General features: G+C 38.7%; 1 protein-coding gene and 1 non-coding gene across 3 annotated transcripts; both read right to left on the reverse strand.

The window, feature by feature from the left end:
• Positions 1–6,427: 6,427 nt before the first annotated feature.
• Pals2 (protein associated with LIN7 2, MAGUK family member) lies at positions 6,428–112,674 on the reverse strand. Of its 2 annotated transcripts, none has more exons than XM_038318365.2 (12): positions 112,528–112,674; positions 59,989–60,107; positions 50,542–50,694; positions 46,800–46,952; positions 45,906–46,133; positions 26,978–27,109; positions 25,093–25,192; positions 24,717–24,785; positions 22,155–22,316; positions 8,262–8,464; positions 7,774–7,902; positions 6,428–6,648 (listed from the first exon to the last, which is right to left on the reverse strand). In XM_038318365.2, exons 2-12 carry the CDS (start codon positions 60,103–60,105, stop codon positions 6,472–6,474), a joined length of 1,623 nt encoding a protein of 540 aa, XP_038174293.1. In that variant the 5' UTR covers positions 60,106–60,107; positions 112,528–112,674; the 3' UTR covers positions 6,428–6,471. The 2 variants fall into 2 exon arrangements, with proteins under 2 accessions (XP_038174293.1, XP_038174290.1); XM_038318362.2 differs by lacking the exon at positions 112,528–112,674 and adding an exon at positions 61,559–61,577.
• Positions 112,675–120,477: 7,803 nt separating this feature from the next.
• LOC119808553 lies at positions 120,478–120,628 on the reverse strand. Its single transcript, XR_005284479.1, has one exon. It is a non-coding gene; the product is annotated as a small nucleolar RNA SNORA73 family (small nucleolar RNA).
• Between the last annotated feature and the right edge of the window lie 23,551 nt (positions 120,629–144,179).

A 144,179-nucleotide genomic window follows, 5' to 3' on the forward strand; every position in this document is an offset into this window, starting at 1 on the left:
GTCATTTAGAATCTTTAATAACTTAAAATTCTTTGGACATAAGACATCTGTTCCTGGCAACACCTATTACTTCAAAGAAGATGATGGCCATCTAAGAAACTCATTATGGAGTTTGCCTTCAGTATGGCAATGTCATTTTAGCAAGAAACTGCTCCTGCCTGGACTGCTTGACTGTGTGCTATATAAAGTGGATATGCAGAATCCACAGGAAAATGACTACTGAACTTAAAGATGGAAAAGTCCTTCAGGATCCACTTCATGGAAGAGTCTGACAGAGGACACAGAGAAAAATGACTGACAAACTGCCAATATAGGTGAAACAGTTTTCAAATTTCCTGCTTCACTGAGAGGTCTGTCAGACACTCTAGGCTTATAGGCTGAAGATGGATGCCCCAACGTTACAGAAGAACTTTGGGTGACTGTACAGGCAGCCAAATATATCTGTCATTTCTAGAGTTTTAAAAGTTGTTTACAATGTACTCCCTAGTTACAAAGGTAATAGTATATCCTTCTGGAGTGTATGATGCAGATGAAGACTAGATAGTTATAGTTTTCCTTAATTATTATAAAAGCTAATCAGAAATAAAATTTTAGACTCACAAAAATAGAATAGATGATAAAATGTTTTCTTAGTCAAATAAAAATAGACTGGATGTTACTGTAACTGATTCTTACTTGATCACTGTTTTTATTGTATATAATTTTACAATGTTAAAGCTAAAAACCTTCCTTTTTAATTACACAGAAAAGGGGAGATGATGTAGGATGTCCTTCTATATGCTGTGAATACGTGTTTCTCTTTTGGCTAGTGGCCAAGCAGAAGACAGCAAGGTGGAAAATCCAAACAAAGATATGGAGAGAAAGGAGGAAGAGTCAGGGAGATGCTATGTAGCCGCCAAAGAAGTAATATGCCAGGGCATACACAGATTAATAGAAACAGGTTAAATTAATTGTGAAAGCTAGTCAGTAATGTGCCTAAGCCACTCGTCAAACAATTATAATTATTATTAAGCCTCTGAGTGGTTATCTTCTAAACAGCTATGGGGACAGACAGGTGGAGAGAAATGGGTTCAGTGGGATGGGACGAGACAGAGACAAGAATCCATTTGCAAACCTTGACTAGATGAGGGAAGTCAGATTTGAAGAATGGTCTAACTCATTTACGTATATATTGCCAATTCACGGTTTGTTTTGGCTCAACTGCAATAAAGACAACTATTTCTGGCTTTTGAAATGAAGGCTGGGACTACTGCTCAGTAGTGGAGCACACTCAGCATACGCAAAGCTTATGTCCCAGGACACCTCTGCTCTGTGGTAGTAACATTTATTTATTTCATTAGATTAAAAGAGCAGTAGTTTTACATTTAAGAAATGGTCAGCTTCCAAGTTAAAACTGGCATTTACCTTAACTATTGATGTGTTAATTCAGTTTGTGGGAGTAATTAAAAAGCAATAAAGTAAGAATAAAAAAATAAAAATGGCCATTCTGACCTGTGTCCTGAGGTTGTCAGTTATCACACTACTGTGTTACCAGTCACAAGACAATAAACAATTAGAAAAAGAAAGGTATTTTCTGGATTTAGGAGTTCACTTATTGGACCTAACTTTGAGTATTGTTTTCTAATAAACAAAAATGTGCCCATAAAGCTTCACAATATGGATAAAATCCAGGCTGCAATATAAATTTTAGGCACAAGGAAAAGGAAGGGCAGCTTCAGAGTACTAAGATCAGTCTGCTCTGATGTAAAAATGTCAGAGGATTTCTGTTTTGTTTGATTAGTGAATTGCCTGCTTAGCAGTTAAGGACTTGGAATGGGACTCTAAGGGGACTCCTAGATTAGGACCACCAAAAGGCAGGCCATATTGTCTTCCAGACTGCAGCTCCATCAAGGAGCTCTCTTAATTCCAGGGATGGGTTCCTGAGCAGCTCACCATCTGCTACTTCACCTCAGAATGAGGTGACTATACAGGGACTAACAGAGAAGCAACCTTGGGTAAGAGAATACATTTAATAAGTATTCTCAAAGGCTTACCACATCACAATCACAAGTTACTCCTTAAAGTTTAAGATGAAGACAAGTATTAAACTTAGTCCTATGTAATCCATGGAAGAAAGGGGAGATTAAGCGCTATAAAAACCACATGGGCAAAAGCAGGATTTTAGTCAGTAGAAGTAGTACGACTATTTTTGCTTTTATCACAAGAGATTATTTTTTCAAGACAACCTTGTAGTATTTTGTCCAAGTGGTACAAATCGTGCTTACCTTAGAAAAGAGAGCATCATTCTCTCGCTTTTTAGTTCACTAAGGACGTGTGATTCTGTGCATTTTTCAAAAGTCACTCCAGGATAAAAAGTAACAAGATGAAATAAGAGAAATATTTTTAAAAGAATATAACTTTAAAAGCTAAAACAAAATACAATTTAAAAATAACCTTACCTTAAAAAACTATAGAATTGTCATCTTCTTCAAGTGTATCACATACACTTACAAAAAGACCAATATGATGCTGAATTACACATCAAATGTACTCTTAAAAATCTGTAAATAATATTCAGTTATATACAATAATCTCATTATTTAAAATACTGAATTTCTTCCAAGAACTTTAAATACATTACAGATGCTATAATCACTCTCACAGCAAATCCCTTGAACAGGAGGAGGGCAGGCATGGAACCTTTAAGTATAACTTATAGTACAATTTCACTTCAAAGTTTAAGTAAGTATCCCCAAGAGGCTTCTATCTAGAGATATTTCTTTTTAAGCAAATTAAACTTTAATAATAAAAAAAACAGTTTTCTGAGCTTACTTTCTCTAATAAAATCTTCAGAAAGGAGATCAGTGTTGGCTTCAAGGTGGAACCAAAGCCTCTTAAAAGAATCTAAAATAGATCAGAATGTCTAGGAATTTGAAATTAAACCTTAGAACACTAGCTGTAACATGTGGGCAGATATATTTAGCTTTATTATTCATAAAGTTTGGAAGATAGTTACATATTATACACATAGCTGTGTGTGTATGTATATGTATATATATATATGTACATGTTTTTTAAAAATGAACTGTATATGCACACAAAACTTCAGGACTGCCCTTTCCTTATTTAGTGTGAAGATTAATTAATGTGGAGGTAGGGTCCTCCAGTCTAACTCTGTATAATGAAGGACTGTTTCAGTAGACATAAAAGTAGATTGGTATTTTCTTTTTACCATTTTCAAACTTTTTATGTTTTGAACTTACCCATTTAAAATAATTATAACTAATTTGGTGGCCTTGGCAATCAACTTCAATCGCAGAGTCATGATACTTGCTATACATAAAAATAATTATCATTTTAACTAATTTCTAAGTAGGATCATGTCTTGCTGGGGATTAAGCCCAGGCTCTCATCTCACACATCTTAGTTAGGCACATACTTTATCAAAGTTATAGCCCTGGGCCCTGGTTTTTTGTTTTGTTTTTGAGCTTGTTACACCATGCAGGCTAGCCTCCAATTTACAATCCCCCTGCTTCAGCCTCCTGAGTGTTTGTATTACTAAGCCTGGCAAAATGATCATTTTTGGCCATTATTGCCATAATCAATGTCTTGCTATTAAATTATACTGCTAACTTGAGCTATTTTCTAAATACGTTTTAATAACAAATTTGCCATTTTAAAGGATTTTTTTACAGTTTCTTATAAATAATATTATTAGACTCTAGAATCTAGGATTTTGTTCTATTTGGTTTATAATAATTTCTATTTTAGAAAGCTATGGTGAGCAATTGTGTCAAGTCAGCCAAAGACACTCCTGATGTATCTGACACCTGATACTGTCTAAAAACACAAAAATTATGGAAACTGCATAATAAAAGCACAGCAGTAACAAAGGCGTAAATTCTACTGTAGGGCATTGAATATATTCCATCAGCAAAGGTTAAATGACTTGTTCAGAGACATCATCTGTACAGGCATTTGTACATTTAGAAATGAAAAAATACATATAACCATTAGTTGTAAAGAAATGACAATGTCCTGAACGCTGAATGTGGAACTCATCCTACAGTGCTTTAGGAAGACACATACAAAACGTTTTCCCAAACAACATGCATGTGTGTGTATATTTTATCTATTGCCAATTATTGAACGCCATTGTAAGCCCCTTCATCTTCAGTTTATTATAAACAAGTTTGTTATGTTAGACCCTTCCCAGGAGAGAAGTATGAGTTTTCTTGATGGCAGTACTTAGGAAGAATTATGGTGTAAGGCCTGATGGTTCCTACAGACTCAGGCGGGGACTTGAGTTACAAGTTTAGTGATTCTTCACTGAGAAACAGTTGTTCTTTCTTAATGCTGGCATGTACAGGACAGTGAACTAAACTGTATCGTTTCAGTAGGAGAAATCTGTGATTAATTTTGTCATCAATCATGAGTTCCATTTATAATAGAAGCAATGTTAAATAGAGATAATATGCCAGACATTATGTATTTTTGTGTCACATAAAAGGATATAAATACATATTTAACTACTGTTTCTGTTTTATCAAGATGGTACAGATATTTGTGGATAGACTGCTGTGCTGATATAATTTTCCCAAAGCTGCTTAGAAAGGCCTCATGACATAGCATGAAGGTACATTGGGGAATACAGTACATTTCCTGAGAGCAGAACTGAAGTTTCTTTCCAAGCTTACATTACAGTGTGTTGAAACATTAAGTCACAAGGTGCCACGTAAACACTGTGCTTTGACTTATGTTGCTTTGAGAATCCAAGAATCTCAGCAAATAAATGTGGTTTAAAAAGTTATTAAGAGTGTATGATCCACTATGTTAACAATTTCCTGTCCCAGAAAAATGAAAAATAATATTTTGGCTATGAAATTCCAGAATTAAGATTTAAAAGCCTGTAGATTTCTTTTATTAACAATATATGGTAACGTAGGTGTTTTACTATGAAAATAATAAAAATATTGCGTGACCATTGCTTACTACCATCTATACATAGTATGCATGTATGTGTATGTTGACATCAGTATCTTTATATAGATGGGTATATAACTTTATATAGATGGGTATATAACTTTGATGAGAGGAAAAGCAAAGTCAGAATTTACGTCTGGAGCCGTCACCGAAGATGCTCATCAATATTTAAGCACCAAATCCTTTAAATGTGACTATTCTGAACTGAAAAGCTAGCAGCAGTATAAAATAAGGTTAGCTTAGTTCAGTGATTAGCTGCATCACTAAAAGCATGTTTAAGAAAGAATATGTACCATTTAAGAAACCTAGAGGGGAATATCAACCAAGGCGAATGTGGAAATCTGTAGCCGGTGGTAATGCAGCTAAAAGATTTGGTTCTTAATCATTAAATAACAAAAAAGTGTATTTCTGAACAGAAATCAAGAGTATAGGGCATTATTTAGTTTATATAATGTATGTGTTATGTGTGTATATATAAATAGCTGACAATTATTTCCAAATTTTGTAAACTGTTCAAAGGATTTGGTTTTAGACAAAACAGAACAAATACCTAACAAATCACTTCCCATTTCAGAAATGACATTTGGTGATTAACAAACAGCTTGCAGCTTAGAGACATCTTTAAATATCACAAACATTTGCAGAGGCATATTTTTGCTTACTATATCCTTAAAAAAGACTGAAGTAATAGGTTTGAAACTTTATATTTGAAAATAAGTAAACGGTGAATGAAGTTTTGCAGGATAAGGCACTCTCTGTCTGCAGGACCTTGCTTCCAGCCCCAGCTCACAAGGTACTAGTAAGCAGTATTAGTCAGCATCACAAATCACTGCGACAAATGAAAAGATAAGCTCATAGAGAGTGCAAGCTATTGCTCTTCACTGTATTCACTAGAGGGGGTGGGGAGCTGATCTCTCTGCAAATAAGAAAGAACAGCCATGCTCTAGAATACGAGGTGGCACTGAAAAGACTTGACGTCAGATTAAGATAGAAGTGGACGAGCTATAGCACTGATACTCAAATTCTGCTTCTGTAACAAGTCTGATTAAGAAGGTCGGTAACTACTAATTTTTTTTCTAATGAGAATAATTGATCCTTCACTAAACACTTAAGAGAATGATAGCTTTACAAAACTATTTCAAGTATTCATTATCACAGTGAAAATGTGAGACCAATGTTGGAGAGAATGATCTGAAAATTCCTTTGATGAAAAAAGTAAGGGTACTAAATCAAAACCTACAAAATGCTTGAACGCATTTCTTTATGTGATATGAATAGAAAGGTTATCCATAAAAAGTTAGAAAAATTAAGAGAAATTATATATTAGTACACCTTCCCAACCACAATTATATAAAAATTCCACCTAGTGCACTGTTATTTCAATTTACACAATAAAAATGCCTAGATGTGGCAGATGCCTTCTACCTCTGCATATGTTCTCCCAGTAGAAGGCTTACTTGTAGAGTCACTTTTTATAAGTTTTATTTAACTGATAGCCTTATTGAATTATCAGTACACCCAGCTAATAGGGACCCACTGTGGTTCCATTCTTAGTTTCTCAATGGCAGTTTGTAATTTCTCAAAGGCTTTGTCTAGATTGTCATTTACGATGATCAAATCAAAGTAGTGGTTGTATGCTCTCTGAATTCGTGCGCTTTCATCCACTGTTTTCTTCAAATCAGAGTCCTGTGAATGTTAAAAAAAAGTTTGTATTGTAATATGTACTGACTTGTTCAGAACTAGCATGAGTAAGAAATGAGGGGGTTGGTATTTGTTGGAATTTGGATGCCAATTCTCAAAATCTACCCTTTACAGTGCTGAAGAAGCTATTACTAGATATCTGTTCATGTTGCAATCTTTCCATCTACTTCCATGATTTATGAGTATTCTATATCTTCTGCTCTGTTGGATTAGAATGCAATCCCTAAAACTATTAGGGTTTGTCCAAGATAATGCAAGAATTACTACCAGTGGCTGACTTCCAGCTGACTTCTATGCAATCCTTTCTAAAAGGATATTCTCTTATGGCCTGCATAAAGCAGCTCGCAGTGGCAGTTCAACTCAAAGCTCATTTGTGTCCTGTCACTTAGAAAGGCGGAGACTCTTAAAGGTGTGTTTTGAAGACTCTAAGCTGTGCCAAAACACACACCCACAGACTTTAGCTTTATTTCTTCGAGTGTTATCTGCATTCCATCAAGTACTCCTAGATGGTTTGGAACAACACAGGAAGTAGAGTCCATACCTAAGTGATGGGTTGTGCATGAGAAAGCAGAGCTTTCCACAAACCTCCACTGTACCTTCACATGTAACTCTACAAGTATGAACTGGGGTCCTATTAATGTTTGCTGAGTCTCAGAATCAGCAGATAAAAGTGAAATAGAAAGGGATCCTGCTTTTTGATAAAAAAGGCAAATGAAGGACAAATAGAAAACTTGCAACTTGTATATACTTTAAAAGAAAATACAGTTACACAAGACTTTTAGAAGATCTACATTTAGACAAAGTGATGACAGGCTAATATCCAAGGAAGCAAGAAGATTCCAGGATTACATAGGGCTGCAGATTCAAAGACTACAATGTATACATTCCAATAATAATCCTTTTCATTTTATAAAACTCAAGTTCTGTTTTAAAGTGAAGGACTGTCACATAAAAGCAATATTGTTTCAAATCCTAATTATATCTAGTAAATCAATTTTCACTCTGTAGCATTTTACATAGTGCAGTAACTTCCTAAGTATGATCAGATGGGATTAAGCATACTCAGAAGAAAAGGGAAAATAAAAGTGTTAACTTGAAAAGAGCCCCTACCGTCAATAGCTTGGTGGTGATTCCTGCATCCACCACAGCCTTGTGCATGGCACGCAGGGTCTCTAGCTCTGGAGCAGCAATAAATACCACATAAGGCATGAACTCAGATGTCCTCAACACTTTCAATGCCTGTGCAAAAAGTAATTACAAGTCAATATATATAATGTTAAAACTTGAAGTGCGCTGGCCGTTAGTGTAAGTAGAAGTTTATTGGTCTCTTTCCTAAGGTTAAGGACATAATTTACTGCTTGTGCCCCGTCTTAACTCTATATAGTACTTTCCTAAAATACAAAGCCATTTACTTTGTTGAAAAACCAAGTGTTATTAATCTTTGTTCCTCTTGGCTGTCTGACCTTTATTTATGTATCTAGTTATGGACTCATAATAAAGTTGAAAGAACAACAACCCCACCTTGATAAAACACACTCCCCATACCCAACATACCCAGTTAAAATCTCCCCAACAGCTTCGGAATTCATGCAACTCACTTGTGGGTTGACATCTAAAATGCAAGTATGTCCAGTTTGCACAACTTCAAGGATAGAGTCAATCTTAGTTCCATAGAGGTTTCCTTCATATTCCCCATGCTCCAAATACTTTCCAGCTTTAATATCTGCTTCCATTTCTGATCGGGATACAAATTTATATGCCTGTCCATCCTTTTCATCTTCTCTTGGCTTCCGTGAAGTAACTGGAATAAAATAATGTTGAGAACTTGTAGCCTGTGAAATACAGACTAAAATACACACCGCTATCTTTGGAGGCTTCACTTAGTACGTGGATTTGGCTAAACTGATCTATCTCCTGGTTTTGGAAACAAAGTTTCAGGCCAGAGCCATGCATATTTGTTTACCCATTGTCCACATTTTCTTTTCCATTAAAACAGTAGCAATGACACAGACCATGTGGCCTTTGAACAGGAATGCTTGCCGATCTCTAATTTAAAAGAATGTTAAAGGAATGGTTCTAAATATAAAATTTGTATCAAAAATATGATTTTGAATTCAGCTTGAAACTTAAAACATACTTATTCAGGAGTCTTAGGCCTGGTGCCGGTGAATAAATACCCTTTCCTTATGAATGGTGCTCTGCTTTTTCTTGAAGATTCGATTATAGATCCTGTTCCAGTTAAACATTTCTTAATTGACTGCCCAAAGGTGAGCAAAGTTCTCCCACTCTTACCTGCTAATAACTATTTTCTGAATTGCAATTCTATCCACAAATTAGGACATCTATTCTTCACTTTTATTCTCCCGCTTTCTGATATTCCAAATATTAAGTACTTGATTTTATACACCATTATCATTATGTCTATTCACCCCTCTATTCTGACCTATGATTTCCAAACCAGAGTGAATATATCAATTCCAAATTCCAGGTGCAGGGGACCCTTTCATGTGGTATTTAGATCCATGAACACTTTCAGGCAAGTAATGTTATAGCAATTTGGTGTACACTAGAAATGAGTTTTTACCACCTTTCACATCTCTGCAAAAGTGAACTCTGCCAAGATCAACAGTAGCTTTGAAGAAGAGAAATAATTTTTGTATTATTTCAGTGTTAGCCTGACTCTAAGCTTGACTAGACTCTACTTTTGTTAAGTGAATATCTGAGAAAAATCATTAAGTATGTAAAATTAAAATAAGTGATATAAACAAAAAGTTGACAGACTTTTAACTTATACCTAAAAAAAAAAAAAAAAAAAAAAGACACCAAGAAAACTTTTGAGAGAAAACAAAAAGAACTTTAAACTCAAGGGGTAAAGTTAAAGGTCTAATTCATCATGAGACTGTATTCTGCTGTTTTAACTAATTTCAAGAGTCTTCAAGATGAGTGTGGTTTTCCACACTCAAAAACAAAAACAATACCCCCGCCCCAAGCCCATAAAACCTGTTTCTAAAATTTCACCAAAGATAATATGACAAATTGTCCAAGATAATTTTAAATCTCCCAAATAAGCACACGCAAAGACTTGGTTTAGTATCTGTAACTCTAATTTAAAAGTTGCATCTTCTGGTTAAGCCCTGCTTTGAAACCATCGATGTGCTGTTTGAAATGAATATGTAAATGCAAACATGCACACATTACTTCCCAATATGTCCAGAGAATCCCAGCAAGATATGTACAGTGTTCTTTAACTGTAACTCCACTCTCTACTGGACGTACCAAAAAGAGGGGATTGGGGAAAACTCAAAGTTACCGTCATATATTTAAATTCCTTTTCATTTTCAGAACAGATAGAGCAGAATGACTCTACTTATTTCTTAGGCTTCTACACAGAACAATTAAATAGTGGGACTTCTTAGAAGTGAAAATTAAAAGCTCTGGTAAAATTCTAAATTTTAGCAATGAAGAGTCAACAAAGAAACACTCCATGTGTTAACAAAGCCCAAGGTCGTAATACTAAAATCAAAACAAAACCGGATTTATAGCTTATCTTCCCGAGACAACATTGTCTATCATAGTTTTGCAATATATTTAAAAATTATAATAAATCATCTCAATACCATCAATCTCACTTGACTATAAGTACTACAATATTATATGGAAACAATCAGGCAGTCCTACTTTATGGTCAAGCCATGGTCACTGCAGCCTTACCTGCAGTACCCAAGGTAGAGATATAACTGAAGTGCCCATCAATGAATAAAAGATTTTAAAAAATACTGTACATACTTTAATATATTTATATTCTTATATAAATAGAAGCTATAGAGTGAATAAAAATTTAGTGGTGGTAAGATATTCATAAAAGTTATCATTGAGACACTTTGAAGTATACCTAAATCAGCATGAAGTACATTTAGGCTGCTGTGCAACGAATACATGAATATACTATCTACTTTCAGATTTTTCTCAGCATTCCAAACTCTGTACTCCTTAAATAACTTACCCCTCCCCATTATGGTAATTCATCACCTGCCCCAGCATCCGAATGGTTATGAAGTGGTTACATCATGGTCTTTAAGTTTACCCAATGAGTAAATGATAATGAGCATGTGTTCATGTGATTATTTGTAATTCTGAAAGTTTATTGAAGTCCTTTGTCCATTTGTTTATCAGGATTTTTGTTTAATTGTAAGAATATGTTTGACCCACAGCTGTCCCTACCACATCTCTGACCAATGGAGTCTTCGCCCTGACCGCCTGTGGAGAGATGAGTGTCTGGGTTTGTGGCTTGAGGGTCCACCTCTCTGGACCCCAGCCCCGGGAGGGATATCCTGTGCCTCACCCTCAACCAGCGAAGCCCTAGAGACCTGGGAGCAGTCTCTCCATACCCACAGCCATCTCCCACCACATCTCTGACCACTGGAACCTTGACCCTGGCTGCCCCTGGAGAGAGACCCTGGAGTAGCCTCCCCATTCGTGCAACCATGCCCCCACTGAACCTATGGCCACTGGAGCTTTGGTCCTGACTGCACCTGGAGAGAAACCCTCAGAGCCACATCAGTGACTACCAGTGGCACAGCCCCACCTGCACCAGGAAGAAGAGTGTAGGACCCACCTGCACCAACTGGATAAAGAAAGACTCCATGAAGAACAGGCCCTACCTGCACCCCTTGGAGGAAGAAATGGGTAGGTGCCAATGCAAGAATACAGTCAACAACCTAAAGCGCAATATGGCCACACCTGAACCTAGTGGTGCTACAAAAGGAAGACCTGAACATCCTAACCCAGAAGAAACAAAAGAAAGTATCCTTAAAAATAACTTTCTGAAGATGATAGAGAGCCTTAAAGAGGAAATGAAAACTTCCCTTAAAGAAATGGAGAAAAAGACAAACAAAAAATTGAAAGAAATCAATAAATCTCTTAAAGAAAGCCAAGAAAAAACAAACAGGTGAAGCAAAAAGTTCAAACAGTTCAAGACTTGAAGATTGACATGCAGTCAATAAAGGAAACACAAACTCAAAAAATTTTGGAAATCCAACAAATCCTTGACACAAAACAACCAGGAAATCTGGAATACCATGAAAAGACCAAACCTAAGAATAATAGGGACAGAAGAAGGAGAAGAATTCCATCTCAGAGATACAAAAAATATATCCAACAATATAATACATTATAATACAATCATAAAAGAAAACAATATAATACATTATAATACAATCATAAAAGAAAACTTTCCCAGCCTAAAGAAGGATATACATATGAAGATACAAGAAGCTTACAGAACATGAAATAGACTTGCCAAAAAAAGTCCTCTCACAATATAATAATCAAAAACACTAAACATATAGAATAAAGAAAGAATATTAAGAGCTACAAAGAAAAAAGGCCAAGTAATATATAAAGGCAGACTTATCAGAATTATACCCAACTTCTCTATGGAAACTCTGAAAGCCAGAAGGTCCTGGACAGATGTGTTGCGGACTCCAAGAGATCATGGATTCAAGCCCAAACTATTATCCCCAGCAAAGCTTTCAATCACCACACATGGAGAAAACAAGATAGTCCATGCCAAAACAAAAGGTTTAAACAATACCTATTCACAAACCCAGTCTTACAGAAAGTACTAGAAAGAAAACTTCAATCCAAGGAAGCTAGCTGCACCCACAAAAACACAAACAACAAATAACCTCACACCAGAAACCCCAAAGAAGGGAAACACACAAACTCTACCACCGAAAAAGAAAAGGAATTAACAATCACTGGTCATTAATATCCCTTAACATCAATGAACTCAATTCAACTATAAAAAGACACAGGCTAAAAGAATGGATACGAAAACAGGATTCATCCTTATACTGCATACAAGAAACACACCTCAACCTCAAAGACAGACAACATCTCTGAGTAAGGGTTTGAGAAAAGATTTTACCAGCAAAAGGACGTAAGAAACAAGCAGGTGTAGCTATCATAATATCTAACAGACTTATAAACTTAATATCTAATATAAAACTAAAATCAATCAGAAGGGATGGAGAAAGACACTTCATACTCATCACAGGAAAAACTCATCAAGCTGAAGTTTCAATCCTGAACAACTATGCTCCAAATGTAAGAGCACCCACAAATGTAAAAGAAACATCACTAAAGCTTAAATCGCACATCAAACCCCACACACTAATAGTAGGAGACTTCAACACCCCACTCTTGCTAATGGACAGGTCAACCAGACAGAAGCTTAACAGAGAAATAAGAGAACTAACAGATGTCATGACTCAAATGGACTTAACAGACATCTATAGAACATTTCACCCAAACACAAAAAAGAATATACCTTCTTCTCAGCACCTCATGAAACCTTCTCTAAAATTGACCACATACTTAATAACAAAGCAAACTTCAAAAGATACAAAAAAATTGGAATAACACCCCATATCTTATTGGATCACCATGGCTTCAAGCTAGAATTCAACAACAACACTAATTGCAGAAAGCCTACAAACTCATAGAAATTGATCAGTGCTCAATTGAATCACCCCTAGTCAAGCAAGCAATAAAGAAACTGAAGACTTCGTAGAACTCAACAAAAATGAATAAACAACAGACACAAACCTATGGGACACTATGAAAGCAATGCTAAGAGGTAAGTTCATAGCACCAAAGGCCTACATAAAGAAAGAGGATAGATCTCACACTAACAACACTTCATCCGAAATCTCTCTAACAAGAAGAAGATTCATTCAGGGGTAGATCATAGGAGATAATTAAATTGAGGGCTGAAATCAATAAAATAGAAACAAAAGAATACAAAGAATCAATGAAACAAAGAGCTGGTTATTTGAGAAAATCAACAAGATAAGACAAACCCTTATCCAAACTAATCAAATGGCAGAGAGGGAACATCCAAATTAACAAAATCAGAAATGAAAAGGGGGACATAACAACAGACACTGAAGAAATACAGAGAATCATTAGGTCATACTTTGAAAACCTGTACTCTATAAAATTGGAAAAATCTAAAAGAAATGGTTATTTTCTGGATAGGTGCCATATACCAAAATTAAATCAAGACCAGATGAACAACTTAAATAGACCTATAACCCCTAAGGAAATAGAAGCAGTCATCAAAAGCTTCCCAACCAAAAATAAGCCTAGGGTCTGATGGTTTCAGTGCAGAATTCTAACAGAACTTCAGAGAAGAGCTAATACTTACACTTATAAGTACTTATACTCCTCAAAGTGTTCCACACAGTAGAAAAAGAAGGAGCATTGCCACACTGTTTTTATGGGGCTATAGTTACCCTAATAACCTAACCACATAGAGACTCAACCAAGAAAGAGCATTACAAACTGATCTCCCTCAGGAACATTTATGTAAAAATACTCAATAAAATATTGGCAAACTGAATCCAAGAACATAACAAAATAATCATCCACCATGATCAAGCTGGCTTCCATCCCAGAGATGCAGGGATGGTCCAACATAAGAAAATCTATCAGTGAAATCCACCATATAAATAAACTGAAATAAAAAATTATGATCATCTCATCAGATGCTTAAAAAGCATTTGACAAAATCCCACACCACACCACTTCCTAATAAAGGTCTTAAAGAGAGCAGGGATACAACAAATGCCTCTAAACATAATAAAGACAATATACAGCAAGTTGACCACCAACATCAAATAAAATGGGGAGAAATTCAAAGCTATTCCACTAAAATCAGGAACAAGACAAGGCTGTCCACTCTCTCCTAATCTACTCAACAGAGTACTCAAAGTTCTAGCTATAGCAATAAGACAACAAAAGGAGATCAAGGGGATACAAACTGGAAAGGAAGAAGTCAAACTTTCGCTATTTGCCGATATGACAATATATATAAGTGACCCCAAAAATTCTATCAGGGAACTCCTACAGCTGATAAACACCTTCAGTAATGTGGCAAGATAAAGAACAACTAAAAAAAAAAGTAGCCTTCCTCTATACAAATAATAAAAGGGCCGAGAAAGAAATCAGAGAAACATCACCATTCACAATAGCCACAAATAACATAAAATATCTTGGGGTAACACTAACCAAAGAAGTGAAAGACCTGTATGACAAGATCTCCCATGCTTTTGGATAGGTAGGATCAACATAATAAAAAAGGCAATCCTACCAAAAACAATCTATAGATTCAATGCAATCCCCATCAAAATCCCAACAGAATTCTTCACAGACCTCTAAAGGACAACACTCAAATTCATATGAAAAAACAACAGCAACAACAAAAAGGATAGCAAAAACAATCCTGTACAATAAAGGAACTTCTAGAGGAACCACTATCCCTGACATCAAACTCTATTATAGAGCTACAGTAATGAAAACAGCTTGGTACTGGCATAAAAAGATAGGTTGACCAATGGTATTAAATTGAAGGCATGAATACTAATCCACACACCCATGAATACCTGATTTTTTGACAAAGAAGTTAAAATAGAAAAAAAAGAAAGCATCTTCAACAAATGGTGCTGGCATAACCGGATGTCAGCATGTAAAATAATGTAAACAGACCCATATCTATCCCCATGCACAAAACTCAAGTCCAAATGGATTGAAAATCTCAATATAAATCTAGTCACATTGAACCTGATAGAAGAGAAAATGGGAAGTAGCCTTCAATGCATGGACACAGAAGACCACTTCCTAAATATTGTATCAGTAGCATAGACACTGAGAGCAACAGTAAATAAATGGGACCTCTTGAAACTGAGACACTTATGTTAAGCAAAGGATATAGTCAGTAAGACAAAAAGGCAGCCTATTCTACTGATTTGGAAAAGATCTTCACCAACCCCCACATCAGACTGAGGACTGATATCCAAACTGTATAAAGAACTCAAGAAACTAGATATCAAAATACCAAACAATCCAAATAAAAAAATGGGGTACAGGTCTAAACAGAGAATTCTCAACAGAAGAATCTCAAGTGGCTGAAAGACACTTAAGGAAATGTTCAACATCCTTAGCCATCAGGGAAATGCAAATCCAAATGACTCTGAGATACCAGAATGGCTAAGCTCAAAAACACCAAAGATAGCTTATGTTGGGAAGGATGCAGAGAAAAGGGAACACTTCTCCATTGCTGGTGGGAATGCAAACTTGTACAACCACTCTGGATATCAGTATGGCAGTTTCTCAGAAAACTGAGAAATCAACCTACCTCAAGACCCTGCAATACCATATACCCAAAGGATGCTCAGGACAAGTGTTCAACTATGTTCAAAGCAGCATTATTAATAACAGCCAGAACCTGAAAACAACCTAGATGCCCCTCAAGAGTAGAATGGATAAAGAAAATGTGGTATGTTTACACAATGGAGTATTATTCAGCAGTAAAACAACGACATCTTGAAAATTGCATGCAAATGGATGGATCTAGAAAAAAAAATCATCCTGAGTGAAGAAAATCCAGACCCAGAAAGACAAGCACAGTATGTACTCACTCGTAAATAGATACTAGACTTAAAGCAAAGGATAACCAGCCTATAATCCACAATTCTAAAGAAGCTAGGTTAACTGTGGAGAACACTAAGAGATACATACATGGATTTCCCTGGGAAGGGGAAATAGACAAGATCACCTGAAAACTGGGAGTTTGGAGGCTGGGGGAGAAGGAAGGGTAGGAGGGAAAGAAGAGAGGAAAAGGGTAGGGGGAGGAGAACTTGAGGGAACAGGATGGTCAAGATGGGGGAAGGACAGGGAGAGCAAGGTATCTTGATTGAGGGAGCCACTATGGGGCTAGCAAGAAACCTGGCACTAGAAAAATTCCCAGGAATCAACAAGGATGACCCCAGCTAAGACCCTAAGCAATTGTGGGGAGGGTGCCTGAACTGGCCTTGCCCTGTAGTTAGATGGATAACTATCATAGAACCTTCATCCAGCAACTGATGGAAACATACACAGATCCACAGCCGAGCATTGGGCTGAGCCCCCAAAATCCAGTCGACGACAGAGAGGAGTGATAATGAGCAAAGGTGTCAAGACCATGATGGGGATACCCACTGAAACAGCTTACCTGAGTTAATGGGAGCTCACCAACTCCCTCCTGGCAGTGGGGGAACTAGCATAGGACCAAACTAGGTCCTCTGAATGTGGGTGACAGTACATGGCTAAGGCAGACTGTGGGCCACGGGCAATGAGACCAGGATTTATCTCTACTGCTTGTACTGGCTTTTGGGAACTCATTCTCTTTGGAGGGATACCCTGCTAGCCTAGGTACAGTGGCAAGAGCCTTGGTTCTTCTACCTCAAAGCAATGTGCTAGACTTTGGTGACTTCCTATGAAAAGCCTTACCTTCTCTGAGGATGAGAAAGGATAGTTTTTTTTTTTTTTAAAGACTATGTTTATTTAGAAATTTTGATAACCTGCCAGAAAAGGCACATGTTAGTGATTCATTCATCATCAAATACTTATTGGGCATCCTGTTACTACAGAAACAAGTTCTAGGTAGTAGGTCAAAGAAGAACAAAAGATAAAAGATGTTTTTCTTGTGACACACACACACACACACACACACACACACACACACACACACACACACGGAGACAGGTGGCTTACCAAATAATAAGAACTGAGGTGCTGTACCACAACCACTAGGTAACTGGAAAAGCTACAGTAAGCTGAATGGCCAGTTTTCCTTGAATAACAGTACACTTTAAGCACGTAAAACTACAAAAGAGTGGGTACTCCAGGAAGCCACTCAAGTTATGAGCCAAAGGTATGAATAATGAGCTGGAAGAGCTTGAAGAAAAGACTTGTATACAAAGTGGAGAATACAGAGTTGACCTGAACAAGGTGACTGGGTAAGCACAAAATCCTTATTAGAAACTTCTGAATGCTTTCCTTAAGAGTGTAAATAGAACCAAAGCTACAGAGAAATCCTGTCTCGAAAAACAAAACTAAACAAAAAAACCAACCAACCAACCAACCAACCAACCAAACAAACAAACAAAAAAAGGTGTAAATAGAACACTGAATGGAATTTTAACTTCAGTCTTAGACTTTGATGCTAATATTTTAAGGATGTACTTTATCTTTTGCAGTTTAACAAAACAAACATAGTCATCTTGGTCCTGGGGTCATCTATCCAAATACTTCTATTTTATATAGATCCGAAAAGGAGTCAGTGAATTGTGAGTCATAGTTTCGGGGAGAAATGCATTATTTTCTTTTCTTTCCCTACACAGTGAAATTATTTTCACAGAAGAATGCTCAAGACCTATGCTGGCATGCAGGAGTGGGGTGCTTGCAATCTCACTGATGGTAAAACAAAACTGACTTTCCTAGGCTAATGCATGCATGTATATACATGTCCAAAAGACAGTCCACTTTCCTGGACTATCTTGAAGGCTCTCTCCACAGAAAGACAGTAAGAGAAAACACAGTAGCTAATCCTCTGTTATCTCTTAGCTCTGTACCTGTACAGTCAGCTAACCAAGGATGGAAAAATTCAGAAATAAACAAACCTGTACTGACCATGAACATATTTTTGTCCCTTGTCATTGTTCCTTAAGCAATAATAGCTTAACAGCTCTTTATTAACCACTTAACATTATGTACAGGTATCACAAATAATTCAAATGATTTAAGCACTCACAAAAAGTTTTGCATGGAATATATGCAAAATTCTATGGAACTTTAAGTATTCCTGAATTTTAGTATTTTGGGGAATGAAGTGGGGCGTGAGTATGGTTATCCTGGAACTGGTAGAGAGATGACTGCAGAAGCTATGGTATGAGAGCTTGGGGCAAAGTTCCAAGGGAATAATTAGAAAATCTAATATTCTTGGCCAGGAAAATTTGTAGTATGGAAATCTCCAAAGGGCTCTAAAAAGACAGTGAAGACAAAGAACTCCAGCAAGCAAGCTCTTATGCAACACTACTTTCTCTTTCCTTTTAGCACTCACTTCTTACAACATAGCTCACAGGAAACTGAAGTAGCAGAGGAGAACATAAACCAAGTAATAAAATAAGCCATACCCGTCCTTCCCAACATAGCTACTGTGCTATAGATCAAGAAGAGCTGTAATGGAGGCAGGAATTGTGAACTGGAATCATGGTTTCAGTTTTGATGGGGACTAGACGTTTTTGTTTTTAATGCCTAATAGTGAGATTTGTTTAACAAGATGCCACAATTATGAAAATGAAAGTAACCAGAAAGTTATCGACTCTTCTAGAGGCCAGAAGGTGAAGAAAAGAAAAGGAACACAGACCCCCAGAGGTTAGATAAAAGCCTAGTTCCTTCCTTTCTGAGCTCAATCATTCAACAAAGCAGTTTTTACTAGCTGACAGAAACAACACGGGTCAGGACACTAGGAAATGAAGTGTATCTGCATACTTAAGGAGAGAACTGATAGATGTTCCTCCTCCAAACTTAGGCAAAGCTTTTATAGTGTTCTATTACTGACAGAAGCTTAAATTGCTCAATGAAAGTTTGTGGAAAACAGCTTCACTATTTGAAAATATCTCTGAAACAGGTTGCTTAACTGTAAACTACAGATTTGCAGTGGAAAAATCTACCAAATGCCATAGTAATTAAATCAATGACCAACATTAGCATCAACAATGGAGCAAAAAGATAAGATGCAAATCTCCTCATGTATATGTGAAGTTAGGAGAAAACAATTGGGCAAATTCACACTGAGGGACATTTACGGTATTAGCAATTATATTAAATGAATAAAACTCTAAAAGGAAGATTGGCAAAATAAATTGGAAAAACTGATCAAACTATATGCTGTTTACAAAAGACATTTTATACTTAAAGACACAAGTAAGTTGGAATTAAAGACATACATGCAAGCAGTACCCAGAGATATCTACACATTCACACCAAACAATCCAAACACTGAGACAAAAATTTATTGCTAGAGACAAAGAAAAATATTTTACAAAGACAAAAGGGTCAATTCATCCAGCAGCAAGATGTCTGTAAACATGAAGCAAAACAGAACTGAAGAAACAGACAAGTCAACAAAAGAGCAGGAGACCTCAAGGCTTCCAGTGATGGAGAAAACAAACAGAATGTCATAAGGAAATGAAAACTCGAACAACGTTACAGACCAACTAGACAGAATATCTACATAGCATTCCAGTCAACAATAGGAAAATGCATTTCCCCAAGTGTACAAGAATAAGGAACATTCTCCAAGACAAATCTGAGACCATAAAACAATTTCCAGTGAGTTTAAGGGGAGTAAAATCACACATGCTCTCTGGACACAGTGAATGGAATTATCATCACTAACAATAAAATCTGGAAAAATAAAATAACGTATGAAATTAAATGATATTCTTCAAATAGGTAAAATGAGAAATCACAAGTAAGATTAGCAAATACTTTGAGATGAAAACGGCGCTGCTTTAAAGGCATAGTCCTCCTGGGTGCTTGCTGCCGGTGAGCACATTCTTTGTCTTTGCTCTGAAAAAGTGTATATGGTTCAGCTATAATAGCTGTGGAGGCCTTTGTCAGCTCTATGGTTAGCTTCAAGGAGCAAAGAAACCATAGACGGCTGATTGAAGCCTACTGACAGCTTACATGGACAGACTTATTAACAATGAACAGGAGAGAAGGCACCCAAAACTAGGCGACTGCTACTTTTCCTTTTGACCAAAAAGGTAAGTTTCTAGCTCATATCAGTGGCTGTTTTCATGTATGATCAGGAAGAAAGAAGGCTGCATAATTGATTTGTATTGCATAACTGTCAGACGATGTTTTAAGTCTCTACGATCATTGTGAAGAGAAAAACTGTTTCATTACATTTATCATTTCTAAAACCATAAATGAATGAGATGAATGCAATAAAAACTTAAAAGTACAACAGAATTACAAGATGAAATAAAGCAGTGTCTACTGAGAAATTTCTAACATAAATCTGTCTGTTAAAGGGAAGTCTCTAGTGAGTAAGCTGACTTCCTACCTCAGATAACTGGGAAAAGAGAACCTAACCCAGAGAGCAAGTAGAAAAGAGGAAATAAGACTAAAGTGAAATTAATAAAATGCATTAAAGAAAAATACAGAAAATTAAGAACATTTTAAAAAAATTTCTAAAAAGAACAAAATTGACAAATGTTTAAGGAAGAATTTACTAAATTCAGGATGATAGAGGGGAATGTTACTAGAACTCTGCAGAAATCATGTGACAACAGAAACATATTAAACCACTCACGATGACGGGATGTGTGGAGAGGATGGCATGTAGATTTTGTGTGAGTGGAGGTGCTGAGAAGGAAGTAAACTGAGAACTCTGGATAGCAATAGTTAAATACAGTAAAAGGAGATAAACATGTGGGGCAGAAGGCTGGAGATAAAGGAATGGTTCCTACCTTTGAATAACTGCACAAATGAAAATATATAAACACAATTCTGGTTTCTGAGAACATTATTATTATTGAACCAGCTTTGTTAATATGATATATATTAATTTAGAAAAGATGAATAATTCAAAGGAAAAGAAATCTATTAAACCAAAATGAAAAACTAATTGAATCAAGTGCTAGACTGGACAGGCAGAAGCAGTACTGTAGAAATATTACAAACAATCCACAGATTCAATGCATCCCCATAAAAATTCCAGTAATATGCCTCACAGAACTAGAAAGCAAAATCCTCAAATAGAGAGACAGAAAAGAGTCTGGATAACCAAAACATCTCCAAAAAGAATGAACATAGCTGGAGGAATCCAATTACTTGACTTTCAACTATACTACTGAGCCACTGTTACAAAGATAGCATGGTACTGGCATAAAAATAGACTAACGGAATATACCAGTGTACTGGAAATAACTCACAAAGTTATGGACACCTAATTTTTCATAAAGGTATCAAAACATACAGTGGAAAAAAGATAGTAAAGGATGCTTGTAAAACTGAGTATAGACCTGCAGAGGAATGAAATTAGATTACAAAATTTGTCTGATCCTAAATGGTTCTATTTCTCATCAGCATTTTTACATATAGTCTCAGTAAGTTTAACAAATATTGTCTCCTATAGAGGACTGGCTTTCAAAGGATCAGGTTTATTATGAACCTGCAGGGACAAGGGCTACAATTTGTACCAGACTACCTAAATTCACAAAGCTACTGTCATACTGAATATTTGAGTACCTAGTAGGCTTTTTCCTTTTAAATATACTATACTGGGTGAAAAATACAAATAGATGGATACTAGTTACACAAGAAAATCCAAATATATGTAATTTGCCACAATTTTTAAATGCATGCATTTGCCTTTAGCTTCTGGAATGAAGAGTGCACAGATGTGTCTACTGCTGAACAGCAGCCAGCACACTACCTAAGACAGCAATAGGGCCATGTGGATTCTCAGTATTGTCTACTCTCCATGCTCACTGGCAGAGCCACATTTTACTTGCAATTAATGTTAGTTAATAAAAGTCCTTTTCTCCATATACCCAACTCGTTTTCTGGCCAACAAATGGAAACACAAGACTTACATGGCACCGTTGTTCCAAATCTAGCAGGATTCAGCACTATGAATCTATTTTTCAAGCTTCTTCTGCCCACACCTTGAGCTCCTATCAACACTAATGTTTTTCGCTGGAAGGGTGGCATTTTTGCTACTTCCTCATAGATCTGAATTTCATGGCGATCAAACTCTAAATGTGAAAGTAATGGGACAACATTATAGTCAGTTATACTTTATATACACAGAAAGATATCTTGGTATTCTGTATGCTAATGGTCTTGTCTTGATAGTTAACTATCACTTGATTTGTGAATGTCTGACATAGGCTTGTTTTTACAAATTTAGTAGAGTACAAAAAATTATTTTATATCTTGATTTAAATGTTTGTACCCACTCATTTGCCCTTAGACATTCATTTACTATGCTAGAAAATTCTGGAGTTTTATGTGTATTTATCAATACTCTACACATTAAAGGCTTCTTATGGGCAATTTGTCAGTAGAAATAATTACCTTAACATCAATCAAATTACCGTTTATGTAATTTACATTAAAAAGTGTGTGTGAAGTAGAGAGAACAAAGGACACCCGCTTGGCTACTTCACTTGTACAGGTTAAGTAGGCCAGCTCCAGTGATAGCACCCTCATATCTAAACACCAAGATCCTAGAATTTATACATAACATAAAATGCTGGAGGAAAGAGCATTTTCAGTAGACGACTGCCCAAACCTATAAATTAAGTCAATGAAAATGTTACAAACTTTGCTAAAAATTTAGTGATACATAGTTAATGAATAATAAAACCACAGTGATTCTGAACTATCACATCGCCCATCAACACTGCTTGATTCTACATGCAGTAATAACACTTCATCCTTACTTTACTCTCTTAAGAATTCCTTCTTTGTACAGTTTCTTCATAGTAAATTAAACCAATATTGGAAAGTAAAAACACCATTTCTACCTCCTGTGTGGTTTTGCTTATACTGTGTTTTTTATTACTAGTATAGGGGTAGCTTTGAAGTCAAGAAAAATAAATACGATAGCTTCCATTTTTAGCCAATTTCAGGAAGATGTACAATGCAGTCTGAGCACATTTCCTTGCAGCCTGCTACCTTCCCTTTTCTCATCCTTTCCTTCACTCTTTTTACTTCCCTAGACAGTTTCCTTTCTCTTTAATGTCAACTGTACATATATGACTTTACGTATCTATATAAAATCTAGGGTCCACAAGTAGGAGAAAAACATATTGTTTGTGTTTCTAAGACCGACTTAATTTGTTAAACAAGATTATCTTTAGCTGTCTCTATTTTCCTGCAAAAGAAACTATTCTGTAGTGTATACGTACCACATTTAATTTCTCCTGTTGACGGTCACTTAGCTTAGTTCTGTAACTTAATTCTTGTGAACCGTGGTGCAATTAACAATGATATAGAATATTTCTGTGGTGTTATTCTGAGTCCCAGGAGTGGGGAAATAGTGTAATGTGGGCAATTCTATTCTATTCTATACTGATTTCTACAATGGCTGAACTACTTGAATTCCTACTGTTAGTGCAGAACCACTCCTTTTTGTCCATATCCCTGCCAGAATATAGTTTTCTCAATGAATACCATCTGTATTCTGTATGGATGATAATCTCAATGTAGCTTTAATTTACATTTGTCTCTTGACGCATGCGGAAGTTTTGTTGTTTCAATCTGTAATGTACCCAATTGGTCTGATGGTATTTTTTTTTTTTTTAATTTTCCTTTCTAGTTCTGGGGATTGAATCTAGCACTCTGTACATGCTAAGGAATGACTACACCCCAGGCCTTTGATTTGAGGATTTTTTAAAAAAATCTTTTCAGTTTTTGAGGCATAAATGACAAATAGGAATTGTATATACTTAAAGTATACATCTTGATGATTTGATATGTTTAACTGTAAAACAATCTTGTCATGACTGCCATTATGTTTCCTTTAAAAATATTCCTTTCTTTAAGATGAAAGATTTAGGGAAAGGCAGAAGGATTTAGAGTTTGAGGGCAGCCTGAGATATCTAATGAAAGTATAGGATAACTGTTTTAGGCTGGCCTATACTAACTAGTGAATTCTAGGCCAGCCTAAACATATAGAAATACCTTCTCTCAAAAAATTCAAAACTTAAAAGATTTGAGAAAAGACTATTATAATACTCTCACTAGATTAGATGAGTTATTTGGTCCCTTACAAATATGCACTTGACAATGTTATGGTAGCATATAGTTCTCCTTAATTCTAACTCTAATACCTTCATAAAGTCACTCTGTCCATTAGAAATATCACACACATTATTCTATCGAAATGCCCTATATAAGTATTGACAATAACATTCCCCCTGCATTAATACAAGCATAAATCCTAGTAACTTCATCCTGCTGTAAATTATATTCAAGTTGGGTCTTAAATAACAATTTCTTTGTATTACATTTCATCATGTGTTCACATGCCAGACCCAGTAAATGGCACTAATATAAACTGCATTCATTTCAAATTACATATTCAGAGATTAAAACACGTTAACTAATAATAAAGCTGTTTATTTTGATCTTAGGGATTTTAAACACACCTGCATTCCTAGTTGTGAGGTACATCATCTTCTTCTTTTTTTTGTTGCTTATAGTTCCACAAAAGGGTCCTGAAGGATGACAAGACCAGTATAATTTAGAAGACACGTCAAGATATGAGCTTAAATTGCCCAGTTATGTTTTATGAGAAGGTAGGAGAATCACCTCCTAAGGGAAGGGTAAATTTGTCACTGAATTTTGATACTCTACCAGTAGGTGGCAGAAAAAGATCAAAACTTACTATAGGGAGGAAAAAGCAGATGCACAGGAAAGATTAATTCTCTATGAAGTTTAAATAAATTGATTTGTGTATTCAGAAAAAAGAAGCAAAGAAAGGTGTGCCCAGCCCCTGCCTGTTTCTTGAGTTCAGCTCTTCACCTGAATTGTCCCAGTCTCTGCGAACAAATGCCTTTCTCTTCTCTTCTAGGAACTGGCTTGGGATCAGACCAGCACTTCCGCCCTCTTTCACATGGCTAGCCTAGAACCAAATTAATATTTCAGTGACCAAAATTTTAGACAATAGTTTAGTAAGTAGGACAACTGCTGATTACTTCAATTTAGTTTGACATGAAAAATAACCTTTTAATTCATAGAACTATGTTAAATATGTTAAAGCATTTCAACACTGCCATACTAGGAACCACATGTATGGTAACTGGTAGTGATGTTTTGAAACTCTCATTAACAATAATGCACAGGCTCCTCGAATGTAAATGTTTCATTTATTGATTTTGTGTGTGTGTGTGTGTTGTGTTGTGTGTGTGTGTGTGTGTGTGTGTGTGTGAGAGAGAGAGAGAGAGAGAGAGAGAGAGAGAGAGAGAGAGGAGAGGAGAGAGGGCGGGAGGGAGAGAAAGAGAGAAAGTCAAAGAAAGGAAACAAAAATGCTATTTTATACAAAGAAGTGTTAAGGGTGTCTCATCCAGTATCCTTTACAAGCCACTGACTACTAACCTCAAGCCTAGAATGTTGTTATTTACCAATGCTAAATCAATAGAAAGGATACTGGGAATACAGAGTGTAAACTTTAATTCATCCTAATAAGAATCTGCATATACCAAAGTAATGAATTTAAAATAGGTAAAACATCTAGTAGCACAAAAACCTTATCATCAAAGTGTATAAAGTAAAAATATTTAATTTATGTTTTTGTGTCTGTGTGCAAGATTACATGAATGTAGGCACGCAGAGGCTAGAAGAGGTGCCCAGAGCTCCTGAAGCTGGAGTTCCGGGAGCTGTGAGCAACCCAGCATGGGTGCTGGGAACTCCCAGAGCAGCAAGGACTCTTAACAAGCTAAGCTGTCCCTCTAGCCCCAAAACAAGTGATATTTTTAAACGGCAATTACCCACATCACAGTGTTAAGTGTCTTTCTCCTTATAAGGGACAGAAAAATCTATTTCTCAGTTTTTAGTAACCTTGAACAGTGGAATTAGAGTAAATCTGTCAAAATGAAGAAAGAGACTCAAATGACAGTGAGAGGTTAAAGACCTAAGAGGTGGCATGCACAGAAAATAAAGCAGGGATGCCTGGCCGGGGTGGGGACATGAAACATTCAGCCTTAGGCAGCACAGTAAGAAAGTGTCTAAGTACTTCAGTGAAGACCTTGAAATCATAACCTCTTGTTTCTGAACCCATTTCTTAGTCATCGCACCGTGGTGCACTGAACACTGAAAGTGTCTTCATTTACATGCAGGGCACACTGCATGGAGGCTGTTCTTATCCTGCAGACCACCCCTCTGCATACGTCATTTAATTCACCACTGCTAACACCCGCTACCAGCAACTGTTCTTTTGTATTTGGTACTGGGTCCTGGAGCCTTTCTTCTTTCACCCTGACTCCATAATCAGCTCTGAGAATGGAAAAGATTCTAGGTTTCTATTTGTCATTTTCTTCAATTTTGAATACTGTGTTTATCAAGTGATATAAACAACTGCAAAAACAGATTAGAAAACATTGACAAACAATGACTCCAAGTGGGTTCTTCTTGGTGTACAACATATTTGAAGGTGACTGCCCATGTGAGAGAACTGCTTCACCTTAGACCAGAGGGCAGTGCTGCAGGCAGGTTATGTCTGCTTTCATTAACAGCTACTCAAAAATTCTCTCTCAATTTGGTCTTCTGTCCACAAAGTTAACAGACATAAAGAAGGAGCTGTTCATGCAGGAAAAATCATGAGAACAAATGCTTCCTAAACTTTTAGATACCAGCCAGATCACAGATTAAAAACACAAAAAGTTGAGGGATTTTTGAGAATAAAACCAACCTGCCACCAATTTGGGTCTTCTCTGTTTACAATCTGAAGAATTTCTCCTTTCGAAAACTTCAGTCCCGCTTCTTTGCAGGGTATCAGATTATCATTGAATGGATTATAATCAAAATGACACTTGACAAATACCTAAAACACAGCACAGTGAAAAAGCCTTATGTGTAACATTAAGCACTGGATGTTGAAACCAAACCACTATGGTTTAATTATAACAGACACTAAGTATTTCAGACAAAAAAACTTCTCCAAAAAAAAAAAAAAAACCAAAAAAAAACTTCTCCTAAATAAAAAACAATTTATCAAAATATTAATATAATGATTTGGTATTATTGAAAATTATACATGTATGCTACATTACAATTTTGTGCACTTTAAAAGCTCCTTTTTCTTTTCCGTGAGTGCTCTACTACTCTTACACTGACACCAACAAATGTGACAACCACTCTATTCCACCTTCTCCAATCTTTTCACTTGATTTCCCAACAAACACTGCATAGTTTTTAATTTAAGTAAATGTCATTACAATTAAAATCCCAAAAACAGTGGGTGCAGTTAGTTTAAAATATGGATTTCTGACCTATCAGAGAGTGCACAGACACCTTGAAGTCTAAATAAAACAACAAAGGTCATCTTTAAGTGAGACCTGAAATATAGTCAGTAATCTTAAAAATTAATAACTCAGTTTTACTTCTAAAACTGAGTGTATTTTAATCAGTTACACTTGCCAAAACTAATGAGAAAAATACTTTCTTAAAATCTCCTTACCATGATTTTTATGTTTAAATTTATGTCAGCATTAAATTACTTAAGAGACAAAACACTAGAAAGGTCTTAACTATTTTCCAATCTAAATCCAAACATACACCTTTCTCTAAAATTTGTTTTATTAATAAAAGTATGCCAGTTACACTGTTACTTAAGATCTCCAGAGCTTGCAACATACTGCTTATTTAATTTGAATTCTAATTAATCATTTTTAATATTTGATGAAAAGTTTAAATCAACTGTTTTCTTAAAATACACATGCTTCATATATATTTATAGAAAATCAATTTTTTACAGAAAAATTTCAGCATTAATCAGCAAAAAATTCTAATAAGCAGAAATGCATACAAATAGCCAAACTAACAATGTTACTTTTCATGTATATCATAAGTCTACAACTAGAAACAAACAAAATATTCAAACAGTACAAGTACATATATTATATTATTAGTATGCTCAAAAGACTACCAAATGTGAAAGATGCATAGGAAGATATTTTTAAACTTCTGGGTATGTGTGATCTTGATAGAAAGCTCTAGACCATCTGCAACAACTTTGCAAAGCCTAAAAAAAAAATCAATGCTTAAACAAACCAGGAAGCTATATTTTCCTAAGATAAATTCTAGAAGTATCTAAGAAGCAAGCATGCAAACAGTATTAAGACTGCTAAACTGTGACAGGTGGCTAACAAGTTTTGGCATGCAAGCTCAAGGCTCTGGCAATGAACAATTCAAGATGACAAAGTTTAATCGGGGTAAATATAGTTGATGGCTAAGACAGAAAAACAGGAATACCAGAAAACGTTCTCACATGATATCATACCTGACAGACGTGGGCTGGATGCATCTCCATACTGGCGTAACTCTAAAAATGTATTTTTCAATCGCATAAAGAAAACAAACTTTTAACTTATAACTTAAAATATAAGTAAGCTACTGGCTCATCTTATTACATCACTCATTTAGTAAAGCCACTGCCTCCCTAATTAATTGTCCACAGGTTATAATACCTATAAAGATGTATTAATGACACAAGCAAAAAGTTATAGGCATTTGACATGAGGCAAAGAAGGGACTTCATGAAAAGTTATAAAAATAGCAGTATATTTCTTACTTCTGGAGAATGCCCACCAAATGGAAAACCTCAAGTCATCTAAGTGAGAGTGTTTATCATTCTTGGTTGTGGGATAATACTTTGCAAGGTTACAAGCATTTTCTAAATTTCAAACATTTATATTTCCCTGTTCAGAGAGCCCAATATCCAACTGAGATGTAAAAGGATTACCAAAAGGTATTAATTCTTTGGCTTATTTAAACTGCTTTTAGAAGATTACCCTCAAGCTCCAAAACTCAGATTAATCTGGTTTTACTTTGGTAAAATTTATCTGAAAAAAATCAGTTGTCCTAGCCTTTGATCTAGGAGTTTTATAAAATCTTTAAAATCATTAAATAGAATATATTGACTTACTGTATTCTATGAACTGCACTAATAGTTTTTGAATGCCAACTGAACATTCTCAAGTTATTAAACACTGAACAAAATATTTCAGTTCTTTACTCTTACCATCAAAGGAAAACCTGAATGACCAACAATTTAAAATAGACATTAGAGAAAAGGAAGTCCAATAGCTTTGAAGCAAAGATTCTTAAACTATTAAGAGTAGAAATGAAAATTAAAATTCTATTAGGACAACACTTTATTCCTATCAATTAGAAAAAAATTCAGATATTTGACATTCTGCAGATAAAACTATGGGCTAATAGGGATTTTCCTAACAGGCTGGTAGAAGAATGTTCTAACCTCTTGGAAGAACAATTTGGCAGTAATAACCAAGATTACAAAGACATAAACCCTCTGACCTAGTAATCTACTTCTGGGAATAGATTCAGTAGTTATACTAATCAGACACGTGAAGTAATTTATATACAATACTAGTAACTACTGAACTATTCATTATATCAAAAGATTAGGAGCACTCTGTGGCAATGATGAGTGACCAAAAAAGACCTACATGATGATAATATACCAGCTCACATGCCAATGATGAGGGGGAAATTTCAAGTTTCCACCTCTATACAAAGAGCTCCAGGCAGTCAATGGCTGCTGCGAGGAAGACATGCAATCACCTCCAAGGACAAGAGCCCCTGATGTGCTATGGAGTCCCAAAAGGTCAGCTCTAAACACTTGTGCATAAAGCTACACAAGATGGGCTCAGTAAGTTGTGTGTGTTGTTTAACAAAAATAGTTTTGAAAGAGGAGGTCACATATTTAAGAGGGTATAGAGAAGGACACAGGAAGTTGCTGTGAAAAATGAAGGGTAAACATAATGTAAAATAAAGTTTTCATATACTAATTCTCAAACCCTCCAAAAGTTTAAATTTAACAACAACAAAGCAAACATGAGCAGGCATGCAAAAAAATAGGAGCACAAAACCCGGAACAGGAAGAAAAGTCAATTACGAATAGTCCAGAACACCCAGGTGCAGTGGTATGCACTGTAATCCTAGCACTTGGGAAATAGCGAAAGGATTAAAGTCATCCTTAACTACACAGTGAATAGGAGGCCAGCCTGGACAACATGACAATATGCTGTAAAACTGGAACAAATCAACTAACCAAGTCAATCCCCCCCAAAAAAAACCCAAAACAAAACAAAACAAAAAAACAAAACAAAAAACCAGAAATGGCAAATATGAAACAATTAGCAAACAGTACTTAGTACAACCAATTGTGTTGATTTGTACCTATAAGCCTAACATTTGGGAAGTTAAGGTAAAAGATTACCCACGACTTCAAGGCCAACATGGGCTAGAGAGTGAGAGCCTGTTCCAACAAGACCAGTAAAATAAACACATAAACTGTACATAGTATATTCCTATTTTCAAGAGATTATAGGAAGAATTCAAATTGTTTAGTAGACCACAGAGCACATACACAGGACTTGAACCCAGAGCTGGGCATGACGGTCCATGACTGTAATCCACTCATGAGACTAAGGAAGGATAATCACAAGTTTGAAAACTGGATGAAAATCTCTGCAAATTACAATTTTGATGCAACATTTGTATGCAGGTGTTTTAGGGTTAATATTGCTGTGAATAAACATTATAACCGAGCAACTTGGGGAAGAAAGGGATTATTAAATGGCTTAAATACCCTGAATCATAGTTCACTGAGGGAGCCAAGGCAGAAACTCATACCAGGTGGGAGCCTGGGGGCAGGAGCTGATGCAGAGGCCACAAAGGGTGCTGCTTACTGGCTTATAGAATCCAGGACCACCAGCTCAGGGGTAATCCCTCTTACAATGGGCTGCCTCCTACCTCAGATCAATTATTAATTAAGAAAACGTTCTATAAAGGTTTGCCTATAGCCTGATATTTGGAGGCATTTCTCTCAATTGGGGTTCCCTCCTTTTGGATTACTTTAGCTGTGCCGAGTTAACATAAACTAGCCAGCACCAGAATACAAAAGAACTCCAAAGCCAAACAAGAGAACAACATAAAATAGCTAAGGACAACAAGACTTCACCAAAGTGGATATAAGCATGGGAGAAAAGCACATGATAAGATGGTCAATCTTATTCACCTGTACTGATACACAAATTAAAATTGCAATTAGTTTCTGCTATATGCCTATTATACTGACTACAACTAAAGAGTGGTCATATTAAATATAACAAAGGCACTGATCGTGCAATGCTGATTGGACTGTAAACTGTTAGTCATTCCTGGGAAGTTTTTTCTCTAAAATTTCTACATTTGACTACCAAATTACCAACTCTTTCAATCCCTAGGTATTTATGGCCCCTAGTTGTTTTGTAATAGCCCAAACTGGTAGTAACAAAAATGTTCTCCAGGCAATTTATACATTAATTGGTATATTCATATAATGAAATACTAGATATCAATAAAAAGGTATAAACTATCAATACAAGTAAGCAAAGTGGATAAATCATGCAAATTTATTCTGAAAGAACCCAGGTAAAAACTGAAATTCATTTCTAGTTTCTTAGATTCTACAGGACCTTCAAATTAGACACACAACTAAAAAATCTGACTCTATGATTTATATGTCAGGGAGCTCATATGCTAAATGGACATAGTATCAAACTGTCTACTAAAGCCAAATCTCTATCACAACAGGTTAGTGCAGCTCTCAGACTGATCAGAGAAGTTTATGTGGTGCACAGCGGTGAAAGAAAAAACTCACAACTGGTCAAAGAGCAAAGATTAAGTGTTTATGGAGTGTCCAGCAACAAACGGGACATTTTTATTATCTCCTTTTCCTGCAAGGCTCAGTGACCACCAAGGATGAGGAAGGCAGAAAGACTGTGAGAGCCAGAGGTCGGAGAGGACCAGCGTGAACCAGCTCTTCCTAGCAGGACAGGACTGGTGCTGCACTCAGGAGCTCTCAGCGGCTGGGCCTGCCTGGACAAGACCTGCCCGGGAGCAATACAGCCAACAGTCCAGCATGAAGGAGGAGGGCCTCATGAGCCTCTGCTCTGCCTGAGGAGCCTTCAACAGCTTAAGGGTTCTGAGGGAGGCAGAATCCAGGCCCCACACCATGAATTAATGGAGAACACAATATCAGGAGAGAGTGGAGGTGGCTCTGGGAAGAGTGAATATAATCAAAATATATTATATGCACACATGAAATCCTCAATGAATACAAAAATACTTTAAAAAGCTGAAATCCAAAGTAGTATGAGATGATTCGCAACTAAGTTACGATGACAGAGTGCAGAGTGCAGCTGCCTGGAGTGAGGCAGGAAGCAGGAGGGGCACATGGACTCAGGTGACAGGTAAGCTTACTGTCTCAATCGTGTTAATGGTGTCACAGGTGCACAGGAACAGTCACGTTTACAAAACTGTATCCTTTTAAAATCACACTTGTTACATAAGCTGAATCTATTTATTTAGTCAGTTACAGAATAAAGAACCATGGGCTTGGCACCCAAAACATAAATTAGAAAGAGACCCAGTCTTCCTGCTCTCACTTCACTTTAACCCATTGTTCTGGCTTTCCCTAGCAAGACAACCTTTACTTTAGATCTCTGTATTCAACTCTCTGTTTTTCCTTCTGGAGATTTAATCCCACCTACATAATTAAATTATGTACATAAATTAAAGAACTATATAGTCATTTTAAAATAAAAAGTACCATAATATATGCATTTTTTTAGGATTTACATGCTCATTAATGAATGTGCGACTATATATAAGTAAGAATTATTCTAGGAAGGGACCGAGTTTTAGAACACATGAACATTTACTTTAAGAGACATTACTAAACTTCCTTCCCATCAATGTGCTATGCCAACTGTACTGTACCAGAAATTAAGGCAACATATTGTAGATTCACATACAAATTCTTCTGAATTGTATAAGACAGGATCTTATGCCATGATTTTTAGTGTCAATGTTCAATGTTCAAATGTTTACTGACCAAGATCTGCTTTTACTTGATTTCCACACTGTGGTGGACTGTACCTTCTAACTGGGAGACAGAAAAAAACCCTTTCTTTCTTAAAGCTGCTTTGTCAGGGTATTTTATCACAGCAACAGGGAAAGAATTTAAATGCTCCTATCCCTCCTTTTCTGCCTCAAGAGTGTTCTGACTATTAATCTCATCAAGACCATAAAAACCTTGTTCACAGATTTTTGAATTTGAGAAGAAAATGGACACTGTCATAATATTCTATTTATTTTTGAATCTGTGAAGAAAATGGATGTTGACATAATATTCTATTTATTTAAAACATCTTCATAATTCTTTCGTGTGGAGGACTTGAACTATTTTGTTAGATTTAGTCCTCGGCATTAAGGTAACTACTGTAAATCATGTCTTAGCTATGTTTTTAGTTGCTTAATATGATAAAACAAATAAACTATTGTATACTAATCTGATTTTTAAATACTTTGCTAAACTATTATTTCTAGATTTGTAGTTTTGTGGGTGGGTTCTAAGCATGAAATTATATTAATTGTAAACATAGTTTTATTTCTTCCTTTGAGGTCCCTTTGTCTCTATATTTTGGTCATATCACGCTTACCAAATCCTCAAGGAAACAGTGACAAGAAGTAATGCTAGTGACACCTTTCTTTCTCTCTTTTTTTTCTTAACTCCACTGAGGCAAAAGTTATATTTATCTTTTAGACTTTACTTTCTGGCTTTTCTAGATTAGTCAATATCAAAGAAACAATTGAATATAAGCAACAATTGACTGAAAATTTCAATGTCCAACAATCTTGAAATTTAAGATATTAGGGATTTATGTTTCATGCTATCCCAAATAAAAGTTTTTAAAGCAGTCAAATCATTGCTATTTTATTCTTGAAGTTGAGTCAGTTCAGTGGGCTTCATTGTTTGAAGCCTCATCAAAATTCTCAACAAGATCACCCTCCTCCTCCAGCAGCAAGTTGTGCTTTTCCATCATCATCTGCCAGGGCCTGTAGTTTGTCGGTGCCAAGCTGGGTTAAGATCCTGGGTGGCATTTCTGTCAGCTACTCTGTCCCGGCAAGGCTGAGAATGGTGAAATGTGTGTATGTTGCCAGATATGTCTGTATGTTAGTGGATTGCTATTCCTTGGTTTGCAAACATACTAAACTTTAACATCAGATAAAGCTTATTCCTAATGTCTTTAAGGAAAACTAAAACTTTAGTATTTGCTATAGCAGAATCATTTGAGGATACTTCTTTCACTAATGCACAATTGGGTACGATATCGCGAGTTCCTTTGGTTATGGTGTGCTCTTTTACTTGGGTGGAAATGAGACCTCATGGGGGACTAGAGTTGATTATCTCAAGGTGTCAGGCAGACTAGATGAGTAAGAGTCTTGCTTCTGATGTTGAAGCCGTCAGATCCAAAAGAAACTCAGGACAAATGGCTATGACTGATGCCTTTCAGCGCACCAAAGTCATGTTGACCTCCAGGCTCACTCAGCACCTGTGGCTCCTCTCCGTTCCTCTCACCCCGCCCCTTATCCTACACCTCTTCAGCTCTTGGGGTTCCTTCCCCAAGCTTATCATTCCTATATAACACTCCCATGTCAGCCATGTACCTTCCTGATCCCCACTCTTTTATTTTCCTCTCACTCCCCTTCCCCTGTCCTCTCATGGCCTGGTCCATTCTGCTGGCCATGTTTTGTCTTCTACTTTCTCTTCCTTCGCTAGATGCTTCCAAGGTGCCTCTGGCTGTGTTCTCCCTCATACGTTCAATAAAACCTTCCTTTCAACCAAATCTCAGAGTGGTCATTCTCTCACTTTATACATAAGTTCCACTTCCAACTGTTAGGACCTTCCTCTTCCTACTTCATCAGTCCTTACAAAAGTAACATGAATCTGAGTTAAATTTAATTGTATCTCTACTGAAGTTATTTTTCTTAATTTGTTAATATGTGGATTTTCTCATAAGAAACTATACCAGCATACTTTCAAAAAGTTCAACTTGGACAACTTGGACAAACTATATATATATATATATATATATATATATATATATATATATATACATATATATATATATATTACAGAAAATTAACTTTAACTGGTTATCATTTTGTTGAATGAAATAAGTTGTAATTTATTTTCCTATAATACCTTGGTGTCTAGGCCATGCTGGTCATAAAAGTTAAGTAAAAGAGGACTGCTATCAATTTGTCCTCATTATGACTTATTTAGAGAATTCTCCTAAATTCTCATGTGTTGAATTCTTGGACCCTAGATGGTGTATACAACCACTGAAAAGTGGGTGGACTATAAGGTACTAACTTCCTCAATGGGTCAAATCAACTGAGGAATTCACACTGAATGGGCAATTAGGAAGTGAGGCCTGTATGGAGAAAATAGGTCACTGGGAAGCATGTCTTTGAAGGGCATACTTTGCCCTTGACCCTTCCTATTTCTGTTTTTGGCCCTACTGTGGTGAGCAATGTTGCCCTGTCATGCCTCTCCACAATCAGCTCTACTTCAACAGTCTAGAAGTGTAGCCAAGTATTCCTGGACTGAACTTTCTAAAATCATGAGCCAAAATACATAGCTCCCCAAACCATGTATCATAGAGGCAAAAGTTAACATAGGCTTTATAAGCAGAATTATTTATACTTTCCAGAAACCTAAGCAGTATATGAGCTGAAGAACTTCCAAACTAGCTACAACTTCTAGCTTACTCTGGTTCTCATACTGTAAGATATACAACACATGTCTCATAGAGGAGTTTGGGCTTCAAGCCAGTACCTCAAGTGTTTCAGACAAAGAGGATCTACTGTAATGCTTTGAGAAAAAATACCACCCTGGCTGGAGAGCCTCTACTGTCACAACATTCTACAGAAGAACTACAGTAGGATCCAAGACACAGGATTCTGCAATGACTGCCTAAACTTAAGAAGTACTAAACTTTGTAACTTACTGTTAGCTATGCACTTAACATGCTCTGTGGCCATAGCTTACAGCTTTAGATGAGACAATCAAATAGCCTATTTCTTTTTCTTCACAATATCATGGATAGAAGATAATCTGTTGTTACCATAGATCTTAGCAACTTCAGCATAGTAATATTTATTTTCTTGCTAGATTAAAAGTTGTTACCATTACACTTATAGGAAGCACTCCAATGCTTTTGGGTTGGCATATCTGAATCGCCAGTCCTTATGCTTTAAGGTTGTGACATGCAGTTGGAGTCACTTGAATACCAATACCAGCACATGTGTTCTGCTGAGAAAGCTACTAATGGAGAAATACTATATGCAATACTCTGAACAAAGGGATGATTCAGGTTCTGGGTGGAACTGAGCAAGAAGAGCAAGTTCCTCATATTGTTCAGAATGATGCACATTTTAAAGTTTGCGTCATTTCAGGGATTTTTCACTTAGTATTTTTAGACTTTGGTTGACTGTGGGTTTACAGGCTGCAGATAGGAACACAGTAGCTGGGAGTGGGGTAAGGGGGGAGCTTGTGCAATAGTGAAGAAGTCAGTTGTAGGGGCAAATACCCTTCCTTACACACAGCATCTCCTAGATACCCAAGGTTTGTCCAGAAAAGTCTTGATTTATGATTACTGTTTAAACATAATGATTTTCTGTTCATTAAAAAGAGAGAGAGAAAGAAAGAAATAATTCCAATTTGAGTACAGTTGGAGGCTCTTTTTCATAGCAGGATATGCCAGAAGCTATTGCATGGGCTCAAAGGACCCAATCTCCACACTTCACACTTGAATATTCTTCCCTAGTTCTAAAGATTAGGTAAAATCGAGAAATTATAGGATGAAGAAAAATTATGCTTAAACCAAAGCTAAAAGTCCTTCACTGAAGTCAGTTATTCAGTTCAGCAAATACAAAATTTACATAGGGACCTTGGACTTCCCACAGGGCAGGGAACCCTGACTGCTCCTTGGACTGGAAAGGGAGAGGGAGGGGAGTTAAGGGAGGTGGGGAGGAGGCGGAAATTTTTAATAATAATAATAATAATGAAAAATACTCAGCTTTAAATAAACAAAATTTACATAGGAAACAGAGCTGTTTTGCTTGTAAAGTCCATTATACGCAGTGTGATCATCAACACTAGATAGGACTAGGAGACGGCATGGGAACATCACACCTCTGGAGTATCCATGAAGGTGCTCCTAGAGAGCTTTAACAGAGTAGAGAAGATCCACAGGAAATGTGAATGGTATTATCCCAGGGGCTTAGAACCTGGACTGAATAAAAAAGGAACAAGTGAGCTGAGTACTAGCATTCACCTCTCTCTGCTCCTGATGGTGGACACGTGACCAGCTACCTTAAGCTCCTGTTGCCATCATCTTCCCAGCATTATGAACTGTTCGTCAAACTGTAAACCAAAATGAACCCTTTCCTCCTTCAGTTGCTTTTGTTCAGAATGAGAGAGTAACTAATACACATTGATGATTTCATTATAAGACTTCTGGTTGGGACCACAGAGGAAATATTACCATCCCATTATAATTAATATGTAATAAAATAATAAATTATCACTTTAATAATTATTTTGTTAACCAATCTAAATTATTTTATTATTGCTGTATGTATCATTATTTTGCTATTTTTTAATTATGTCTTATTCTTTCAACACACTCAAGTTCAAATAGGTCTCATTTTGTTACAAATAGAAACATGCAAATGGGGGAAAATAGCAGTCTGAGAACAGGGATAGTCTAAGTTCTAGTGTTTTTTTTTTCCTTTATGAAGTAAGGTAATATGGTTAGTTTTAACTGATGACCTACAATCAACTGGAAAAATGAGTCTTAATAAGAAACTATACCTGATTGGCTTATACACATGCTTTTGAGGGGCTGTCTTAAGTTAAGGGCTGTGGGCATTCCCTAGGCAGGAGGTCCTGGGCTGTGCAGTAATGGAGAAAAAAAGCTCAGCACAAGCAAAGACATAGGTCAGTATGTATATATTAATTTATCTCTGCTCTGGACTGTAGATATGATGGGACTGGCTGTTTGAAAGTTCCTGCCTCGGCTTGTGTCTCCCAAGCTTTCCCTAGTGTTCTCGGGTGTCCTGCTCCTGTTCTAAGGCCATCCACCCAAAGGGGTCAGACTCTGGCCTCTAGGCAGGTCTGAGGATTCCTGCGGAGGGGTGCTGGCTCCTTCAGATTGTGCTGCCAGGTTCGCTGTGTGGTATTCCATCCCGCCCTGCCCCCACGTTGGCCCTTTTGTCTGGGCTGCGACCCTGGGCTGCCTGGAATCCTTGATCCTGTGCCCTGACATTCCATCTGAACTGGTGAGTGAATGCGGACCCTGGGGCAACCTGCCCTGGAAGAGAGCACAGACCCCCTACCCCCACTTCCCTCTGCAGGCTTGTGTCCATTTCTCCCGTCCCTGTGTCTCCCAAGATTTCCCTAGTGTTCTCAGGTGTCCTGCTCCTGTTCTAAGGCCATCCACCCAGAGGAGTCAGACTCTGGCCTCCAGGCAGGTCTGAGGATTCCTGCAAGGGAGTGCGGGCTTCTTCAGATTGTGACGCAAGGAATAGGTCCTCCTCTGGCACTGGGGAGATCCAACCAGTTTCAGTCACAGCAAAGATTGGTCTAGGACACCAAACGCCTCCGGGCTCCTTTTGAAGGAAGAGATGGGCAGGCGCCAATGCAGGAGCTCCTCCAACAACATGAAATGCAACATGACATCACCACAAGCCAGACATCCCGAAACAACAAGAATTGAACACCCTACCCCAGAAGATATAGAAGAAACCGACCTTAAACAGTACTTTATGAAAATAATAGAGGACCTTAAACAGGAGGTAAAAAACTGCCATAAAGAAATGGAGATGACAAACAAAAAGGTAGACGAAATAAATAAATCTCTCAAAGATACCCAAGAAAAACAAGAAAAACAAGAAAAAGCAATCAAACAGGTAAGGGAAACAGTACAAGACCTGATAAATGAAATGGAGGTATTGAAGAAAACACAATCTGAGGGACGACTGGAAATGGAAACTCTGAGTAAACGAACAGAAACTTCAGAGACAAGTATTTCCAACCGAATACAAGAGATGGAAGAAAGAATCTCGGACTCTGAAGATACTATAGAGGAAATAAACTCACAGATTAAAGAACTAAACAAATCTAACAAATTCTTAACACAAAACATTCAGGAAATCTGGGACACCATGAAAAGACCAAACCTAAGAATAATTGGGGTAGAAGAAGGAGAAGAATTACAACTCAAAGGCCCAGAAAACATATTCAACAAAATTATAGAAGAAAACTTCCCCAACCTAAAGAAGGAGGTTCCTATGAAGGTACAAGAAGCCTACAGAACACCAAATAGACTGGATCAAAAGAAAGCATCCCCACGCCATATAATAATCAAAACACAAAACATACAGAATAAAGAACAGATATTAAGAGCTGCAAAGGAAAAAGGTCAAGTAACATATAAAGGGAAACCTATCAGAATTACACCTGATTTCTCAATGGAAACCATGAAAGCCAGAAGAGCTTGGATAGATGTGCTACAGACACTAAGGGAACATGGATGCAAGCCTAGACTATTATACCCAGCAAAGCTTGCATTCACCATTGATGGAGAAAACAAGATATTCCAGGACAAAAACAGATTTAAACAATACGCAGCCACAAATCCAGCCTTGCAGAAAGTAATAGAAGGAAAATCACAAACCAAGGAGTCCAACAACGCCCACAATAACTCAGGCATCTAGCGACCCTTCGCCAGCACATCTAGAAGAAGGGAAACACACAAACTCTACTACTAAAAATGACTGAAGTTAACAACCACTGGTCATTAATATCACTTAATATCAATGGACTCAATTCACCTATAAAAAGGCACAGGCTAAGAGACTGGATACAAAAACAGAATCCAACATTTTGCTGTTTACAAGAAACACACCTCAACCACAAAGACAGACACCTACTCAGAGTAAAGGGTTGGGAAAAGGTTTATCAAGCAAATGGCCCTAAGAAACAAGCGGGTGTGGCCATACTAATTTCCAACAAAGTTGACTTCAAACTAAAATCAATCAGAAGAGATGGAAAGGGACACTTTATACTCATAACAGGAAAAATCCATCAGAATGAAGTCTCAATCCTGAATATCTATGCCCCTAATATAAGAGCTCCCACTTATGTAAAAGAAACACTTCTAGATCTCAAGGCAGCCATCAAACCACACACACTAATAGTTGGAGACTTCAATACTCCTCTCTCACCAATGGACAGGTCAATCAGACAGAAACCTAACAGAGAATTGAAAGACTTAATAGAGGTAATGAACCAAATGGACTTAACAGACATCTATAGAACATTCCACCCAAATAGGAAAGAATATACCTTCTTCTCTGCGGCTCATGGAACCTTTTCGAAAATTGACCATATACTTGGTAACAAAGCAAACTTCCACAATTACAAAAAAATATTAGTAACCACCTGTGTCTTATCGGATCACCATGGACTAAAATTAGAATTCAACAACAATGCTACCCCCAGAAAGCCCACAAACTCATGGAAACTGAACAGTCAACTACTGACCCACACCTGGGTCAAGGAAGAAATAAAGAAAGAAATTAAAGTCTTTCTTGAATTTAATGAAAACAAAGACACAACATACTCAAACCTATGGGACACAATGAAAGCAGTGCTAAGAGGAAAGTTCATAGCACTAAGTGCCCACTTAAAGAAAACGGAGAAAGCACTCATTGGTGACTTAACAGCACACCTGAAAGCTCTGGAAAAAAAAGAAGCAGACTCACCTAGGAGAAGTAGAAGACTGGAAATAATCAAACTGAGGGCAGAAATCAACAAAATAGAAACACAGAAAACAATCCAAAGAATCAATGAAACAAGAAGCTGGTTCTTGGAGAAAATCAACAAGATTGACAAACCCTTAGCCAAACTAATCAAACGGCAGAGGGAGAACACGCAAATTAATAAGATCAGAAATGAAAAGGGGGACATAACCACAGACACAGAGGAAATTCAGAGAATCATTAGATCTTACTACAAAAGCCTGTATGCCACAAAATTGGAAAATGTAAAAGAAATGGACAGTTTTTTAGATAAATACCATATACCAAAGTTAAACCAGGACCAGGTAAATGCTCTAAATCGTCCTGTTAGTCACGAAGAATTAGAAACTGTTATCAGAAACCTCCCTACCAAAAAGAGCCCAGGACCAGATGGTTTCAATGCGGAATTCTACCAGAACTTCCAAGAAGACCTAATACCTATACTCCTTAAGGTATTTCATAATATAGAAACACAAGAGTCACTGCCAAATTCCTTCTATGAAGCTACAGTTACCCTGATACCTAAACCACGCAAAGACTCAACCAAGAAAGAGAATTACAGGCCAATCTCACTCATGAACATTGACGCAAAAATTCTCAATAAAATACTGGCAAACCGAATCCAAGAACACATTAGAAAAATTATCCATTACGATCAAGTAGGCTTCATCCCAGAGATGCAGGGCTGGTTCAACATACGAAAATCTATCAATGTAATCCATCATATAAATAAACTGAAGGAAAAAAACCATATGGTCATCTCATTAGATGCTGAAAAAGCATTTGACAAAATTCAGCACCCTTTTATGATAAAGGTCTTGGAGAGATTAGGGATACAAGGGTCATTCCTAAATATAATAAAAGCTATTTACAGCAAGCCGACAGCTAACATCAAACTAAACGGAGAGAAACTCAAGGCTATCCCACTAAATTCAGGAACACGACAAGGCTGTCCACTCTCTCCTTATCTCTTCAATATAGTGCTTGAAGTTCTAGCAATAGCAATAAGACAACATAAGGGAATCAAGGGGATTCAATTTGGAAAGGAAGAAGTTAAACTTTCATTATTTGCAGATGATATGATAGTATACATAAGCGACCCCAAAAACTCCATCAAAGAACTCTTACAGCTGATAAACTCCTTCAGTAACGTGGCAGGTTACAAGATTAACTCCAAAAAATCAGTCGCCCTCCTATACACAAAGGATAAGGAAGCAGAGAGGGAAATCAAAGAAGTATCACCTTTCACAATAGCCACAAATAGCATAAGATATCTGGGAGTATCTCTAACCAAGGAAGTGAAGGATCTATTTGACAAGAACTTTAAGTCTTTGAAGAAAGAAATTGAAGAGGATACCAGAAAATGGAAGGATCTCCCCTGCTCATGGATTGGGAGGATCAACATAGTAAAAATGGCAATTCTACCAAAAGCAATCTATAGATTCAATGCAATCCCAATCAAGGTCCCATTAAAATTCTTCACAGAGATTGAGAGGACAATAATCAACTTTATATGGAAAAACAAGAAACCCAGGATAGCCAAAAAAATCTTATACAATAAAGGTTCTTCTGGAGGCATTACCATCCCTGACTTCAAACTCTATTACAAAGCTACAGTATTGAAAACAGCTTGGTATTGGCATAAAAACAGAGAAGTTGACCAATGGAATCGTATAGAAGACCCGGATCTTAAACCACAAACCTATGAACACCTGATTTTTGATAAAGGAGCCAAAAGTACACAATGGAAGAAAGAGGGCATCTTCAACAAATGGTGCTGGCATAACTGGATGTCAACCTGTAGAAGAATGAAAGTAGATCCATATCTATCACCATGCACAAAACTCAAGTCCAAATGGATTAAAGACCTCAATATTAATTTGAACACATTGAGCTTGATAGAGGAGAAAGTGGGAAGTACTCTACAACAAATGGGCACAGGGAACCGTTTCCTATGCATAACCCCAGCTGCACAGACTTTAAGGGCAACATTGAATAAATGGGACCTCCTGAAGTTGAGCAGCTTCTGTAAAGCAAAGGACATTGTCACTAAGACACAAAGGCAGCCTACTGACTGGGAAAAGATCTTCACCAACCCTGCAACTGACAAAGGTCTGATCTCTAAAATATATAAGGAACTCAAGAGACTAGACGGTAAAATGCCAATTAACCCAATTAAAAAATGGGGCGCTGAACTGAACAGAGAATTCTCAACAGAAGAAGTTCGAATGGCCAAAAGACACTTAAGGTCATGCTTAACCTCCTTAGCTATCAGGGAAATGCAAATCAAAACAACTTTGAGATATCATCTTACACCTGTCAGATTGGCTAAAATCCAAAACACCAATAATAACCTTTGCTGGAGAGGTTGTGGGGTAAGGGGTACACTCATCCATTGCTGGTGGGAATGCACACTTGTGCAACCACTTTGGAAAGCAGTGTGGCGGTTTCTCAGGAAATTCGGGATCAACCTACCCCAGGACCCAGCAATTCCACTATTGGGAATCTACCCAAGAGATGCCCAATCATACAACAAAAGCATATGCTCATCTATGTTCATAGCAGCATTATTTGTAATAGCCAGATCCTGGAAACAACCTAGATGCCCTTCAGTGGAAGAATGGATGATGAAACTGTGGAATATATACATGCTAGAATACTACTCAGCGGTAAAAAACAATGACATCTTGAATTTTGCAGGCAAATGGATGGAAATAGAAAACACTATTCTGAGTGAGGTAACCCAGACCCAAAAAGATGAACATGGGATGTACTCACTCATAATCGGTTTCTAGCCATAATTAAAGGACATCGAGCCTATAAATTTGGGATCCTTGAGAAGATAATAAGAAGGTGAACTCCCAAAAAAAGATATAGTAATCCTCCTGGATATTGGAAGTAGACACGATCGCCAGGCAAAATTGGGAACTTGAGGGTTGGGCAAGACTGGGCCAAGGGAAGATGGGGAGAGAAAAGTGTGAAGGGGAGAACGGGGGGAGCTCGGAGGAATGGGGTGCTTGGGATATAGGAAGGGTGGTTATGGGAGCAGGGAAGCATATATCTTAATTTAAAGAGCTACCTGAGGGTTGTCAAGAGACTTGACCCTAGAGGGGTTCCCAGGTTTCCAGGGAGACGCCCCCAGTTAGTTCCTTGGGCAGCTGAGGAGAGGGAGCCTGAAAAGGCCAGTTCCTATAGCCATACTGATGAATTTCTTGCATATCACCATAGAACCTCCACCTGACGATAGATGAAGAAAATGACAGAGCCCCACATTGGAGCACCGGACTGAGCTCCCAAGGTCCTGATGAGGAGCAGAAGGAGAGAGAACATGAGAAAGAAAGTCAGGACCGTGAGGGAACCTCCAGCTGGCGACAGATGGGGAAGGTGACTGAGCCCCACATTGGAGCACTGGACTGAGCTCCCAAGGTCCTGATGAGGAGCAGAAGGAGCGAGAACATGAGGGAGAAAGTCAGGAACGAGAGGGGTGCGTTCACTCATGGAGATGGTGGGACAGAACTAATGGGAGATCACCAACTCCAGTTGGAATGGGACTGATGGATCATGCGACCAAACCCGTCTCTCTGAATGTGGCCAACAGCGGGGGCTGACTGAGAAGCAAAGGACAATGGCTCTGGGCTCTGAGTCTTCTGCATGGACGGGCTCTGTGGGAGCCTTCTCAGCTTGGTCGATCACCTTCCTGGACCAGGGGGGAGTTGGGAGGACCCTGATCTTAGCATAGAGTGGGGAACCCTGATGGCTCCTTGGCCTTGAGAGGGAGGGAGGGGAGGTTTGGGTGGAGGGGAGGGGAGGGAAGGGGGAGAAGGAGGGGAGGGAAAGGGGAGGAGGAGGGAAGGAGATGGAAATTTTTTAAATATAAAAAAAAAATAAACCATGAGGAAAAAAAAAGAAAAAAAAATAAAGGAAAACATTTTATATCAAATATTAAAACTTAATACTTGGAAAAAAAAAAAAAAAAAAAGAAAGTTCCTGCCTCAACTTCCCTACAATGATGGAACTGTATGTTGAAATAACTCCTCTTTTCCACTAATTTGCTTTTCGTTGGCTATTTTATCACAGCAACAGAAAAGAACTAAAACGTAATCTACCTTTATTTCATACAAAACGGACATCTATCTTTATTTCATATATAATGGATATCTACCTTTATTTCAGTCAAATTCACTATTTTCAGAGGTCTAATTTATACATAAAGAAAAACATGATTAAGTAGTATATCCTATCTCCTAAAGAACGGTTCAAAAACAGAATGCTATCTATCTTTATCTTTTCTTTTTTGGGGGGAGGTCTCACTATGTATCCCAGGTTAAGTTCCAAACTTGGAGTCTCTCTGTTTACAATCTCCCAAGTACTAGGATTATTGTCATGACAAAAGCAGCCATTACAAGAGATCGAAATAATCTCTACCATTAGCACATTCTACTGTTCATTCATTCATTTCACCTAAAATATATATGGAATGTGGGAAAACCCAAGTGTCCAAGATCATCTTTAATCTAATCTATCTGGCACTGTCTGGCACTTAACATATCACAAGAACATTAACCTGGAGGTAAGCTAGTCTACGCTGTCTCAGAGGCCCTAAAACAATGTTTGAAAAATAAGAGATGTCAAAAATGCTTTAGTCAAAAATGCTTTCAACAACTGTACTTAAAATTCTTACACCTACCTGTAGACTACCCAAATAACAGGGTTCATAATGCTCACAAACCAATGTTTTATCATTTCCTTTATAATACTAAGATAGTATTATATAAAAATGTAAAACTCTACCAAGACAAACTCTCTTAAACAAAACAGTAACGATTAAGCATCTAGCAAATAGAATAATGAAAAAAATGAAGTGTTTTTAAAATCACTCAGGAAATATCACTAACCTGTTGAGGAGTAATAGTATCTCTATAACTTGGCAAAATTTTTAGGGTGACACTTCCACTAATATTTTTCAGCAACTCTTGTAATTCCTTTGGATTGTTTCCAACCTCATGTCCATTGACTTCCTTAATGATATCTCCCACGTGAAGCAGACCTTGTCGATCTATCATTCCTCCATGAAGGATTCGGGCGATTACCAGATCATTATTTTCAACCCTAAATGTTACCCCCTGGAGGAAATTATATAAAAAAAAAACAACAATGATTTCATCTCAATAAGAATAAATATGTAAACATTTTGAATACAAATAAAATATTCTGAAACCAGGTAAGTGAATTCTTTTCCCATGTTATTTCCTATCCAGTGTAAATAAAGTCAGTGCAAATGTGACATCAGAACACCAATGCAAATGGGCTAACCCTTAAAATCCAGCTGTATTCCACAGACACACGAAGCTTCAGGAAGCAACAGTGGTTCCCGACTTGTCATGTTTGCCACATCACTGTTTTCAGGAACCACAAATAAAAAAATTGTAAGATGTAGTAGTTAACTTCACTACCTAATAGAGCCCCTTTTACTTCAACTTTGAGTAACAACTTTCTTCCTTGTTTTGGTGTTATCATTAGTAAGCAAACACATCATTTCTAAAAGGCTAGGAAGAAATGAAACAGTTTTCCTGTTCCTACTGGCATATTTATAGCTTCTAAGTAAGCTTAAGGTTTCATTTTGATTGCGTTTCATAGGCTACATGATTGACAGATCATCTTCTGTGTATTCATACAAAGGCCGTAAGTCTGACAAAATAAGCATGAGCACAGTTTCAATAGCATATCAGGAGCTGAGACTGGGCCGCATGACATTTCATATCTAAGAAAGCAGTGACTCATCTACTCACCAATGGCTCTCCAGCTCTTTTGTGAATACCAAGAATACGGATGGCATCTACTGGCAATAACTGATTATTGAGAGAAGAATTATTCATTTCTGGGCTTGAGGGAGGCGAATCATAACATTTTGATGCCACAATATCATGGGCCTCCAGGAGCGACTGTTAAGGAGTCAAAACAGCCTGTGGTTATTAGCTACTGATGGAACAAGTTGCTAAAAATAATTTATTAGTTCATTATCACTGTGGAGTACTAAAAGTTTCTCAGGACACATTAAATTCCCAGTATGAATTACATACAATACATATATAATATTTTTAAGAAAAGTAAAAACTATATCATTTTATTAGCATCAAACAGTATCATATTCAGATTTTCAGGTTTGAAGAGTCTGGTAGAATTTAGTATCCTATTTTTAAAGTGTCATGTTCACTAGAAACCAAGCCTGGGTTTCTAGGCTGGTAGAGGGAGGTGACAAATTTCCTACCAACACTGTCAGCATCTTCTTTGGCCTTTACCACTAATCTCTATTCATCTATTCATAAGGTACAAAAAAAGTCAAGTGATAGAAACTCTAAGTTTCACTATGTTGATATTAGTAATGTGAAATATTTGTTTACATGTATAAAAGGTATGTTAAAAAGAGGTCTAAGAGAAAATAACTATCAATAACTTCTATCATTAATATGAAATTACACATTAACAATTAAGGTTTTAGTCTATATGTTTTGAATTTAAAAAGAATCATAAATGGTTACAGATATACAGTTCAATTTGCTTTCTATGTTTATTATATGTATGCTATACAGATGATTCTTGAGGTAGTTGTCTAGAAACTGTGTAGTTGCCTTTTTTTGTATATTAAATATGAATAACTTCCTTATCCTAAAGGAGTTAAGTTTTAATTCAATACTTGCCATAACACCAAACTAAAAAAATTCTGAGTACACAGAATACAAGTTCAAACACGACAAATAGAAGTAGGGCTAGAAAGTATCAACACATTCAAGACAGAAACAATCTGGGTATTGGCTTAACTTGTAATTCCTGACAATTTCATAAAGATACTGTGAGAAATTTAAAGCAGGGTTAGGAAGATGGCTCAGTCAGTAAGTTCTGTGTACCGATTCCCAGCACGCATATGAAAAGTTGGGCACAGTGGTGACAGTCTGCAACCCCAGCTCTGTGACATGGACACCTGAGTATCTCTGGTCTTGCTGGCCAACTGGTAAGCTCCACGTCCAGTGACAAAGTGTCTCAAACAGGGAGGGTGACAGGGAGGGAGAAAGGGAGGAGGAGGAGATGAAAAGTAACTGAGGGAAACAGCAGACTTTGATCACTAGACTGTGTGTACATGCATGCACATAAAACACACATGCAAATACACATACACACATAAAAATTTGAAAATGGAAAAGAACTCAGAAATCTCTATGTGAGAGGTTTTTCTAATAACATTGGAAGTTTTTCAAAGCTGTATTTGGGGCCTCTATTTTGAGGCAGGGCTTTCTGCTCCTGTGACTACATGATACACTATTAATACAATTTTATCTCTCTGGTCAAGAATTTTCATGTGCTCCAGATTCATATACTAAAAGGCTGCTTGTCCCTGGTTAAAGTTGTGGTAATTTGAATGCAAAAGGGATAACTATCAGAAGGGGGAAAAACCTTACAGGTCCACAAAGCTATTTAGCAAATAAAAGGACTAAAAAGCACCATTTCCTATCATTTGAAGCTGATGTTTTCAACAACTCTTACTTTGAAAATTGGTAAAGAATAGGACTCATCATTTTGCTGCCTTTCCAGGAAGAAATGTTACAAGTCAGTAGGGCAACTGAAGATAAGCTCTGAGTTTACAGAACAATGCCACCTGACATAGACAGAATGAGACAATTTGGAAAATGCTATTTATAATCCCAAGTGAAAATAATGATTTAGGCAAGGATTATTAATTTGTGTTTATCTAGAGGTAAGCGGCTGTTAGGAAATAACAGCTACACAATATTAGCCCCCTGTGGTGATACATTCTTATAATGCTTGCACTCTGAAGACCAAGGCAGGAGAGAATGGTGAATTAGAGGCCAGCTTGTACTATGTAACCAGACCCCATCCCCTAAAAGAAACAAGTAACACACCTCCAAATAAGAAAGTATCTGAATAATGTTACCCAGCTGAGATAATTTCAAAGAAAGGATTAGACGTTCACAGTCCTTAAACAAGAAACTGATTTCAGTACCAACATTGGTAGGGAACCAGGTCTCTACATCTTCTCATATAGCAACATCATTAAAGATGTATTTGAGCTTAAAGTAGTTCACCTGAGAAGTGAGTCATCACTCTTTTAATCAAAACTTCTATAAGTAAATAACACATCAGGAAATCAACCAGATAAACTCAGGAAGTGCGAAAATGATGACGATAGCTTTGTCTCTTCAACTAAACACCTCAGTAAAGATAACAATGGGAATCCCACAGACATGGGTCATAAATTCATATATATATATTATTATATATAATATAATAATATAATATAATATATAATAATATATATTATATATTATATATAATATATAATTATATATATAATATATAATATATATAATTATTATATATTATATAATAATATATAATAATATAATATTATATATATATATATATATATATATATATATATTGCCCTGGCCCCAAGATTCTCCACTGCCCTCAAGATAAAGTTCAAATACTTTATACTGCCTTACATGAACTCAATCACAAATGGTGTCTTACAAAAGCAAAAGAGTGTTACCATCTAATTTTGAGGGCAAAGACAGTGTCACTTTCTTCTACCACAGCATTTCTTTCTCCTACTAAAATGTAAAGTCTCTATCACAGAACGAGTAGCCATGCACAGCTGGATGTATTTCTGGGGTTCCTATTCGCTTGTTACTTTCCTAATAGTTTCCACTAGCATACACTTTTAACCATTATAGGTTTAAAATAAAAATATACCATCCTTTCTGCTCTGAAGTGAATTTTTCTTTGTGAAACTGCTTAACTTAAAGCAACTTAACTTTAAAAAAATCTACACTTTAAAAAAATCTACACTTTTTTTTTCTAAACCTATAGAACAAAGTATGCTATGTGACAGTTTCTATCCATAAACAAACTTCCTGTCATCTTTTCATCATGGGTTTGACTGAATTAACCCTGATACTGAAACATACTAAAAAATGGTCCAAACTAGGCCAAACAAGGAATGAGAAAAACAGTGGTATTAACAAAGAAAAAAATGGCCATCAAGATGGTTCAGAGGCTCCAACATCAACCTAGATCACCTGAGTTCAATCTCAGGGATTCACATGGTAAAGGGAGTGAAAAGATCCCAACAGGGTGTCCTATGACCTCTATATATCTGCTATGGCACACGCCCCTCATCCAGTAATAAAGGAACAACAACAACAACAACAAAAAGCTAAACAAATGAATGAACAAAAGGTGGCAACAGCGACACTGTCAAAGTGAGGAGAATTCTTCCAAGGATGGGGTCTGATGGTCAGGGTTAACTGATGGCACAAAAGAAAAGTCAAGGTTATTTCTGTGGCAGACACTGTACATTTCTGTGATGTACATAGCCATGTATGTGTGTTTATGTTCCTTTAACATTAGGATACTAAAATACATAGTCTAGGACTTAGGGAATTTTAAGACAGGCTTTACACAACATGAATTACTCAGCGTGGAAGGAGAAAGCTGTGGAAGAGGGTAAGTTACCTGGAAATGAGGTTCCTTGAGTATTCCAACCAGCTCTGCCACATTTTCATCCACACTTATTAGAGGACTGATATCTTCAAGAATTTCATTTACTAATTCCAAGTTATTATCACTGACAGCTTCTAATTTTGAATCTTCAAGCCTCTCATGAGCCTGAAAAGACAACAATGGATTAAAGTAATATTACTGAAGTTTTTTATTTCAACCAATATTTCACTTGTATGTATGTATGTATGTATGTATGTATGTATGTATGTATATACACACACACATACATATTTAGTTTTACAAGCTATTAATTAGAGAGTGGGCAAGGTGGTCAGTGAAGAGGCAAAGGCACTGGCTGCCAAGACTGATGACCTGAGTTCTATCATTGGGACGACCCACATGGCAGGAGAGAACTGACTCCCTGAAAGGTGTCTTCTTGACCTCCATAAGCACAGTAGCATGTACACACACAGGCACAAATATAAGAAAAAAACATTAGAGGTCTAATTTATTGAAGCCATATTTGATATTTTAATCAGAAGCAATAGATGGATTTTTATAAATACACCATAAAATGTAATGACTTTGGTCTTTATTTCTACCCTAAATGCCATGAAATATATACATTTTTACAGTTACCGCTAAAAACACTGAACAGGCCAGATGATACCTAAGGAGCACATGCTACTCTCTACTCACTAACTAGGTATCTATTCCTGAACTCTGGACACTGTTTCATTTCATTAAAGCAAATAATTAAGTATAAAAAGAATAAAAACATTCATTATGCATGTTACTATTTTTGAAATGATTTAAAAAAGAAGTGAGTCAGGCACACTGGCTATGTTTGTAACTCCAGTCCTGGGGAATCCGGGACGGCAGGCTGGCTGTTTGAGGCCAGTGTCTGGGCTGATCTTGAAAATGGAGCCCAGACAGACAGAAAGACGATGGATGCACAAACACAACAAACAAAACCAAAACCAAAGCTCACTTGGAAACTTCAGAACCCCGAAGCTAGTATTTTTCATGTTTGAAAATCTAGCCTAGGGATATAGCTCAATGGCACTGTTCTTTCTTAATGCATACTGGGTTCATTACCAAGTAATGAAAACACTAAGTAAATCATCAACATAGAGGAAAATGTGCTTGAGCAGTTCTGAGAGGTCTCACACTCTGACTGGGAGTCAACCTCTTTCATATCTGTACCTTAAAAAAATTAAGTCTTTTTTCCACAGTCCTACACTATCTCAGGTGCAAACATTTTTTAATAATAGGAGTAAACCAGGATTCTAAATTCATATTGAGAAGGAACACTACATAGGCTCCATCTTTTGACAAATAGTTGCTCATTAATTCTAAAGACAGGGAAAGGGTAACTACTGAGATTCAATTCAGAAGACCATGTACGATGACAAATTTTACACTGATATATTGTAATTCATTTCTTTAAATGCTAAATAGAAATCCTACTTCCAGTATCATATTACTGTGATGTTTTCCATGTTGTATATATCACCATGCAGAATAGTTGCTTGAGAATCCAAACACAACATTTGTAACTTGATAACACTTGTAAATGATGATCATTTTGTTTACATAATATTTTTTTCCAATGTGATTTACAAGAATGCATCTTTTTCCCCATGGGACAAATTTCACTTTCCCCTAAGAGACAGTTTCTATGCTGCTAGAGTGACCTTGAACTGTCAACTCAAGAAATCTTTCTGTCTCAGTATCTATCCTGAGTAGCTGGGGCAGCAGGTTGTGCCATCACACCCAGCAAAGTAAACTCTTAATTGGAAGAGACTTTAAGAAAGACCTCAGAAGAAAACATTTTTAAAGTTATGAAATAGATTGATAAAGAAGCAGCAGCTCTGATTAAACATACGATGGCATGTCAAAAGACCTAAGATGATTTAAATAAACAATTATATTTTTTTGGATAAGAAAAAATATAAAAACAAGAAAATGCAAGAGTAAGAAGAATGGGGAAGTTTTCAGTTTTCTGCAGGCTTCCTCCACTGCTGCTTTAAGAAGTATGCTCTCAGCCGGGCGGTGGTGGCGCATGCCTTTAATCCCAGCACTCAGGAGGCAGAGGCAGAGGCAGGCGGATCTCTGAGTTCGAGGCCAGCCTGGTCTACAAGAGCTAGTTCCAGGACAGGCTCTAGAAACTATGGGGAAACCCTGTCTCGAAAAAACCAAAAAAAAAAAAAAAAGTATGCTCTCCCAAGACAGGTATGCCATTTCTTCTGTCCCATCCCTTACCACAGGTATCTGGTACTCCACGGCTTTGAAAGACCACCTGCCCCTCTGACTTGCATGTTTTTGCTCTTAGGAAGAGCTGTAAAAATTCTGTGTTCTCTAGGACACAGACAATGACCAGTTTACTATATTCAAGCACTAAGTCAACAGGTTTTAAGTGTTCTCCTGTGTTACTCACATAATTAATATATATAAAGCTATGTATAGATTGCTTCAGTTCAGGCCTTCAGTACAGAAATGACTGCTGACTTGACTATTCATAATACAGCTCCCTCCTCTCCTCTCCACATGCCTTTATTACATATTAGGCAATGCTAAGTGGTAACATGATAAAAACTACAGGCAGACAAGGCAGTGTCTCCTGTGAGGTGGAACTTGAAGGTGACCCAAACATACCCAACGTTCCTTCACTTCACAGATTGGTTTTATGGAAATAAAGCCTCTTAATATAAAATACAGAAAGTCTAAGGAAGTGTTTTAGTGAAATTATGGCTATAGTAAGATTAATATGGAGAACCAATTTCTAAAATGAAAATATTCAAGATCAATTTAATAGCCAGGCATGGTGACACATGCCTGTAATCAAAACTCTTGAGTGGAAGCAAGAAGATCAGGAAGATCAAGGCCATTTTTAGCTATAGTGAGCCTGAGGGCAACTTGGAACATGAGAATCTATCGAAACATTAACAAAAAAAAAAAAAAAACCAATTTCATTTTTTCCTAGAACAGAAATACAGGACCATAGTTATAATATATAGTTATTAAAGCTCTGAGGCACCATGGGAAAAAAATTGAGACCATTAATTTACTTTAACATCAAAACTTATTTAATAATTTCAAGGGTTAAGTGCCAACTTCAACTTAATTCTTTAAACTAACAGGGTCACAGGAAACCTTAAAAACCAGTTAAGAGCAGGTCACAGTAGAGCACACCCCCACGGGAGGCTAGCCTGATCTACATAGCAAATTCCAGGTAGGCAACAAGGCTATATAGTGAGACCCTGTATTAAAAAAAAATTAAAGGGGCAAATGAATCACATGTTTGATTAAATGAGTCTTTTCCTTTAAGAAATGGCGTATTAGTTAAGGTTACTATTGCTGTGATGAAACATCATGACCGAAAGCAACATAAGGGGGAAGGGCAGATGTTCTGCTTACATACCCTGAGTCACGGTCCTTTGAGAGAAGCTAAGGCAGAAACTCAAACAGGGCAGGAACCTCGAGGCAGGAGCTGATGCAGAGGCCATGGAGGGGTGCTGCTTACTAGCTTGCTCCATATGGCTTGCTCAGCCTGCTTTCTTATAGAACCCAGAACCACCAGCCCAAAGGTGTCTCCACTCACTAAGGGCTGGTTCCTCTCCCATTAACTACTAATTAAGAAAATGCCCTACACAGGCTTGCCTACTGCCTGAACTTAAGGAGGCATTGTCTCAATTGAGGTTACCTCCTCTCAGATGACTCTAGCTTGTGTCAAGTTGAAACAAAACTGTTCAGGACAGATGGTAGTAACTCTCAGCTTGAAACATGTAAGTTTCTAAATGGTCAAAAAAGTCATTGTAATAGTTTTTGGAAACACAGGTGACTTCTTTGTAGCAACTGACAGGCTAATTCTAAAATTCATACAAGGAACCCAAGCATGCCAAAACAAATAAACAAAGAAACAAACAACAATCCTGTCTCTGCATTTTTATTATTTGGGCTACAACTGGCGCCCAACATTTGGGGTACAAATTCATGAAAAAAGCTATTTTTCTAGAACATTTTAGCCACCAGCACAGGCCAGGGCTGCAGAAGAAAGCTCCACCCAGCTAGGCTTCTCTCTCTCTCTCTCTCTCTCTCTCTCTCTCTCTCTCTCTCTCTCTCTCTCTCTCTCTCTCTCCCTTTCTCCCTCTCTCTCCTCATATGGGATTCCCATATATATCATATTCATATGCTGTGATATGTTTTATTACTATTGGTTAATAAAGAATGTTCTTTGGCCTATGGCAGGGCAGAAGATAGTTAGGCCAGAAAACTAAACTGAGTGTAGGGAGAAAGAAGGTGGAGTCAGGTAGAAGTCATGTAGCTGCTGAAGGAGAAAGAAGCAAGAACCTTACCAGTAAGCCACAGCCAATACACAGATTAATAGAAATTGGTTAATTTAAGATATAAAAACTAGCTAGAAATATGCCTGAGTCATCAGCCAGTGTTAATTAATACAGTGTCTGGGATTATTTGGGTCTGGGCATCAGGGAAATAAAAGTACAGTTTCTGTTTACAGGTTCTGCCTCAAACAAGGTGGAAAGTGAAGGTTGTCAGCCAAGGTTGTTCTCTGCACCTTGGCATGCTGATGCTTGTACTCACACACATGAATGTGGACACGTGTCCAGAAGGCCATGCATACACACACAATGTAAAATAAGGAAACTGAAAAGATGACCTACTGATTAGGAGAAAATACTTGTAAATTATTTATCAGATAAGTTACCTATATCTGAGCCAGGGATGGTGGTGGCTCACACCTTTAATTCCAGCACTCAGGAGGCAGAAGCAGGCAGATCTCTGAGTTCACAGCAATAGAAACCCTAACAACCTCAACAGACCTATAACAAGAAGGATATTGAAACAGCAATAAAAAGCTTTCTGTCTAAAAAATACAGGTCCTGATGGATTCAGAGAATTTACCAGAATTTGAAAGAACAGTAACTAATCCTTCTTAAACTCTTAAAAAATAAAAGAGAAAGGAAAAAGAAAAAGAAAGAAAACAGGAGGAACACTTGCAAACTTGTACTATGAGGGTAGTATTTCGGTAATACTCAAACCAGATAAAGAAACAACAACAAAACAAAACTACACAGCAATAACTCTGAAGATACAAACCCCTCAGTAAATATTAGCACACTGAATTACAAGCACATATCAAAAAGATTAATGCAGTTGGTTCAACATACTTAAGTCAAAATATATAATTCATACAAATGGACTTAAACAAAAATCACATGATCATCTCAATAGAACCAGAAAAGGTCTGTGACAACATCCAACATGCCTTAATGATAAGAAGTCCTAGACAGAGTAGGACTGCAGAAAACATACCTCAACATAATAAAAGTTGAATTATCCCCACTCCTTTTCAATATAGTGCTGCAAGCAACAGCCAGAATAAGACGAGAAGGAAATTAAAGGATTACAAATATAAAAATAAAATGTCAAATTATTCCTATTTGCATATGAATGATATTATAACAAGTTATTACTGTTTTGTCTGTTGTAATTGCTAATCTTAAGAATTTTAAAACTGGGGCAAGAGAGATGGCTCAGCTGTTAAGAGCACTGTCTGCTTTTGCAGAGGACATGGGTTCAATAACCAGGATCCACATGGTGGTTCACAAACATCTGTAATTCCAGCTGCAGGGATCCAACACCATCTTCTGGTTTCCTTGGGCAGGAATCATGCATGTGGTGTACAGACATACAGGTAGGCAAAACACTCATACACATAAAATAAATTTTAAAACAAACAGAAGACTTAAATCTATGCTTGTCAGGAATGTAATTCTGAAATTTTCTTTTATCAAAATATTTTTATATTCAAGGTAACATTAGTGTTTTCTTCCTTTTCCCTTTTCTGGAAAAATTATGTAAAATTAGCATTATTTCTTCATTAAATGTTTGGTAGAATTTACGGTAAAGAGATGTGGAGCTTCTTTTATACAATGCTTTAAACTTCAAACATCCAAGTTTGAGAACTAGATGCAGAGCTACTGAAGTTATCTCTTATGTGAGGCTTCTCTTTTAAGAAATTAAGTTACACTTAAGTTGTCACAGTCATGGTCACAAAACTGTTTACAATTACAAAGAAATGTTAAGCCTGGTGTTGGTGGTGTCACATGCCTTTAAACCCAGCACTTGGGAGGCAGTGGTAGAGTGGATATTCCAACATGGTCTATAGAGTGAGTTCCGAGAGAAACCCTGTCTCAGAAAAAAGATAAATGTTTACTTTATATGTGTGGGTATTTTGGCTGCATGAATGTCTATGGACCACATCTGTGTCTCATGCCCAGAAAGCCAGAAGAGGGCATCGGATCCTCTGGAACTGGCGTTTATAGAAGGTTGTGAACAACCATCTACGTGCTGAGAATCAAACCTAGATCTCTCCAGCTCCAGGTCATAAATTTCTTATTATCCTTGCAACAATGTCTGTGGATTTGTTGTGGTGTCCTTTTTTTTTTTTTAACCCAAGGCAGTAATTTTTGTTTAGTTGGAGGTATACTGACTTTACTAATATATTATCATAAGTTGTAATGATTATTCTGTCACATTTTTATTGCTCACTTCGTTCTGTTTATTTGCACTGCACTTTCCCATTTGGGCATTGGTATTTTCTAACACAGAAATTTTCTTTTTTGGCTTTGGAGCACATTATAGGTTCTGTCATGCATTTGCAATTACTCACTCAGTTCAAGGTATTTTGTTTGTGATTTCTCTCTTCACTCACGGTTCTTTAAGTCATTCTTATTAGTTTATCATCAACTTGACATAAACTAGAGTCATCTGGGAGCAAAGAACCTCAATTGAGACAATGCCTCCATAAGGATTGCCTGGGGGAGGGACAAGCCATGTGAGGTATTTCCTTGACTAATAGATTGATATGGGAGAGTCAGACTACTTTCAGTGGTGCCACCTGGGCAAGTCATCCTGGGTTAAGAAAGCAGGCTAAGAAAGCCAGGAGGAACAAGGGGTTCTCTCAGACAGAACACTCATCTGTTTTCTGATTTTAAACCGTTTCTACTTTCTCTCCTTGTTTTTTTTTTGGGGGGGATGGGAATTACACACGTTAGATCTTGGATGTGCATCTCACATACAAGAACATTTATTGTTCTGTATTTTGATTGGACTTTCCATGAGTTTCAACTGGGTTTTTTCAGTTGATCTATTTTCTAGTTTTCAATACTTAAAACCATCAAATGAGATAATTTCAGATATTGTATCTCAGTGTTAAAATGTCAATTAGATTTGATTCACATTCTCTAATGTCAGTATTTTACATGTCTTCTCTTTTTCTCTTGTTTATTAAGATGGGCTAATGCCATGTTCAAGTCCTTACCTAAAAACTCTACTAAAAGAATAATTCATGGTAACACTTACACTGCTTTTCTGCTCATTAGTCACATAATCCCGCCTCTCAGCATGTCTAGCTTCTTCTTCAATTTCTTGTTGCAATAAGGGAAGTGAATTGTTGTGACTTACTGAGAAGCAGATGTTCCTCCCTCACTGCAAATTCTTTATGCTGCAAGAGTATTTAACTATCACTGCTTTTATTTACTAAAAATCTGCTTGAATGTTGGTTATCATTGATCAACTCTGTTTTTGTTCATCTTTTGTGTACCTATGTTGTGTGTATGTAAGAGAGAGAGACTAGAGGGGGACAGACAAGGGAGAACAAGCACACAATGAATGTGTGTGAGTACAGGTATGTACACCCACTATCCCACAGAGAAAGCGAAGAGACCAACTTGGGTATCAGTCCTGCCTTTCACCTTATTTAAAACAAAGTCTCTTTGTTTCTTTTTTGCTGCTTCTTAAACACACACCACCACCACCACTGACACTGCTGCTGCGCCAAGCTTTAGGTGGGTTTGGAAGACTTGAATTCAGGTATTCACACTTACACAGCACTTTACCCTCTGAATTATCTGCCCAGCCTTTATTTTTAATCAAAAAGAGTACAGTTGCTCCTTATGTTTTCCAAAGTAAATCAACCATTTCAACTTCTAAGAATGGTAATCTGGTGACTTTCTGAAGGTCCATCATAGGTGGTACAAACCAATCCATTTTCCACTCACAGAACTTATTGGGAATAAATACACATAAATACCGTCACTCTGCATTAAAATAAATAGAGCACATAACTTAAAAGGCAAGGTTAGAATACCTGTCCTAACTCTTAGTCCTATTATTTACTCTAGTGTATTTTAAAGGCCTTAGGAAACTATAAGCATACTAAAATGCCTTACATGTTGTTAAGATGTCTAAATCCACAATAAAAGCCTTAAATTAAACATGAGAACAGGGACAAAAGTGATTCACAGACAATAAAAAGTGACAATCAACAGTATAAGGGAAGAGTAAAACAACTGTACCAATAAGAGGCCACGGTGACCTCTTTTAGTATGGGCTTAAATAGCTCCTGTTGACTTCAGCAGGTCCTGAAGCTGTGGCTCACACAGTAAGTTGTTAAGGGACAGAACAAGAAGTCAGAATGGGAAGGTAAATAATATCTTGTATATTATAAAAATACAGCAAAAATAAATATGTAAGTTATGAAAACTATTTTTACCACATGACCTCATCATATGAGTAACTGTGATGAATGAGCCACATTAATTCATATTTACTAATGGAAAAGGTGAAAGGGTTTTCTGAAGCCTTAGAACACAACGAAAGACAATAAACAAACAAAAGACCCCACACAGGTAAGATTAGCATTCTAGCAGTCAATGCAAAACAAAAAGGAGGGGGTGGATCTATGAAAGAGAGGCTGGAGGACCATCAGAATGGCTTTCCAGAAGCAAAACCACCTGGAACAACTTCTAAGGTAAGAGCCAGCAGGGAATGAAACAGGCAATAAATACACTGAGCTTCCTTGATATTCAAAAACAGTATTATTAAGAAACTGCAATTAAAATAAAACAGAACTACAAATATGGCTGTAAAAAGGTGTGTACTAATAAATGAGTTAATAAAGTTTGCTCCAGAGTTGATTAAGAAAACACCTCTAAAATATTAGGGTTATGGGAAAAAAATCTAAAATTTCAAAAACAAAATAAAAATAACTAAATAAAAGTGATTAAAAATTTAAATGATAAACAGGCATAAGTTACACTGTAAAAGAAAAAAACAACACCTTGCTGGTAGAAAGTGAAGACAGAACCAAAATCCCTTTCGCAGGCTCCAGCTCAACTCTGTTCTCATGAATTGTCTAGCTTTAAGGTACTGGATCAAAAGCTAAAAGTCATCCTATTTTCTAAGGGCAGAATAAAAAAAGCAAGAAAACCTTATCTTTGCATACATTAATATTTCATTATGTGACATGTGTTATTTGCTAACTATTCAGAAAGATGTACCCCCTAAATTCCATAACAGTGATCACTGAAAAGACTTCCATAAAAACAATTTTCAAAGTCCTTCAGTAATCTTATGAATGAACTAGTATACCTTAGCAAGTGATTTCACAATAGGATTCTCCATAATCCCCTTGAGAAAAATCAGGTCTATTTCTTCTGCTCCTGTAGATGAGGGCAGCTCCGTAAGGTTTTCTAAAACTTGCTGCATTTCTGATGAGATAAAAGCCAGATAAGAATTAGTGAATACATAAATAAAGGAATACTCAAACTCCAGACCATTATAGAATAAGAGTGCAAATTAAAAAATTAACAAAACTCTTCTGAAAAATCCTGTTTAAGAAAATAAATTGTTTTACATTAATTACTGTTCCATGAACTGGATGAATGTTTATATACAGTTTTGATTTTATAAGACTACACTTAATACACACAAAACTCATTTGCTTTTTTCTCAAATTTGAAGATACTAAACAAGAGGAAATAAAAATTTGAAGACTTATAGAAAGTATAGAGATAAAATAACACACACACAGAAAATTCCCATAAGTCCAAATCAGATCACTGGTAAATTCCACCAAACATCTAAAAACATAATTAAAACTAAAACTTGACAAATTTTTCAAATAATATAAGCACTTTCTTCTTTGTATGGGAGTGGGGGATGAGGGAATTGAGAGAGGTTTTCATTATGTAGCTCTAGATGGCCTGGAACTCAAGAAATCCACCTCCCTCTGCATCACTATGCTAGGCAAAAACACTTTTGCCAATTTATTCTGTGAAATCAGGTACTTTGGTTCCAAGCCTAGACAAATATAACTCTTAAGAAAATTACAGCTAATATCCCTTAGAAATATACATGACAGGTAAGACACTAGCCATGTAAACTAGAAACATATAGAAAGGATTATACATAAATGCCAAATATAAATTATCCCAGGAATGAAACATATGAAAGTCAATCAATATACTAGAAAAGAACCCAAGGACATTTCAAACAGATACTCAAAGTGTTTGATAAAATCTAAAACATTGCATGTGAAAACAAAATACTTTCAAATCCCTCTCTTCCTCCTAAAAGCATTAACAAAGCTTATAAAATAAATTCCTCACCAAGCTAAGACTGGGCATTCATAAAGAATAATAAGTTTCCATGTATTTATTTGGGAGTTGGGTGGTGGGCCCCAAAGAGCAATAAGTAATAAAAAACATCTACACTTTTCCACTCCCTAGCAGGACCTATTTCAGATTTGTTAATCATCTCTCCTAATCAGATCTGTTAACAGGTTTTTGTTTTGTTCAGGGAGACTTGCTACTCAAGCCTTCTTTCCTTGCTATTTTCTAACTTTTTTTCCGACCTGGAAGTCACTATGTAGACCAGGTTGGCCTCAAACTCACAGAGATCCACCTAGATCTAGGTAGAAAAATAAAGAAGACTACACACCTTGGACCATTTTTAAGGTCCTCATACATTGCTACTGTTTTTGATCATATGGAATATTAGAACACTAATAAAAGTACCAATCTCCCAGATTTTAAAGGGGGAATCCCTGCCCCCTCAATTTGAAAGCTCAAATTTTATTTTTATTATTCCTTTTATTTTTGAGATCATAATTACATCTTGATAGTATAAAAGCTATTTATCATCCTTAACTTTTACTTACCCTGTGTTTTCTTTTTTCTCTCCCTTTTCCTCATTTCTTTTCTTTCTGAGTCAAGGTCTTACTACGCAGAACTGACTGGCCTTAAACTCACTATGCAGATCTGGATGGTCTTGACTTTTTGTTTCTGCTCCCTGAGTACAGAAATACAGACCTGTGACACCAGCTTAGCTTTTAACTTGATGAATTTTTTAAACATAAGATATAAAATAATTTAATTTTTTTAAAAAAATATGAAATATGGTTTCTCTGTGTAGCGCTGGCTGTCCTGGAACTCACTCTGTAGACCAGACTGGCCTCAAACTCATAGAGATCCACCTGCTTCTGCCTCCCAAGTACTGGGATTAAGTATGTGTGTGACCATGGCCAGCTACTTGATGAATATCTAATAAAAGTGTAATACATACCTCTTTTCAGCTACATTCTAAAGACACACAAACAGATAGAGGAAGTGTGAGAACAATTAACAAAGGGTAACAGTGGACTGACGCCAACTGACAAGGGATTCTGTTCTTTCCAATATTACAGACAACAGAGTCTGAACTGTTTCTTACAGATGTGTCTTGTGCTATTTTACGGTTTTGGACAGAAACAGGGGTGGGTTTTGATTTTTCATCATTTTAGTCCTCTCATGCCCAAACTTCCAATAAAGTACTTTCATGTTTTAAAACAAAACAAACTCTAACAGAAGAGAGAGAACACTCCAAAGTAAAGTATGAATTAAATTAGACATAGTTAACAACAGGAGAATGCTAGTGTGTGTGCAAGTGCTTCCTGTATGAAATAAGCTCTGCTATGGGGAGCCTTGAGAAGCTGGGCCAGAAAGAGGGAGGGCCAGGCACCAGCGAAGCAAGGAGGTGTCCCCGATTTACTCAGATTCCAGGAAGAAAGGAAAGTCCCAGAGTTCAGAAGAATCTATCTGAACATTCCAATCCTCCATAATTCCTGAAGGAGATACATCTTAATCAGGTGTAGAAAATGAAACTTTTATCTGAATGAGAGAAAAGTTAGTACTTAATCTAGTCCTCCAGTCTCAAATATGAACAAATCAAGAACTAGCATTTAGGAAATCCACATCGATGAACAAGAGGCATCAAATTCAACAAACATAAGCTCTAAACTTCAAAGAGCCACTGAGATGGGGTGGGGAAGGGGTGGAAGGAGGAGGAGGAAATAGAAAAAGACAGGGAGCTGGGGCCTGAATCAAAAATTCAACAAAATAAAGCTGAGGGAAAATCTTAAAAAGAGCAAAGGGGTTGCAAATGTAGCTCGGGAGTAGAGTGCTTGTCTAAAGGCATTTATGGCCTGGGTTTGATTCCTACCAAAAGAGGTAAGAGAAAACAGAAGGGGAGGGTGGAGGGAAGGAGACAGAAAATATGAGAAAACAGAAAACCACTGTGAATCAATTAAGTCTTCAATGGGACAAAGGGGTCTGAAGGGAGGGCCAAAAAATAATCAGTAGATGTTAAAAAGAAAAAAAAAAACAGCAACAAATTCTTTAAAAGAAAAACAGCTGGGCAGTGGTGGCGCATGCAAGCCTTTAATCCCAGCACTTGGGAGGCAGAGGGACAGCTAGGGTTGTTGCACAGAGAGAATCCTGTCAAAAAAAAAAAAAAAAAAAAAAAAAAAGAAAGAAAGAAAGAAAGAAAGAAAGAAAGGAGGGAGAGAGGGAGGGAGGGAAAAGGAAAAGAAAAAACCACGGAAACATTTTGACTGTCACAAAAATGGAAAATCAGAAGCGGAAAGGGTGAGTGAATAAAAGAAGAAATAGAAATCAGGAAATCAGTTACATCACAATTAAAAATGCTAATAAATAGCTATTTCATTATAAATTTTCTGAGTGGCTATATATCAAATCAACAGAGAAAATCAGTACTCTCCCTAAATAGTAGTAACAGCCATTTAAAGGTAAAATAAGATGTTCAGAAATGATTAAATCATAAAATTATACTATATATGTCATTTCAAATATATTGAGAACAATTTCTATAGTAAGAATCACTAATATAAAAAGATGCCAGTTCTTTAAAAATGAAACATTATAAAAATCCAATAGAATTTTTAACTTAAAAGATTTACCTGAAATAGAAAACACAGAAAAGTAGCTAATACATCTTTAGAAGCATAAATATATGGGGTTTCCCAAGCTGTCAACCACAAAACACTAGAAAGTGTGCAGCCCTGTCACAGCAATATTTAAATTAAGTACCCAAATGAAATTCAGCACACACACACAAAAAATACAGAACGTAGCAGAATGATTACTTAACTTTATCACTGTGTCTATTCCCTTCATGATTCCCTCTAGAATACCAGCAAATTATTAATAAGAGTTCAAAAGAAAAGATGAAGAAGAATGGCTGAGGAGAAAACATCAGTCCCACATAAATATAAGCTTGAAAGTGGTAGAAGCAGAAAACTCAGACAAAGGAACAAGCCAATGATGCCTCCTCTGGCATTATTTCTAGAATCTACACATCTTTCCCCTCTGCCTGGCAATGAGTCTTAGCTGTAATAGCATCTTGCCCAGACTGTCACTGCAGTCTGTCTATAACTGCTAGCTTCCCCTCACTGTTACAAACACCTGAGACAAGCGATTTCACGGAGAAAACTGCTATTCGGCTCACAGTTTCATACAGGACCAATTGCCCCATTGCTTTGGGCCTGTAATGGCATACCATAGCAGAAGCCTATTGCAGTGCAGAGCTGTTTACCTCAAAGCCAAGACAAGAGAGAAAGGGACCAAGGTATCAGAACTCCTTTTGAGGGCATGCCCTCAATAAAAATCTCCCATGAGGCCCTACTTCTTAAAGGTTTTGCCACCACCCAATAGCACCATGGGGTGGGAACTTTTGAGGGGCATTCCATATCCAAACCATGGCAATGACCCAAAAGGAAGTAATTAAAATGTAAATTTTAAAGCTTTTAAGCCTTTTAATACATTGCTGGATTCAAGCTACACCAACCTTTGTAGCCTTGACACAAAATCTCCTGTTTGCCAACATTTATAGACAACCACCTTTGTACAACTAATTCACACACATCTTTCAGAAGCAAAATTTCAACCTCACTGGTTGCTCCAATTAGGATTTTTCTTAATATACATATATTCATAGTACTCTGCAATTTTCACAAATCCATGTAATTATATGTGATTTTGTTCAAAGCACAGTTTCTTGTCAAATTCTGAGAAATGCAGAAACCCTACCTATCTTGCTCCTATCTGAATCCCAAAGAACTAGGATGCAGTTTGGTACATTTAAAGTTCTCAATGATGCATTTTCAGTCATAAAAAAATGGAGCATTTCAATGCATCTTAACAACCACTTTCCAAACTATGTATTTATTCCCATGAATTATTTCACAAGGTAGACAGAATTGGTGTGTTTAACTGTTCGTATTACTGAAGTGGAATAGAGAACAGTAATATTTTCTACTGTTATACTTCCAGGCATTCTAGAACACCATGTAAAGCAATTTTAATAAAGTGAATAACAACTACCTATATTCTTTGCTACAAGTTTCACAATAGCACTTTACAAAAGTGTTTCTATTCAGTTTAAAGCTGTAAGTTATCAAGTGAACTAGTTAAGTATACAGTTAGGACTAGATTACTATTTAATATTTAAAATACTTTTGTTATCATATTTGATGCAATGTTCACATTCATTTAATTCAAGAAACTGATTTCCCAAATAAAAATATAACTTAAGTATTAAATCAAGACGTTAAAATTATTTATATTTTAAACATAAAACAATCACATATCTGATACCTGATGCTTAATTTACAAAATCAGTAAAATGCCACATTAAAAATCACTACATATTTGGAAAAATGTTAAGAAAGTACCAAAAGTCATTTAGATAATTATCCTGTGCTTGTAACAGAGCAGCAAAATTTTTATGAAATACAATTCCAAGAAAAAGCATAACAAAAGAATCCAATGAAATAGGGATGCTTCCTTAAAGATCAGATTTTGGAAAAATACTGATCACTGTTGGGGGCTAGGTAGGGCCAAAGGTCCTGTGTGTGTAACAAGGAATGCAATGCTTTAGTTCCCTGCAGGGGCATGAATGTCAAGGCCAGCAATAGTCTGCCATCAGAGCTCCAGGGGGCCTAAGGCCAGGGCTTTGAACTTGACATTTTCTCTGTAAAGCTGTGGTCAAATGTTCCAGACACTGAGATATAAAATGCTTTGCCTACTACAGGGACTCAGGCTCCTGAAATTCTGCCGTTTGATGTTCTTTACTGATTTGTCTTCTGCTTTCCCATTTGAAGGGTATATAAGGAGCTATCATACTAATAAACTGGCTGGCTGGGGGTAGCAGCCCTTGTAGCCCCCCTGACCTCGGCTGTTGACTGCTTATTTTTCTCATTCCCTAAAAGAAAAACATTTTATAAAATGACAATATACCGTCAAGATCCATACCCTGGGATTCCTATTTAATTACAATGAAGCAAAGAAGAAAACAAATTTAAACGTGCACAGTATATTTCACCCTTTATTCAGCACTTTCTATACAACTGGATGAAGGAAACAGACACCATTTCTCCTCTAAAAATTCAACTTAGAGAAGTATGTGTGTGATAGGCAGGGATTTAAGGGAACAGTACTGCATAATGGCTAAGAGCCTCTACTCTGCCACTTGACTAGCCCTGAAAACTTGGTAGGCAACTTAGCCTTCCCAAGCCGGTTTCTTTTATGTTAAGCAGGCAGTGCCGGAAGGCTGCCAAGCTAAATGAAACATGAAAGTGCTCCACGGTATCTTATGGTCCTTGTAAAACCAGTGCCAGGGAGGCAGAGACAGGAGCGTTTCTGGGGCTTGCTGGCCAATTAGCCCAGCTTATTTTACAAATTCACAGTTCACTGAAAGATTCCATCACACAAACAGATGGATGATTCCTCAGGAATGACTCCTGAGTGAACTTTGACTTCTAGATGTGTATTGTTCTCACACCCACAGGAAAAAAATTAAAAGAAAGAAAACAAATCTAAAGCACAGTAATTTATTTACAAGGTTTCTGCAACTTTATAAAGAAAATCATCTTTTTTTTAATTTTAAGTATCCCTATGCTGCTGATTAATTCAGAAAGAGCACACTGCCATGTTTTTTATTGAACCTATCAATGCTCCCTCATAAACCAATTGCTTTGTAACAGACTAGTGTAACTTTCTGGCACTTCTTTTTAAAGACATAGTTTCATGAAGTCTAGGTTGACCTTGAATTTCTGAGCTTCCTGCCTCCACCTCAAATTCTGAGATTACATACAAATGCCACCAACCCTAGCTTCAATCTCAGTTCTTAGAAACAATTTCCAGGACATGCCATGCTTCCAGAAAGATGTCCTCTCAAACAGAAAGAAGTAGATTTTATAAGAAGAATTATTAAATCAGTAAGTTCTAGCCAGACACAATGACACATGTCAGTAATTCTAGCACTTGGAAGACTAAGTTAAGAAAATCCTGAGGTCAGCATAGGCAATACGGTGATTTCTACGCCAGCCTCTGTTACTTAGTACAACACTGAAGCAGAAACATCACCGCCAACCACCATCACCCTGCCTATGACAAACAACACACAATAAAATGTTTTATTTTGAATGACTAAAAGCATTAAAATGTGAAATAAGGGGCCCAAAATGTAAAGGTAGAATTTAAACTCACTTTGAATACCTTCAAGCCTTCTGCGATCTACTATAAATATTTTGTTCTTAAAGAAAAATTCACACTTTTCCCTAAAGAGAGACAAAGATGAGGCAATCACACAAAGTCTCCACAGTATAAATCTCACGGCTGTCAACAAGCTTCCTGATTCTACAGAATCATCAATCTGTTCTGTTTAATTTCTTACTAACTTGGTTTTGTGTGTGAAGATCCTGACATATTTTCACAGATTTCTTCCTGAATGTAAGTGCCTTGCTCTACTGTGAAAAGGAGTTCTTAAAATTTTAGTTTTGATTAATCTTGTATGCAGAAATCTTAATTCTTTTACTGGCATTAACAGTTTGTCGAGATTGAGTTGGATTTTTTACACATACTAGGATGTAATAGTTATCATCTACAAGTAAGAACAACTAAGTAACTTTGTAGAAAAATCTGAATGGGGATTTACTTTCTCTTCAAGACACTAGAATAATTTTCTTCCTTATAATAGTTTAACAAATTTGTGTTCATTTAGGGAATCCATTAAATTTTATTGGCACAAAACTTTTTTCATTATCTATAAATAAAATCTTGTAGATCAACCGAGTGTGGAAATATTTAGATAGCACCATTTATAATTTTCATCATTTAACTATTCTAGTCAGATTTACCAATATTGTTTATCTTCGTAATCATTTTACCTCATAGACAGATATGGTCAATCACTATTCTTTATATAAGAACAACATTATAGGTCATTAACTGTAGCAAAAATTAATAATATTCACAATTAAGTGGATAAAGATTATAAAAAACCTCATGTGAGTTCAAGTCAATTCTGCCAGCAATAAATTATGAACAGCTGTTTTAAGTGGCTGCTTGAAACTGTGGACAGATGCTCTTTCAGGTACCTCTCTAAATCTATATAACACCACATCTATGCTTCTATATGTGCATCTGCCATGCCTGAGGTACAGCATCACTGTATACTTTCCTATGTCCTCCAGGTCTGAAGTAGCAACACATAAACTTCATCTTCAGTAAGATTTACTGTATGAATGTGTTTCCTGAGCCTATGTATTATGTACCACGTGAATGCCTGCTGTCTGCGAGGTCAGAAGACAGCCTCAGATCCTTGGATTTGAGAGCTATGAATGGTTATGAGCCACCACTTATTTATCTAAGTGCTGGGAACTCATTCCTGTGTAAGGGCAATGAGTGCTCTTAACCACTGGGTCAGCCATCTCTTCAGGTTCCTATATGTCACTTTAATAGAGCTGTTTAAGAGTTTAATTGGCATGTATAAAGAAACAATACCTTTATGTGTAGATTATCTAATACACTATTTAACTTATTTATATGAAACATTTAGGTTATTTCCAACTATTTTTTTTATTATGATTATTGTATAGTTTTATGGGTATGTCTATAGCTTAAATTTCTGGACATGGAATTTCTCTATCAGTGACTATTTTTATCAATATAGCTATAAATTAGCATTTTAAGAAGTAATACTAATTTACAATATGCTTTTTAGTCATTTATTTTTTAAGGTTCTTTGAAATTTAAGTGTAACTACATATAAAAAGTATATACTCTGATATATATGTTATGTATATTTTCAATACTATAAGCATTAAGATAATAAAAAAAATTCATCTCTTTCAGAAGAACCAGAAGTACCCCTTTGTGATCCTTCTTGCCTTTGACCCCTTACATCTCTTTCCCCACTGTATAAAGCATCCACTGCTTTATACTAGACAAGTTTGCTGACTTTAGAATTCTGATAAATTCCAGCACTCAACAATGAATGTTCCCCACCAATTGTAAGGATTCAAAGCCTACCGTATTTCTAATAAGATTTACCTAATGACTACATTGTTTTTATCTAAGTAGATCTATTAAATGATTTAGATCTTCTAGCCCCTCACTTATTACTGCTCAGTATTCCACATGCTTTATTAAAGCCCCTGGCTCTTAATGTACATCTGATGACATTCGTGTACCTCTCCAGTAGTTGTTTCATAAAGGTGGTTGATATGTCACGTGGTACAGTTATGAATGTTATCCTGTATAAGATATCCCTTTTCATTTTTTCTTCCTTCCTTCCCTCCTTTTTTTCTTGTGTATTGGGGGGGGGGGGCGGGGGGGAAGGAAGAGCTGATTTTTGTCTTAAACAGTCTCGTAACCTGAAAATCTACCCAAGGATAGTCTTCCACAGCTGACTCCTCAGGCTCTGTCTGCGTGCTGAGAACACAGGTGGATGCCGCCATGCCCAGCTCCTCCTTTTTCATTCCTAATGCTCAGGAACTCGGTGTTTTACTTGGCCAAGAATCAGTGTCCTGCACTTGTTCTTTACCTCGATTTGCTTGACCCCTTTTGCTAGCCCTTTACTTTTAACCATTCCAGAAAATTTTGTTTTAGATAAGCTCTATTAGATAAAACATATTTTATATAGTAAGAGTTTTCTTATTTCTTTAAAATATTTCTTTAAAAAGACTAATCTCATCCAGATCTACAATTATGATTGTTGTGTTCTGTGATATTTGATATAGTTTCTTCTATGAGATGCACGTTCTTGCTTGTTAAAGTTGTTTGTATTTAGGAGTCTGTAACTATTTTCTAGTATTTGCTATATAGCTCTATAATAGACCTTCCCACATGATGGAGGAGGGTCATCTGTCTATGTGTTACTTTCATTGGTTAATAAAGAAACTGCCTTGGCCCTTTGATAGGACAGAAAATTAGGTAGGCGGAGTAAACAGAACAGAATTCTGGGAGGAAGAAGGCAGTGAGGCAGACACCATGATTCTTTGACCCGAGATGAATGTAGGCTAGAATCTTTCCCGGTAAGCCACCACCTCATGGTGCTACACAGATTATTAGAAATGGGTTAATCAAGATATGAGAGTTAGCCAAGAAGAGGCTGAAACTAATGGGCCAAGCAGTGTTTAAAAGAATACAATTTGTGTATTATTATTTCCGGGGCTAAGCTAGCCATGCGGGAGCCGGGCAGGATGAAAAGCAGGCCTGCCTGCAACTCTGGGGCACAAACCCACGACCCTGAGATTAAGAGTCTCATGCTCGCCTCATCACTACAGATTGGCACCCAACATGATGGAATAAATCCACTTAAAAACCTGAGAGGGCTTATAAAGGGAGAGAGAGTTTAACACAGCTTTTTGCTAGGACGTGCCATAGAGAGATTTCCTGTTTCAGCAATAGCAGCAGAAAAAAAGCTGCATCATTTTAAAATGCGGCTTCCTGGGTTGTGCCGCCAGTGTGAACTCGGGCCTTAAAGCACTTTAATGGCTTTTATGAGACTGGATGGTTGTGTGCCCCCTTGGGTTTGGGAAGAAAGTACTCTGAGACCATGCCAATGGCTCAGCGCTCCCCACCTGCACCTGGGCAGACTGTGGGATCAGGCTTAGGCAGACGGGAGAGCATGGCTGGCGGATTCCCTCAGCCATACATAGAGATGTTTCCAGGCTGCGCAGTGCTGTGCGCGTCAGATTTGGCTGTAACTTGGATGAAAAGAGTTTCTGTGCAGCACGCTGAGTGCGGCTCCTACCTGGCTGCCCCAGAGTAGTAGAAAATGGTACATCCTCCACTTCGAAATTGGAGAGAGGTGGAGCCAACATCCAGAGCAGCCCACTGCTCTGCAGCTCAGAGGCACCAGCAGCTCCGCCATGTTGGACTGGGCATGGCATGCCCACAGTACCTGTTTTTGACCTAGGAAGGTCACAGCTTAGATTCTTAAGTGCTTAGCGATTTAAAGGCACAAATCAAAAATGTTCCTGGACAGTAAAAAAAATTACAGATTCACAATAGGACAGATTCAGACATAAAAGACCTTTAGATGGGTCACAGTGTTGGATGAGTGTACGTAGGCTTGGGAGAGAGAAAAAAAAGAATATAGAGAATAAAATTAATGCCTTAAAAAGGGTAAAGTCTTTAAAGAGACAGAGTACAGATAGTTATAGATTAAAAGAAGTGAAGAAAAATAAGCCATGTAAAAATGGATTATGTATTTTATTGTGTTTTCTTTAAAATTTTTGACTGTGAAGGAGCTAAGTATAGAGAGACATTCCATTATATGGGCTGCTAAGCTAAACCAGAATGGATATCGTAAGGTTATTATGATTTCAGAATTTGGGTCTAAGGATATGATGCTTTGGAGAGGGTCTTCTTTTGTTTTCACAGAGGATGAGACCCTGTGGATTGCTTCTATACCAGTATGGTATGGTAGACCACGTCCTCCTGAAAGGTTGCTGTGAACACCCTCAAAAAATTACTTCACTCAACTGCCGACTGAGATGAATCTGGCAAACAGGTTATACCATGAAAGACCTAAATAACAGCGCCACCCCCTACAGCAGGAAGAAGTTTGGAGAGAAATAACTATGCCCATATTCCCAAATATTGTTTATAAATGTTCTTTTACATTTAAAGGGGGATATGATATAGATATGATTAATTTGCATTGGTATAGATTTTAAGGTCAATTTTGTTATATGTATATGTATTTCTGATATTGATTAAGGTATTGTGATTGTGTAGTTCATTTAAAAATGTAATGTATAATTTGGAAATATAGGTTGTTAATGGATAATCATCAATAATAGTCAAGCTTGTAGTCATGTTAGATTTTCTAGATATACAGATATATTTCAGTTAAATAGGCATTCTTCATATCTTTCAAAGACTACAGAATATGGAATTTTAAATGTTTTAATAACTTGGGGCTTTTCATGACAATGAGACACGTCTGCTCCTGGCAGCACCAGCTACTTCAAGAGGAAGATGGGCATCGAAGAGGCTACTTATGGAGTTTGTTAGCCATTTGGGCAAGAAACTGCTCTTGCCTGAACTGTTGCAGAAACTGGACACAAAGAACCCTGCAGAGAGAGGACTGCTGAACTTGCCTAAAGGTGAGATGGTCTTTTGGGGGTTCCTGACTCATGAGTCTGTGAGACATTCTGCAGGACACAGAAAAAAGTGACTGAACTGTCTTTGAATTTTCCTGCTTCGTAGAAAAGTCTGCTGGATACTATGGACCTGTAGGCCGAAGATGGATGCCCCAACGGTACAGAGGAACTTTGGGTGACTGTCCAGGCATCGAAATGTCTCTGTCATTTCTAGAGTTTGGAAGTTGCTTATTTCTTGTTTACTTACGTAGTATTATATCCTTCTGGAGTCTTTGATGGAGTTGAAGAATAAAGAAATAGTTATAGTTTTCCTTAGTTATGATAAAAGATAAAATAGATATAAATATTGTAACTGTAATTCTTGCTTGGTAACTGTTTTGTTATATGTAATTTTATTATGTTAAAGTTAAAGCCTTTCTTTTTTGTTTAAATAGAAAAAGGGGAAATGATGGAGGAGGGTCATCTGGCTATGTGTTACTTTCATTGGTTAATAAAGAAACTGCCTTGGCCCTTTGATAGGACAAAAAATTAGGTAGGCGGGGTAAACAGAACAGAATTCTGGGAGGAAGAAGGCAGTGAGGCAGACACCATGATTCTTCGACCCAAGATGAATGTAGGCTAGAATCTTTCCTGGTAAGCCACCACCTCATGGTGCTACACAGATTATTAGAAATCTAATTAATTATTAGAAATTAATATTAATCAAGATGTGAAAGTTAGCCAGTAAGAGGCTGGAACTAATGGGCCAGGCAGTGTTTAAGTGAATACAGTTTTCGTGTAATTATTTTGGGTAAAGCTATCCAGTGGCCAGGAGCTGGGTGGCAGGATGCAGCCCGCTGCTCCTTCAACACCCACATAGCGCTTTTACTTTTATGTTTTTTTAACTGTTTACTGTATTTGTTACTAGAACCTTTAAAAAACAATTTTTAACACCAATCCATACAATAAGTTCTTATTTTCCCCCGACTCTTTTATTATTGTTTTATTATTTCCCACTTACTTGTCATGTTTATTTATACTCCTGCTTATGAATTTAAATTGTATTTCTGCCAAGTAAATACCAAAGATTAGCAATGGTGTAAGTTTAGCATGATAAAAAATAAGTTCTTCAAAATGTTCATAATGCCATTCAGATCCATACCATGAATTGCCACCCACTAGTCAATGCAGAACTTGAGTAGTCGCCCACCAATAGACAGCATCTTATAAAATGTGTACAATTAACTTCCCAGGGTCTCTTCCAGATCTCCTCTCTTCCTATTTGTCAAGCAAAATGGTAGAGCTTTGTTCATTTCACTGTGACATATAATTTCTACAACCAGATTCATGTCCAAGTTTGAGGAGTGAGACAACACAGAAAAACAAAATTAAATGGGATTTGACCAATCCTCTTAGGAACAGTTTCTCCAAATGAAGAGGAAAGTCCCTTCTTTCCTTTTTAGTTTTAAGCTTTAGTGATTATATAACCACATCAAGACTGCTGCCAAAGGATTCCTGAGGAATGAGGAACAAGATATCAAAAAAGGAGGTAGAGAGGATAGAGACTAGGAATGGGAAGAAGTGGCGAAGGGAGGGAAAAGATGGGAGGGATAGAAGAAGGGAGGGAAGGAGGCATAGAGAGATATTCTTGAATTCCTGCTGAAGGTTAGAATAAAACCCATCAGTTACTTTTACAAAGCTATAACAAAAATCCCTGGGGAAAATAATTTAATGGGAAGAATTATTTTTATTTGTGGTCTAAGAGGGTTAGGACTACAGTTGCATATGGCAGAAGAGATGTACCTCATGGTGAACAGGAGAGAGAGAGAGAGAGAGAGAGAGAGAGAGAGAGAGAGAGAGAGAGAGAGAGAGAGAGAGAGAGAGAGAGAGAGAGAGAGAGAGAGAGAGAGAGAGAGAGAGAGAGAGAGAGAGAGAGAGAGAGAGAGAGACTAGAAAGGAGTAGAGACCAGGAACAACCCTCAAAAACAGCCCCCTCCTCAACTTTCTCTAGCTAGAGCAAACCTTCTAAAGTTTACACTACATTTTAAAAAAACCACCAACAAGGGACCAAGCTTTCAAAAGCATAAGTCTAGCGGAGCAAGCCACATAGCCATCTCATAATGCAAAAATACATTTAGTTTATCACCAACCATCCCCCAAAGTCTTGACAATTCAAACAATGCTAAAATGTTTGTTCAAAATCTCTTTTGGGACTCAAGACAAGCAATTGTGAGCCTCTATAAAAAACATTCCCATTCAAATAATGGAGAATGGGAATAGAGCTAGGAATGATCAGACCAAAGCAAGACTAAAGCCCAGAAGAAAAACTCTTCCTGTAACCTATGTCCAGCATCATACATGAGCTCTAAGGGGTGTGAGAGGCCCTGCCTCTATGGCTTTGCTGCTTGCAGTCCACACTGCCTCTCTTCTGGGCTGGTGCCACTTGTTACATGAGGCATGTATCAGAAGGTTCATGTTTCAGCATCTCAAATATCTTGAGAATTCCACTGCAGTTTAAGACTTCATCTCCACAACTTCACATACTGCCCTCTCAGGCTGCCTGAAGAATTCCAACTCTCCTACACACTGCCTGGCCTACCAGATCTTCCTTTGAAATCTGGATGAAATCCTCCTGGAACTCTTGTAGAATGCACAAAGTAAAAACCTAGAATCATGTGGCAGACAGTGTCAAGGTTTACTGTCAGCCTGTGCAGTAGCTGGGCAGCTAAGCCCACAAAAGCACTTCCTTTCCCAGGTGGCTCTGACCAAGCCAGAGCAGTTAGAGCTTTCTTCTCAGCTTTTGAAACCTTTACACCTTACTCATTTAAGGGATAGAATCTGGTCAATTGCTGAGAAACATCTAGGCTTATTTCAAACATTGTTCAATTTCTTAACTTCTTTTAAGTGCTTCAGAAATGATGACTTCTTAGCTCCAACTTTACACTGGTTTTTCTGTCAAACCTGAAAGGTATTCAGGTCTTTGAGCCTGCTTTAATTCTCACCATAAGCATGGCAAAAGAAACCAGAAATCACAGGCATCATCACAGACTGCTACATTGTCCTGAAAATTTCAAGTTTTAATTAGTCTATTATTCACTTTTAAATCCATCCCCAATAAAAATCCTAGAGCATGGACAAATACAGACAAGTTATTTGTTTCAGGAAGTAACATGAATGGGTTCTAGTCCAGGTCTTGGTAGAGTCCTCGTTACCACAATCTTATGGGTCAGCCTTTCTGATCTGTGTTGTTATCTGCACTCTGGCTTCTGAGCTTCGCCCAGAATTGCCTGCTATATTCAGATTATACAGCATTCTAGACTATCTCTAAACTCTGCATTCCTCCCATAAACCAATTCTAAAGGAATAAGAACTTTATGACACCACAACCGAAATTCTCCAGTACTAATTTCCTGTGTGTACCTTCAGAAACTTAGCTGTGACTAAAGGAGGGAACGGTCTCTGGAAGGGATCACTGATTTGGTCTTACAGTTTCAGAGCATCCAGTTAGTCTGTGGACCTCACTCCTTTGCTCTGAAGTAAGGCTCATCATTAAAGCAGCAGGAACATGTGGAGGAGTCTGTTCATCTCAAAGCAGAAAGAATGCAGAGACACTCAAAGGATTAAAGATGAGGCATATCCTTCAAAGGCATGCTCTCCAGTTACCTATTACTTCCAACCATACCCTACCCTTCTAAAGAATCCAGCACCTCCCAAAATAGTGCCTCCAGATAGGGATCATAGCTTCAACACAGGAGCCTGTAAAGGGATAGTCTATATTAAAATCCTCCGTTTTTCTTTTTCATTTTTTAATTAACATTTTTTAATACAATCTTTTCTCATTTTACATAGCTATCCCCGTTCCCATTCCCTCCCTTCCTATCGCCCTACCCTATCCCCATCCATCCATTCCTCAGAAAGAGTAAGATTTCCCATGGGAAGTCAAAAAAGCCTGACACTTCATCTTGAGGCAAGATCAAGGCCCTCTCCCCTTTATCTAGGCTGAGCAAGGTATTCTTCCAAAGAGAATGTGCTCCTATACACCAGTTCAAGAACTAGGGATAAATCCTGGTCCCCACTACCAGTGGCCCCACAGACTGCCCAAATCTCACAACTGTCCCCCATATTAAGTGGGCCTATCAAAAATGGGGTACAGATCTAAACAGAAAATTCTCAACAAAAAAATTGCAAATAGCCAAAATACACTTAAGGAATTTTGCTCAACATCCTTAACCATCAGGGAAATTCAAATCAAAACAAGTCTGAGATACCATATTACACTAGTGAAAATGGCTAAGATCAAAAACAGAAATGACAGTTTATGCTGGAGACGATGTGAGTTAAAGGGAATTCTCCTGCACTGCTGGTGGGAGTACAAACTGGTACAGCCACTTTGGAAGTAAGTTTGGCGGTTTCTCAGAAAATTGGGAATCAATCTACCTCAAGACCCAGCAACACTACTCTTGGGCATATACCCAAAGGATGCATACTCATACCACAAGGACATTTGCTCAATGTGTTCATAGCAGCATTACTCCTAACAGCCAGAACCTGGAAACAACTTAGATGTCCCTCAAACAAAGAATGGATAAAAAAAAAGTGGTATATTTACAAAATGGAATACTACTCAGTGGTAAAAAAAAACAAAAACAAAAACAAAAACAAAAAAAATCTTGAAATTCGAGTGCAATCAGATAGAACTAGGAAAAACCATCCTGAGTGAGGTAACCCAGACCCAGATAGACAAACAAGGTATGTACTCACTCATAAGTGGATGTTAGATGTAAAGCAAACAATCCCAGAGAAGCTAAGTAACAAGGAGAACCCTAAGAGAGACATACATGGAAACCCCCCTCCCAGAAGAAAGAGACAAGATCTCCTGGAAAAATTGGGAGTGTGAGTGTTGGGGGGAGGAGAGGTGAGGGTGGAAGGGGAGGGGAGAAGAAGAGGGAGGAGGAGAACCTTCCTTGCTTTTCAAATCAGAGCTTAAGCGTTCTCTTCAGGCATGATTTTGAGTTGTTCTGAGTTCAGGGAAGGAATGCCAATCCCACTTCCCCGCAAAGGTAAACAGTTCAAGGCAGCACTGACTTAGCGCCACTTTCCAGTTATCTTCTCCATCTGCAAACTTACTTTACAGAGTCTGCAAACAGTTGTGCCATGGATTCTGTCCTGGTTTTTTATGTGAAAAAGACAGGGTCTGCTGTGCTTCTTTTTTCTTAAAAGAACCCCTTGTGAGTTCCTTAACCAAAACACTGTGGAAACCTGTAAGGGTTTAGTGTGACAAATCTTCAAATCCTTTTTCTGGCCTCTTTTTTTCCCCTCTCACTGGAATTTTCATCCCAAGACATACTGGAATGTTTCACACTGCCCTGTCAGCTTCTGAAGTTCTTTCCATTATCCTTAAACTTATCCCCTCTCTATGGGAATACAGGCATTTTATTGATTTATTGATCATTGTTTCCCCACATCTGCTACTGAACCTATCCAATGCAGCTGCCATTTCAGATATAGTACTTTTTCCAATCTAAACTTTGCATTTGGTTCTTCTAGCCTCTCTGTTGGCTTTTTCTACATTCTTTCAATATATTAAAACAGCCAATTTAATACATGTGTCAGACCTAACATCATGCCCAGTTAATCCCTATTGACTGCTTTACTGATTATAACTTCCATTATTTTAACTTCTTTGTTTGTTTTGCACTCATCATGGCTGTTTTGCTGGAGCACCACACTCTTAATATAGCGCAGTAACTGGGGTTTAGTTTGTTTTTCCAGTAATCTGTCTTAACCTGCCAAAATCTGTCCCCTTCAATGGCACACAGGCAGGACATCTCAGTCCAGTTTAGCCTGGCTCCCTTGCGGCTGTGCAGAGGTCTTTGCAGCTTAATGAGCAGCCAATGACTTGGGCAAAGGTTGTGCTCACACACCTTGAACCTGTCAGTCTGTGTGTATAAGGCCTTGGAAATCCAAGTCCCTTAACTTTTCTTTTTTTTTCAGACTCTCTTGGATCTCCAAGCACAGAAAGCATACTTCAGCTCTCCTCTCTAGAATTTATCATTAAGTTTCTGGTTTTGAGCTCACACAAACCAAATGTATAACCTTAAGCTAACAAAGCAGTATGTTTTATGTGTTACCTCACAGTAAATTCACCACTTTCAACAGTGAAGTAACAGGGTGGGTTTTGTTGTTGTTGTTGTTGTTGTTGTTGTTCCTTATAGCTCCACCCCAGCTTGCAACAAGCCACACCAACTTACAAGTAGCAGAGATGATTATCTTAGTTCTCGTTCCTTACTAAAATACCCTGCCCTGCCAATTCATTCACCTCCTCATAAGGGCCATGCGAAGGGTTCTACTCTTGTGGACTAATCTAAACCCAATCAACTTTCAAAAGACCCACTTACCAATGCCATCCCACAGAGGACTGGGATTTCAACCTGAGAATTTGAGGACACAAACATTCTACCAAAGGAATGATGAACAGTCCTCAGCAACTCACCTAGGTGGTGAAGAGCCTGAGGTTTTAAAAAAAAAGTCACAAATTCACCTGTTTTTAGATAAAAATCCATCTGTTTTAAAGAATAAATGTTCCTCGATTTTTTTTAACTGCTTTTGGTCAATGTCCAGTATCTTTAAATGACCATTTTTGACATTTTTAAATATATGTATTTGCAAAGGGAAACTCCAACCTTTTCATGCCAGGATTACCAGAATCTGAGTGCTGTTTCTTCTCATGACAGAGTGCTGTGCACTGCGCCCCCGTGTCTGCGTTTGATGCACTTTTACCCAGTTACTGAGCTTCGGGCAAGGGGCTGGAGGTTAAAATACACAGACACTCAGACAGACAGACAGCAACACGGGTAATCCTTGAATTCCTCAAGAATGCCCCCTTTATTGTGTTCAGGGGCAGATTTTATAGAGATAGCCACGCCCCAGCCAAAGCCACCAGAAACCACTCTCCTGCCATCAGGAACTCCTGAAGGTCCGGTGCCCAGAACAGCTGTAGACACTCAGATCAGGGGATTACAAGAAATTCAGGATCTGGGGTCTCACTGCTCCCAACAACAGAGTTTCAAAGTTTTAATTTTCCTAATCTTTCATAGAAACAATTTTCCATTCAAGTAAAAGATATCACCATATTATAGCTAATATTTCTTCTCAAGAAGTAACACATCAGGAGTTCATTATGGCATCACTTAAAAACATGGAAAAACCTAAAAACAATACCAATGATCTCAATACTGGGAAGGGTAAAATAAATGATACTAAAGTGTATGAAGAATTGGATAGGCTTATGAAAATTTCTCCGAGATCTATTTTCTGTACAGTCAGATATTACTAATATAACATTACATTTTGTATGTTTACATTTGTTAAAGATTAAGCATAGAGCCAGGCCTAATGAAAACAAGACCTGCAGTTCTAGCTATTCAGGAGTCTGAAACAGGGGAATCACAAGTTTAAGGACAGTGTGCACAACTTAATGATACTCTGTTCCAGCATAAAAAATGAAAGGACAGTTAAGGATATAGCTAAAAGGTAGAACACTTGCTTGCTATGTATGAAACCCTAGGTGCCATGCTTCCCTCTCTAGCACTGTGCACACACACGCATGCATGCATAAAAAAGAAAGCGAGAAATGAAAGTTTAGGTTTTCTAGAGATACACACATAAATGCACAGGTATACATCTAGAAAGATATGAGATAAAATATAATAAGATCTACTTCTGAGAAAGGAGCAGAGACAGTCAGAGTTAAAAAGCTCTTGGTTTTACCTGGTAATACCTTAAAGTGCTTACACAATTACTGTATTTATGCATACCTGTGCAACAAAACAGTAATTTAACAAAGGGTCTGTCTGACCTATGCACCACTTCTTGAAGAATCAATAACATCAGGAGCTGTATACAGATTCAAAAGGATTAAAAAAGAACATCTTATTGGGGAGAGGGGGAGAGAGAGAGAGAGAGAGAGAGAGAGAGAGAGAGAGAGAGAGAGAGAGAGAGAGAGAGAGAGAGAGAGAGAGAGAGAGAGAGAGAGAGAGAGAATATGACAAACCTAGCTAGGCATGGTAGCTCGTACCTGCTACCTCAGTTCTAGAAGGCTGAAGCAGGAGGATTGTTTTGGATTCCAGGTTGTCCTGGCCTACAGAGTAAGACTTTTGTCTCAAAAACAAAAAATACACCAAACCAAACCAATCAAACAAACAAACAAACATCCTCCCACCTCAAAACAACCTAAAACTGCTAAACAACCTAAAATTATTTGGCATCATTTCTAAGGCCAGATTTTTCTCTCTGGAGTTAATCTCCTTATTCATCTCTTAAGATATTCTACACCATAAGAATTAATTTGCACTTTTAATCATCAGTTGCTTTCTTACTAAGCCATTTCAGTCTGTCACATTAAAAATTATCTTTAAATAACTCTAATAGATGTCTGTAAATTATAAAACTTCTTTAAGGCTTACTGTTTAATTTTAAATCATTAACAATCACTCCTTTTATCTTGCAAACAAGAAAATTTCTGACAAATAATATTTTACCTTAACCACAATCTTTTCAGAAACTCAAAAGAAAACAGATTTCAGGACACTATGGAAATAAAAATTACTTATCTTTCTCCTTTAACTATACACACACATGAAATATGCACTAGCAAGCTCTTGCATGTAGCTCCTGGCTACCTGGCATGAGACTACTAAGTTGAGTCCTCTATTGATTCTTTCAAATACTATCAGGTCAGAGGACATTTTCTGATTCTTCTTAAATGCTCTACAACTCTCTTACAATTGAAAAATTATCAAATAGATAATATTTTCTTTTTATAGTAATTGAGGGAGGAAGATTTACTACTATTGCCAGAAGAGACTGCTAATATAAACACACACCTACAGGTGGTTATTACTCAAAGGCATCAAGTGACATCAGCAATAGAAGCCTTTACAGTCTCCTATTCTTTTAACTGTTCCATGATTGAGTCATGCTTATAAGCAGCAACCTCTTGTGTGATTCTTCCACGAAGTAATCTCAGTTTTTTTCCCCTTAATAGGAAGAAGGAAAATGTCCAGAAGGCTAGAAGGACAGTAAAGACATTTTGCAACTGACAGGCCAAGGGGATAAACACCTGAGGACTCATTTTAACATGTGCTAAATTAAATAAATAAATAAATAAATAAATAAATAAATAAATAAATAAATGAATAAATGAATAAATAAATAGGTCTTGAGACAATTTACTTGGCTACGCAACATAGAACTGGTATGAGAAAAAAGTTTCAGTCCAACACCTGCCACTAAGCTGTGTGGTTTATTATTAGTACTGAGGGAGCCAAGGCACCAACTTAGTAGGTCAACACCAACTATTTCTCATTTCCATTGTGATGCCAACTCAGACACGGAAATGAAGGGATCAGAAATCCTGTGGAACTTGGAAGCGGTTGCAAAGTTTACTAAGGTGTAAAACTCACACAGGATAGCATTTATGACACAAGAGAGTACTTGTGGGTTGATGAAAAGAGAGACGATTTAAAAACTACTTGTAGTCAGTAGGGTAGAAGAGATGCTGGATGACAGATCAACAGTGAGTATGATTTAACATTCTCATTGTCTCCCAGAACTGTGAAAGTTAACTACACAATCACTGTCAGTGGGTATTTTCCTTCCAATAAACTGTGAAGTGGAATATGAAAGAAAAAAAACTATTAAATTGTTTCCTTTCTTTCAAACTGCTTGTCTTACATTCTTGCTTAAAGTAGTCTTTTACAGTTATGGCTGGAGGTGTAGTTAGGTGGTAGAGCACTTGCCTGGGACGCACAAAGCCCTGGGTCTAACCTTTAAAAAAGTAAGGAAAAAAGAAAAATGGCAAGCAATGCTGAAGAATGATAATAGATTTGTATTTTAATTATATCACTCTATATTATATAGCTAACAAAAATCAACTGTAATGACTGTTTGTCCAGCTTAAACTGCTGTAACAAAGTAGAGTGGTTTTGTCAGGGTTTCTGTTCTGCCCGGTTCCTGGAGCAAAACCTCAAACAACAGAATGGTGCCAACGTGTGGATAACTGTATCCACATAAATCCTGACAGAGCTTGGGAAGGAATTCTAGACAGAAAAGAATAAAGCATGACTTCTTGGTAGCAGCAATTTCTTGGGTCTGCTCTGCTTGCTAGAGGCAAGTGTTCTCATTTAAGAGAGGCTTCCTGACAGAGGCAGAGGCAGGTGGATCTCTGCAAGTTCAAAGACAGCCTGGTCTACAGAAGGAGTTCCAGGACAGCCAAAGATATACAGAGAACCTGTCTCAAAAAGTAAAAGTAAGGCGGGGTGGTGGTGGTGCATGTCTTTAATCCCAGCTCTTGGGAGGCAGAGACAGGCAGATCTCTGTGAGTTCAAGGCCAGCCTAGTCTACAAGAGCTAGTTCCAGGACAGGCTCCAAAAGCCACAGAAAAACCCTGTCTCGAAAAACCAAAAAAAAGTAAAAGTAAAAATAAAAGAAATAGAGGTTAAAATAAAGCCATAAAACCATGTAAATATGGAAAATACATAGAGAATCTTGATACTGTATGTTATTATGCTCTGTTTGAATTGTTTGAATGCTGAGGAAGGAGCAACAGCTGCTAAAAGGATATTTGATTATAAATGTTGCCGAATTAATCCAAGATAGGCATCTGAAAATACCTTGACTTCAAGATTGAAAAGGTATGTTACTTTGGAGAAGAGATTTTTGCTTTTGTTTCCACAAGAAATGAGAGGCTGTGGATTCATTCTGAGTTAAGAAAAATCGGGTTTGATCAAGGAAGACCACCCGAGAAATCTCCGGTAGGAACAGATGGCCTGGATGTCAGAGTTCTACATCCAGAACAGATTCAAGACTGCTGCCTGAGATGATCAAGACTCAGGATACTCCAGTCAGGACTTGACCATAATTCTAAATTTTCTTTAGGTTCCCATAAGATTGCCAGCGCCCCCAACCAGCAGGAAGTAGCCTGGAAAACTACATCTATATTCCCAAAAAATGGACTATGGATGTTCTTGGTTTTTGAGTTTTTTGTTTTTGTTTTTGTTTTTTTAAAGAGGGAGAAGTAGTGCGGGACAATTTTGTCTATATTCTGTCAATTATGTTTTCAATAAACATTGATTGGCCAGTACCCAGGCAGGAAGTATAGGCGGAACAACCAGACAGGAAGTAGAGGTGAGTCAATAAGAACAGGAGAATTCTGGGAAGGAGGAAGCCCATTCCTCCCCAGTTCTGTCCCAACCACAGAAGGAAGATGTGATTGCCCCGCTGAAAAAGGTACCGAGCCATGTGGCTAACATAGGTAAGAATAATGGGTTAATATAAGTTATAAGAGTTAATAAGAAGTCTGAGCTAATGAGCCAATCAGTTTATCATTAATATAGACCTCTGTGTGATTTCTTTGGGGCTAAATGGCTGTGGGACAGAAACCAGGCAGGACAGAAACCTCAGTCAACAGAGTAACTTCTTCTCCATGGGATGTATAAGATGCCTAGCATATGCTCAAAACCAAATAGTACTGAGCTCTGTAGATTCTACAAATACACAACTATGATGAAGCTTATGAATTAGATGCAGGATAACAGATTGAGAGTGATTAATAACACAATTGTAACAACTTAAAAAATACAGTAACTGTCACTTACTTGACTATGCTACTATTTTCAGATGGCAGTTGCTCACAAATAACTAAAATCACAGAATATGCAACTGTTGATAAAAGGGAAGTATCATACCATAGCCTTTTGTTTTTTTTCCTACAGTTATAGAGCGTGGAATTATGATAAAGGTACCGGTGTAGTTTCATGGAGGCATTTTTTGAAATTGTGCACTGCTGATTTTTCATTGCTATTCTCAAAGTAGACAGTGAAGTTGAGAGTTATGTTGGGTTACCTTCATAAAGGCATTAGGCCTTACTTCCTAGAAATAACACACTGGAGGTAGGACTTCAAAATGTGAGTTGTAGTGAATTGTGTTTATTTTGTAATAATGATTACAAGATAAAGTCAAGATCCAAAAAGAATCCCTATCTAGATTCCCTATTTCATCAACTGTTTTAAATAAAAATACCTGACCAGCCAAAGAGAAAGAATAGTTTTCCATCACTTACAGTAAGTAGCACTCTTCTTTATCCATGGTTTTAGTTCCCTATAATCAACTGGGAGTGGTCTGAATATATCAACTGGAAAATCCTGGGGGAAAACGGTCCTCAAAATAAAACTGACACTGTTTGCACTGTGTCAGTTCACATCTTGCACCATCCTGCTCAGTTCTATAAGGGTCATGAACTGTTTGTCTACTATAAACACTTCTCCCTCCCTCCCTGTCTCCCTCCCTCCCTTCTTCCCTCTCTCTCTCTTCTGCCAGGCCAAAACTCTGGGTGTTCAAGTAATCCTTTTTAAATAGTTCCAAATTGTAAGACAAATGATGAAAGTACAAGTATTTTAAGTGAAAAAGTGAACATTTTAGTTTTCTAAGGAAAGCAAATCATTCTGTGATAAGGTTGCTAAGATCTATCTATGGTAAGAAAAAAGAGCCATGAAGAAAAAGGATGGAAAAAGAAATATGTAATAGTTTTGTGAAAGTAACTATAGTAACAACCATGATGCATGATAAATGCTTAGGATGGAAAGGCATTAAATTTGTGCATGTAGTTTTTAAAAAACAGTATATATATGGCTCTAGAACTTGAGGTTTGGGCATCTACCAGGGGCTTAGAGTGAAATCATTGTATCAGTTTCCAGAAGATTCCATTTCCCGCTTTTAAGTTACATCTGTCAAAGAACAAGCATTTACACTCTTCTTAGAGGTCCCAATATAGTGTCTTACATACCACAGATAAACAACAAATTATTAGTAAATAGATGAATAATGCCATGAAAGATTACTAGTGCTATGCATTTTTTTTCTTTTTATTACTAGTTTTATCCTCTTGGAAACAAATAACTGACACATTAAAACTAGAATATAATGTCTCTTTGGTATTAGTTTGAGTTTATAATACTATCTGTATCTGTAAGAAGCCAGAAGGATCTCTTCATCAAAGATGCCTTTACCCAAAGTATAATTAAATTTAAAATTAAGAGTTTTCTAGTAGAAGCTCCTCCTTAATTTTGTTGTGGTTAAATTTGACAAAATGAATTTCTCTAATTTTATCCTAGTCAAAAATGCAATAAAATATACACAGTGGGTAGAAAAACACAGTGACAGCATGGGGATCATCTGACTAGTGGGCACCTGAGGAAGATGTGAGTTCTGAAGAGAAGGAGAGGACACACAAAATGGGGGAGAGGAAATAATTAATGATAGCCTGGGCACTTTCCAGACCCAAGAACTGTGAAGTTGCTAAACTAAATGCAACACTGAGCACCTAGCAAAACCAACAGGAACAGAGTCAAACTAATATACTTGAGTGTGAAATTTCTGGGCACTGGGGACAAAAAGGGGAGGGAAAAGTACATGCCAAGACTCAGGAATCAGAATTGCTCACTGACCACATCTAAAGACAGAAGATGGAGAAGGCCTTTAAATTTTTACTGCTGAAAATTTTTTGCCTTATCAAGTGTAAGGCAGTTAAATATAATTTTATGAGTTGGTGATATAAAGTTTCACAAATTTAACCTACCGCAAGTGTTTCCTAAGATTATAAAAAGTCATACTATCACTCTGAGCTTGAAACAAAGATCAAAAGAGAAAGATATATGATCCAGGCCCTAAAAACTCAACCCAGAAAGTAAAGGTAATGTCCAAGAAGGGACAACCAGACACAGAGACTTGGTGCTGTGTTCTGGCCAGGTTAAAGGCTTAGGAGTGACATGTTCAGAAAATAAAGTTGACATATTTTAATAATACCCTTAAGGTTCATGAAGAAAATTAGCAAGGATTTCAGTGTTGAACATTAGTTAGACAGTGGTTTGGAAAACTAAGCAAAAGTTATTAATGCCAAGAAAATTAATATATAAAAAGGAAAATAGTAACTATAGTTTATGAATAGAGTTTATCAATATATATACAAATAAATACCAATCTGAACAAGATCCCTAATGTAGTGATGCCAGGACTGTAAGTATCTATTATGTATACACATGGTTAAAGGTAGAACGGAAAAGGGCTAAACTAAACGGTCATCTTGCAAAATGGTTTTTTTAAAAAAACAAACAAACCAGGCATCAGTAATGTAAACCACTTCATTTACTTGATATGGAAATAAAAACAAAAATAGTTAAAGAACAAAACAGAAAGTTCAAACTCAAATAGGAGTTGAGGAGCACAATAATTTTTTTCTCTATATATACATTAACAGCTTTAAGTTAAAATCTAAAAGAAAAAAAAACAAGTGCAGCTATCATGTGTAAATAGTAACCAGTTTAAATGTAGAAAAATCATAAAGCAATAATCAATTTCTGGATTAACTGTTAACTGTTGGTGTGATGACGTAACTCAGTTGCAGAGGGCATACTATGAGGGCCTTGGTTCCATTCCCAATACTGCTCAAAACAAAAATAATGACAAAAAGCAGACAGATTTTTTGTTTGTTTGTTTTGAGACAGGGTTTCTCTATGTAGCTTTGTGGCCTGTCCTGGTACTCGCTCTGCAGACCAGGCTGGCCTCAAGCTCACAAGAGATCCTCCTGCCTCTGCTTCCCGAGTGCTGGAATTAAAGACACACACCACCATGGCCTGATAAGATTTAAAAAAAAAAAACCTAAAGACAAAGTTGTCTTTATATATTAGCTATTTCATTATTCTTTAGGTGTATGGCATGAAGTATGTCTTAGTAAAACATTCAACTAATATGTAACATATAAAATATTCTTAAAACTCATGCCATGAACAATATTTCCAACTTTTAAAAGATATGTCCATTTTCAACATTTGTAAATATTAAAATTTAACACAAATAGAAAGTTTTCAGTCCACTTACTTATGTCCTCATAAAACTATTTGTACTCACAGCCACACTTGTCTAGTGTCAATGTAAATCATCCCCCTTAAATGGCACACTAGCAATATCATCCTAACAAGGTACTGGGGCTCAGATATCATTGACCTACAATGAAATACAATTCAGGGTCGAGTAGATATCATGCTGAACTAAAATGTTTGGTTTTATGTATGTTAGTAGAGTAGAGTAAGTCCATAAACTTAAGACATTTTACTCTGGCCTCAATGTTCAGACTGTTGCGTACTTTTGTTTATACCACTCCCTAAAATCAGCATTGCAAGAGTATATATGTAGTACTCCACTAGAAACCGGGAAGCAAATTCTTTCCCTCAAAGTTCACCCCTTCTGAACTTTCTGAGTTCTTCAGAGTAAGAACTCAGGCCAGCATGCAGAGAATCCTCACATGAACATTACTGCAGTCAAATATATACACATAACTTTTCTTCTATGTGTCCAGATAAAATCTTACACATGAGAGCTTCAATAATTATTTAGCAAGGTTTTGGAAATTTAAGAAGTCAATGAGCTCTTATGTTGCTGAAAACTTAGATTATATCAGATTCAAAACAAACAGATTTTTTTTTTAGGTTTTCCACGTTTATCTGAAAGAGTTCCTGGCTGTTAAGAACTTAAGCAATGTGCAGTCTGCTCAAAGCAGTGAAGCAGCTCTCCAACAAGTCTAGTTGTACTTTATCTTTCCTTGTTGCACAGTTCCCTATGGCAGACAACTGCATGTCCTTGCCAGCCCCCATTTCTAGCAGTTACAAACTATACTGGGTGTCATCTTTTCAAAAATGCTTGGAATAACATAAATTAAAAATATAATTTGTGACTTTCATAAATTTTAAAAGCTTCCATAGCTTCTCAAATACTGCAGATGTTTCACAAGTTTGCTTCTTAAGCAACACTTTTCTATTTTAACAAAGCTTCCCTTCCATACCTAGGTCTGATAAATGTAAACAACTGTTTACATTTATAGGTGACATGCCCAGAGCTCACACACACACACATATCCAATACAGGCAGTCCTGACCAAATCATGAGGAAATCATTTTGCTTCCCTCTGATTTCAGTAGCTTCTTCCTCACTTTCTCCCTTTCTATTCCTATACCCAGGTTTTTCAATATTCTCAAACTACACTGGACCAGTAAAAGGTCTACAGGGTTGTGATTGTTCTGTCACAATTTCACATTCTGGTTGTAAAATATTTACCACTATACTGTCAACAGACTTTGTGAAAAGAGAAAGGTGAGAGAGGCTAATTGCCAGTTACCCCAACTTTTACCTCTACCTGTGGAATGAAATATTTCATCAATTCTTATCTCTTTTCCACAGATCAGGGAAATACACCCTTCTTATTTCACAAAGCTGATATCTGTGCAATGGTTATACCTGCCTGCCTGCCTGCTATGGGACCATGACCCTGGGATTACTTCTCAATTTTAACTCCAGGATCTCCTCTGCACTTTATGCTTCTACATGCATAAATGATAACATCTTCCCCAGTTATAAATAACTACTTTCAAGAAGCTCTAATTTGAACCTCATTTCCATTTAAGCATTCTTCATCACCTTCCTCTACCTCACAGCAGCCTCTACAGATTAGCCTGAACTGGGCACTGTCTCTTCAGTTCTCCACGCTGCTACTGCTCTCTTCAAATTTCTTCAGTGAAATTAGGAACAGCCTAACTGACAAACTAATGAAATATTCTACTATCACTGCCTGTACTGACGACTTCTCCCCAACTTGACAACCCTTAGATGTATTTGGGAAAAGGGAACATCAATTGAGAAAATGCCTCCGTAAGATCAATCTGTAGACAAGTCTGAGGGTTATTTTCTGGACTGATGGTTGATATGGTAGGTAGTGCCCTGACCCCTTTGTGGGCACTGCCAGTCCCGGGTAGGTGATCCTGAGTGTATAAGAAAGCAGAGTGAACAAGGCAGGAAGAACAAGGCAGTAATCAGTCTTGGAGACCAGGGCTTCCCAGAGCATGAACTGTAATCTATACACCAAATAAACATTTTCCTCCCCAAGTTGTTTCTGGTCATGGTATTTTATCACAATAGAAACCTAACTAAGACACTTCTGCCAGAATCCTTGACAATTTCATTCTCTCAAGAGACCTCATTTACTTCTGGGACTTCAACAAGCATTTCTCTGATTACTTCCAAATCCCAGTTACAACAGCAATCTCACCAACTGACTTTTAATGTACTTCACCTGGGTGTCAAAGACTGTTCTTTTAATTTACCATTTGTAAAACTATTCACCCACCTTACCAAGCTGAGTCCTCCTACAACAGATTCAACCTTTCATGTATATTATGATGTCACTATCTGTCCATTCTCTTCAAAGCTTCTTAGTTCTCTAAATCCTTAATTTTCTGCTTTTACTTTAAAACAAACAAAACTAAGTTCAACCAACTAAGTTGTAATTCCCACTATGTCCTTTGCTTTAGAGTTCCCACTTCCCCTATTTAAAATGCCTCTTGACTGGTCTATGCTCCGTCTTTAATGTTGCCCATGTCCATCTTCCTGACACATGTACAGGACACCTTAAGTTACACCTACATATTAAATCAAAACAAGTTAACACCCAAAACAGAGCTCAGCTAAATGTCACTATTCCTGATGTTCTTTCACCTTGCAGTTGTTCTCCTTTGAAAAAACTTTAGGACTGAGATCTCACAAAACAGGTCAAAACTTAGTATTATTAAATCAACACTGTCTGAAAGTATTTTCATACACCTAATGAGTACTGAAAAACATGAACCATGACGAAGGATCAATGTTACATTTTATTAAATCTAAACATTCAAGTCATTAAAAATAAATTCAGACTGATGAATTTTGCTGGGAGACTGTTTCCAAGTAGCACATAGTTTACTGATGTACTTAGAAAAATAGGTAAGCGCCATTGAGAGCTGATGATAATATTCATCTGCAGAGGTGAAGACCAAACTCACTGCCTGGCACATACTACACCCTCCAGTTCACTCTGTCAGGATGGAGGAGACTGAAGAAAGTCACCTGCCTCCTCACTCGCCCACTCTCCACACTATTCTGAGCCATCATCACCTGTGAAACAGTCATCGCCTGACGAATTCTCCACTTCCAATTTAGTTCCCAACAATATTCTCTCTACAGCACAGCTACAATTGCAACTTATAAGGCAGATCCTACTACTCTCTCCTAATGCTGTCCAAAGGCTTTCCAGTCCACTTACAGCCTGTCATAGTGTGTGTTGAACCTCTCTAAGCTCTTTCATTTCCTATAGCTCCCCACCCTGTCCACCAACCTCGTCATGTTGGCCTCCTCTCCTTTAAATGTGCCCAGTCCATTTGGTGTTTTTCACTTAGCATCTTTACCACTTCCTACCATCTCATTTGAAATGGCCCTCCCAGAGATCCGATAAACCTTTACTTTCTTCATTTACTTAGTGTAGCTGTCACCTCCTCAGAAGACAACCCCAAATGTAGTAAGGAGGCCACCTGTTTTGTTTGTCCAGCCACCTAGACTCCCGAAATAATTACACAGAAACTATATTATTTAAATTAGCACTTGGCCAATCACTTAAATGTACTGCTAGACAGTTCTTCCATCTACAATTAACCCATCTCCATTATTTTATATTTTACCATGAGGTTTGTGGCCTACTGGCAAGGTTCTAGCATGTATGTCTCTGGCAGCGGTTCCATGGCTTCTTTTTGACTCCGCCTCCTTTCTCCCAGCATTCAGTTAAGTTTTCCCCACCTAGCTCTACTCTACCCTATCAGGCCAAGCCAGTTTTCTTTATTAGTCAATCATAGTCACAGCATACAGAGGGGAATTCCAAATCACTCAAACACTCCATCTTTAGCAGCACCTAGCCTGTCACTCTCCGTCATAATCACACTCACCCAAGCTACCTTTGTTCACATGCCTGTGTGGCTCAGAGTCATCCATTCACAGTTCCGTTTCCTCTGGCACTCAGACAAAGGCTTGATACACAGCAAGCAATCAGGTACTTCTCAGTGTCTAATGTCTTTCAAAGCTGTGTCTTCCAAGTTTCAGGCTCAGCATTCCCCATAAAATTTCCAAGGGTCCCTGAAACTCCAAATTTCCAAGCTTACCATCTGACCTGCCCCATATTCCATCTTAATAAATGCTAGCATGTATAGCTATTCTTCTCTATTTCCCCATCACAAAAACTTTTCAAATTCAGAATTTTGCATATCCCTCAAATAACACCTCTTTCACAACTCCACTATCACTACTTCATAACTTAATACTTCTCAATTATTACCTCTCACTTCAAAATCTAAAACAGATTCACTTCCCTGGCCCTGCATCTTAGTTTCTTTGGTGCTGCTGTGATGGAACACCCTGACAAAAGTCGCTTACAGGAGGACTCTTCTGGCTCACAGTTCAAAGATAAAGTCTGTCATGGTGAGAGGTTGAGGAGGAAGAGAGCAGTAAATGCACTGTTACTCAGCTCCCTTCTCCACTTATGTAGTCCAAGATTCCAGTCAGGGAATGGAGCCACTCCCACTTCAATTAATGCAATCAAAACACCTCCCTACGGACATCCCCAGAGGTCTGTCTCTCAGGTGACTCTGTTTTATCAAGTGGATAATTAACAGTAACCATCACACCCTGCTATGATTTCACTATGGTTTCTCTCCTCTGAAACTCGTATTTGTGTTTAATCTCTACTGAGTGATAAATTAAGAGGAGAAAATGTGATCTGATTATAGTACTGATAGGCTGGACCTCTGGACTGTATTAGAGTTAATATAATCTTAGAAGAGGGAGAAAGAAAAGAAACATGCTTCTTGACACATGCACAGGCTCTTATCAACAAAAGAGCCATGGGCAGATGTGGCCCTTAAACCTGTACCTCCAGAACTACGAGTCAAATAAACCTCTTTTTCCTTAATTTACCCAGTGTATAATACTGTTACTAGTAACATTAAAATAAGTAAAACAATCTCTAATATCATCCTTAGAATGAGCTTTCCTAAACACATTTCTCCCCTGGAAAGATCATTTACTAGCTCTTTTTTCACCTATAAAATCCAATTTCTTTTTATGGTTCTGCCCTAACATTCCATTAAACAGCCCAGTTCAACTTCCTCTTATCCTTCCTTACAGGAAATGCTATCCTCACTTGGCCAATTACTACTCCTTAAGTCCAATACTTCATCCTGATATGACTTTATCTAACTGGCCTAAGTGAAGACATCCGTGACCCACTCTCCCAATTTAGAATACACTATTGTATATCATTATTTATTCATGGATTCTAACTAACCTTCTTACTGAAATTTATTTGTAGGTACACAATCAACTGTGGTCATGTATAGATATGTATAAAGCTTGAAATTTTTGAGTTGACCAAAATTTCACAGATCCAGCTAAGAGTGGGCAAGCTCTTCTTGCTTCAGTTCTCATGGTAGAAACAAGTATCCTTTTCAGTGTATTTAGTGCCATCTTTTTCTTTTCGTTTCTATGCTTTACAAAACCTGTCTAAAATGGTTCCATAGTACTGTCTGGTCTTTTGAATACAAGGCAGCTATGATTATACCTTATGTAAAAAAGGTTAACATAATATAAATAATGTTAATTTAATAAGGCAAGCTTCATTTGCCATATAAGATTGGTTATGAATTAAAATAAAATAAGGCAGGCTAGGAAATCAATGAATATCAACAAGTATATTAAGTACAGTGCCTCTGCATGGAAACATAAAGCTATACACACACACACACACACACACACACACACACACACACACACACATATCAATATAAATAAAGCTATGTATTAAACATCAGGACTATTATAGAAACCTTGCTCTGTATTTCCCTTAGAAGAAACAGTTTAGCGTTTGATCATCCAGTATTTGTAGACTTTACAGATTACAACTACAACAAATTGAAGAATTAACTATTTTAAACAACAGGTCTCTCACAGACATAGTATCATTTACCCTTTGTACTCTATTAGTATTATGCTAGACACAATGCAGTTAGTATTTATTCAAAGAAAATTTAAAATTCTGGCTTCAAATGCCTGCAATATGATTTACCCTACATATTTGGACTTTACAGTAAAATCCCCACATAGGTCACAGCTCTCCATGTCTCCCATCTGAATGAGGCCATGCTCAGCTGCAAAGTTAATGATCTCAGGATCAGCCTCCACTGCCATCTCTTCATCTCCTTTATGATTAAAGATGGTGCTTTTTATGTTCAAACCACAGTTAAATGGAAAAACATTCCCTCTTCCATTGGTCAGTCAGTGCTATGGGTTTAGACCTTAAAACTATTAAACAAGTATTAGTCAAAGTGGGAGACTGAACACAGTGTCTACAGCCTCTCCCTCTAGAAGTCCCAAATCAAAGTACATCTGCAAAACAAAACGACAAGAGTAATCAATACTGGAGGTGGAATGGTAGAGAATCCAAATGGAAAGATTATCAAGCTGGTGTTGGAAAGGCTTGTGTATCCAGCTGAAAGACAGGCCTGATAATCTGAGAATAAGTGTCTCACACTGCTTCTACAAATGCTAACTAAAATACCACAGACATCCTCTGAAATTAAAATGAAAACAAATCTAGAAAATCTCCATGGGCAAACATGAAAGTGGTCATGAGGGCTAGTTCACAAGCAAAGGTTCAGGCCTTGGCCTGAAGAGCGTGAAGTCACAATTCAGACTGCTCCACAAGGTGGAAGTGACTCCTACCCTGTATAAGAGCAGACTGGACAAAGAAGTCAAAGAAATTACTCCGTCTCCACTCAAGGACTTAAGGCTCAAATACACCTACCTCGTTCAGAAAACTCTGAGCAGGAAAGTTAACAGTTATCCAGAGTCAGCAGCTTCCCCAGGCACCAGAGAAAAGCCTTAGTAAAGGTCTTGAGGAATGTGTGCTCTAATCAGGCCACATGAAATTATCTTGAATAAAAAAAACGCAATCAAGCAAGAGCACACAATTCAAAATCTTAAAACACTGAAGGAAAAAAGAACTGAAAAACACAATAAAAAGGAGGCTGCTACAGAAAATAGCAAGTAACACTGGAAACAAGTAATCTTGTACTGTGGACTTCAGAGGTGCACACAAGCTTGTCCCAAGGAGATTTTATTTGGGCCTCCCTTAAGAACGTGTGAGCACAAAGTCTTCCTTTATAGGACAATCAATAGCTCCTGTGTAAAGTTGGAAACATGGATGGTTTCTAAGACATATGTTGCATTCTGAAACTTAACAGTGTCATCCTCTATTGAGGGGGGCACTTGGAAATGTGCCAGAATATTATGCTTGTTCAAGGACCAATGCAGTAAAAAGAGCAATAAGCACTAAGAGCATTAAGAGTGATTCTGCACCAAGAATCTGGCCAAAAATGCTAGTCACCAACTGTTGGGAAACATCACTAGGTGTAGCAATGATTAACCTCATTTAAAAGAAAAAAGGATTACTTTATTTTATTTTTATATAGTTCTTACTGGCCTGGAACTTACTATATGGACCAGTCTGGCTTGAACTCAGTTATCTACCTGACTCTGCCTCTGGAATACTGGGATTAAAAGCACATTCCATTTTGTTTATCATGTGCCTTAATTAACTGTCTATTGCTGTGAAGAGACACCAAGAGCAAGGCAAGTTACAGAAGGAAACATTTAACTGAGGGCATGTTTACAGTTTCAGAGGATTAATCCTTTACCATCATGGTGGGAAATTTGGTGGCAGGCAGACATACTGCTGGAGAAATAGCTAAGCTAAGCTTTTTATCCTGATCTGCTGGCAGCAGGGAGATAAAGACAGACACTGGGCCTGTTGTGGGCTTTTGAAACTTCAAAACCCACCTCCAGAGACACACTTCTTCCAACAAGGTCACACCTACTCCAATGAGGCCACACCTCCTAACCCTTCTCAAACAGTTCCACTCCTTGATGACTAAACCATTCAAATATATGAGCCTATGGGAAGCATTCTCATTCAAACTACCACATCATGTAACAATATCTTTTAATTTTAAAGTAAATGTATCATAAATAAATAATGGGTGTGGTGGCACATAACAATCTCTGCACTCAGGAGGTAGAGGCAGGCAAATGCTACTCCTGTCTACACAGTGAGTTCCCAGCCAATCAGAACTACAAGTGAGACTCTGTCTCAAAAAATAAAAATAAAAAAAAATAGATTATGGACTAGTTAAATCCCTCCCCTCAAGAGATGTTGGGTCAGAGCAATACAACTAGCTACTCCAGAATTTTTAGGTTCCGAAGAGCAATGCCTTCAAATAGTTCTTAGCTAAAATATCTTAAGCATTAAAATGGGTTTACCAATGCTAGTTGTGTACTCATGGAGTAAGGTATGAGATACTGCCTTTCTGAAATAGCAGCTGCCATGTCAATGTTCCCCAGGGCTTACAAAAACCTCTAGAAAGGAGTCAAGAGTAAAACAATAACCATTTGAGTTTGCAGTGCATATTGGGATGGCCTATTAAATAACACTGAATAAACTAACAAAAGTCTCTGTTACTAACAGATTTAGCTAGGAATCACATGGTTTGGATTTGAAAGAAGACAATACTTGCCTGGATGAAAATGGAAGATGAAGAAAAGATATAACCAATGCATATGAAAAAGACAGGAAATGACTACTGAATAAAAACATGTACTTAACTTTAGTACTTTGCTTCCTAAAGATAACAAATTCTGTATACACACTTATCATCAGGGGGCTAGGCAGATGTTCAATTAGTAAAGTTATTGCCATGTAAGCACAAGGACCGAGTTTAGATCCCTAGTACCCTTGTAAAATGTCAGGTACTGTTGTGAAACATCACTTTAACTATGTAAAGAAATGTTACATTTGTTTATGGTGCAGAATTACTTTAATTGTGTAAGGGTACGTGACATTTGTTTCTGCTGCATTTGTTAATGATGTAAAGATGTGTTACATTTGTTTCATCTTGCCTGCCTAAGGCACCTGGCTGGTCTAATAAAAATTTGAAAAGCTAATAGCTAGGTAAGAGAGGGATAGGTGGGGCCAGTAGGCAGAAAGAATAGGAGAAGAGAAGAGAAGAGAAGAGAACAAGAGAGAAGGAGCAAAGGACCAGGGAGAAAGAGGTCATGCCCAGGACCAAAAATCAGGCAGTAGCCAGCCAGCCAGCCAGCCAGCCAGCCAACAAGCCACAGACGAGAACATACAGAAGGAAAGGTAAAAAGCCCTAAGGCAAAATGTAGATAAAGAGAAATAGATTAAAATAAGAGCTAAGGTCATGCATTCATAACTAATAAAAAGTCTCTATGTCATGATTTGGGAGCTGGTTGGGGACCTACAAGAAAAAGTCTGATACAAGGTACAGCAATATATCCTGTAATCCCAGCACTGAGGAGGCAGAGTAGGACAGTCATTGGGGCTTGCTGACAAGTCAGCTTAGTCGAATCAGCAAGCTCCAGGTTCAGAAAGAGAGAGAGCGTGAGAGACCTGTCTCAAAAAGTGAAGTCGAGAAGGGACTGAGAGGTGACAACAGATGTTGATTCATGGGCGTCTAAGTGTACACAAATGCGCGCGCACACACACACACACACACACACACACACTATTGTGTTTGAGTGCGAAATGTCTTCCACAATCTCATGTGTCTGAATGTTTCACATGTGTGCATATGTACACACACACACACACACACACACACACACACACACCCCACTGTGGTTTAAATGTAAAATGTCTTCCATAGGCTCAACATCCCCAGATGGTAGCACTGTTTTGGGAGGTTGTAGAACCTTCTGGCAGTAGAACTTTACTGGAGCAAGAGGGCTGACTGGAAAGGAGTGGGAAGTGCAGCAGTTTCTTTATCATTAAGGAGAAAGCTGTACCAAAAGCTCCCACTTACCTGGACAGAGCCAGCCTCAGTCACCATACCTTTTCCACCGTGACGAACTAAATCCCTTTAAATTATAAAACAGAATCTTTTCTTCCTTAGTTGCTTCTTGTTGGGCATTTAGTCGGCAACAAAAAATTACGACACAAATCTGGATTTACCCCATTGAATATTGCCCTATAGAGATATACCTGTTTTCCCTCTCTATTTATTATTGTACACAGTAGCAAGAACACACAGTCAGGGTACACTTGCATGTTCCTAAAAGCCAGTATGTTAAAAATCACAAATGTGAGATAAGGAAAATATACAGCTCTTTTAAAATATCCCCTTGTCTCCACTATGGATATATTCCTTCAACTTTTATATTTATAATTATACACATACATACATACATACATACACACACACACACAATCTGTAAACATAAGCAAGAATACAATTATTCTTATTATTAATAGCTCCTGGGTAACTTCCTGTTAAGTTTCCTTATATTAAAACATTTTTGCTTACATTTAAAGAGCAGAACAAGTTGAAACATTATACAACAACAACAAAGACAAACACTAGACTCCAGACCCAGTCCATCCTTGACCAGGACCACAACGCCTTCAAGGGCTGTGCTGTCCATTTTGTCAGTCTGACACAGACTAGAGTCCTGTGAAGAGGGAACTCTCAGTTGAGAAACTGTCTCCATCAGATTGGCTTGTAAGCACATCTATGGAGTATTTTCTTGATTAATGATGTGGGAGGGCCCAGTCCACGTTGGGTAGTATCACCCTTGGGTAAATGGTCCTGGGGTGTACAAGAAAGCAAGCTGGCCAGGCTTGGTGGTATATGCTTTAATTCTAGCACTCAGTAGGTAGACACGTAGAGCTCCAAGTTCGAGGACAGCTAGGCCTATATATTGAGAACTTACCTCCAGATTAAAAATAATAATAAAATACATAAATAAAAAGCAAGCTGAGTAAGCCAGTAAGCAGTATTTCTCCATGACTTCTGCTTTAGTTCCTGACTCCATGTTCCTACCTTCACGTCCCTTGACGATGGACTTTAACCTGTAAGCTAAATTAAACTGCTTCTTCCCCAAGTTGCCTCTGCTCAGTGTTTTAGATTAGAGAAGCAAACTTGGACAAGTGCATTAAGAGAGCTAAGAAAGTGCTGGAGAGATGGCTCAGTGTTGAAGGGCTTCTTCCAAGAAGAGAACCTGGGTTCCACTCAACACCCACATGAAGACACACAATGTCTGTCACTCCAGTTCTATTGGATCCAACACCCTTTTTTGGTCTCTAGAGACACCAGGGACACACATGGTACACAAGCATCATCATACGGCAAACACTCATAAACATAAAATAATAAATTAAAAACACAAAGTGCACTTCTGCAAGAGTAAAAAAAAAAATCACACTCAGGATTTGAATATAAAAGTGATCTCTCCAGACTTAAACTTGGAAAAGTGTATACAAGATAAGTGAGATTAGCAGAAGAATCCACTTTCAAAGAGGATTATAAAACATCAGAAATAATTATATATCACAAATACCTTAAGATAAACCCTTATAAATCTTGTAAGATAAACCTAGATAAAGCTGGGGAGATGACCCAGTGGGCAATGCCTTTGCCACACAATTATGACAACCTGAGTTCAGACACCCAGCACCCACTTAAAGGAAAAAATAAAGCTGGTGGTGGTGGGCATGGTGGGACTGAAACCCTAGCACGAGTAATGCATGGGCAAGAGGACGTCTCAGTCCTGCCTGCCAGCCTGTTCAGCAAGGTCGGTAAGTTCTAGGTCCAGCAAGAGGCTTCCAGTCTCTGAAGACAGGTGGCAAGCCCTAAATAAAGACTCCTGATGTTGACCTTGCAGCCTCCATGAACATGAGCACACACACACACACACACACACACACACACACACACCTACACACACCTGCACATCACCACAAAGATGAAGCACAGGGTAGAAGCACAACAAAGAAAATCTATGGGGGCTGGAGAGATGGCTAAGCGGTTAAGAGAACTGGCTGCTCTTCCAGAGGTCCTGAGTTCAATTCCCAGCAACCACATGGTGGCTCACAGCCATCTGTAATGAGATCTGGTGCCCTCTTCTGACCTGTAGGCATAATAGTATACATAATAAATACATAAATCTTTAGAAAAAAAAAAGAAAATCTTATGGTCCTATAAGCCCTAGGAAAGGTCAACATCTGGCCAAGTTTGGAGAAAAGTTAAGGGAGTAATAGAAATCTCCAAAAATGTCCAGAAAAGAACCTGCCTGTGAATGAGACACAAGTCACAGTGTTTAGCACCCGCTGGCTTCAATCTTGTAATCCTTTTGCCTCCATTTCCTGGATTACAGATGAATTCAGTTTTTCAATTTTAGCACCACTGCCTTTGGGGCTGGGTGTGTGTGTGTGTGTGTGTGTGTCTGTGTGTCTGAAATGCTACCTTGTGTATCAATTCAGCCCTGGCCTCTACTCACTAGACAAAAGTACTACTCTCCACTTGAAATAAAAACCAAAAATGTCTTTGAATAGCACAGAACGTCTCACTAGGACAAACTATACCTGTGAAGAGTTATCCATATAGTCCAAGTAATACGAATGCACACTGTGCTAACAGGTTTTAGTGTTTTTCTTTTTGGTTTTTCAAGACAGGGTTTACTCTGTAAGCAGTCCTGTCTGTCCTAGAGTTCACTTTGCAGAACAGGCTGTGATGTGGGAGAGTCTTCTGTTTGTGTTGATTTCATTGGATAATAAAGAAACCGCCTTGGCCCATTTGATAGGCCAGCCCTTAGGTGGGTGGAGTAGATAGAATAGAATGCTGGGAAGCAGGGAAGTTAGTCAATCGCCATGCCTCTCCTCTCTGGGACAGTCGCCATGAAGCCAGCCACCAGGTCAGACATGCTGAATCTTTCCCGGTAAGCTACCACCTTGTGGTGCTACACACATTACTAAATATGGGTTAAAGCAAGATGTGAGAATTAGCTAATAAGAGGTTGAAACTAATGGCAGGCAGTGTTTAAATGAATACAGTTTGTGTGTTGTTATTTCGGGTGTAAAGCTAGCCGTGTGGGATCCAGGCAGGCTGAAAAGCAGGCCTGCCCAGAGCTCCTACTACAAGGTTGGCCTCAAACTCACAGAGATCCGCCTGCCTCTGCCTCCTGAGTACTAGGATTAAACCGAGTGCTGGGATTAAAGGTGTACGCCACCACCATCAGGGTTTTAGTGTTTCTTTAATCTAAGAGCAATGTACTTTTCAATGTTCACCTAGTAAATACCTGACAATAATTCTGTATTAAAGATATAAGTTGGGCTGTGGTGGCATATGCCTTTAGTTCAAGCACTCGGAAGACCGAGAGGCAGGCAAACAGATTTCTGTGACTTCCCTCTAGGGTGAGTTTCAGTATAGCCAGGGCTACAAATGGAAACGTCTTGAAAAACAAACCAAAACAAACAAACAACAAACCAAAGCATACTATGGCTGCAAAATACAACTACTGTGTTTCTCCTTTACATAATCAAGAAAATGAAGTCAGAGAGGAAGACCCATGAGCAAAATTAAAGGTGAAAGGTGAGGTAAATAAATCTCCCCTTTCCCCCTAATCCCAAGTAGAATACACATGTCATTGCGATGGACTTTAAATACTGTTTTTAATATTCTGTGATCAACATATTATCATATTCCTTCCTTGGTATTTTGGCATTTTGATTTTCCAGAAGAAGGGGTAGGACACAGGGCCTCATTCTGTAGCACATGCTGTCCTAGGATTCTCTAGTTTTTCTAATTTTTGTAGCTCTCCCACACACTTTCCCATGCCTTACATTACAAAACCCATACATCTCATCTATCACAATTACTGTTAATGTCCTTCAACTGAGCTTAGTATGTCATGCAGAGATAAATGAAATACTACTCTGCGGTTTATACTTAACTAGATGGTCTCAAAAGAAGTTTTCATTCTTTAACAGTCAAATACAGTTAAGAATACTAAAACCTAGAGAATATAAGAATTTATTTTATAAAGAGGACAAAGGCTGAGGGTGTAGATCAGTGGTAGGTCATATGTCCAGCATATGTTAGGCCCTGCATCTGCTTCCCAACATACACATATGACCTAAAATAAGTTTTAAAACAAGATCTGGGGGAAAAGACAAGCTTTCTGGGTGAAAACCCAGAGACATACTGCACAGGAATCTTCTGATAAGTTCATGTGTACCCTAAGCCATCGAGTTTGTTGTGGAGGATTCACTCATCCCTGAGTTTATTCCTTACTCCCGACTCTGTCACTTACCGCTGTCTTATTACTACCAGCTTCTTTCTGACTGTAACTGACTCAGCGCAAGGCTATCACACACCTCACTTGGAAACAGTTTAATGGCCATGCTCCATGAGAAAAAAATCCTGCTTTTTTTTGGGGGGGGGGTGAGGGGAAGGATGTTTAAATTTCTCTTCTAATAATCTAGTCTTTTCATGTACACAACCTAATTTCTTCTTTTCTTTAACATACAAATCTGTTCTAACCATTGCCTTGATCTTTCCTATCTTATTTCCATAACTACACACCTCATTTCTAAATTATTTCACTAATTTTACTTCATTCAATGGAAGGCTGTTTTCCTCTTGGTTATCTATTTTTAAACAATTTATGGTCATCTCTTGTTTGGGTCAAATCAATTTTAGTCTTCAAACTCATCTCAAAATTAACTCAACCAAACACAGCAAGTTTCTACCCACCGGCGAAATTTCTTTCTTTTATTTTTAAACTTTATTTTTAAATAATTAAAATTATATTCATTTATTAAGGCTGGGTATCTGGACGTCAGAGAACAACTTATCAGAGTCATTTCTCTCCTTCCACCTTGTGAGTCCTAGGGATCAAACACAGGTTGTCAGGTTTGGAGGCAGGTGTTTTTACCAGCTGAGCCATTTCGCTGGCTCTTCTAGCTCGACTTTCTGTTGCTAGCCAGGCACTGGTAGTGCGAGCCTTTAATCCCAGCACTCAGGAGGTAGAAGCAGGTGGATCTCTGTGAGTTCGAGGCCAGCCTGGTCTACAAGAGCTAGTCCCAGGACAGGCTCAAAAACTCCGCCTCAAAAAACCAAAAACCAAAACCAAAAACAAAAATAAACAAACAAACAAAAAAATCTGACCAAAACTAACTTGAGGAAGAAAAGGTTTATTTCATTTTACAACTTCCTGGTCAAAATTAATCACTAAGGGAGTCAAGGCAAGAAGGAATGTAAGACAGGATCCTGGAGGCAGGAAATGTAGCAGAAATCATGGAGGAATGTTGATTACTGGCTTAATTTCCAAGGCTTGCTCAGTTTGTCAATTTATACAACCCAGGATCACCTGCCCAAGGGCAGTACCATTCCCAGTGGATTGGGCATTTGATGGAGGAGTGTCTATGCGTTACTTTCATTGGTTAATAAAGAAACTGCCTTGGCCCCTTTAATAGGACAGAAAATTAGGTAGGCAGAGTAGACAAAACAATTCTGGGAGAAAGGAAGCAGAGTCAGGCAGATGCTTCAGGCAGTCGCCATGCTTCTCCTTTCCAAGACAGACACGAGGTTAAGATCTCTCCTGGTAAGCGACCACCTCGCTGTGCTACACGGATTACTAAATATGGGTTAATTAGCCAATAAGAGGCTGAAACTAATGGGCCAGGCAGTGTTTAAAAGAATACAGTTTCCGTGTAATTATTTCGGGTGTAAAGCTAGCCGGGTGGCAGGACGCAGCCCCGCCATTCCATCTACAGGCATTCCTACATCAATCACTAATAAAGAAAATGCCTCACTGATTTGTCTACAGGCCAATCTGATGGAGGCATTTCCTCAACTTAGGTTCGCTCTTCCTCAATAATTCTAACTTGTGTCGAGTTGACAAAAACTCATACTGCTCAATGAATCATTTTAGAACTTACTGTGTTGCTCACAGTAGCAATGCTACTTATTTTCTAAGTTTTCCTAATATGGTTTTTAAAAAGTATAAGCATAGCCTATGTTCAAGGAATGATGCTTGGCTGGGTAAAACAAAGTTTATTTCCTCAAACTATATAATGGAATCTTATTGTGTGTATTTGAAGCTTCTAGAATATACATATTCAGATATACTTCCAAGTGAAAATTTCTACTGAAAAGTAATTTAGAAACATATGGGAAAGGGAAGCCGACCTAGATGATAAACAAAAATAGCAGAGTAGGAATAGGAAATATTGCCAGGGCACACCCTTAGGAGAGATAACAGAAGTAAAGACAGCAGACAGGTGAGAAGAAAAGACAGCCAAGTAAGTGTTTCACTGCTGTGTTCTTATTAATCCTGGCATGACACTCTCATGAGTGGCCACACACTATAAATACCTGCTAGGCTACAGCAAGCTAACAAAAGGGAAAGGTTGCTAAAAGCTTTCCCCCCTCAAACATCTGAGCTGTACTAGCTGTAAGACAGTAGGGGAGTCAATAGTTTTTAAAAGAATATTTAAAAACTTCCAAAAAACTCCAAAGTTTCTCTCAAGAAAGCAGTGGTTCAAGTTGTAATTAATTGTATATTATCTGGAATTTCCAAATTAAGTAGCATAAACTGTTGATAATAAGGCTCTATTAATACTCTCACTGGGAGAACATTAAAATGTTCTAAGGACTTTTATAGGTTCATTTATAACCTCAGTTTCTTTAACCTTGTTTACCCTACAAAGTCAAATTCTGTCATAAAAAATTCTCTGCTTTGAGGTTTTCAAGAACTCAATGCTGATGATTTGTGAAGGCATATTACCAGTAGGTTGCCCAAGAAACTATCTTAAATGGTTTTTTTTTTTCATTTATTCTTGTTCCAAAAGAGTGCTGGTTTTAAAAAGAAAATTAAAAACTTATGGTATAAAAATCGGGATGATCATTTATTTCCAAAATAGGCAACTTCAATGCTTTAAAGTTCACTTAACTATTCTAAGATTCTTAGACCAAAGTGCCAGTTAGAATAATAAAAGATAAGAATACAATTTTACTTATAAAACCAAAGTTAAAACGTACACAAACACAAAACATATGTGCATATGGCCATACATAATAAATTCATTTGAAGATGGTCATCTTTATTTGAAATGCTAAAGAACTCCCCTTATGTGGTAATGAACTACTAGAGACCTATTAGAAGTAAATACTGTTTGTACTCTACAGACTTTTAGCAGAAAAATGAGGAAAAAATGGGGATTCTGTCAATGTTATAAAATCTCCAGGTTGGAAGGAGCTTGAGTTCACCTATTACACTCTGTCAGTCAATATTTGATTGATCTTTGTTTTAAATACACTGAAAAGTCAGATGAAAATTAGACATTAACTAGTCAACAGTACATAATTTAAATAAATATTCATTTAAGATTATTTAGATCTATATTGTTGGAAGACAAAAACTATAACACAAGAAAAGGGAACTTCCCTAAAAATATATTAGGTATTGGGTTGTGTGCAAAGCACACTGTACCATGTAGTAAGAGAAAGAATTTCCTGTGTTACATTTATTAAATATCTAAAACATGCTAGCTTATTTATATTAATCAATTAAAACCACAGCCAGTATGGCCGTGCATACCTATAATCCAATAACTGAGGCATGATGATCATTAAGTCCACACCAACTTGAGGTTACAGAGAAAGACCCTTTCTTCAAAAAACTCTCCGAAACACGTCTACCAGCAAACTTACTGTTTTGACTGGATAGAGTTTCATAATCTGAACAATATAAAAGAGCCACAGAAAAGCTGAGGCTATGACCCAGTCCTAAATCCCATACCATTCTGAAAAAGAAAAGGGTCCTAATCTTAAAGAACCATGTGATTTAAACTAAGAACCTATGAGAGAGCCGGGTGGTGGTGGCTCACATCTTTAAAGAAGCAAGTGGATCTCTGTGACTTCAAGGCCAGCCTGGTCTACAAGAGCTAGTTCCAGGACAGGCACCAAAATCCTACCTAGGATAAAAAAAGAAAAAGAAAAAGAAAGAAAAGAACCTATGAGAACATTATTTTATGAGTAAATACACTTTTAAATAGTATTTGTTATGGTTAATGAAAACAAATAAATGTTTCTCTTAGGAAAAAATTATCTGAAGCATGAAACTCATGTTCTTAATCATGCATAGTAAAAATTTAATAGCTTATAAACTATCACTGTAGTATTGTCATAATTACCTTCAGTTGTCAACTTCACACAAACTTAAAAGTCACCTATGTAGAAGGTACCACAACTGAAGAATTGCCTAGGTTAGACTGGACTGTGGTCTATCTGTGAGACTTTTTCTTTATTACTAATTGATGCAGGAGGGAAGAGACCACTGTGGGAGGAGCCATTCCTAGGTAGTAAGTCTAGGCTAAGAAGCTAATTGAGCAAGTTGTAAGCAACTCCTTTCTGCTTCAAGTTCCTGCATGGCTACTGTAAAATAAGCTAAAATGAGGCATTTCCTCCCCAAGTTGCTTTTGGTCATGTTGTTTATTGCAACAATTGAAAGCCAAGTAGAACAAGCACTAAACAAAATTTCCCAAAACATTCAAGAATTTCTAAAAAGTATAGCATTAGCCATTTTCATATCACTTAGTTAAAAGCTATGAAAACAAGCTGCATCTGGAAATAAGATCTTAAAGCACAGTACTTTCTTTATGTATATTAAATTTGATATGAACTATGGTAATATAAATATCATGTTTCTATGAAAACCAAGCTCAATGACTTGGAAAGACCCAAAGAAACTAAGTGACAAAACAAAGTAAGATAACTACCATGAACAACGGTGGGAAAGACGTGGAAACACCACACTCGGGATCACTGCCACCACTAAGCTAACTTCTCAGCGAGAGTGCACCAGAAGAGTGAGGAGCCAGAGCTCCTGGCAAAAGACACATTTCCAAGACCAACACACTGACATGGACTCTATTTTAAGTAGCAACAGATTAGTTATGATACTGGTCAGTTTTTTTAACTCAAATCAATAAACGAACACACATTATCACTACATAACCCGGGCTGGCCTAGAAATTGTTATATAGCTTAAAAACGGTCCAACCTGTCATTCCCCTGCCTCTGCATCCTCAGTACTGGAATTCAGGTGTGCACCGCCACACCTGGTCAATAGATGCTGTAAGACTAGTGTCTATCAACCCCATGCTGCTGGCATTCTGGTACTTTCTTCCTTTTCAGGGCTGTCCTGGTACTCCTGGAAGCGCCCTCACTGAGATTCCAGTCACTGGTAGCAACTCTTCTCATCTGTGACAGTGAAATGCTCCCGAGGATAGTGTCAGCAAAATCATCCCTGTGAGGCTGGACAAAGGTCTCCCCAAAGGAATCTGTCTTAATCTCTGGAAATGAACATTACCTTACCAAGAAAAAAAAATAAAAATTGTCATATTAAATAAGGATCTTGTGAGGGAAGATGAGAGTGTGGGTCAGAAAAGGAAGGAAGAAAAAAATGGGGAGTACAGAGCTAAGAGATTTGAAAGACTGGCTTTCAAAGGTGAGAATAACGCAGTCACAAACTAAGGGGTGCCCATGAGAAACTGAGAGGAACAACAAAGGAATTCTCTAGATTCTCCAACAGGAACAGCCTTATGACACCTTGACCTGGGCCCAATAGTAACGATTTCAGGAATCTGGTCTTCAGAACTGCAAAAAAATAAATAAATTTCTGATTTTTGTTCATAAGTCAGTGTGCTAATTTGTTGCAGCAGCCAAGAGAAATTAAGAAAATTGAGGATTGGGCAGTGGTGGCGCACACCTTTAATCCCAGCACTCAGGGAGGCAGAGACAGGTGGATCTCGGTGAGTTCAAGGCCAGCCTGAGCTACAAGAGCTAGTTCCAGGACAGGCTCCAAAGCCACAGAGAAACCCTGTCTCAAAATTTAAAAAAAAAAAAAAAAAAAAAAAAAGAAAAGAAAAGAAAAGAAAGAAAAAGAAAAAATCTGGAAAGATTTTAAAATCTGATGTTAAACCTGCAATTAGTAAATGACATCATGTATAAAAAGCATTTAGAACAGTTCTTGAACTCCGTAAGCAAGTGGGTGGAGGACATTCAAGGCTCCTAAGAATAAAAACACATAAACCAGTTACACAAGTTATATGTTACAATTTGTCTTGAATGAAAAGAAAAATGTGGATGAGGTCAAGGACAGCTTCTTGAGGATGGAAAGCCTGGACCCTTATTATCAGAGATTTAGAAAGCAAAAGAGGGGAGAAGTGGTTGTGAGCAGAGAAATCAGTGAGAGGCATGCTGCAGCACAGACCTGGCTAATGTGGTGGAGGACAGACCAAGTGCTAAAGTCATGTACATAACACAGAACACACTCCCCGCCACACACAAAACCTCTGTTAAATGACTTGTTAAATATTCCACAGGATGTATTAATTAATACTCAAGCTGTGACTCTTAGGGGCTTTTGCCAATACATACATGCTAGAGTTAAAATCCTTTGCTATAGGGAACTGCGAAGGCCAGGTGCTTACACAGTACCAGTCACTCTACAGCAAAAGGACTTACTAAACAAAACCTCATACACCAAATATCCTTAAACACTTAATTAAATCTACTTAGCATTTCCCAAGATGAAGGCCCTCTGAAATCTACCAGTCTCTAAAACCTCTCCTTGTCCCTTCTTTCCCTAAGCATATGGCCCATCCGCAGTCAGTCGTGCTCCTCACAGTCTCACAAACTTCCTAAGTATTTCTCACACCTGCAGCCGTCATCCCACCTTTCAATAACCTCTCTCCTACTCAACTAAGATCTATAGTCAACAGAACAAAGGAACCACAAAAACAACCAATTCACACAATATAATTAACATAAACTTTTTTTGAAAACTTTGGGCTCACTTGTTTTTCTGTTGTTGCTTTTTTTGTTTTTTGAGACAGGGTTTCTCTAAGCAGCCAGCCCTCCCTGACTGGCCTTGAACTCAGAGATCCACATCTTCCCCCCCCCCCTCCCTCCCCCGCCACTGCCTCTCTAGAGCTGGGATTAAAGGTGTGCTCATTTGTTTAAACAAACATCTTAAATACATTTTCAAATGACACTAAGTTTACAAGATTTCTTCCTATGGCACCAAATTACTTACTGTTTTGATATAAAGGTAATAAACTTAGCTCCACTCAAGTCTTCCAGGTCTCAGGATAAAGATAAGACGGCACTTACTAGTGACCACCCTTTTTTTGGAGTGTGGAAGAAGAAAAGAGAAAGCCAGTTTGCTGAGCTTCCTGAGAGGACCCAGAGAGCAGCAATGCAAGTTCGAGCTCAGATAAGGAAGCTGCATGTTAGCTCTGTAATTCCCATAAGCTTCTGCGTCCACTGATGCACATTTCCAGCTTTCTTAAATTTATCTCCCGCATTCATCTTAATGATGTTCAAAATTTCAGCTAGATCTAATTTTATTAATTTATACTTCCATAACAATGTGAGAAAACTTGCTAAGTTCCAAAGAACTTCTTTGGTCTGTGAATCTACTAGATAAAAACAGTACATAATAAGATGGTTTTACCCTTAGGTTTGATTTAGTTTTTAAGCAGGGTCTCAACTGTATAGCTTTGGCTGCCTCAGCTTCCTGTCAGTGCTAAATTTACAGACACGCGCTACCATACCCAATATTCAGTCTTAGTTTATACTTGTATTCTGTATGAAGTTGAAAGTCTTAACATATGCACAATATAATTTGAATTTCTGTTTTGAGACTCTGTCCACGCCCTCTGCCTACTTGGGGTTAATCTCTTGCGTAGTGGTTAGTAAGTACCCTTCACAGATTTAGGAAGTTAATCTTTTGTCTTCAGTAGAATTTGCAACTATTTCTCCAGTTTCTTCATTATCATCATGCTATTTTTATTATTTCTTCTACACATATATTTTTCTTAAACTGTAAAGCCCTCTCATTTGTTTGTATATTCTTTTTTTTTTTTTTTTTTTTTTTTTTTTTTTTTTTTTTTTTGGTTTTTCGAGACAGGGTTTCTCTGTGGCTTTGGAGCCTGTCCTGGAACTTGCTCTTGTAGACCAGGCTGGTCTCGAACTCGCAGAGATCCGCCTGCCTCTGCCTCCCGAGTGCTGGGATTAAAGGCGTGCGCCACCACCGCCCGGCTTGTTTGTATATTCTTAAAAGAATGTTTTTTAGATTTTTAGAAATGAAGATCAAATTAAAAAGTAAAGATAAAACTGCTTCAGGAATGACTGAGCACAGACCTTATCATGGGGTGTCTACTGGGATTACACATGGTTGCAATGTACAACCAAGTTCTAATTACAACTAGTCTGTCAAACAGGGAATAACTCAGTACCTGCTGCTGTCTCCAGTTGCCTGCGCAGGTACTATAAAAATACAGAAGCTGCTGGTGGATATATCTTCTACTAGGAGAAACAGAAAGTGCTCTTCTATAGCCAGCGAAGAGCGAGCCACACATAGTTCTAGAAACAAGGGGTTTGGTAAGAAACCTACCCAGAAACAAGGAGTGTAAAAGAAGGTCATAAAAGCTAACTTCTCTCTAACCTGTTAAAAATGAATTTTATTTTATTTCCTGAGCTCACTTTCTAAAATGGCCACAACAAAGTTAAATATTATCAGAAAAGTGAATGCAGAAATCTGGCTTTATTACACTGGGTAAGAATAATCATAACTCCCCAGGACTCTGCCAGAAAACTGTCTTTCCTTCTGTAGGGAAATGAAAGTAAATTTAACTACAAAGGATGTTTTGATACCTCCTCCTCTAAAAGCATTCAAAAGGAGACCGATCTGCTTTAAAAGGTTTGGAATTAGTATACCTCAAACAGGAGTGATGATCTCTCCAGATCCTTCAAGACAACTAATATCTGTGTACATTAAACAAGTAATTAAACCTACACTACTTCTAAGATTAATGCTGGTAAAATCTGATCTCTGAAAGCTAGAATGCATTCATGAATCTTTATGTTTCATGGTTATTTAGTTAGCCCATTTAACAGTAGTTCAAAAAGTACACTGTTAATAACAGTCTGTAAGGAGAGGTACTTTGTGATTGGAGTGTGGGTTAAAGGAAAGTCATTACACACTGAGATCAAGGTTCTGAATGCATCCTCCTCAGCACACTCTCTGGCAGCTTGGCAATATGCCCAGGGTGATTAGCAGCCAGTGCAAGCAGAGCAGGGATCCCGTTGAGAGGAACTGCAAAGGCTCCCCCAAGCGGTCACACACAAATAACAGTGAAGAATGGGGCAATCACTGCCTCAGCTTTTGAAGTTAAAACTCAAAATACTCTAAGCAAAACTGATGCCTACAATTAGAGAGAAATGTAATCAAATACTAGTACCGCAATAGTAGAGAGGTCTTCTTCCATGCTTTAAGATGCGATGTTTATGAACAGAGAATTACTTTTGGAAGAAAACCTAACAGTAAAATAAAACTACAATAATTTTCTCTATAATTTTCTAGGCATGAGGATAGTATCTCAAATAGTTGATTACTTTTCAAATCTGTTCAGCCGTCCCTAAATATCAGCATATCCTTTGTGGGTAACTACATCTGCTTGAAGCCAAGTTCTGGTACAAAAGTAGTTATGTATCAAACAAAATACACTGAACAGGGAATTTATCAGTGTTACTATAAACCTAACTTAGAATTTACAGAAGCTCCTTTAAGCCGCCAGTCATCTGCACTGACTGTAAATGACATAAAAATACAAAAATGGGTCTTCCTACCCCTCTCAGAATCTATTTTCTGGGTGTTTTAATTACCGAGTCTCCGACTAACATGAGTACTATACTGTTTGCAACTCTCTCAGCAATGATTTGCTAATGCTACCCACTTTTGATAAAGCTCAGATGTCCAAAATGTGCAAAGCATTTAATTAAAACATCTGTTGTCTTCTGCTAATCATCCATTACTCAGTGGTGAAGTCTATATATGTATGGCAAATATTCACACAGGCAAGACGATTTTAAAACTTTATAAAACAGCTACCCTGGGTCTCATGATTGCCTTTCTCCTTTTTTGATTTCAATCTCAAGCTTACAGGTGAAGGAGAGCGGAAGCAGCCTGGGTATTCTAACACAATTTCAGCATGAAATGAGCATCAAAAAAAGTGAACTGCTCCCTCAAATACTTAAGAAAATTATAAAATCCAACACTTTTCCCGAAGAGAAAAAAAAATAGGACTCTGTCTTATATAGTGCTATCAGACTTAACTCCAACAGCTTGATATTTTTACCTAGAAACTTTTAAAAAAATGAAGATTTCATTATTTCAAGGTAGAAATGGAACTTACTGACAAAATTTACAAGAGACACACACCCTCCTACTTAGCCTGTAGTCTCCATAGGACAAACGGAGCAATTCCAAGTGATACCATTTCTGCGTTATGTAACCCTAATTTAGAATAAAAGAAACATGAGCCTTAAAAAGCAATACATTTAAATATATGAAGGCTTTAAGATATAAACGACCTCAAAAATCAAATAACCCCCAAAGTTACTGAGGTACAGAGTAGTAAGGCCTCTGAACACAAAACTATAACCAGGCCTAGCAGTTTAACTGCACAGCCTAATTCTGGTGCCTTGTTTGACCAATGTACCAAAACTATCTCAGCCTCGGTAAGGCTGTACTACCTCACCTAACACATGAGCCATTTGTAAGTCGTGCCCCCCCCCCCCGCCAAAAAAGATGATCTGAAAGACTACACAGGAAGAAATAGCTGCTAAATCATACTCCAAGAGAAGAGCAATTTAACGCATCCCGAAATATTGTCAGCTATATTACAAGGAACCCATTCAGGAAGGCTAAAGTAAAATTCCAAGAATTCCCAGGGGCGTAGGAAAAGAGTAGAAGCGTGGCTAGTTTGACCTTAACCGGCTGCTTTTTGAGTAATGCGGAGAATTTTCCAAGTCTCTCACCGACAGCCTTCAAGGCTCTTCCTCACCATCTCCCTCCACCCCAACTACAGAAATGCCCGCCCTAGAAGAGGGGAGTTGAATGACTGTTATCTCGGGCTGCGATCCTAGGAACTGGTAGCTGGAAAATAAAGTCCCAATGAAGTGTCAAAAAAAAAAAAGTACCCCCGCAAGAATAATAGTAACAAAATCCACCCCAACCAATCCACAAGCTGTCACCGCGCAGTCGGATCTGCCATCTACGTCCCCCAGGTCCGCTGCCCGGCCGGCACAGAAAGGAGGAAAAGGCAGGCACCTTTCTGCTTCCAGACAAATGTGCCCAGGCTCCGAGAGCACGCGCTGAGCGGCGACCGCCCCCGCAGAGGCGTGTGCTCGCCCACGGCCACTTTGGCCAAACAACTGGAAACCTCGTGGCTCAGAAGTGGCAGCCGGAGTTGCAATAAGCCGCCTCCCCGGGAATCTCCGGGCCCCCAAAGGTGTCAGTCAGAACCTCCCGCCCTCCCGCCCCGGTCCACGCTGAAGCTCCAGCGCCGCAGAGGGAGGCGGCCGGCCCCGCCCGGAAGGGGCGGCCCACGGGGGCGCGTGGGGGCGAGGGGCGCCGGCGGGACACGCCGTGGCTCCCGCGCCCAGGTGGCAGGGGCGGGGCCCGCGTGACGCCTCCGGGCTGGGGCGCTCGAGCCGGCCGTTACCGCACCGCGTGGGGCCGCCACTCACCGGCTCGCACCTCGGCCGCCTCCGCGCCGCCGCTCCTCTCTTCAGCCGCGGGTGCCGCGCAGCCCCATCTACCGACTCGGGGCTCGCGGTCGGGCGGGCGGCTCCCGCCGTCCCCGCCGGCCTCGCCCTCCGCCCGCCTCCGGGCGCCGCCGCTGCCCGCCGGCCCGCGCGGCCAGCCTCTCTCAGCCGCTCCGCTCCCGCCGCCGCCGCCGGGGCGCGCTCCTCCTGGCCTCGCGCGTGCGCCGGACGCCGGGGAGCGCGCGGGCTCGTGCGCGCGGAGCCCCCCCACCCGCCCCACCGCGCACCCGGCCTGGCCCCGCCCCTCGGCCGTGGCCCCGCCGCCAGGTGCTGCCGCCAGAGGGCCCAGCGGCCGGGTCCCTTAGGGTCGCCCTGGTTGGGCGCGCGTCCGCCGTGATCTGTACGAGGGGAGCGGGAACAGGCCGAGAGCGGCTCTGGCACAAAGGAGACTCGGGCGTCCTGGAGCCTACGCTCGCCCCCCTCTCACACCCTTGATTCGGAGGTGGACTTGGCGGGGTCTGGGTTTTCTCCCAAAGGCCCACCCCGACAGTATGGCTCACACCCGACCAACGATGGGCCACTAGCTCCGTTCAGAGCGCGAGGGCTCGGGCGAGATCCTGAAGCGGGCTGAGCCAGACCCTCCCAAACATCTGGCCTTCCCAGACCTGGAAAGAGGCGGTGTGCGGTGCCTCCATCCGCGACCCTGCGCGGAGTTGGGTGATGGTTGATGGGTACCCTCTCAAAAAGTGTCCTTTTGACAAGCGTGTAGCTTTAATTTTTCAGCTGAAAGGAACTGAGCAGTTCAATGTAGCAGCAAACGCTTCTGGCTAGAAACAGCCAGGCAGTGCGAGAGCTTCTCTTGCCCGCGGAGATGAGTGCAAGCCCGAAGGAGCTGTCGTGTTCTCCCTAAAATTGAAGCATGTATTACATGTTCTCTCAATGGAACAACGCGTTTCCTCAGTGGATGCAGAAAGTGTAAGTAAAACTCCTGTGACCGTACATCCGGTGACTTCCCCTGTGTAGCCTCGCATGGCTTCTGAGCAGCGTGCACAGCCTCTGCGAACTAGCAACGAGATTCGGAGGACTTCCGAGACGAGATGCTTTGTCTCCTTCGTGAGTGTAGCAGGCATGAAAAGGAGTTGGGGAAAGAACCCTGACTCGCTGTATTAAGAGGGCCCCAGTGAGTTTTGTCTTTAGCGTCAACCAAGCATCAAAGATTAATTTGCTCTGCCATGAGGATCATTAATTTTGCAAACCAACATGTAGGGGGACTTTGTAGAGCGTTAATTTAGAACCTTCTTTCCCAGAACAGCAAACCTGAGAAAGGGAAATTGGAAGCAATTAAGAAAAGTGGAGTGTGCCAAGGAGCAAGGAGTGACTTTGGCTAGGTATTATGGCCCCCTGAGGCTAAACCTGCCTGGTGAACTGTGCTGGAGTGAGCCAGAAGCCCAGTGGTGTGGTAAGGCGTGGGCAAAAGGGCAGCGTGGTTGTCCACTCAAGATGGCGTGGACTCTTCGGGTCTTCCTTACTTTTCTGGATGCTCAGTGACTCCTGCCTGCAGCACCCTATCCCAGACCTGTCAACTTTTACCTAGTCTCCCTTCTTTCTGATTCCCGCCTCATCACACCCTTTTCAACCCAGTTCAGTTCCTGCCCTGAGCTGCTCTGGAGAGGGGCAAGGAGTGAATGTCATTTCTGGGCATGTTGCTGCTTCCTGTATATGTATCTTTATTTTTTCAGAGGTCTCCTAGAGACCGTGTACTAACCTGCCACACGTACTCTCAGTCCCTACAAACAGATGAAATGACCTGAGGAAGTCTTGAGGAGCAAGACGAGTCTCTCTCTACCTGTCAAATCACAGCATGTCAATTTTCTCGGTAGGACCAGCCCTCGCCAGCATCTAAGAACAGAAGTGTTTCATTCTCTAAACACTGACAGCAGTTAGAGACCAATCACTGTTGTAAGGCTCACCCTCAGGATCACAGAAATGATTTCGCTTCAGTAATCATCTTCAATCACGTCTTTCCTGGGAGCTCCTGCCACGGAAGTTTTCTGTCAGCGTCTGTGTTTTAGCAAACACCCCTCTACCAGCTGGGACTATGAAGCAGCACTTCTTATCATAAATAATAGCCTACCTTGTGACATTCTGCCCTTCCTCGAAACTAAAGTGGGGCATGCCAGAGTCAATTGAAAATGATCTGATTTGAACACTGAAAGCCCTGGCCCTCACTTGCCAGCCCAGCTCCCTGAATGGACTCTCATTCCTGAAACACCACCCATTCTTTTCCCACACCTGCTACAAAAGCTTCATTCTAGGGAGAGAACATTTAGTCTTTCTCGTCAGTGTTCTTTTAACCTCACTTTCCTTTTCCTTCAAGCTTAATCTAAACTTTATAAAGTCTAAATGGATCATCATTTTGCAACAGCCTAGTTGTAACTCAATCAAAAAAATGGAGTTTTGGTTTTTTTAAATCTAAACACCCATGGTTAGCTTTTATTTTATTCCCTCAAATATAAATAAAAGTTGAAGTTGGAAAGACAGCTCAGTGATTGAGAGCACTTGCTCCTGGAGCCTGGGTTCGATTCCCAGCACCCACATAGCAGCTCACAATCATCCATAACCCCAATCCCAGGGGATCTGACACCCTTCCCTGGCCTCTGAGGGCACCAGGAATGCATGGGATGCTTATGCGTACATGCATGGAAACACCCATGCACATAAAAGGTAAGTTTTAAGGTATATAAGTAGAAGTTTATATGATGGTATAGTGTCCTCTGACCACATATGCTATTACAGAAATAGAGAAATTGCTAACCGCAAGAGCCCCCAAAGTCTAGAAAAAAATCCACATTCTATTTGCTCATTTTCCTAGTGATCCATCATAAGAACTGTTGTGTTCTTAGTGGATAGCTTTGTGAAAAACTGCAGCTGACTGGCGTCCACAGTCTAAGCAAGGCTCCCCCCAGAATACTCTAGCTTCACTCTCTTATCTCTGCAAGCAAAGCTAGGTCAGACTCCCCAGTTCCAGCCTTCTGGCTAACCGTTCCAATTCTAGCCTGTCTCATACCTGCTTATAGTTTACCCTATATGAAGAGAGATGTATCCTGCATTCCATTTTGACTATCAGAGTCACCCTAAGAACTTAACAAGAAGATCAAAACCACCACCACTCATGTCTGCATCCCTCCTTCCACAGTGGCCTAGGGAACAGCCTGCGGGACAGGGTGCTTCAGAGCTCTCCAGGTAGGTTCCAGTGCAAAGCAGAGGTAGGAACTAGGGACGTGAGTCACCTCCCAGGGAACATTCACAACACAGGGGATAGCTCCAAATTATCTCAAGTCATCAAATTAAAATACCTAATCCTGCGCTGTAAGACTCTTTGCCGATTGACTAGAATAGTCTCCTTTCAAAACAGCTTAAATTTATCTCCTTTCCAAAGCTTCCCCAGATTAGGCTCATCTGGATGCCTGAGGATCTCCAGGTTCCCAAATCTCTGAGCATTCTAACAGCACAGGTTTACAAAGCCTGGGACCACAGCTGACTGTGGATAATATTGTTTTAATCTGCTTTCATAGATAGCTGTCAGGGCCTTTTCTTGTAATCTTAATCTCCCTGAAGACTCAGTGGTCAACAGACAATCCAAAATAAACAGAACCGTTTTCTTAGCAGAATTTTCTCCTCTAAACTAGCTATCTAAAGAACACAATAGCAGTTCATTTTAAAAGTCACTACAATTCAAGCCATCAACTGTAAGAACTTAAATGCTAGTTTTTTCTTTTTTACAAGAGAATACACACACACACACACACGCACACACACACACATATCTGTGTGTCATATTCTTGTATTTTAGACATTGGAATTTGGTTTCTACGCCCACTTCTTACTGAAACTACTCTTTATCTCATCAGCATTGACAATTTCATTCATATACTTGTTTATCGCCCATTTATTGGTGGAAAATGCTGGGAATAAAACATTACCATCAGCTCCTACCTGATGGTTCAGAATACTATGCTATTAAAATATCACATAACTGCTGCGTCAGACAGCTCAGCTGGAGACAGTAGGATTATATGGGCACCAGAAGGTCTTTGCTTAGATAACATTCATTCATTTGACCTCTCTGCAGGGTTTAAGGAGGTCGCCCCCCCCATCCACGCCCACACTGCGACTTTGTGAGCCTTTCTCTTCTTTTACCTTCACTAGTGCTATATAACCCGCAGCTTCTGCGCATCTGACAGTTCTGTCCCTGCGTGCTTGCTGTGCTGTCTTCTCCCACGTCCTAAATAAGCGTGCTCTACTAAGAACAGGGAGGAGTTCCGAGGGAAAATGTAGAATGGAAAGGTAGGAAGACTCAGATGCTAGAGGCTGCTGCTCCGGGGCTTCCAGGCTTCTATCTACTCTCCTTTTAGGTTTGTTTTCAACTCCAGATTGAGCTTTGAGTATCTCCATCTGGATAAGCCGATCAAAGTTCCAATTAACATGACTAAAATAAATTTGCTATGTCTAGCTATCCTCATTCATCCCCTTTGCCTGTAGCCCTGCATTTCCTTCATGGCCTCCCACTGGCTCCCCTGACGGGCACACGTTTAGCCTGCCTCATTCCTCCTGAAGCCCATCTGCAAGCTGGAGGAAAGGAAGTTTCTGTCCATGTCCTCTGACGCCTCTTTTTTACCTTAAGGTCTTCTTGCCCTAATCTAAACTATACACCTCAGCAAGGAGGCCAGCCATTTTATCCCTGTCTCTCTATACCTATGGACGCCACTCCCAGAGCCACTGACAATGATCATTGCTCCCCATCAAGACATTGGTCACTCCAGTCTTGCACCACTGTAAATCCAGCCAAAATCCAGACCTTTATGTCCATCTCCCTCTCTTCTTTGAAATCTTTTCTGCATCACCCCAGACAGAGGTGACTGTCCTTCCTTGAGTTTCTGAAGTATTTTGATTGCCTTTTCTGGCCCTTTTCTATTCTGCTATATAAAAGCATCAATAATTATTTATCTTCACTTTTTTCATTATCATCTGGGCTCCAACCCTAACTTTCTCGCATGTAAGAATCCAGGGTGCTGTGCAGAAGAAGGCCTGCAGCATTTGGCATAGTGCTGTGTATAGTAGGCACTCATTTATTGGAACCAAGTTGTTGGTTGGTGGACTGCCTAATTAAGAGCTTTAAGTGAAATAGGAAGTCACTACCTAGCCTTGAATGCTTACTCCTGAATACACAGGGCACAGTTGAAGAACTCTTACAAAGACCATCAGACTTAAGATAGGGAGTCTAGCAAAGCTTCTTGAGTTTGTCCTGCTACAGCATGGACATCTAATTAACCCTTTGGAGTTCTCCTTTCAAGTGGGTTTCTGAGCCCCACCACTCCCATGTATCTGAGAGCTGTACAAAAGGCTAAATACTTATCCTACTCTAGTGTAAAAAAAGATTTTTAACTAACACGAAAATGGAAAACGAAAACAAAAACCTGTACGCATCTATTAGGTGTCAGTATAGTGTCCTAACCTCATTGGAGAAGCCAAGAGACTTAGTCGTGCAGGGCAGGGGAGGTATTGTCGAAAAGAGTCTAAATAGTGATAGCAGTAGAGCACAAGCTTACATGCTCCAGAGACTCTGGAGGGTGCCAGGAGGGTGAAACCAGGTCTTGAAGAAGCAAAGTAGAACTGGCTGATGATCAGGTATAGGTAGTAGAAACAAATGTGGAGTGTGTGTGTGTGTGTGTGTGTGTGTGTGTGTGTGTACACAACAGTGGTAGTAGGGTATGACCAGGGCAAACCGTTTTGGCTGTTCAAAACCCTAGAAGTTAATGGCTCATTTGAAAGAGATGCTGCTGCCATGGTAGGAAGTAGAGGGTGCTTAGTTCCTCTTTAAAATATCAAGGCTATTTACAAATATGAAAGACCTGCCTTGGTAGTCATACCGAACAACACTGCCAGTTAGTTCACACTACACGAAGACACAGTCTTATGCTTCTCAGAATGTTCCTTTGATTGGGGTGTCACATGCCTGAAATTCAAGCACTTGGGAAGCTGCTACAGGAAGACTTCAAGTCTCATCCAGTAAGTCCCAGACAAAGCTGGGCTGCATAGTGAGGCCTCGTCTTAGCAAAACAAAATAAAGAAACAGGTGGAGCACCCTGTTTCCCCCTTAACATTATACTCTCTGTTTTACAGTGAGGAGGTGAATGAAGAGGAGCTAAGCTCACCTGCACAGGCTCCAGCAGGAGGCAGTGTGGAAGGTGGTCCTGGGGAAGCCCCTGCTCGTTCTTACGTTGCTTGCACCGAGTGCTTTGTAAGTCTCAGGCCAATTCAACCAGAATGAATTATAGTACAAGTCACACAATGAAGGGCTTTCTGTAACATGTTATTTAACTTGGATTCATCACCATGATTATTTAACTTGGATTCATCACCATGATCTGCAAGCGTATGGGGTACGTGTATATCAGCAATGTAGACTCTGGGTAAAGCTCCTCGGGTTTTGTTGCTGCAGTAGAACTACATGCTACATGATACCAAAGTGCAAAATTTTCTAAACTGTTTTCAAAAAATAAAAAGGAATAAAAGTATTAAATATTATTAAATAATAATAAAAAATAATTCTAGGATGCAGTGTGTGTGTTTCATTGAAATGTATGAGACTGAAGCCAAGGTCCTGAGTATATTGGGCTTCACCTCTCCCTCTGTTCTATGTACCCCCACCCTCAAATGGACTTTAAAACTGGAAAAAAAAACCCAAAACAACAACCAACTGTCTGTATGTGTGTGTGTTGTGTGGAGGCAGAGGACAACTTTGTGGAGTTGGTTCTCTCCTTCCACCTTTTTGGGACTCAGATAGCCTTGCTGAACCATCTTGCTGCTCTCCCAAACCATTGTTACTCAGTAGAGTGTTAAAGGGTCAACATGTACTAAAGATAGGCTTGTATCACTCTAACATAGCAACCACCCAGGTAACAGCTGAGACTGTCATTCAGGCCTGCTTTGTCGTTGATAGCTCCTTCTGCCCACATTGTCCATTCCTGGCTTCTTCCTCTGCTGTCGATCTAAGGCCACACTTACTAATAGACACACCAAACCGTCTCAGAATCAGTTACTCAGAGAATCTGGCAGGTACAGAGAAAGGGCCTCCTTTTGATTCATGCAGCAATCTATTCTTTATCTTAGGGAGGAAACATAATTACCAATTATCTTAAGGGAGGTTTATGGCTAACTAGATTTATTTAATTATTTGTAATATAGTCTCTATGTTTTTGTTTATGCATTATTTGAATGTGTCCTATATGAATAGATGTTCACTTTACTGGTCACTCAGAGGAATTCAACTAGGAGAAAGAATTGCTAACTCAAAACAGGAAGCATGTGTTAGTCCATTTGCTCTGCACTGTCTAAGGTATTTTCGGTTGGGTGATTTATAAATCTTTTCTCACATTTCTGGAAGCTGTAAAGTCCAAGATAAATCAGTGTACTCATTGGTTTAGTGACTAGAAATGAATCTTGTCACGGTGTCCTCACAGAAGATCCCAGACTTCCTCCAGCCTCTTTTACAAGGTGGCCAATCCTGTTCACATGGGCTCCATCCTCAGGTCCAGATGCTTCTATTATGGACACACCTCCAAACCACATCACCTTAGGGGTAGTTTTCCACGAGAATTTTGTAGGGACACATACATTTAAATAATAAGGAGCTTGTAACTCATAGCAAACAGTTGTGATTTCTTAAATGTAACAATATAAAGTTCCTTATGTTGGAACTTATTTTGGAGAAATATTTCTCCCTAGTAGTTGCATAAGATTCTGCTTGGAATACTAATAACTATACCTTTTTTCTTTTTTTTTCTGAAAAAAGAGGGATTTTATTTCATAAATAAATTCTAATCCAATTTCTCAATCACACAGTCTCACTCCCAGATCTCCTGATTTAAGACTTGTTTCCTGCATGGTTTGTCTCCTCAGTCACAGTCCAGAGGACTCTGAGAAGCTGTAGGAATATGCAGGCGTACCTTTTTTTCTTAAATCATTGGAATGGCCATGTGACATAGGTATGGCCAATCGGGACACTGGATCACTGGATCATCCTCAGCCACAGGGAAATAGATATGTTACCTAAACCAAGGGCAGTTTAGGTCTGGTAGAGAAAAGAGTGTGTGTTTTCTCTTATGTGTATGTTTGTACTCTCTTTTTGAACACTTGGAGGAATGCATTTTAAAAAGTGTCTTTATTTTGGATTTTTCTTTTAAAACTAAATTAATCTCAGCTGAATTTCAAGCCACTTTTCAGCAGACCAGTCTAACTTAAGAACAGTTAATTTGAAAAAGTTATATATTAATGAAATGTTGTAATATAGAAAAATATATGATTGCATGATATAGTTAGGTAAATAATTCTAAGGCACTGACATTCTTTTTGGTACTGACAGGTTAACATTTTTTATTTGATTCATTTCATTATTTTAAATTAGGAAATAATTATGATTAATCTTGTTCTAAGTTAATGTACAATACGACCACTTCGAATAGTTACTCAGGGAGCATTAAAGCATATAACTTCAACCATACACCAGCTGTCCAATGAGATGTAGACATTTCCAACTACCAGTCTTAAACTATTACAGCAGTCAGGTAACAGGTGGTAGAAAAGGAGTATTCAAAAGTTCGAAGTTCTGCTCTGGAAACACTACTTGTGACCTGGGAATGTTTTTCAGTGGGAAAACTCCTTCCTTTCCCCATCCTACCTTGCAGGATATTTTCAGGGTTACAAATTAGGCCAATGAGATACCAATACCATTGCTTTCTGCAAGAAGAGGTTATTTGTGTAATATTACAATAGCTGTAGAAAAGCGAATGCTCATTCATTAATTAACCTCAACTATATGCCAAGAATGCTCATTGTAAGGTTATTTTTCCTTTCAAAAAAAAACCCAGTTCCATTTAATTTGCTATTTTCAAGCACTGACCTAGAAGTGCCAGCCAGTGCAATAAGACAAGAAAGAGATACATGAAAGAAATAGTATTAGCATTGAAGGGAGAGAAGGTATTTACTAGTAATGAGATTGTCTTTCTGGATGAGTCAAGATCAACTAAAAGAGCAATTTTGTTACATGTGAGCAAAGTCTATACAATGCAATTAGTTTTTTATATATGTAATTAATCCATATAGATGTGGGTGGTAAAAAACATTTCATTCACAATGACAAGTGTGCCCTATATTGAACTGAAATATAAAGCCAACATGAGCTTATAATACAGTATTAGTGGAAGGACAGCCAGATTACTAAAAATAAATAGGTAGTGGTGCTGGGAAAACTACTCAGCTAGTAAAGCACTGTGTACAAGCAGGAGGACCCAAGTTCAGACCCCCAGCACACATGTAGCAAGCCTTGCATTGCACCATGTGCGTGTAATAGAAGTGCTGGGGACATAGAGACGGGGTGTTCTGGGACATGCTGGCCAGACTGTCTCACCAAATTGTTGAGATCCAGGTTCAGTGACAGACACTGTCTCAAAAAGTAAGATGAACAAGGATTGAGGAAGACACCTCTATGCTCCACATACACATGCAAGCACACGCAAATATGTACATACAGAGACATACAAAATAGCTACGAAGTAGGCTACGCTCATATGGAGGTGTGAGAATGCGAAGTTAATACTTGTAATGAGTAGAGACAATGCAGTACACTCAGTGAATGGTATGACAGTTACTGGCAAACACTTTTCAAATTGCAATCCCAAACATAAATTGTAGAGAGTATGAAATTTGCATACAAAATAAACTCATACAAGGAATTAATAATACTGTGTTGCACCAAGACAGGAACTGGGTGTTACTGTAGGTGAGGGAATGAGACTCAGAACGACAAATACCGCAATTCTCTCTCATATGCGGAATTGAGCACTTGATTTTTAATATGTGTGTATTTATGGGTGTGAGTGTGGGCATAGACCATGAACTAGGAAAGGGATCATAAGAGGGGCAAGAGACTTGAAGGATGAGGGGCGAGGGGGGTACAATACAATGCATGGAAGTGGAAGGAGGATTACGTGGAAGGGAAGGGTCCAAGAAGATATGCCAGAGGGTAGGAGAGAGGAACAGAAGGGCAGGAGAAACCAAGACCAAATATGTTACGTATGTATAAAAACCCAAAATAAAAACTATTACTTCATACATTAAATAAGACAAAAAAAAAGACAAACACTTTTTTTTTTACAGTTTAAAACTTGTGACTCCATGAAGTCTTTGGTAAAAAGATAACATAGACAAAGAGAAAATCAAACAATAAACTTAGAAATTAAATTGAAATCTATGACAGAGTGTCATGAATATATTGAAATCAGTATAAATAACTAAATCTAGTTTAAAAGGACAAATGAAAGCTTTGCAGAATAAACTTACGTTCTTTAGGACTGACCTTTTGCACTTGATGGTAAATGCTGATTAATTAACATATGCTATATGTTAATATATCATATACCATACAACATATACCATATAACATATGGTATATGTTAATTAATATGGTATATGTTAATTAATTAACAAAGCAGAAATGGATGCTTGATGCTTGAATTCTTTACATTTAAGACTTAAAATGTCAGAAATCCTTTTATTTTTAAATGAGAGGTTTATATGAATGAACTGATTTCCAAACTATGGGGATTGTCCTTGTTTTAATTAAAATCCTTCGTAGGGCACCTAGCGCTACTACACGCAAATGGAGATGGGTGTTCAATGCTAACGATGTGCCCTACAGAACTGCTCACACGGTGTGTGAGACAGTTTATAATCATGGACTCCTTCATGACAGCAAACATGACTGATTAGATCAATATCATTTGCATATCATTATGGGTTTGATGTTGTCTCTTCTTACATCTTAATCACATCTTAGTATGCTAAGAGAATATCAGCAAAATTATGGAAACTTTCTCACATTCTATCTCTTATGGGATCTACAGACGGAAAAAGTAGTGAAGTCTTGTGAGATGTTGTGTCACTAATTTGATGATATATTGCTTTGGAAATATATGATCCTTAGTTTTAATTGCGGTGTAAGCTACTTGTTCCTAAAAGTCGCCACTTCTCTTGTTTTCCTGGCATCATCGGTTATACCAGCTGGGTGCTTACTGAACTTACCAGTTCAACTAATATCTCTTTTAAGCACCTAATACACGTACGAGTATGTTGGGAACTAGAGTAAGTAAGATAGATGTGATTTTGACCTCATAGACTTTATAGTCTCTGGGGAGTCAATGAGACAAGCGTGCTAGGTTCAAAACCGGCATTGCTCAAAGGAAGTTCAGCAGCTGTCAGAGCAAATCAAGCAAGTAACAGGTTCATCCCTTGTTATCCCAGCCCCAGGCAAGTATTTTCAACCCCTAATAAAACACTCAAATTATTTTTAGATATTTGACTGTGCTCCAAGTACCGAGCTAGACACTTTGTAGATCTTGAGAAATAAATAATTATCTCATTTATGAGCGAGGAAGTTGCTAGAGTGTTTAATGACAAACCAAGTGTTGTGTAATGGGTAAGTCATGGCCTTAAGGTCAGACAGCCTGGTGAATCTTGGCTACACTGTCAATTTACTGGGTGAACAGTTTCCTTTATAATCCCAAACATCAGCCTTTTCTACCTATAAAAACAGAAATAAAACCAGGCAAGTTGATGCAAGCATTTGCTACAGAAAAGGAGGTAAGTTCAATTATGTAAAGCATTCAGAGGAAATTACTTTGTGTTGCAAATGCTTAAGGCAGAACTTAAGGAGTGAGTAAGTAATAAGGTGTTTGTTAGACAAGACTGGGAAAGGGAAGAAGATCCAAGGTATGGGCGGGGACCAGGAAGTCTGGTGAGGAGTTCAGGAAGCATCTGAAAAATGATTTGGAGTCTAAAGAAAGCCTTGTCAAATGGCTTTGTCCGAAGACCAATGGGAAAGTATAGACGTTTTTTAAAAATCCGATTTCCGATGTCAAAAGGCTACTCTGTGGTCATTTAGATGCTTGTTGAGAGACTAGAAAAATATGTTAGGAGACATTGGTCAAAACCAAAGAACAAGAGTAGGGGAAAGTAACCACTTGGGGAGACAGGATGTGGAGGCCTTTCATGGCATGCATGTGAGGCAGATAAGACCCCTGTTTTTAAAGAGAAATTGGGCTTGGAAATACCAGGTTGTTTCCAACGCTGGTTAGCCAAGCAACAGACGGAATCCATGCACAGTTCGATACCAAATCAAATGTGCATTTCTTTCTGCAGCATGCTGCCTTTCCAGGGGACAAGCCAGGGGTGCTGGAGTTGAGCCCATGGCAATGATGATCAAAAGCACAAAAATGACACAGTCTTTTATGTTTGATGTCTGATGTGGAGAATGAAGAAGAGGTCTGGATGACTCGCAGACAGAGGAAGGCATGGATGATTACAGAGGAACTTATGTGGAGTAGAATACGGGGTTTTCAAAGCGTGGCAGGGAAGAAAAGTGATCTTTGGGCACTCAGAGTATTGGAGCAGCTTGCACTTAGAAAAAGATGAGGGCCTTAGAAGGTCTTGGCTAATATTTCTCCTTATTTTTTAAAACAAATACAGACCTCAGAAGTGGGATTTGGTTTTATACTTTAAAAGCCTTGCTTCCCAGTGTAGGGCAGTGTTTGAATCTGTGTATAACTAGAGATTATCTGGAGTATGAATAGCAACACCAGGAAGACTGGGGTCCTCTCTCAGATTCAACCAGACCCATGGCTGGCCACTGGCTTCAGGAGCAACTCAGGTGCTGTGGAGACCTTCTAGACACCAATAAGATGTCCTTACTTGAGTGAGTTTTGGCCATTCACTGTCAAAAAGGTATACCAGAAAATCTGTGCAGGCTGTTCAGGCTTTCAAAAGTGAATCAGGAGGTGGGCGTGGTGGCGCATGCCTTCAATCCCAGTACATGAGAAGCAGAAGCGGGCAGGCAGACCGCTGAATTCCAGGGTAGCCTGGTCTACAGAGTGAGTTTAAGGACAACTAGGGCTACACAGACAAAACACATCTTGAACAACAACAGCAACAAAAACTTGAATCAGAGTAGAGAGAGCCATTAAATTAGAAAAAGATAAATTTAAATTGCCAGTCAAATTAAAGACCTCCAGCGCTGTCATGCATGATGTAAATGAATGGAGTAGCCTTGAGCCTCACCCTGAAACTTGTAACCTGCCCCTGTCTGGGAAGAAAATCTGGTAATATGTCCATGTCAAATTGCTTTCTATCTTTCATCCCTGCTTCAATCTCTGTCCCTGCCTTTCTGTCCTTGAACACTATGACACCACTCTCAGACCTGGAGACACTCAGAATGTGTCTGACAGGTTTTGGGATGCGTGCCTACAGAGTTAGAGTCAAAAGTCAAGAAGAGGGGGTAGAGGACTTCCAAAGCTCCGAACTGAAACAGGAATTATAAAATAGAATTATCGGTAAATGTGCTGCAGAAAACACAATCCTCAATAAATAAATAAAACATCAAGTTACAGGCTCTGAAAAATTGCTGAATCATGTATAGCAGACAAAAAAGGCACTCTGCAATGTATTTTTTAAAGACCCATTCAAATAGATAAGCCCAGCAATAGAAAAATGGCCAAGGAACAGATAGACATGAAAGAACAAACACAAGAGATTACTCCAGACGCCAACGATGTTTCCCCTCACAGGAGACCACAAGGGCATCTTAAAACAAGAAATCAATTTGCACCTACAAATTGGCTTAAAATATCTAATAATAGGTGCCTATTGCTGTTGGGTTATGGGAAAATAGACATTATCTTATGATACATTTAAAAATATAGCCGGGCGGTGGTGGTGCATGCCTTTAATCCCAGCACTCGGGAGGCAGAGGCAGGGGGATCTCTGAGTTCGAGGCCAGCCTGGTCTACAAGAGCTAGTTCCAGGACAGGCTCTAGAAACTACAGGGAAACCCTGTCTCAAAAAACCAAAAAGAAAAAAAAAAAGAAAATATAAACGGGCATAAATATTCCTGGGGTGTGATTCAGCAATATTTCAAAAGGCTTAAACACAGTCATGTCCTTTGACCCCAAAAGAGGAATATATTGATTTAAAAATACTTCTTCTGAAGGCAGTAACTAGAGATAGGCATAAAAATTTGCCTGTAAAAGTATTCATCTTAGTAACCTTGTAAGAATACGAAACTAAAACAACCTAAATCTCCACGTTTATTAGACAATATTGGTCATGTCTCTCAAATAAATTATTATTTAGACTTTAACTTTTGTGGTGTAGATAAAATATAAATGATTATAAAGTACTATAACTATAAAAGTAATATAATTAAAATTAGGTATAGTGATATGAAAATCCTATAAAAATGGACTCCTGTATACTTGTAAGTATTTGTATATCTGTATCCATATTTAACTTAACATTTGCAAGAAGGAAAAACTGGGACATCTTTGAGGGCAGAGATTATCTGTTATCTAGTCCATGGGTTAGCTCCAAAGTTTCCACACAAGGGGAATTTTCTACTTTATTGAAAAGTTTAAGGAAATAAACTGTCATTTTTCCCCTTTATGATTCTTTAATTGTAAAAAAAAGTTCTGAATTCTACTCTTTAGTCAGAGCAAAAGAATAAATTTTAGTTTTGAAGAAAACGCTAATGAACAAAATTAACAGCTAAGGACTGAACCCAAGAGTGAATTGTCAGTATGGGGCTCACAAAATTGAAAAACCCAATTCAAGCAAAGGGGAAGAGGTGACGCTGTAGGAAGTTAAACAAATACACATGTGCTTCACCCCCACAGCTACTTTGTGTCATCCCTCTGTGACAGCATGATGGCTTCAAAGCTGCTCTACGCAGCACCCTGGAAGAGAGCTCTCAAGATATTATCTCAAGCGTGAAATTTCTTCCAGGTTTCCCTTTTAACATCTGTTTGAATTTTATATTCGTGTTCCATGATAAGACTATTTAATTTCATATAAAATCACTTGAAGTTGTTTAACTCTTAAATCACATCGATTCTTTGGGAAATGTGTGTGTGCTCACGGTCACCCCTTGAGGACCTTTAGGAGAATGCCTCGTCCCAGATGGAACCACAGTGCCTGCGAGCAGGAGCAGCACCGGCTGGAAAAAAGAGTCCAAATGAGGATTTGCTCGCCTGAGCTCAGGAGGGGGAGTGGGCTAGCTAGTTGATATTAGCATGCCATCTGCTTGGCAGGTATAGCTCTGCAATGCGAAAACATCTCAAAGGGCAAGGATTAAATTAGATAGGACGCGTTCGTTGAGCATTGCCTGACGTGCAGTATTCTCTCAATAAACGTTCGCGGTTATTTTCATCAGCATAGATGGGGTTCACGCTCAAATGTCACTGCCCCTTATCAGTAATTACTGTTACTCTGATTCAATGGAAATCAAGCCATATTCACATGTGACTTGAATCCTCAAGGAAAATTTTCTCACAAAAGTAAACGATCACAGTAGTATGTGTGCCCACATTTATTTCTCTTTGGGAATTAATAAATGAATCTGTCTAAAACACTGACCATCCCTCCATGAACTGCATAATCAAATTTCTCTAGTGATGAAATGGTGGTGATTTTTATCAAAATAATGCTGCTGCCTGAGAAATACCTGGGCTGCGATTCTTTTTAAAAATACATTTACTTAGTGGTGGCTCATGCCTTTAATCTTAACACTTGGGAGACAGAGGCAGGCAGATCTCTGTGAGTTCAAGGCCAGTCTGGTCTACAGAGCAAGTTCTAGAAGTGAAGCACGATTAACAAAAACCCAGAGAGAGAGAAATTGGGGTTCAACTTGAAAACCCGAAAAGCAAAACAATCAGCCACTGGCTCTTACCTTGACCTCAGTCTGAAATGGCGATCCTGCCTCTGGGAATCTCAGAATGAAACTGTGTGTGTGACAGCTGCCTCCCCCTGTCTTACATTCCTCTCTAGGGCTGGGATTAAAGGCGTGCACCACGGGGATTAAAGGTGAGTATCATTGTGGCTACTGGGATTTAAGGTGTGTGTTTTTGTGGCTACTGGGATTAAAGGTGTGTGTTACCACAATCTGATCTATAAGGCTGAGTAGTGGGACTGTTTTACTCTCAGATATTCAGGCAGTCCTTATTTATTAAAATACAATAGAAATGCCACTACATAGGAGAGTCAAGATTATACAAAGAAACCCTATCTTGAAAAAATGAAAAAATAGATATTTTCAAACAGTTATTATTTTATGCATATCAGTGTTTTCCTGCATGTATGTCTGTATGCCACATGCATGTCCGGTGCCTAAGGAGGTCAGAAGAAGGTATCAGATACCGTGGAACTGAAGTTATAGATGGTTATGAACTGCCACGTAGGTGAAATTGAACTCAGAAATTCTGGAAGAGCAGCCAGTGCTCTTAACCTCTTAATTATGTCTCCAGCACTCTATCCTCTATGTGTGTGTGTGTGTGTGTGTGTGTGTGTGTGTGTGTACCCGCAGGGGCTAGAAGAAGACATCAGATTTCCTGGAGCTGGAGTTACAAGTGATTCTGAGTAACCTGACACAGATGCTGAGAACCAAACTTGTGTCCTCTGGAAGAAGAGCAAGTGTCTTAACCCCTGGGCCATCTCTCCAACTCCGTGATTCTTTCTAACAACTAACAGTCGTTCATTTCCATATTCACCATTGACAAGAACATAATTTCCTTGTGGCTCCCATAGCTGGTAAAGCAGAAGCTTTTAGATCCTTTGTTACACGTCACAGTAAGAACGAATATATTCATTCTTATGTTATTATTATTATTATTATTATTCTAATGTGTGCAGAGCACACATTAGGACTCTAAGAAGTAATGCTTGCCCTTCCCACACTTATTATCTAAGGCCAGAGAGGTGAGCCTGACTCACGTGGAACCCACAGATGAAAGCAGCTTGGTCTGCCATGCTAAGCCTCTCTGTTTCTTGCCTCTCTGTTTCTTGCCTCTCCTCTGTTTACGCCACTGACCAGCCTGACTTGCACTAGTCTATGCCTTATACACACGTTCTCTGCCTGTGTCATTGTGGTTTAAATCACAGCTATCAGTGCAAGTGTAATTCAGCCTGAATTACGTCTTCAGCTATTCATCTTTTCTGGAGTTTTAAGGGACATTTTTAATATATTTCTTTAGCTGAAATCCTCTAAGCATCTGCTAAGTTCTGACATCAGAGTTATCCAGAGACTTAGAGTGAATGAGGAAACTTTTTTTTTCTCTATGAGATGCTCATTCATCCAACAGACATTTGTGTGTTGGGCATTGTGCTCTCGGCCACCAACGCCAAGCCACCCACACTTTGACCATTCCAGCCTGCCTCGCCTCCACCATTTGAACAGGACCATCTCTGTGTATTCTGTGGGAGCAAGTCCTTGCGCTTAGTTCTTATGTTGTGCATGAGTTAATATGTAGACGTTAACAAGCTAATGTGGTATTTTATGTCTGATTTTTTGCAAACAAGAAAAATAGGTTTTGGATTCATATTGTTCTGGGTTAGTCAGGGATAGGGTTAGGCCTGGGGTAGACTAACATCTTTCTTCTGCTTATCTATTGCCTCATGCTAAACATAATTTCTTCATGTGTAACCTCTTAATAAGAATTTTGTAAAGACTGAATAGAAGAAATACAAGTATAAGTTTTAAAAATGCCTTATGATGCAGCCATTGCCTAATTGGTGGCAAGCTGTTATTTAACTATTCCATTCACTTGATTTTTTTCCCAGTCAGCCATGTGTAAGGATGAGAGATAGCACAGCACATCACAGTCTTCCTGTAGGGAGACTGCGCGTTTGTTTTCCAGCCACCCAGACCCGAATAGTCACACAAAATTGTAATTAAACAGCACTGTTTGGCCGATGGCTCAGGGGTATTTCTAGCTAGCTTTTACATCTTAAATTAACCCATTTCTGTTATCATATGCATTACCACATGGCCATGGCATTACCTCATTTTCTATATATCTTGTTTCCTCGGTGACTGGCTGGCATCTGCTTGATTCTGCCTGCTCTCTCTATATAAATATCTCTGATTGGATTTCCTGCCTGGCTTTACTCTGCTAAGCCATTGGCCAGTACAGCTTTATTCATCAACCAATAAATGCAACACATACAGGACATCCCACATCACACAGGTTAACACAGCACAGTACAGCATCATCATAAGTACTTCACGTAATTTACTATGTGAATTAAAAAAAAACTCGAAGTTATTCTTTCCATTTTATCAATGAGGAAACCAAACTTATAAAATTCAATTTGCAGAGATAGATTTGAATCCTCAAGTTAGAAGAATGTTCAAAGCTCTGATTCTGTGTGTGGTGTAGGATCAATTGAGGGTTAAAATTTTCCACAGATAAGATCCAAACTCCTCCTGTGTACACCTGTGATAGTATGGATTTGCCAGTACCAAAGACAAAGACTCTAGACGTTTCATTATTTTTCCTCTCCCACTAGTTTAGGACCATTTGGGAAACACTTGGACATTAAATAGTTAGAATAGATAGAAGAGAAAGCCATGTTTTATAATAAAAACATTTGTGACCCGTTTGCCTGTCCTTTCCAGCCACATGTTACATTGCCCTGCAGTGGTCAGTGAGAAACATACTGAACAGCAGACTGAGCTGCAGGCCAAGCCGGTGGGGACTCCATCTGAGCATTTACTTACTGCCTGGCTCCCAGAGCTGCCTGCCTGGATGCTATAGCTTTCAGACAGTTCTGTGAGTTCCAGAAAGCTGTTCGGTTGGTGCATGCCTAAGCATGGTACAGCTGTTTGTTTTGGATAGTAATGAGTGCTTTTCCAGCTGTGCATTTCTCTACCTTCCTCTGTTTCCCTGGGGCCTGAGCATTCAGCAGCCCTGATTTTTTTTCTAAGCTGTTAAACTGAATCCAGAAATATCATTGTAGCATTTCAGGGAATCTGGTCTTGTCTGTTTTCAGTCTTAATGTTAAGCCTTAAAAAAATATATATATGTAACACACACACACACACACACACACACACACACACACACACACACATATCTCTTGTAATTTAACACCTGGGAACAGAGTTAAAATTATTTCCATTTGATGTATGCATACACGTTTTTCTTCCTTTTGTTGAATTAATGTCTTAAAATATATAAAACATTCACTTGATTCCAAAGTTAAACATATATAGCAACATACATTCAGAGAAGTCTTGCTTTCCTGACCATTGTCTTTTCTCTGTTCTCTCCTGCTTTTAGATGTAGTGATTTGAAAATTTTCTAATTTTTTTTTTAAAAAATACCACAATATATATTCAGTGTCGTGTTCATCTTGTGAGCACGCTGCATGGTGGTTTCTCACAGTCAAAGCACCCCCATGAACGCACCATCAGGTGCACAAACGGAATCCTACCAGCACTCAAGACTCTGACCTTTACCCTGCTGGTCTCCACCATCCCAGGGGCAGCTGCTCTCCTGTGGACCGACTCTGCCAGATGTTGGACTAGGAGTAGGACTGCACAGCCTGTGAAGTGCTTCCTATTCAACAATACTTTGATGTGCTCCCTCCAGGCTGTATGCAGTGGGATGTTCCTCTCTTCCGTCTGCTGGTGTATTGGATCAGACTGTATGCACACTGTACCACAAGGTGGTGATGGATATGGGTGGCTAGTTTGGAGTTCAAATCCAAACTAGTTCTTTTTCTTAAATATATTAAGTTTGTTTCCATTTAAAAATATTTTTAAGTTAACATACAAAGTGATGGGTTTCATTGTGACATCTTCATACAAATGTGTCACTTTGTTCTAATCCCTTCCCCACCCCCAATACACTGTCTCCTCTGTGACACTCTATACTGACCCCATTGTCATGCTCCCTTCTGCTTTCCTACCACCTGTATTCCATTGTGCCCTCTTCCCCACATGTGCCCCTCCTTTAATATCTCTTTCTCTCTCATGGTCCCCTTTCTGCTTTCATCACAAACACACACATGCTTGAGTGTGCAAACACATGCACAAGTACACACATGTGGAAGAGTGCACATACAGGCACTAGCACACGTGCACAAGGATATACCCCGGAACATGTGTACACACACACACATGCTCACACGCATTACAAAAAAAACATTCAGTATTTGTCTTAATGAGTCTGGCTTTTTAGAGTTAACTTCTCTTTTAAGAATATGGTCATGTTGTCTGGAAAGAGAAGTAATTTGACTTCCCATTTGTAACCCTTTTATTTCTTTTTCTGTCTTGCTGATATTTGAATGATTTGATGAATAAGGATGGAGAAGGTGGGTGCCCCAGCCTTATTCCTGGTTTCAGAGGAAGTGTGTTCATTTTCCATAGTTTTATGTAATGGTTACATGAACTATACAATGACTAGAGCTTTGCCTTATGTGGCCTTTGTTGTCCTGAGGTGTGTTCCTTCTGTCCCTAATGCCTTCTGAGTTTTACCAGAAAGGGAAATTGAACTTTGTAAAGGTCTTCGCTGTGTCAGTAGCACTGGTTGTTGGATCTGTTTGCGTTGTGCTTCTGTGTGTCTTTGGACACGTGTGCGGTTCTAGTGGCTATTTTGTGAAGAAGAGAATCGCTGTGTCTGCAGGCTATCGCAGACAGCGCAGTTTCCAGACTGTTCTCATTAGCATTCCCAGTCTGAGTTTTCCATTAGGTCCTCATATTTACCAACACTTGGGAATTCTGTCCTGTTACTTTATTCATTTTGTAAATCTCTCTTTTTTACATTTGTCTTGATTTTCCCTGGATCGTATCAGTTTTGGCTTAATAGCCCACTATTTATTTGTGCAAATAAAATACACACGTGTACTCTTCTGTCACACCAGAGGCAATCCTGTCTATCTAGTTCTCTGTCTTGCACATTTTTTTTTCTAAATTTCAACGTGTCCAGTGACTTCTGCGTAATTCAACATGTCTTTTGTTTTTATAGCTACATAGTATCTGACTGCATGAATATAGTTTAATTTTCTACCATTCTCTTATCAGTGGGCACTTAGATTATTTCCCAGATTTTCCTATATAAATATGCCATAATCAATGGAATTATTCACAAAACTTTTCACAGTTTTGCTACTGTGTCTTTGCATTGTATTCCTAGAACTGGTGTTGACAGGACCAAGATGGATGCATTTTTAATTTAGTTGTGCATTGACAGATTTCCATTTTCTTTCATGGAGCTTGTTCATTTTGTATTCCTACAAGCCATCTGTGAGACATGCACTTATATAACTCTTGCAATAAATTTTTTAGAATAGTATATAGCCAGGGAGTTAAGACTGGGGTACTTTTTTTTTTTAATGAAGAATTTTCAAAAGTTAAATATTTGATTTTTATAATATAACTTAATATACTACTTTAATATTCCTTATGTATATATTTTTGAGTTTAAAATATAATAAATATTCATGGTTTTTAAATCTTTTGGTTGTGAAGTTATGGAAAAAGTAAAGAATTCGTAGAGTCATGTAACTGAGAAACCAGAGGCAAAGACAGCCTGTTATTTTCAGGTACAGTAGGATCCAGGCTTAGTCTTCCTGCCCTCCCTCCCTTCTTCCCCAGGGGACTGAGCTTAGTGCTTCATCTGCTAGGCAAATGCTCTCCCGCTGGCTATAGCCCGACCTCAGCATGGTTTCTATACTGGCAGGCTTAGTGCCTTGTTTTCATTACCTTTGCAACCCACAACACCAGCAGGCAGGAGGCTGGCCTTTGTCCTGAATATGCAGGTATCTCCTCAATTGACTCTGGCCCTGACTAAAGTGTTCTAAGAGGAAACTTTAGGTCAGCCCCCAATGCATATTTGTTTAACTGAGAACTCTCTTGTTTGGTCACTGCAATCAGTTAAGAGTGTTTCCAGGTTTTATTGCATACTAACAGGATTATTAATATTATTATTTTGCTGTTACACATCGTTTATATTCTACTCTTTTATGTACTTACTATGTGTTTCTATATGTAGGATTATGAGGTGAACAAATATGAACATTTTATAGATAGGGTAAAAGTCTGCCCAGTGTATTTTGAATGACATACAGTCTTGTCAACACCGCTGTTCTACCATACCACAGGGAGTATTATGAATTTTAATTTTATAAAGGTTATCACATTGTTTCATGCTTACTTTACATCAAAGAATATCTGTTCTGTTTATAGTAGACGTTCAACATACAGTTTGGCACTTGATTAACATTTCATATTTTTCCATATTCTTTTTCTGAATGTCTACACTTTCTCCCTCGGGTTCAGAAAGGAAAAAAACTGTGAAATTAAAGAAGAATGGTGAGAGCAAACACATCAAGTCTTTTTGTTTCCTCACGTATACTTAGGTCTTATCGAGTATCCTGAGTAGGTAGTGGGGCTTCAAGAGGTGGCGTGAAGTGTATTAGGCTGGCCATCATTTCTTCAGTTATTCTATTATGGCTTCTCCAGGTAGACACAAAATTCACAGTGTGTTTCCTAGGTTAGCTGCCAAGGCAGATACCCATGTGCTTTTCCCAACCAGACTGTTAGCCTGGGTGCGTTGTTCAGAGTTTCTGGAAATGCCCCCACCGTGTCCCTGCAGTGGTTCTCACCCAGGATGACCTGGGAACTGGCTGGAAATTCAAGTTCTCAGGTCCAGTTTCAGATGTACTACAGCAGGACCTCTGGACACGGGACCTTGCAATATATGTGTGTGTGTGTGTCTGTTTCACGGTAGCAAAATATGCAAAGCATAAAATTTACCGTCATAGCCACTCTCAAGTCTGTAATTCACCTTGGGAAAGCTTCCTTTAGAATCCTTTGCCTCTGGAAGTACTAAAGTCCCGCAGACATCTCCATGTTCTCTGCTTCCTTCTGCCCTGGCAGCCATCACTCTCTCTCCTGTCTCCGTGGACTGACTGCTCCGAGTGCTTCTCAGAAGTGGGATCACAAAACTTCTCCCTCTTTTCCATTGTCTTGTTCCCATCAGCATCATGTCCTCAAAACGTATCCATGTCGTAGTATATATCAGTAGCACCCTCCTTTTAAGGACCGAAAAATATTCCCATGTATAGGTATACCATATTCAGTTTATTCTGCCCTCCCAGGAATGCTGGTCACTAGACTGCCTCCCCTGGCAGTTTGCATCTCCTCACACCTATCAGATGATTCATTTGGATGTTTAAATTTCAGAATTCTGGGTACAAGGAATGAAGTGTGGTAACTGATTGTCATCTGGGCAAATCTGACATTGTTTTTAGAATGTTTTGAGCTGTACTTGACACAGCAAGTCACTCTGTGTAACTCGCTGGTTTTGTGTGTTAACTTGACACAAACAGGAGTCATCAGAGGAAGGAGCCTCAGATGAGGAAATGCCTCCATAAGATCCAGATTTAAGATATTGTTTTCATTTAGTGATCAGTGGGAGAGGACCCAACCCATGGTGGGTGGTCCCATCCCTGGACTGTTGATCCTGGGTTGTATAAGAAGGTGGGCTGAGCAAGCCAAGGGAAGCAAGCCAGTAAGCAGCACCCCTCCATGACCTCTGCATCAGCTCCTGCCTCCAGGTTCCTGCCTTGCTTGAGTTCATCCTGACTTCCTTCAGTGATGAACAGCAAGGCTGAAGGGTAAGCCTAATAAACTCTTTCCTCCCCAACTTGCTTTTTGGTCATGGTGTTTTGTCACAGCAATAGAAACCCTACCTAAGAAACTCTGCATGCTTCATAGGAGGGCAGAACACCTCTGCTTCCAGGGATCTCACAAGGATGCAGAGTGGAGTCCTACAGTGCCAGGTCTGAGATCTTTAGTCACATCTGAAAGAAAAATTGTTCAACTAAGCAGGTCTATGAATGCTGATAAACTGCCTTTCACTGAGACACTGGCTAATCTGATCTTTGAAAGTGGAATTCCTTTAAAACCTTCTAAGTCAAAAGATGAAGAGAATAAAAGAGACAGTAGAGACAGCAAAGGGCGTGTGCCTTAAATAACGTAGAGATAAACAGAGCAGTTTGCATGGTGCTCACACGGATGCAGTGAACTGCTCCTGGAGTTGACAGGTAGAGCTATTTTGAATGAGCTGGATTCTCTTTCAGTTACCAGGGAACATTTGAGGTTATGTAAGCTGTCATAACAAGGACACTCAAATCTCACGAATCAGAGCACTAACTGACAGCCCGAGATAATCAGTCAGTTGCGGACGAGTGGTAATCTGCAGCTTGGCAAAGTGGGCTTTGGGATGAGGAGGTTCAGTTTTGCCAGAGTCTAAGCCACAACATTCTGCTGGAGGCTGAATGCAATATTAGACAGGCTAATGATATGATATGATTTGGTACAAGGTTATTAATTCTAGCTAAAGCAATGAATGCACATATTTGATTGCAATGCATTTTATTAGGAAAGAGCAAATTATTCAAATGATGATATTCTTGAGACCTGGCATGAACATGTATCTAGATACAGTAAATCTGAGTGAATAAATGTCATAACAAATGAATCAATTTCGATCTGATTTATTGAGTACTTAAAACATGCAGGCTAAAGGGAGAGTCCATAATGACATTTCAATCCAAGACTTGCCATGTATGTGAAGGTGATTATATAAGATTATAATGAAGCCAAAAATTCCTGTTTCTAATGACATCATAGCAATTACAATGTCCTAGCACAACATGTGACTCACATATGCTTGTGGTGATGCTACAAGGGGTAAGCCCACTATACTGCCAGTTGCATCCATGTATAACACATACAATTGCATGCAGTATACAATGCTTGGTAAGGATCATGAATGGTTATGCTACTGCTTTCTTTACTACAATCTACCCTACAAACCATCGTGCTAGGGTGCTCTTCCGCTTGTGAAAGTCGCTCACTGCTAACAGCGACCTGCTTGTCTGCGGCCGCCTCACCCACCTCATACCTCCTGCCTCTCTTCCTGGCAGCATTTGCTTCAGGGCTTCATCTAATCTTCTGCTGTTTTGATGGCCATGGCACCAGGAGCGGGAGGAGTATCACAGCAGCTAAGCATGGAGCAGCCAGTGCCACCCAGGTGTGTACACGTTTGCTTTGCAATGTTCACACCACAAGATCCCCCTAACAGCATGTGTTCCTGTAGTTTCATGATTCAAGACTACCAAATAGGCCACCAGACTCTCCAGAGTGTGAATACATACACGGGCAATGTGCTTTCTCATTCATGCCACACCTCTCGTTCTCATGGAACTAGCACAGGACCTTGGACAACTTCTTTAACCTCCCTGGTTAAAGCTTCCCAATCTTTACAGCTCGGTGGATGCGAGGCTCCAAGTTAAACAGCCCTACAGCTTTCTGATTCTGCTTCTTATGTTTTATTTTCATTTTTCGGGGGGGGGGGGTAGAACTTTCATTTATTAATTCACTTTGCAATGTTTGAGAGAGCGTGTAAGGCGTTGTGCTATAATTCTCCCATAACTTATTAATCACTTTCCTTTCTCATCACTATAAAATGGCTCTGCTAAATGTCAGGGACAACAACAAAAATCTCCATAAACGGATCACCATAAAACTCATCCCAGAATAGCAAGCACTCTGCTTCCTGGCACAGCTCCCACCAGAGGTTAGCGTCTCTCCTACCTTCCTGGTTCCCAAGGCCCAAGAGATGGGAGTCTAACATACGTCCCGGGTGCTACCCCATCCCAGTGTCCTTTACGGACTCCTGACCTCAGCTTCATAGAGAAGCTTTTCAAAGCCTGGCGACCAATCAGCAATACCATGCAAAAGTTTTGCTTTAAAAAAGCCATTTCAGAGGCATTTGGTTATTTAAAGATTTAAGGCTTCAAAAACACATCCGTCCCATGTGACAGAGACATGGGACTAGCAGATGTTGCCTGGTTTTTATTTTACCTTGGGATTTCATGGTATCTGTTTTTCAATTTCTAGCTAAGTATTAAATGCTTGTAGGATTTTAGTGGCTTGCTTAATTAAGCTTTAAAAATGTATTTAAAGTGTAGATCGGCCTAGATAATTCAAAAATAGAAACAACCGTGGCAAGTCTGCTAGGTCAGGCTTGAGCTCAAGTGCACTCCATCCTAAATGACTTGAAGTACAGTTCTGGGGGTCTCCGAGTGAGCAGTTTCAAATTCTTGACTTTTTCAGGGCTATATTTACATAAGCAAGGCTATTATGCTCTATTTCTGGCTCCCATCATTTAAAAAAATAGCCCTTTTCTGGGTCTGAAGTTGGGGAAGGAAGAGTGCTCAAGAATTACAAATGAATACGACGTCAGCGGTGCCACACACCTGGGCCTCATTTTTTATTGCAGCAGCGGAGCCCAGTGACAGCCACAATAAACAGGCACTGAAGAGCAGCCTTTAAGTGCCGTGCTCGAGCATCCCACTTCCTTCCGGTTTAGGGCTTATTGCTCGGCTGTCTGAAATAGAATTGAACCCAGAAGTTTGGACTCAGCCCAATGTGTGAAATCGATCGTGTACTGTTTGTGGTATCAAGCAATGTCTCCAGCTTAGAACTGGGGAGTTGATGGAAGCAGAGCCGTGTGACTGTCTCCATCATTGGTCTTCTGAGTTGCTGGGAGTCATACTTACGAGAGCAGACAGACTGATTCGCAAAGTGCAGCAACTCCTTTTTAATGAACGCGTGTTCCAAACAACGTCTCTTTTCCTGTGTGGGGACAGCAATTCTATATCCTATATAATAAAGCTAACTATATCAGACATCCGGTGTTGTGTTCTGGTGATGTATTCCTTCCCTGTAAAGCCCACCTAGATGCGTTCTTTCTGCCGTTCTTACTTTTTGGGAAGAAGCAGGCTCTGAAAGCCTGGGCCTGGTTCATAGCTGAGGTTTTTCCTTTATATGGGTGCAGAGTCCTTCTGATCTCTGCAGCATCTCCATCAGCTGAGCAATTACTCCCAAATGGTCCTTTTCCTAGAAGAGGATTTTCTGAAAATACATCCACCACTTCTCTCTATTGCTCCCAATCCTCTGTCCTCTCCTCTTTACTCCCGCTCTGAGGAGTACCTGCTCCTCTGCTCGTGTGCAATCAACAGTGATTACTCTGCATCAGGACCTGTCCAGGTCTGATCCGTGCTCCACGCAAACACCAACTCTTCCTGACCTGTAAAATCTGACCATGTTACAAGTGTGCTTGAAATCTAGGTGGTTCCTGTCACATTTAGGGTGCCATCTCCTTAACTACCACCACCTGGCCTCTGCTGCCCACCTGGCCTCTGCTGCCCACCTGGCCTCATTGTCACCACTTGGAGGCTCCTGTCCTTTCGTCTTAGTGGAACCATAGTTCTGACTCTTCTGTTTGGAAAACACTTTTCCAGCTTCTTCACCCGACTGATACAAACAAACTCATTGCTCTGATGGTGAGAGTTACCTAACTGATGCCCCTTGGCTCTGGTGGGTGAGAGTGACCACTGATGTGCGGCTCACTAGGTACCTTCTCTCCTGGTGCCCCATGCTTAGCACAACATTCACCGCCCTACTTAATTCATGGTCTCATTTTTGTCTCTTCATGAGATGGTAAGCCTCTCACACCTGTAACCCTAGCCATTGAAACTTCCCCTTTTATTTATTTTGTCTCCAGCATGCAATAGTAGTTTTTGATGTGTAGTAGTTTCTCAATAAAGGTGGGGCGCAAGAATGGCTTCTTTCACTCATTCCCATCTGGTCAACTTTATTTACATAGAAGCTTGTTCCCAGGTGATTGCTTGTGTTAGCACTCTACTGAAGGCATCTTTCTCCACATAACTCTTTGCATCATTGGTTTTATATTTTTGGTATTAACCTGTACTACCACCTGCAGATAACATACAGCAAAGTAACATATGCCAAAATACCCTGATGAGAACAGATCCTGGATCCTTTGGCAAAAAGTACAGAATGCCCTTTCCTATAGAAACTCCCATGTGTGGCGAACCCCCCTGGCCAGCAGGGAAGAACGACCACCGAGTCGAGGATTCTTCTCAAATCACGCTTTATTGGAGCCTCTTGGTTGTAGGGAGAGCAGGAAGCGAAGGGCCCAGAGCACTAAACGGCAGCCGCTTATATAGGGAGAGCAGACACGGGTCGTGCCTGGATTGGCTACTCGCTCATCTTTCGATGCCCCCGGCCACGGGATTGGCCAAGATTACTGTGCACTACTGCGCATGCGAGAGGTTCCGTCTACAGCCTTGCCATATATGGAGTTGTTTACTCGGTGTTGCAGGGGCTCGGCGCCATCTTGTAATGGCGGCCAGCAAATCGGCTCCCTGCACCCATGGTCTGCTTTTCCATAGATTCTCTGGCAAACTAAGGGCCGTATAAGCATGACTTAGCCTATACCATGCTAGTTAATGACAACATCAGAGCTGATGATATGGCTCAGTGGGCAAAAGCAGTTACTGAAGGATTCTGGGAACATGAGTTTGTTTGATCTCCAGAATCTAAAAAAGTGGATGGAGAGAACCAACTCCACAAAGCTGTCCTCTGACCTCTACATCTGCACTGTGACATATGCCCCCAATGCCATTCACACACACATGCACTTACATAAATACAATATATTTTTCTTTCTCAACAAATTGCCCATACCACATTCACACGAGCGCGTTCATGGCTGTGGGTTGGTGTGCATAGTGGAAAATCGCTGAAACTGGGGTTATAATGTCAGCTTTGAACCTGGGACCTGTGCAGTTAGGAGAAAGACCTTCCAGTGTGCAATCAGCTGTGCCATGTATATATATATCAGATATATATATCAGAATAGTGGCTCCCAGCTAGAGCATTTTTTTAAGTGACCATGCCTGGAGGCATGTTTGGTTGATTTGGTGGAAAGTCGTGATGATGACCACAGCATTTAACACTTTATGGGAAGAGACCATGGGTGCTGCTACCCCTCCTACAGTGCCAGGGCAGCCTCCCCCACAATTATCTGGCCCCAAAGTGTGTAATTGGAAATGGGAAATGAGAATGTGAGATGCCCTTGGTTAAATTTTTTTGCTTGACATATTTTTCATTTAGAGAGTGCTCCAGGAACCATGTATGACCCCTAGAGGGCCATTTGCTTGCTCTATCTGCTATGACGGGGTCTCGTATAACATAAAGTAGTCATAGAATGGTGTCCAGCTCCTTTGCTGCACTGAGCAATTGCAGCACCAGGTTCCACCTGCACTCAGGTCTTATCCCTAATGTGGACACCAGGAAGCAGAAATTACCAGGCCTTCCCTAGCATTCATCTGCACAATACATGGCTGTCTTGCTGGCAGGTAGGGTGTTTCATGCTGGGTCCAGCTGGTTAATCCAAGGCACTTACATCCCTGTAGAAGAGATTGAGAGGCAGATGGAGTAGCTATTCTCTCTGGTGGTCCTTTACAGTCATCACTGCAGCTATGGAAATATTCTGGGATGCCCAGCTAGCTTCAGTTGCTCAGCTCTTCTCTGTTCCACGTCCGTGCTTTGCCTCAACTGCAGATTCACAGCTACCCCAGGCCTTTCCCAGAAGCTGGCTGAAAACTGCACAGACAATAACTGCAAAGCTGATAACTTCTCATCTCCCTCCCACCCCTTCTCTCTGTGGCTGGCCATCTTGGTTTCTCAGATTAATCACTGAGCAATCCCAACAGCGTCTCTACACTTTCCTTCCTTCTGATGATAGTGTAAGGTGGCTGTTGTTGTTGTTTTTTTTTTTTTTTTCTTTTTTCTTTTTTTGGTTTTTCGAGACAGGGTTTCTCTGCAGCTTTTTTAGAGCCTGTCCTGGAACTAGCTCTTGTAGACCAGGCTGGCCTCGAACTCACAGAGATCCGCCTGCCTCTGCCTCCCAAGTGCTGGGATTAAAGGCGTGCGCCACCACTGCCCGGCGTTGTTTTTTTTTTTTTTTTTTTTTTTTTTTTTTTACAAGAAGTCCCTCAATCCATAATTCTCAGGAGACTGTGCTTCTCTGACACTGACTGATACAGATGATATTCCCCATGGCAATCAGATGATTCATGCAAATCCTGGCTGTGTGTTCTAGGTACAGGCCAGGAACAACCATTTTCACAGAGAACTCACCAGAATGTAACACCAGGGGTTTGTTTACAGCTATATTGGTTGGGAATAGTGGGTATGGCTCCCAAATATTATTTTCATAAATAATGAATTAATATGTCTGGTTTTGGTGATACATACATGCATAGATATGTCCCATGTACATATATACATGCATATATGTGCATTATATTTCTATTCTACATATAACATTCATGTGATTTCCCTCTTAATTTTAGCATTTAAATAATTTTAATATCTAATGACACAGCTGAATGTTTTCCTATTTAGAATATCCTTTAGGGAAGGCAGAGTGATGAATGCTTAAGTACTAATGCCAAAAGAGAATTCCCCTTTGTTTGTATTGGCATCTCTCTGATGAAAATGTTTTCTGATTCCCTACATCTCCTCTCAACTCCATGATGCAAACATCTGTTCTGCCCCCTCTTAGTTATTTGTTTCCAGTACTTCTCATTTCAGATGTTCAGGGTCTCTATCCTTAATGGACAATAATCCACTGTATTTATGATGCCCTTTACAGTTTAAAAAATCATGTAAATACATGTTCCCTAAATCAGTTGACTTATTAGAAGTTTAAAGTCAAGCGTTTCTTGTTCATATTCAATATTACCGTGGTTCTTTATACAGAATTTTCAGCTTATACATAGGTAAGGGATGTCAGGGACTAGGGAAACTTTGGGCACTAAAAGTGACAGTGAGCTACTTGCAGTGGTCTACCCTGACTTTCCCAGAGGATATTCTGAAGAGAAAAATAGTTCAGGGGAAAGTTCTACATTAAAGGTGGTTTAAATGCTATCAAAGGTGATCAGGAAAAGAGTCTAACATTTGTATTCAAAATAAATATGTAGAGTTTATAGAAATTAGAGGGAAAAAATAAGAAAGAAGGTCTTGAGCCTAGAGATGTAGCTCAACGATAGAATGCCTAACCAGCTCATACCAACCTCTGTGTTCCATCACCAGCACTATAAAAAAATCAATGCACACACACAGAAAAACTCCAACAATAATAAAACTGTATTCCTAGATCTTTGTTGATATGCATCCCATGTAATGAGAGAGCATTAGCCTTGAACCCAAGGAGACAGGCCCTTCGTGCACAGCTCCTTCTTAGAACGCACATTCCCCATTTGGGGAAGAAATTCCCTTTTATCACTAATGTTTTGTTGTTACTTAAACACAGTAAAGTAATTAACAGAGATGTTTAATAGTCTTCATAGTCTACAGATGAAGAAACTGGGCCCGGGCCTTGTGGCTAAAAAGTGAGGTAGAATCTAAAAGTCAAAGAAGATGTTTTGTCTCCAAAGTTTGCTGCAGAGTTGTTACTAACGAGCAGGGCAATTCCATGTTTGAAGCAGTAATTCAGGGCACACTTCATTTTTGGAATCCTACTAGAACAATGGGATCTTGAGCGATAATAAGAAGACCTCTTAGGCAAGGGATTTCAATTTCTAGCACACACTGGATGTACAGGATCAGAGCAGAGCATGGAGGGGTATCTGGGTCCATGGAAGAGTACCAGGAAAGGATTTACAGCCTCCCCCTCCTGAACTCTCTAAGAACATGGAGGGAGGAGGTTGCAGAAACCACACACACACAGCACCACACGGAGCCTGTGGAGCCAGGAGCCTGTGGAGCCAGGGGGCTTTGAGAATTCCACCTTTCTACTCAG

The sequence above is a fragment of the Arvicola amphibius genome, chromosome 2 (assembly GCF_903992535.2).
Source record: "Arvicola amphibius chromosome 2, mArvAmp1.2, whole genome shotgun sequence".
NCBI lineage: Eukaryota > Metazoa > Chordata > Mammalia > Rodentia > Cricetidae > Arvicola > Arvicola amphibius.

What these genes read in the sequence shown, in the direction of transcription:
- Pals2 (XM_038318365.2), bottom strand. Translation starts at nt 60,105, where the DNA reads ATGCAGCAAGTTTTAGAAAACCTTACGGAGCTGCCCTCATCTACAGGA. An exon ending in TTGTGAAATCACTTGCTAAG is followed by an intron (nt 50,695 to 59,988) that starts GTATACTAGTTC and finishes TTGTCTTTTCAG; the next exon opens with GCTCATGAGAGGCTTGAAGA. An exon ending in TCACCACCAAGCTATTGACG is followed by an intron (nt 6,649 to 7,773) that starts GTAGGGGCTCTT and finishes TAACATTCACAG; the next exon opens with GACTCTGATTTGAAGAAAAC.